General features: G+C 56.7%; 1 protein-coding gene and 2 non-coding genes across 3 annotated transcripts; 2 read left to right on the forward strand and 1 right to left on the reverse strand.

Annotated features, from left to right (window-relative positions):
• Positions 1-16,747: 16,747 nt before the first annotated feature.
• Positions 16,748-120,398, forward strand: GRM4 (glutamate metabotropic receptor 4). The gene is given in 11 exon segments (XM_047102576.1): positions 16,748-17,266; positions 58,414-58,630; positions 84,462-84,597; positions 87,531-87,685; positions 89,893-90,033; positions 103,177-103,377; positions 103,609-103,745; positions 107,032-107,163; positions 107,165-107,968; positions 114,171-114,417; positions 120,349-120,398. Coding segments are annotated over 11 exon segments (2,739 nt in total).
• TRNAK-CUU (transfer RNA lysine (anticodon CUU)) lies at positions 75,474-75,546 on the reverse strand. Its single transcript has one exon. It is a non-coding gene; the product is annotated as a tRNA-Lys (tRNA).
• An 11,021-nt stretch (positions 120,399-131,419) lies between the features above and the next one.
• On the forward strand, positions 131,420-131,726 carry TRNAW-CCA (transfer RNA tryptophan (anticodon CCA)). The gene is made up of 2 exons: positions 131,420-131,456; positions 131,691-131,726. It is a non-coding gene; the product is annotated as a tRNA-Trp (tRNA).
• Positions 131,727-139,705: the final 7,979 nt, after the last annotated feature.

Genomic DNA, 139,705 nt, shown 5'->3' on the forward strand with positions numbered 1-139,705 from the left:
CCTCCGGTCCTGTGCGCTTGGGCTTAGCAGAGCTGTGTTCCGAATCTGCTCTGTTTTGCTCTCCGCTCTGTCTAGTCCCCTCTTTCCCTTTACAGGGGCCGGAGGGAGGGTGTGGGTATGACGGTGCTGTGCAACCTGGAAAAGTCCTTGGTCCAAATGGAATGATTCTAGGAGCATAGACCCTTATCAGAGACCCCTGGGGCTAGATCTTTTTGGAGTTTAGAAAGATAATAGGGCGCACACATTACAAATTGTACAGTCCTCCAGGAGGCCTCGTAGCGGTATCCCCAAAACAAATATGCTGGCTCCTATTCCTGCAGGGAAACAGAGTGTCTCCCACCAAGGGAGCCAGACAGTGGCAATGACTTGCTCTCACATCAGGTTTTGCAGCCAGATGAGTTTGTTGAAAACTTATGGACAAGCTTGTGGTGTTCAGAGCATTCTGGACTTTGGAATTGTGGAAAGGGGACGGCAGCATCAGCCGGCCCACGACTCCTCAGAAAAATCCCACAGCTCATAGGAGGGGTCCTGGAGGTTGGACCCACACTGGCCTAAGGGAAGAGCAGATTCCCCGGGTGCCTCTTCTGCTAACCCTCAGGAGTGTCAGGAGCCTGTCCCAGAGCCCAGGCTGGGGGTATTTCAGAGTGCCCAGGCCCTTGACACTCAGTATCTCCGTGGGGCAAAGGAGAAGGGCTGGTGTGACCATGGGAGGCAGAGTAGGAATGACTGACCCCAGCTCTCCACAACTCCTCCATGCCTGCAAAATGACTTATGAGTCTCCAGAGAGCACGGAGCCATTGCCTTCTGTTGCAGTCAGCTTTTCATCCTGGAAATGTCCCGCCATTATTGTTTAAACCAACTCTCCCATCACAGGCATTTCCGTCTAATGGCCTGGTTTAGGGGAAACCCAAATTGAGACCCATCAGACGCTGAGGTTGAGACAGTGGCTGGGTCACCGCAACATGGGGACCCTTTATTAGGTATTCCAAGCCTGCCGGGCTCTCCCCTGGCCCCTGCACCTTCAAGTTCACTTTGATGTATTTCAACAAATTCTAAACTTCAGGATTTTCAAAGGCAGCTGCCCTCTCCTATTAGGATTCTTTGGAAATGGAGACATCCTTGTAGGAGTAGCTCGGCGGGTTTGAGTTGCCAAACGCGAGGGGGTGGGGGGGGGTGGGAAGGGGCAGGGAAGTTGTTTCCCTTGGGGGGGGTGGGAAGGGGTGGGGAAGTTGTTTCCCTTACCAGGGAGATCAGAATAAGAGCTGGAAGGAAGGATTTGCTGCAGCACGAGGGAGTGAGGTCAGACTTCAGGAAGAACTTCCAGGTCAAAAAGCTATGAAGCACAGGGCCCGGGTGGCTCGGTTGGTTAAGCGTCCGACTCCTGGTTTTGGCTCAGGTCATGATCTCATGGCTGGTGGGTCTGAGCCCTGCGTTGGGCTCTGAGCTGACAGCGTAGAGCCTGCTTGGGATTCTGTCTCCTCCTCTGTCTGCCCCTCCCCCGCTCGCTCTCTCTCTTTCAAAATAAATGAATAAACTTAAAAAAAAAAAAGTTCTGAAGCACACGTGTATTTTTATTTGCGTTAACATTTGTATTATCATTTTCTCTAGGACTGACCACCTCTTTCCCCTCCCCCAAGCCCCTGTCCCCCCAGTGCGAAAATGGTGTCTCCTCATCTCCGGGTAAGCGTGTGCACATGGGATTGGTGGGACTGGTGGATTAGAATGACCACCGTGTTTACCCCACGAGTGTCAATCAGGTCATCCTCTTTAAGGGTTTCGGAAAGAGACCCAACCCTGAATCCCGCATCCTTAGAGAAACCTGAGCCCAGCGCCTCTTCTCACTGATGGGGAAACCAATGCTCAGAGAGGCTGGGCCTGACTGCCCCAGGCCACACAGTATGAGCACCAAGGACCTAGCCTCTTGCTTCCAGCCCTGCGCCCCCCTTCCCACACCTGGGCGCCTCCCAGTCAGGGTACAGCTTGCTGAACAGGGCATTTGGGAAGTCAGGCCCTTGCACCACCCGGCCTGGGCCAGGGCACTCGTGACCTGACCCCTCTGCTGATCACTCACCTACAGAGGTGGCTCTGTAGCTCCCTTGTTTCCCCATGATGCCCCCAGCAACCCCGGGGGCAGGGGACACCAATTGAAGTTGCTGGAGGGGCGTGTGTGTATCTGTATGTCCGTGTGTTTAGCTGTGTCTGAGGGTGCCCGTGTGAGTGCGTCTGTATACGTGTGTGTGTGTGTGTGTATCTGAATGTATCTCTATGTATGTGTCTGTGTTTCTGTGTCAGTCTCCATGACAAGTCAAGTCAGCCAAAGTCAGCAGGAGGGAGGAGTCGGCAGGAGAAGCTGGCTCAAGCTAGGGCTCACAGGTGAGCGTGGGCGGCTGACCACTCAGAGGCAGGGAGGCCCGGAGTGGCCCAGGACGGCTGCCCGGAAGAACTAGGCCTTCAGGCTGGGTACCTTCACACTGGACGAGTCCACAAACCCAGCCATCTGCCAGCCAACAGCGTTTCTTTTTTTAACCCCTGAAAAATATAGCCTGCCCAGCCTTCTGCGACACAGCTGGTGGGGGGCGGGGGGGCAGGATAATTATGGCCAGAGTGAAGGCAACACTGAGGGGCAGGGAGTGGGGAGAATGGCTGGGTTGGTTTGGGTTCTCAATAAACCGTGGCCCATTTATTTCCAGTTTAATTAATTAATTGATTAATTAAATAAAAGGATATTGAGGACAATATCCTGTGTTAAAAACCGTAGTGGCTCCCACTTACTGGCATGTGAACACGGGACTGGGTGCTGTGCGTACATTCTTTTATTCCCTTTTGATGACGGCCTGGCCCGTAGCTAACTTTCCATGAGTTAGACAGAGGACCCCCTTTTAGGCAGACATAGCCTCAAGACAGGACGTGTCACTTGTCAAGCCTGAGGGAGGCTGGATTTGAGCCTCCCAGCATTTCCTATTCTTGCACACCAGCCCTGCTCTGAGGTCAGCATCACGGTCCTTGTTCTATGGGTAGGGAGCTGAGGCACCCTGGCCAGGAGGACCCAGGCAGGCTGTTCCCAGGGACGAGGCCTCCCCAGGAGTGACTTGACCGTCCTGCACGCCCAGAGGAACGCACACTCTTGTGGCCTTAGCTTAAGTCTCTGTAAAATGCGCCGTGCTGAGGTGTGGGTGGCCACGGGCTGCACTCCTCAAGGGCAGGATGGTGTGCAGTCATTTGTGTATTCCCAGGGCTGGGAATGGAACAGGATCTTGGCCAGTGCTGGTTGTGTTAAAAAAAAAAAAAAAAAAGAAAGAAAAAAAAAAAAAGGCATGAATGAATGCATGATCCAGGCCCTTCCATCAGAGGCTTCAGTCTGACTGGGTAAATGAGACATGTATTTGGGGCCATTACATATGTCAGCAAAGGGAGTTCAGGCTTTGCCAACATTTATTCATTCACCAAACATTTACTGAGCTCACAGGCATCGTGCCAGGCACCGGATGAGCCACGGTGAACCAGTTGTGGTTCTGGCCTGGCATAGTCTGGGATACTGGAGGAGGGGGTGCCCGAGTGGGTCTCTGGGAAGGGGCAGGGGTGTTGGATAAGGGGCTTGGAGGGAGAAGGGGCAGACCAGTAGGGGGGAGGGTCATTCCTGCTATCCCCAGACATTCCTTTGACCCATAAGGGTGCTGTCTGCGGAAATTAGGGGTGGGGCGGTAAGAGGGGTGGTGGGTCCCCCCTGACCCAGGCACCTTTGAGCACCGGGTGGCACTCTGCAAATCAGCCAGGAGGACTGAGGTACTGATGGGGAGGAAGGCCACTGCGAGCCACTCTCCCCCCAGCTCCCTGACACTGTGCAGCACACCCTCCCCGGGACAAGGACAGTCACACGTCACAGCTCTAATTGAAGCCGCTTCTGCAGTCTGGGACGAGATGCTCTTGTAATCCTAAGAGGGCTGAATGGCTCCCTCCCTCTCTTCTTCCTCAGTCTGCCTCTAAGGCCAGACCTCCCCCACGAGTTTTTTCAAGCCCCCCCCCCCACCCGGAAGGAGGAGAGCTGGGGCTCCAGCCTCTCCCCCGGGTTGAGGGATTCCCTCCTGGGCTTGTGTTAGCCTGCCCGCCTGGCCACCTGTTACACTTTGCAAACCAGTGCTGGAGAGAGAGAAGCAGGCTGCGGGCCATGGGCTGGGGGTTCCCCTAGCCTGGCGGGGTTCTGGGGCCTCAGCGGAAAGGGGCCTCCCTGACAGGCTGTGAGATTGGGGGCAAGTGCAATTGCCTCACTGAGCCTCAGTTTCCCCCCGCGTGGTATGCTCGAACCAGGAGCGGTGGGGCGTGCAAATGAACATGCCACATGGGGGCACACGCCACGTGCATGCGGATGTGTGAGAAGAGGCCCTGCGGGTGGGGGTTCTAGTGACGCACGGGGGTGGGGAGGAGCGCAACCCCTTCGCATCGCAGTGCTTTGCTGTACTTCTCAGGGTGTGTGTCGGAGGCTGTGTCGCCTGCCCCTCGACCTTTGGAGTCAGGAGGGCCCCGCCCGCCACGTCCTGGGGTGGCTGAGCTGACACCCGCAGGGTGGGGGGAGGGGGCAAGGAAGGGGGCTTCCGGGAGAGGGCGCCGGTGGGGCGTGGTGGGAGCGGGGAAAGACCGCGGGGCGGGTGTGGCGGGGTGGAGGGGCGCTTGGAGAGCTCCGGCCTTCCCGCGGCGAAGGTGCGGGGTCGGAGGTGGGCTCCCAGGTGCTCTCTCTTTAAAAGGCCGGCGGAAGCGCCGCGCGCTTGGCCCGCACTTGCAGCGCAAACTTGCCGGGCTGGGCTCGCGCCCTCTCGAGTGCGGCAGCGGCAGTGGGCGCGGGGGCTGAGCGGCTGCGGTCCCCTCGCCCCCTCGTGCTCCCGGGCGCTCCCGCCCCCTCCCGCAGCCTCCCCTCTCAGCGTCTTCCTCGCTCCCCCTGTCTCTCGCTCGCTCTCCAGCGCGCTCTCTCGCTCGCTCTCATTTTTTCCTGCTGCTGCTGCTGCTGCTGCTGCCGCTGCCGCGGCGCCGCCAGGCGCCCGCATCTCGGCCGGCTGCGCTCGCCAGTCGGCTCCCGCTCCACTCCTTTCCCCTCCCGGAGCCCCCGGCTGCACCCCGCTCCCCGGAGCCGCCTCGCCCGCTCCCTTCGGCTCGGACGCCGGGCTCCGCGGAGCCGGAGCAGGGCTGGCCGCCGCTCCCTAGCTCGCTCGCTCGCTCTCGCCGGAGCGGCAGCAGAACGCCGCGCGCTTGGAGGCGGCTCCGGCCGGGCAGCCGCCAGCTCATCCCCGCCGCGTCCGGGACTCCGGGCGGCTCCGCGCCCGGCTCGGTCCGCAGCGTCAGCGCCGTCCGCCGCGGCCCCGGCTCTGGGCAGCGCGAGCAGCAAGCCGCCGCCGCCGCCTCTCTGCGCCCCCGGGGCAGGCGGGAGCGCAACCGACCCCTCGCCGCGGCTCAGACCTCGCCCGCGCGCGGTGAGTTGTGGCCCGCGGGAAACCGGCAGAGGGGACCGTGCCCTCCGGCCTCTGGGGCGCGGGCTGCGGCGGGGACATCGGGGCTCGGGGAGGTGGCCTCTGACGAGCTCCCGCGCTCAGGGCTGCCCGGAGGAGGGCCGGGGGATCTGAGCCCTCAGGGCTAGAGGGCGCGGGACCGAGGCTGGAGGGTCTCCCCGAAGGCCCCCGAGGGAGGGAACGGGGCAGCGGCTTTTTTGCGGGCCTGGGGGAAAGTGTCTCCGTGTAGGGGTGTTCTGTCAGGTTCTACCGGATGGGGGGGGGTCGTGCCAGCTCTCAGGTGGGGGCGGCGGCATTAGCGCGCCCCCTCTGCGGAGGGGCAGGGCAGGCGGGGGCGCGGGGCGTTATTTGCACCTCTTCCCCGCCGTCTCCCGGCGGGAGGGCAGCGCCAGCCTCGCGCGCCTCGGTTCCTTTCCCGTGCACCGCGTCCCGCTCCCCTGGCCGCCCCGGCGCCACCTTCGCCACCGGCCGAGTCCCCGCTCGCTCGCGGCCGCGGCGGGTTGGGACGGCGCTCCAGGGTCTGGGGTCTCCCCGCGGCCCCGGGACCTCAGGGTCAGGTTCTCCTCGGATACTCCCCACCGACCCTCTCCGAGACCCCGGTGAACCCCCGGCGGGGGCGGGTGGCCAGGCCCCGTGTGTGTGTGTGTGTGTGTGTGTGTGTGTGTGTGTGTGTGTGTTGGGGGGGTCCCCTCCCGGGTCGGGCTTCCCCGGCGCCCAGGAACTGGAAGAGCCCCCTCCCCGCGCGGGGGCGGGGCTGGGAGGTGGAGGCCCGGACTGAGAGTGGCGCCCCCGCACAGGGGCGGTCTGAGGCTGTTTGTGCTGAAATGGGGCGGCGGTAGCGGCGGCAGGGAGTCCTGAGGCCCGAACGTACGAGCGCCCCCTGCCCCCAGGCCACGAGTGACACCCCTGCCTTCAGACTTAAGGTCCTTTTTAGAGGAGGCTCCTTGCCTCTTTACCCCCTCTCAGCGCCATCCCTGCCCATGGGTGCGGGTAAAGCTGCTTTGCGGGACTGGGCTGGGCTTGCCTAGTGGGGGGTCCGAATCCACGTGTCTGTTAGAGCCGTGGTTAGTCTTTCTGACCTTTGTCATCTGTCAGAAAGCTCTCTGTGATGGCGGGGTGGGGGGTGGGAGTACTGTGTGTGTGTTCCCATCGTAGTCCCCTATTCTGGGGTGACAGTGGGGGCTCAGGGCAGGCAGGGCGGCCAGTGTTCTAAGTCTCCATACTGGACACCCCCTTTCCACAGCCTGGTCCTCAGCCTCACATCCCTGGGGCCAGCTCATGGTGGAAATGAAGGATGTTCTAATTCCCATCTCCCCACTCCCCCAGGACGTGTGCTGGGTCTGCCCCACTGTCCCCCCTGAGATCCATGTGGAAAGCTGGGCCGCAGGCTCTGGGTCTGCGTCCTGAGCGCCCCAGAGGCCTCAGGGCCTGGGTGGGAGAGAACTTCAACGAAGAGGTGAGGATCCCCGGGAGGTCTTTCCTGGTGACCTTTCCTGAGGTAGCAGGGAGAATTCCTACAGAAGCTCCTGGGTGTGGTCACCTTTCCTGGGCAGGCTCTGGGGGCCAGTGGTGAGGGCCCCTGAAGAGGGCCTGTCTGCAGGGGAGAGTGGGGGTCAGAGCCCTGGTCTCCCTCCCTGGTGCCCCCAGAGGACCACTTCTGGGAGGGCCTCTCTAGCCTTGAGTCAGAGTCCTGTCCTTGGCATGGAGTGGGGGGCTCTTGGTCTGGGTTGGTGCCCCCAAGCCTCTGCTTAGCCTTGGATGGGCATGCCTGCCCACAAATGAATTAAGTGACCACTGTTTTCACCTTCCTCCAACTTTTTGTCTTTTAGCCATAAACTTTCCCCCACCTGTCAACACCTTCAACCTCTCAGAGACAAAAAACCAGAAAGTTATAACCCTCTGAGACGTAGTCACCGCCAAGGGCTACCCCTCCCTGAGACATTTGCATTTAAGAGAGGCCCAGAGAGGGAGTTGGCGGTGCTTAATCCCAAAGAATGCTCTACTGGTGGTGATTCTCCAGAGAGAGATGTCTGGGATGGCAGGGGGGGGGGGGTGGGGGGGGGGGTGGGGCACGCAGCATGGCTTCGAGAACAGGTCCCGAGCAGGCTGAGGGGGAGGAGGGGAGGCGGGAGCACGTCAGGAGTCGAGCTGCTTTCTCGGCCTCAGTGGCCTAGCGTAGGCCGCTCCTGTCTTCCTCCCTTATCCCTCCTCCCCCACCCTGCGTCTGGGCGGCTTCATTCTGTTGGAGGCGTGACGTCCCCAGGAGGAGCGCCTCGCACAGCGGCAGGCAGGCATCCTGAGGTAGGTGAGAGCACAGGGAGCCAGCGAGCGAGCGAGCGAGCGTGCTGGCGGGCTGGGTTGGGGATGGGCCCAGGCCAGAAAATCTCTGAAGGGTCCCCAGCCCAGCTTCCAGGATGCTTGGCCACACCCGAACCCACCGTGCTGCAGGGGGACAGCTGGCAGGAAAGGATGGGACCAGGACCCACGGGTTTCTGAGCTTTATAATTACAGCCGTTAGACGCATCCTCTCCCCTAGATGAGTGTGGAGCCGGCAGCCCCTAATTACCACCCACCCCACGACATCTGCCCACCCTGCTGTCCTCCCCTGCTCGGCCGAGAACCTAACTTTGTGGTGGGCAGGCCCCGCTGGCAGCCTGGGCAGATGGGCCCGCTGGCTGCTGGCTGGAAGGTTATCTCACTTCTGCAGAGTGGAAGCTGCCTTTGCTGCCCGGGGAAGGTGTGTGTGTGGGGGGGGGGAGCTGGCATCTGGACTCTGGCTCTGCTCACTGGGGCTGGCATAAGAGCTGCTGGCTGTCCAGGCCCACCTGAGGGAGGAGGAGGCCGAGGGGCTTCCCTTGGTGGGCAGCCGGAAGGACGCCAGTGTTCTGTTGCTCCCACCCAGCCTGGTGCCGGCTCCTGGGGAGAGCAAGAAGGGCTTGTTTTCGTGTCAACTCTGCCCTAGTTAGCAGGGGACTATCAAAAATTAATTTAGAGATTTCACTGCCTTTGGCCCTTGCAGAGTGCAGGCTGCCTTTTCCCTGGCTCTTGGGAACTCTGTTTCTTTCTTGGCTGTGCACTGTCTCCGGCCTCCGTCCGTCCTCTCTGCCCTGCCTCTCTCCCAGTGTCCCCCTCTGCTGCCTCTGGGCCCAACCGAGGCTTGTAACTGCATTCTAGACAAGCTTCCTTCCTTCTTCCCCCCCCCCCCCATCTCCCCACCCCCGCCAGTCCTCGAGTCAAGCTCCTGGACTTCTGACTTCTGCCTCAGGTCCTCCCTGCTCCCCCGCCCCCGCCCCAGCCTGCTTCTGAGAGGGAGGGGTATCAGCAGAACTGGCTCGTAAAGACGGGCCTACCCCACAGCCCTGCCCACCCCGCCTCCTAGCCTGGAGGCCTGAGAGAGCCTCTACCGTCCTGTCCATGTTTCTCTTGGCTCCTTGGAAAAACGAGCACCACAAGGATAGTAAAAATCACCCCCTAAATTAAAGCTGATGACTCCCGTCGAAATGTTTTATTATTAACCTCGCCGTTTAGCAATCTCGTGGCAGCAGTGAGGCATAAATATATGTGTACACACGTATATTAAATAAATTGGGGAACGCGGTGCATAATGACATTATCTGGACCCCATTCAATTAAGGTAGATATTATCTGCGGTAATTGGGAAACGCCAGCCCATAATGACAACCCATGCCATTCTGGGCTGAGCCACGCTGACGAGCTGGCTGTGGAGTCTCGTTAGGCCTCCCTGTTCTGGAGAAATGCCCATTGGCTGTGTTGCTGGGAGTCCTGGGAGAACTCAGGCAGCTGCTGGTCCCAGGCTGGGCCACCCGAATGGGGACCAGGAGGTTGGGTCCTGTGCTGTCCCCTAAGCTTAGCCCTCTCGCCCCTCTGCTTCTTGGGGAGACAGAAACTAACCCCCGGACCTGTTTTCTGGTTGGGGCTGTGACTTCTAGTAACAACACTGTCATTGCTACAGGGTGAGTTTTAGATTTTGAATATAGAAATAAAGACTGGGGAGTTGACTTGGTTTCTTGTTTCTACTGAGTGATTACTTCGCGGGTGTCACTGCCCCTTCTCTGTGCCCGGCCTCAGTGTGGCCTAGGGATGGAAGTCTCGCCCACAGCCGTGGTTCATGGCTGTGCAAGACGGTAGGGTTTGGGCTTTGACTTGCTAAGCCAATGGGACCCAGCCTTCCAGGGCAGTGCTGGAGTGGGGTGGGGGGGAGCTCTGATTTAAGGAGGGGGGACAGGAAGAAGGAGGAGAGAGGAAGAAACCGCATTAGCCATGAAATCCACAATAGCAACAGCTGCAAACAAAGACACTTGCCCACTTGGATTGTGCCAGAAGCCTGGGGAGGGTGGTGGTAGGTGGCGGTGGGGCAAGTTGGGGTAGGAAGGAGAGGCCGGGGGGCTGCATGGAAGTGGGATCTGGTGGGTGGAGGAGATTTGGACTCTGGTTCTGGGAGAGGGGGAAGGTCAGGGTTGGGCATTTCCTGGGCTGAACCGGTGGGACGAAGGTCTGATGAGATGGCCTGGCTTTGCCCTCCAAATGATGTGAGCTGCTGTGGCCTTAGCAGGCGGCTGCCTTTTGAGCCTCAGGTTTCTCTTGTCATGAATCCTTGCCTATCACTGGGCTCACAGCCCTTCAGTGGGCCCCCATTTCTCCATCCCCATGGGTTTTGCTTGATCTTATATTCAGTGCCCTCTCTGACCGCCTCTCCTACCTCTGCCCCTTCCCATTGCCGTCCAGGTAAGCTGGCTTCCTTGCAGTTCCCTGAACAATGAGTGCTAAACACAGGTTCAGGGCCTTTGCACTCGCTGGCTCCCTGCTCTTTGCCTGGGGCAATTTTCTCCTGGAAATGGCCGACACCTTTACTGTTTTTGAGTTTCTGCTCGTGTGCCACCTTCTCAGAGAAGCCTTCCTTGACTCTCTTTTTCTGAAAAAGCCCCTGGGTCTTAACCTCCCCCCTTACCTGTCTTAGTTTTCTTCACAACCCCTTGATTCCCTGAAGTGCCACACATTTTTGTGTAGTACGTGTATTGTCTTTCCTGTGCCACCGCCCCCCACGCCCCGTGGGATGTTGGCTCCCCAGGGCAGGTGCTGGTGTCTGTCACTCCCAGGAGTTTCCCCAGAGCCCAGAGCAGGTGCTCAGCACCTGAGTAGGTGCTCAGCACATATCTGAACGTGATGTTGAATAACTGAGGGGTCATGGTACAACAGATTGTATTCTATGCCTGACCACACAAGGGGGTTATAAGAATTCAGTGCAAGGTCTGAGTCCTACTCTGCGTCCACTGCAGCCCCTCTACCCTGGGCTGCCTGCTGGCTCTGGGCAGGGACCCGGCTGTGTCTTGTTGTTTATTGAGAATTTCCTGTGTTCTGAGCCTTGGGCTAGGCACGGGATACAGAGATGAGGGTGGTCGTCCATGCAGGCCCTTAAAATCTTCCAGGCTCATCATTGCCAAATAGCAACAGAGAGAGAGAGAGAGAGGTGTTAATGTGGAAGAAGGAAGAAACAGGAACTTGGCTAATCAGGGCAGGCTTCCTGGAGGAGGAAGGGTCTCAGTTGATACCTGAAGGGTGAGAGTCACAGGGAGGGAATCATAGAGTGGGGGAAGCACGGGCAATGGATTTGAAGTTTTCTCCTCCTTAGTTTCTGTCGGCATTAAGCTAAGGAAATGCTTCCTCTTCCGTCCTGTCTTCCTTCCTTTTCTTCTTACCTTCCACATATATTTCTCCACTGTCTCCAGTCACTTCTGAATCTGGCCCTTGCTGTTTTGGTGGAACAGGGAAGGGATGGCCTGTGGAGTGAGATCTGGGGTTTCTGTACTTGGGAGGGTTCCTGATGCAGGCTGGTGGGCTGGAGCTGCTGGGGGACATGGAAGGAAGGGGGCAGGGGGCCCAGACGCCCACTGTGCCCTCTTCCTTGCTCTTAGAACGCGGCCTGGCTCAGGGAGTATCTAGGAGGAGGGCTGCTGTTTCTATTAATATTGAAATTGTGACCCGGGAGAGGGGGTGGGAAGAGCCCAGAATCATTCACTCCCATCACATCATTCATTCACTTTCACAAACTTCCACTGTGCCAGGCTGGGGTGCAGAGATGTCAAGACGAGTACAACACGATCCCCTCCAGTTGTGGTCCCTGTGGGGAGAGGGTTGGGCTGCGGGGGTTTGAGGGAGCTCATTGACCATCCACCTTTCCCCACAGACTGGGAGTCACACGGGCGGATATCAAACCACGGGGCCTGTTGCTGGTGCAATTGGTGGGGGAGAAGGGGGTTGCAGCTTCCTATTACCTGCTCCTTGGGTCTAAGCCTTGTCCATATGGGAGGAGACCATCCAGCAAAGCACACCTCTGTGTGGCCAGTGCGGGGTCCCAAGGGGGATAGGAGAGAGGTGGCCGCGGAGGTGGCCTGCCGTCCGGCGTCTCGGGTCCTCATGGGCTCCTGTGGGCACGGGGTGGTACAGGAAGGAGCGGGGAGGCCTCTGGTTCCCCCTCACCTTTTCCGACCGGGGACCGGAGCTGCCAGACCCTCCTGTGGAAATGTGAGATACTCATCCATTCCCAGTGCCCCAGCTTTTCTGAGCACCTGGGCTGGGCTGGGCTGGGCCCCGCTGAGGCAAAGGTGAATAGAGATGAAAAAGCGTGCTGGAGGGACCATGGAAAGGCTGAGGGGAAGGGGCTGCCAGCAGCTCTGGAGGCATGGCTCAGAGGAAGGCAGAGGACAGGGGGCCTGGGTCTCCCGGCTGAGCCTGGAGGGGTGAAGAGCCACAGCTTGAGGGTCCCCTCAAAGGCTGAAGGCAGGAATGGGTCGCTCTGGAGGTGTCCCCCCCCCCCCCCCAAGTAAAGTGCAGGATCAGTTCCTCTGACTCTGCCCTTTACTTTGGTGTTTGGGAGAATTCTATTTCCTTAGTTTTGGGAGAATAAAAAGCAGCTTCGTGAAAAGTAAATCAGAGTAAATCACGGTGCGTCTCTTTGGATCTGGTCATTGTTCCGTGGTTTGTGGTTCTTCCTGGCTCAGGCCCTGGTTGTGGGAGGAAGGATTTAGGTTAGACGTGAGGAAGCATGGGGTCCTGCTTGTTAGGACTTGGAAGGGGTCACTGAGGCAGGTTGGTGGAGTTTCTCCCTGCAGGCCCGCAGATAGCAGAGAGGCCCTCAGATGGTGGGGTGGCTGGGTTGGGGGGGGGAGGGGTCCACTGCAGCCACTCCCCGGCTCTCCTCACATCCCCTTTCCCTGAAGAGTATGTTCTGAAAAATGCGGTTGGCCAGTGAACAGTTGTGTGCGGAGATGACCGCGTGTTCTTCCCTCCACTCCTCATCCCTCCCTGCCTGCCTGGGGCCAGAGATCTGGCAGGGGGCAGAGGGGAAGGGAATACAGGGGTTGGCGGAGAGAGGTGGGGAAGGATAGAATAAGAGGCCCCACTGGGAGTGGGTGGGCACACTGGCATAGACCTGCCGCCTTCTTGGTGACTTCATTTGGGGAGTGATAGATCCCCTCCCCCCAAAATGTCCGAGGTGTGAGCTTTCCTGGCTCTTTTAGAATTCGGGGTGTGGTCTGAGGACTCCAAGCCTCCCCTGATGTGGCCCCCCTTCCCCAAGATGGAGCCGCCCTGTGGGGTATGGAAGGACGCCTCGCTCCCCCTCCTGCCCTACCCCCAGCCTCTGCTCTTGGTGGCTCCTTTCACCCTCAGAGTATTTTTACTTTTCCCTTGTTCCTGTTACAGGATCAAAGGAAGGAGGGGAGGCTAAAAGAGGCGGTGGTTTGCCCAGCTCTTTGGAAATGTTCAGAAAAGGCAGACCTGGCAGGGCTGAGGGGTGGAGAGGGGCCCACTAGGCAGGGGCTGGGCCCAGTGCTGGTGGAGGGAAGCCGGAAGGCAGTCTGGCCAGCCTGGGGCAGGGCCTGGGGCCTTGGGGTCTTGATTCTAACCCTGCAAGTATTTGTTTTTCTCCTCGCTGAGGGCTCCTTCCTCCATGCAGCCTCTGCCCTTCCCCATTGTGTATGTGTGTCTGTCTGTGGTTTCCGGTATGTTTGTGTGTGTGTGTGTGTGTGTGTGTGTGTGTATGTGTATGTGTGTGTGTGTGTGTACATGTGCCTGTGTATGCACATCACTCAGTCTGAAGGGGCTGGGGCTTCAAGGAGAAGCCGGTGTTGAGCCCTCACGAAGAATCTGGAAGCCTGAGCAGGGCCTGACTGTCAGAAGCTGCTGTTCATTGGTTTCCCAGCCTGAATCTGCCCTGCTGCGGCCTCGGCACACAGCCTGTCACGATGCCAAAAATCCTTCCACTTTGAATTCAGGCAAACCAAGCCTGAACTTGTAGGCTGTGGGACTGGGCAGGGCCCAAGAGCCCCTCTGGGCCGGCGTGGTGGGGGGTTGGGGCAGGGGCCTGCGTGGCGCTGTGTGCCTGGGCCGTGGGCCACTGTCTGAGGTTCGGAGCCTCGGCTTCCTCGTCTGTGTGGTGGGGATAGGAATACCGCCCAGCTCCCGGAGGCGTGAGCGTCACCTGGGAAAACGTAAGCGAGGCCCTTAGTGTAGCGCCTGGCACTTGGCAGTGTGATGTCATTTGAAGTTATCTCTCCGTGGGCATCAGAGCACTTGGACAGGACAGTGTTTCATTGTGTGGGCTGTCCCACCCAGGGGATGGATGCAGGCCCGGAGGTGACTCCTTCCCATCATTGTCACAACTGAGAATGGCCTGCAGGGGCAGTATGGCCACTAGACTGCATCCTACTCCAAGCCTTCCATTTTATTTCATTTTATTAAAAAAAAATTTTTTTTTACACTTATTTTTTGAGAGACATAGAGAGACAGAGCACAAGTTGGGGAGGGGCAGAGAGAGAAGGAGCCACAGAATCCGAAGCAGGCTCCAGGCTCCAGGCTGTCAGCACAGAGCCTGACGTGGGGCTCGAGCTCACAAACCGTGAGATCATGACCTGGGCCAAAGTCGGACGCTTAACGACTGAGCCACCCAGGTGCCCCAAGCCTTCCATTTTAGAGATTTTGAAATTGAGAACCTCTAGGGGATGGCAGGACTGTGGGCGCTCTTGAAGCCTTCTCCAGTTTCTCTTTTCTGAATTGCCCAGTCCTGGCATCAGCAGCTAGTACCCACATGGCCCTCCAGGAAAGCGAGCTGTTAAACTCACCCACATGAAGGTGTAGGTGAGGATGACAGGTCCGTACAGGTGTAGCCGTCCCCTCCCCGCATTTTAACAGCTTTCACTCTTAAGCCTTCCTCCGAGCACTAACCCCCGGTGTTCAGTCACTGGATCCTAGCTTCATGGGTGAGGGTGGTTATTAGGAAGATTTCTTGCAGGCTTCCCCAGGTCTCCCAGTATGGCTGGTGCTGGCTTTGAGTCCTGACCCATCTTGCTGTGTGACTTTGGGAGAGTTATGTGATGCCTCTGGGCTATCGGTTCACCTGCAGAGTGAGAATTAATAGTTGTGTTCTTGGCCTCTGAGGAGCTAATGGGTGAGGGAGCATTTTGATGAGGGGTCAGGTGTGAGGTGAGGATCCAGAGGGCGCTTGCCAGAGAAGCCCAGGAATTGAGGCTGGACCCTTGGGTGCTGTACCCTCTTTGCTCCTCTCCTTTCCCCAGAACCGGAACAGTCAGTAATTCCTGTGTGGGGGGAACTACAAGTGGGGGACGGGTGGCTCCGAGACCCCGCCTGGCCTTGATGCAGGGACCACATCGCTAGGAAAACCTGATCCAAACACAAGCCCTTCTTCCAAACGGCTAGGGAAACTGAGGCGTAGAAGTGGCTTGCTAGTCTTCATCTGACAAACCCCTTGGGGCCGGGGGGCCTTAGAGTGAGGCCCCCGGCCAATCCCTGACTCAGCTTCTAGCTCTTCTCCCTGTGGCCTTCTCAGTTGGGGGGAGGGAGGTTGCTGGCTTTGAGAGGGAGGCTGGGGCCAAGGAAGGAACCCCAGGGGAAATTAGCCCAAATTAGCAGCGAGAATGAGGAAGAGCTGGTGTTGTCTCTTCTACCCTTGCAGATAAATATTTAATCACAACAACAATAATAATGACAATGATCATGATAATGTGCAGTAGCTCAGGCCGTAACCTGAGCCCCACTCTCAGAGGGAGGAAGTGGGGGAGAGAGAAGGAGCAGCAGAGAAATGGGAGAGATAAAGACCAACAGAAAGAGGGTGGGGGAGGGAGGCCAAGCACATGACAAGGAGGCTTGCCTCTTGAGCTGGGAGCCCCTGGGGTTGCCCTCTGCCTGGGGTGGCAATGTGAAATTGGCATTGTTCGAGGAGGAGAATCCGGGAACCAACAGCCCCACCTTCTCCCTGGCCTTCAGAGTTAGCAGCTCTCAGCCTGATTTCTTCTGCAGGGGGCCTTACTGGCTTTCCTGGTCTCTCTCTGAGTCCCCAAGGAGCCTGAGTGTCTCTGGTTCCAGAGCTGGCAGCTGGGAAGCTGGGCTCTACACACTGTTTCACTTCTCACTACCTGTGTGACTTGGGCAAAATGCTCTCTTGCTCTGGGCCTCAGTTTCCTCATCTCTAAAATGGGGTTGGGCCCTGCAAAACTGGTTTCTTGCTACTCCTTCATGAGGGTGAGCAAGACCTCTCTTCCGCCCAAGCCAGTTCCAGGCTGTTCCTGGGAATTGCGCTCTCTGATGCCTAGGTTTCTGATGGCAGTGGGTACAGGCCTTAAGAAGTCTTCAAACATGACCTAATTTCTGCCTCGGGCTCTCCCACTTGAACCAAAGTTGAGCAGCAGCTCCAAGAGCCAAGTTCAGAGTTGTGGAGCCTGTGGTGATAACCTCCAGTGTCTCCTTCTCTCAAACTCCTGATGAGCGATCAGAATAGCTAATGTCTTCTTTGGGCTTCTGTTTGATTCTCTCTCTCTCTCTCTCTCTCCCTTCTAAGGTTGATAGGAGGAGAGCATTGGAGCTGTTTTCTCCTTGATGCCAAGATACATCAAGCTAGGAGCACTCTCCTGTTTTCACATTCATCCATCAAGAACAGGCCTGCAGGACGTGGGGACCAAGACTGGAGCTCTGCTGCTCCCTGGCTACTCCCTGTCGCCCATGGGCATGGCCTGTGTCGGCAACTGAGCACTGCCTGAGTGGCGAGGAGCACCAGCATGGGTTACCCTGTTGGCCGTCCTTGGCCACCCTGCTGCTGAAGCTGCCCCAGAGAGACTTGTGGGGGCTGCCCTGCCCATGCTCACCCAGGCTGCGGGGCTAGGGGCCTGCCAAGGCTAGGAGTGGGGCCCGCCATTCATGGGTCTCTAGGGATTTCCGAGATGCCTGGGAAGACAGGCTGGGGCTGGTGGTGGGCCCGGCTGCCTCTTTGCCTGCTCCTTAGCCTTTATGGCCCCTGGATGCCTTCCTCCCTGGGGAAGCCCAAGGGCCACCCCCACATGAATTCCATCCGCATAGATGGGGACATCACACTGGGAGGTCTGTTCCCTGTGCACGGCCGGGGCTCAGAGGGCAAGGCTTGTGGAGAACTTAAGAAGGAAAAGGGCATCCACCGACTGGAGGCCATGCTCTTTGCCCTGGATCGCATCAACAATGACCCGGACCTGCTGCCCAACATCACGCTGGGCGCCCGCATTCTGGACACCTGCTCGAGGGACACCCATGCCCTCGAGCAGTCGCTGACCTTTGTGCAGGCGCTCATCGAGAAGGATGGCACGGAGGTCCGCTGTGGCAGTGGCGGCCCACCCATCATCACCAAACCTGAACGTGTGGTGGGTGTCATCGGTGCTTCAGGGAGCTCGGTCTCCATCATGGTGGCCAACATCCTCCGTCTCTTCAAGGTTAGTGCCTGGCTGGTTGGCCCCAGATGTGTGTTTGTACCAACAGCCCCAGCCCTCCACACCCAGGGTGCCAGGCCTGGCCAGCTTCTTTCTCCTGTTCCTTCCTGGACTCTGGGGAAGAGAGTATGTTTCCCAGGGAGCAATATATGAGAATTTGGGGGCAGTCCTATGGTTAAAGCCTAGGCTCAGCAGAGTGGAGGTGTCAGGGAGGGACCCAGTGCTGTGGTGCTGACCATGGTGCTGAAACAGCACACGCGGTCTGATCAACTGCACTCCTCAGTGGGGAATGCTGAACCAAGAGGGGAAAAGGAAGTGCTGAACAACAGAAGGGAGGAGGAGCTAGGAGGACAGATATATGTATATATAAAGACAGACAGATGGATACATGGAAATATAGGTAGATAGAAAGGTAAAGAGAGTAAAAGAGAGAGAGAGAGATAGATAGAATCGAAATACAAATGTTGGAGATTGCCAGGGAGAAAAAGCAAGACTTTTGTTTTGACATTGTTTTCAAATAATTGCAATTCCCAAGAAAGAGATGTTTTTCTTCTAGTAGCTGAGAGAGCCCTGTGTGGCCCTCCTACTCCACCCCAAGATTATGGTTAGAAAATGTGTCTTGATATTTTGGATGGGGCATTGGGCTACGGAACCCATAGAGAATGGATGAGGACACGGAAAGGGCCTGGAAGGAGCAGGCAGTCTCTGTTTCTGTTGCCCTTGGCCCCGAACTAGGCTTCCCTTGCTCATTTCCTTCCTCCTGCCCTTCTTCCTTGCACACCTTTCTCCCTTTCCTTCTGGAATCCTTCCCTGCCCCCTCCTTGCTACCTCCCTTCCTCTCTTCCTGGGGCAAGAGCTGCTGATTTGCAATTCAATTGGAGCCAAGTGCTTCGCTAAGCTGCTAAAACAACTGAAAGCTACCGGGTAGAGAGAAAAACATTACAAGCATTTTACCAATAATTATGAGCCGCTCTGCTCTCGGAGCCTGCCTTGTTTGCTCTGTGTGTTTGTGTGTGCGTGTGTGACTGCGTGTGTGTGTGTGTGTGTGTGTGTGTGTGTGTGTGTAAGGGGGGGGAGGAGGGAGAGAGAGAGGGAGGGAGAATGTGAGGAAAGAGGAGGAAGGAAAGCCCAGAGGAAGCTGCTGGGTCCCTCCTTCACCCTGGTGTTAGGCTCTCAGCCTTTGGAGATGGCCCCTTCTCTCCTCAGAGTCTCCAGAGTTAGGTGCAGTGGGCTGAGAGAGGCTGTCTGGGCCCATGCAGAGTGGGAAGTCTGAGGCTGAAGCTCTCTCACCTGGACCTTTTCTGGAGTCCATTTGCCCAGTCCCATGATGCATCCATACTTGGGGGCATTTTGGGGAGCGTGGATAGAAGTGGGGGTGGATGGTGTGGAAGGTCACCATGTTGGGGATGGGGGTGGGGACGAGTGGTAAAGAAAGGAAGCTAGAGTTGTCCTTTCACAGTGTGGAGTGGGGGTTGGAACTTTGTGGGGCCATGTGCTGTGCTGTCTCACCTATAGGCCTTTCTGGAGTGTTGGTTTTACTTGGTGGTTTTATGAAACACTGTCTAGGAACACTATTTTAATTTTCCAACAAATGGATGCATTACGAAGAATGCAGAATTAAGATGAAGGAAACTTTGCAATAGACAATCTGAACAACCTCTGGGGGGCTGTGCTGCCTGAGGTCATTCCTGGTAGATGGTTTGGGAATGGGTAGCCTTCCCACCTTCCCTGTTTTGCATTGAGGAGTGGAGACCCAGAGCGGAGGAGGAAGCCAGGCTCAGCTGCTCAGGCCAGGGCCTGATGATGGTGATGGCTTGGGCTAGCTGAGTCATCACTTCAGCCTGCCTGCCCCAGGCCTGAGAGGTGAGGCTACTTTGGCCATCAGCAGAGGGGACAAGCCCCAGACTCCTTGTCAGTCTGTCTGGATGGGGCCTAGACCCCCAGCCTTGGAGAAGGCCAGACCACAGATGGGGCTGCTGCAGTTTCCTTATTGGAGCTTTTTATTAAACACTTTTGGTGACTCTGGATGTTTTAATTTTTTTTATGTTTATTTATTTTTGAGAGACAGAGACAGAGTGTGAGTGGCGGAGGGGCAGAGAGAGAGGGAGGCACAGAATCAGAAGCAGGCTTCAGGCTCTGAGCTGTCAGCACAGACCCTAACACAGGGTTCGAACCCATGATCCATGAGATCATGATCTGAGCTGAAGTCGGATGCTCAAGCGACTGAGCCATCCAGGCGTCCCTACTCTGGATGTTTTAGAAAACAGCCTGATGGGGCCCTGGGGGCTATGACCTCAGTGAGTGCCTCCCTGCCATCTCCCAGGGGCAAGCCAGTGCCCACTTTATAGGGAGGTAGAGAGGATCAAAGGAGTGGAGAGGTGTCACGTGACACAGGGTAAAGGCTCCAAGAATGGTGAGCATGTTCTTGGAAACATGGATATTTTGGGATGAGGCATCCAGTGACCCCACATGGGAATGCGCTGTGACCTCTGTGCTCACCCCTCTTTGGTTGGAGAAAGGTCTCTGGTGGGGTGAGGGTGCCTGGGCCAAAGTGCATCACCAGCCAGGGGCTCACAAGTGTTTCATTTTCCCTGCCCATCTGGTCACCTGTGAACATGGCCCAGACCTCAGTTTTATCTGTGCCTCCTCCAATTACAGAGAGATGAATGGGTTGGGGCAGAGGGTCAGGAGTCTCCCTGGCTGCTCAGAAAGAGAGACGGGACAGGGGCGGGGGTAGAGGCCTGGGAGGAGAGAAGGAATGGGGGACAGAGGGGGCACGTTGGGAAAGGGAAGGGAGGGGCAGGGCACGGAGATGGGGACCGAGCCAGAAGGAGTCAGTCATCTGTGGTCTGCATTCCCTGGGTTCCTTTTAACAGCGTTAATGTTCCAGGCTGGCGACAAGAGGGCTCCTCAATAATTAAACTGATAGAAATGAGAGGCTGGGTGAGAAACTTAGAAACCATTTACAGAGGCAAAGGGAGCGGAGGCCCCAGGCTGGCGAGCATGAGGGAGGGGCACCCAGGCAGGGACAGAAGCTGTGTCAGGTGTCTATTTCAAAGGGCACCACTGCAGCCCTGCTCTGCCAAGGCCAATAAGTGGGGCCTGCTGGGAGCTTCCACCAGAGTCTGTGATTATAGCTCCCCTTCCTCCAAGAGGTGAATTTCCTGTGCACAGTTCAGAGAGGAGCTCTGGGCTTGGGGACACTAGAGGTGATTTCCTGCCTGGCGAAAAGCTAATGGGGTGCAGTTGGGGCCAGGGGGTGAGCAACCTCCCAGCTACTGGAGCTGGAAGGGCCAACTCCCCTTCGTATAGAGGTGGAATCTGACCCCTGTTAAGTGACAGGGCGGAGCTAGAAGGCAGGTCCCCAGCTCCCAGGCCTGACTCCTTCCAGACTGCCTGTCCAAATAAACTGGGTTGGAAGTGAGACTCAGGCCTTTGTGGGGACCAGAAGCCCTGACTCTGAGTAGTCTTGGATCTGACTTGATAGCTTATATCCCTTACTTCCTGTCCCTTCATCCTCATTTTGGCTCTCTTCCGGAGACAGGGAATACTGATAGGTATAAAGCATACCTTTTGGAAGACATCCTAAAGCCTGAGGATGTGGCCTATGTAGTGCTATGTTGGGACAGCCCAGGTTTGGGTGCCAGTTAGGCCTGGGTTTGAATCTTCGTGCCCCCAGAGTTCGCTCACCATATAGGGCATTTGCACCATAGTGTGAATAAGCCAATAAGATCTTTTCTTGAGAGCAGCCGTTGTTGGGGGGAGAAGGAACATGTTAAGTGCCTTCGGAAGGAAGCAGTTTTCAAATCCCAGACTTGTGAGAGCTAGAAGGATCCAGAAGTCATTGCACGGAGTCCCGCCCTCATTTGCAGCAGGCAAAAAAGCTGAGGTTTGAAGAAGGGGAGGCTAGCCGGTCCTTGCCATCTTGGCTAATTGTTTAGCTTGTTTGTGCCTCTGTGTATTTCCTCGCTTGTTAAATGGGGATGATAATGGTCTCCTAGGCCAGGTGAGAGAATTAGGAGTTAATGTCCAGGGAGGGCCTAGCACGGTGCCTGGCACACAGTCAGCCCACAGGAAATGTCATTGCACAGCTTGTGGCTGGACCTGAAACCAGCACGAGAGACTCCATTGATGTGGAAGAGGCTGGAGCGGGTGGGCAGTGACAGACGGTGACCTTTGAGGCCGATCCTGGAGAGGCCCCACCATCTGCTGGGCCTCTCGTGTCTTCCTGAAGACTGAGCAGCCAACTTAACTTTCAGATAACGAGCTTTGTTTCGCTGTCACAACAGTGGCATGTGGGAGGAAGAAGCTGGGCGGAGTGGAGGGAGGGCAGAAGGGGGAAGGCAGGAAAGGGGGTGGAGGGGACACTGGTGAGCAGGGGAGAGGGTGGAGGTGGGCAGGTGCCCCAGGTTCCTAAGAGAGACCGGGCCAGGGCCAGTGGTGAGGCATACTAGCCCTTCTGGGCACCCCCCCCCCACCCCCCCAGCCTGGCTGTGTGATGCTCTTGACCCACGTGGGGCTGTAAGTGCTGTAACGGTTTGTGGCTTGTTTCTGGAGAAAGCTGCCTGCTTGGGGCTTGGCTTGCCTAAGCTCCTCCGCGCCTGGCCCAGGACTCCTGGGGAGACTTTGTGGCTTAGATAACGCAAGATGTTCTGTTGAGGATATGGCTTTGTGTCTTCAAAGTGTTTTCATTGCACAACCAGGAGGAGCTTTGGAGACAGTCCATCTATACTGCCCCCTCCCCCGCCCCCGCAGCATGCCCTTCTCCCTTGAAGACCACTTCATCCTTCCAGCACCCAAGCCAAAAACCTGGCAACAGTTTTGACCACCCTTTTTCTACAAGGAAGCCCTACAGGCTTTCCTTTCAGAATGTGTCCTCTGGGGCCTCCCACCTCTGGGGCCTCTCATCCAGACCATTGCAGAAACCTTCTCTTCTTCCCCCTGCTTCTTTTTTTTTCCCCCCTGCTTCTAAATGGGCCTACCACAGCCAGACTTCTGCTCAGTGGCCAGGGAGATCTTTCTGAAAGCTGAATTAAATCTACTCACCTCTGTTAAACCTTTTATTGCTTTTAGATTAAAATGCAAACTTCCAAACCCTTGCTTGTCTCAGAAGCTCTGTGCTACTTGGCGCCCAACCACGTCTGTTGTCTCTCCTGGGTGCAATCCACACAGTCACTCTATTTTCCTTATGGTCCGTCATGACACTGTGCTATTTTCCCCACCACAGGGCCTTTGCACCTGCGTTACCCTCTGTATGGAATGTTCTCTCCTGACTCGATGAGGCTAGATCCTTCTCATTCAACCTTAAGCTTAAATGGACTCCCTCCCCTCTGCCTCTCCCCCCGCCCCAGTTATTCTATCTTGTTTCCTCATCTTTCCCTTTATGGCACTCATCACAGTTTGTACTCATGCCCGTATTTGCTTGTTTTCCCTTTTGCCGCTGGCTTCCCCCTCTAGACTGGGGTTAGCAAACTATGGCCCATGAGCCAAATCTGGCCCACCACTTGTTTTTGTATGACCCATGAACTAAGAATGGTCTTGGTATTTAAGTGGTTGAAGAAAAAGAATCAAAAGAATAATATATCACAACACAGGAAGATCACATGAAATTCAAATTTCAGCGCCCAGCGATGAAGTTTTGTGGGTATACATAAGACCTACATTTGTGTATTGTCTAGGGCTATTTTTAAAATTTTTATTTATTTATTTTTTTATTTTTTGAGGGGGGCTGCGGTGCAAGTGAGCAAGGGGCAGAGAGAGAGACAAATCCCGTGAGGGGCAGAGAGAGAGAGAAGTGGGGCTCATCTGAAGTGGGGCTCGAATTCACAAACTGTTGAGATCATGACCTGAGCTGAAATCAGATGCTTAACTGACTGAGCCACCCAGGTGCCCTACAGGGCTACTTTTTTTAAAAAAAGATTTTATTTTTTTTAATGTTTATTTCTTTTGGAGACAGAGAGACAGAGCGTGAGCTGGGGAAGGGACAGAGAGAGGGAGACACAGAATCCGAAACAGGCTCCAGGCTCCGAGCTGTGAGCACAGAGCCCGACGTGGGGCTCGAACTCACGAACCGTGAGATCGTGACCTGAGCCGAAGTCGGATGCTTAACCGACTGAGCCGGCCAGGAGCCCCAAAAAGATTTTATTTTTTAAGTAATCTCTGTATCCAACATGGGGCTCGAACTCACAACACTGAGATCAAGAGTTGCACACTCTACCGACCCAGCCAGCCAGGTATAGGGCTATTCTTGAACTACTGCCTGGGGACTGAGCAGATGAGACCAGTTGACCCTCAGCAGCACCCGTAGGACCCCCGGCTGGTGCCAGGCCCGCAGTAGGCTCTCAGGAGTCTTGGCTGAATGGTGTCATGGAGAGTGAAGCGTCTGCTCCCCCATGTCCCCCCAAACTCTGTGATACCAGCAGGGATGCCATGGTCTGCACCACCCCGCAGACGCCCCTGGCCGTGGGGATGAGTGCAGCCCGGCCCATCGAGCCATTGGGTCAAACCAGTGCCAACCAGTGCCCATCACTCTGGGAAATCCAGGGCCACTTGGATCTGTTTCCACCCTCCCAAACACCTCCAGCGCCTCCCTGACTTACGGAATTGGAATTCCCTTCACCTACACCTTTTTCCCTGTTCGAGGGTAACCCCATGCACCATTTTAGGCTGTTATTAGAGATTTGTCCCAACAAATCTTCCTCAATAGATATTTGGGGGTGAATGAGGGACCCTTCAGAAGAGGTGTCTGAGGTGGAATTATCACAGCGTTTGCACGACACGTATCCTGTGCCAGGGTCTGTCTTAACCCTCACGGCAGCCCGCGGTGGGCAGTTGTTATCCCCCTTGTACAAGTGGGCAACTGAGGCACAGAGAAGCCAAGCAACTTGACCAAGGTCCCACAGCTAGCGTGGTGGAGCCAGCATGCAAACTGTGCGGCCCCGAATCTACCCATTTTGCCACTCTGCTCTCCTAACTCTTGGCCATCCGATAGACTCGGGTTTGAGACCTGGCCTACTACTGCGTGGCTTTTCTGAGACTCAGTTGATCGTCTGCAGCGCGGACACGATGGCACTCACCCGGCAGAGGTGATAATGTGGGCAAAACCCTTCGTAGGCGCTTTGGGGACGCGGGTGTTACCGGAACAGTTTTGATATTGGTAGAATAGTTTTGATAGCGTTGGTGAGGGGCTAGGCGGCCGAAGGGGTGGGGAAGGAGGGGAAGAGGTGGGGGAAGTAGGTCTTGCTGAGGGTGACTCTCAGGGGCTGTTCTCAGGTGAGAAGTGCATAGCCCATGCTTTTACAGCGTCCCTCTTTCCCCCAAGCACCAGGTGTCCCTCTGTGGTGAGAGCCTGGGAAGGGGGACGTCAAGACGTCAGGGTCAGGCTGGAGCCTGCAGAGAGAGGGGAGGGAGGTGCGGTGGGGGGGGGGATGTGGCACTGGGCTCAGAGCCCCCCACTGACCACTCCACTGGCTGTTCTCTCTGCCCTCTGTGCTCTGTCCCAACCACCTGGTTACTGTCCACAGTGGAGCGGTGCCCCCACCCCCAATATAGTCAGATACCGGGGATGCAAGGCGGGGGGAAGGATGGGTGGGTAGGGCTGCAGGGGGAGACGTTGCGTTGCCTCGGTGGTTCTCAAGCCTGGTACCTCATCACAGGCACCTGGGGAGTTTACTAGAGCATCGGATTCCTCAAGCTCCAGCAGGCGGATGAGGCCTGGGGGCCGGGCCTGTGGTTGGACACCTGCCAGGAGGCTTGGTTGGCCACCAGACCGTGTGGTCTGAGTCGGCCTAGTATTCCCATCCCACCAGGCTCTCCAGGGAGGACCCTGCCCCCGCTGCAGCCCTCTCGAGCCAGCTGCCTCGCAGGTGCACCCTGGGGTTGCACACCCAGCTCTGAATACAGGAGGTTTGGGGCTGGAAGCCTGGGTTCAGCTCTGGTGACTGGATTGGCAAACAGGCTCATGATTGTGAAATTTCAAGGAGGCAGAGGGGCCTCTGGGGCCGCTTCCCAGAAATGCCCTGGAGGGAGGCCTGGTGCGCTCCTGGAGTCCAGGTAGGAGATGACAGGGTTCCGGGGCAAGAATTCATTCACTCATTCCACTCACGGACTCCATATCGAACATCTTCTCTGTGCCTAGCACTGCTAGAGAAGTGTTCTCCATCTGGCTGCACCTTGGAATCACCCAGGGAGTTAAAAAAAATCCTAGTGCCCAAGCCCCACCCCAGGAATTCAGATTAATTGGTCTGAGATGGGGCTTGGGTTCCCCAGGTGATACCCATGTGCCGCCCAGGTGGAGAACCACCGCTCTAAGCAACTTTGTAAAGCAGGAAACAAAACGGAGTAAGGCCTTGTCCCGGCGGGCTTCTATGTTGGGGGGGGAAAGTAGGCAGGGAACAGGTAAAATGTATAATACCTAATGGGGGGGGGCAGTTCCCTGCAGAACAAAGCTGAGGCATGGCGGAGGGGTGCCAGTGTAGACAGGATGGTTGGGGATGGCTTCACTGAAGAGGGATTATTTCTGCATAAGCTCAAATAGAGCAAAGGGACTTGCCCATTGGATATCTGGAGAGTGTTCTAGGTAGAGAGAACAGCAAGTACAAAGGCCCTGGGGCAGGGCTTTGCTTGATCGTTGACCTCGGGACTCAAGAGGGAGGACCAAGACAGCTCTGGGGATGGGAGAGGGGGACCAAGGGAATGCCCAAACCTACATCCTGACCCTTATTGCTGCCAAGGGTGTTGAGGGGGGGAGGGGTCAGCAGGAGTCTGGGGACCTTGGGCAATCACTGGGCCTCTCAGGACCTCAGTTTCCTCACCTGTTAAATATGCAAATGGTCCCTGAACAGTCCTTGTGAAACCACAGAGGTGATGGGTGGGTGGGGGAGGAGATATAAGGGTGCAGCCTGTGGGAGAGGCTCACTCTTTCCCTCCGCTCCCACTCTGCCGGCCTCCTCCCACCCCTGGCCCCTTGTCCCTCTTCCACCCCGTCTCCCTGGCCTGAGGAAGGAGAGCTCGAGACAGGAGCGAGGCAGGGCCAGCCAGATGGGGAGCCCCAAGAGGCAGTAGCATGCGATGGTTAAGGCATGGGCTCCGGGGCCAGATGGCCTGTGCTCAAACCCCTGCTCTGCCGTTTATCACCTGGGAGTACCTCTCTGTGCCTCAGTTTCCTTGTCTGTAAAATGCTCCCCACCTCACAGGGCACGGTAAAGATTAAGTGAATACACGGAAAGTGCTCAGACCAGCACCTGGCACGTAGACTGGGGACATCGGCCGAGTGCCTGGTTGCGGCGGGCAGCCCAGAGCGCTCACTGGCTTTGGAGGCAGCCGCATGGTAGGTGGCTCGGATCTTGGCCCCAGATCCCTCACCCTGTCTGGACCTTGCTCATCTCATCTGTGAAATGGGTAGAATCACGTGTACCTCTCAGGGTAAGGATGTAGGATAATGTAGTGAGGAGCTGGTGGTGTGGGTGCACCGTAGGGCTCGGTAATGTTAGTCCTCATCGCGTGCAGGCAGAGCATTGAAGGGGGGTTCAAGGGGGGAGGGGGAGTGATCTGAGCCATGCAGGCTGGGGAGCTGGACAATGTGGAGGGGCAGATCGCTGGCTTTTGGCAGAGGGATGATGGGTGAGTGTAGCTGAGTTCCCCCCAGTGTGTTGGTCCTGGGGCTCTCCAGGCACTCACTGTGAGGTGTGGGGGATGCTGGGTGATCTCTGGCTCTCCACTCAGGGGAGGGCTGTGGGTCCCCTTACCACTGAAGCCTCCCATAGCTCAGGGACCTGTGTTCTGGGTCTGGCTCTGCTGACAACGCGCTGTGACCTTGGGTGGGTCGGCTGTTCTGTAAAATGAGGGCATCGGATCAGGTGGGCCAAGCCCACTCCTCTACCTGGTGGCCTCTCCTGGAGAAGGAGCACTGAGCCTACTCCCCAGCGGTCAGGTTACCGCGGTATTGCCATGGCCCCAGTGGCCTTTCTCGTGGCCTCTCCAGTGTAGTCCAGCCTGCCTCGACCCTGCATATTCTGAGTGTGTGCTGTGCTTTCCAAAACCTGCCTCGGGGATTTTCCTGGCCGTGTGCTCCTCCTGGAACTTCCCTCCTGATGCCCGACTGGCAGAGTCAGACTCCTTCTTCAAACCCTGACTCAAACTCCAAGACTCTCCTGACCCGTGAAGGGTTGAGCTGTTCCTGGGGTACGTGGGGCCTTTGTGTGGCTGTTGTGGGCCTCCCTGACGTCCATGGGCTTGTGGAGGGCAGGACTGGGCCTCCCTGGGACCCAGGGACCTGGGCCTGGGTCTTCCCCTTGCCCTCAGTGCCCCCGGCCCTGTCTGTCAGCCTTGGGAAAACCGAGCAACCCCGCAACCCCCCTCCCCCACCCCAAAGCAACCCCGGCGTGGGAGCTGTGCCTGGGGCAGGGGTGTGGCCCATGCCTCCGCCTGTCTCTGTCAGAGGGTTAAGCTCATAGTACCTCCCCCTGCCTAGTCCTAAATGAGCTGTGTGCTTTTCCACTTCCTCCCAGTTTATTAAACTTGCATTTTTATGACCCAGACATGTTGGAAATGAAAAGGCGGCACATTCTGCTTTATATTCCAATTGACCTTTACGCTTGCCACTTACTTGGGGGCCCCGGGCTGGGGTGAGGTGAGGAGATGCATGCCCCCGCCTCCAGGCTCTGGGCTGCCGTGGAGAATTGTATCCTGGAGCCACGTTTTGGGGGGCAGGGAAGCGGGGGAATCAGAGCCCCCCTTGGTCCCCAGCCCCTGCCTCCTTCTTTGGGACTCTGTGGATTTCTCTGCTTCCCTCTTCTGTTCTCCCCCCATCTCTCTCCTTCCTGCCTTTTATACCCTCTCTGGCTCTGCCTGGGCCTCTCTCTGGGTCATGTGGGGTGGCCTTATCCATGGTTAAGGCCAAGAGGTAGGAGTGGCCCACAAGCTCACCTGTTTCTGGACAGGTGTGCCCCGCCTCGTGGCCACTCTGGCCACCTGCCCGCTTCACACCTTGATTAGGGCCGTTGGTACCCTAATGTGCTGAGCACTTTCTGGTGGGCACCCAACCCCTCCAGGTCCCCTTTCCGTTCTCAGATGGTCCTCTCCACCCCAACATAGCTCCCTTGATTGAAGATGTGGCCTGGCCGTGGGCAGATGCTGCTCGGGGCTGTTTTCCTCGCCTGTGGGATGACCGTGAGCGGGCTCTGCACGTGTCCCCGGGGGGTGGAGAGACAGGGTTGGTCTCAGGGGTGTGAAGCTGTTTCAAAAGGGGCCAATCCTGGCCCTGCCACTCCTGCCTGTGTGATCCTTGGGCGGGTCACATGACCTCTGAGCCCAGTTTCCAGATCTATAAGATGGGTAGGATGGTTGTATTAAACGGGACAATGAAAAGTGGCACATGACCCAGTTCGAGGAACAGTAGCTGTTGTAACGCGTGCTCATGTGAGGGGGGGCTGGATTCTTCTCCCTGTTCCTTTCTTTCTTCGTTCCTTCATTCCTGGACCTGAGTCCTCCCCAGGCTTCTGTTTTTCCTGGGGCCACCGAGAAGTGCCCTGGGATGACCCAGGAGGCATGAGGCACAGGTACCACGAAGATGGACCGGCCTGGCTGCCGGCTCTCTAGCCATCCCCGGGGGCCTAGGGGAATTTAAAACTCATTAGGGCTGAAATATGCTGGAGGGAGAGAGGGAGGGAGCCCGCTGAGCACCACCCCATGCGGGGCAGGAGCATAGGGGGGCCCTAAGGGTCCTTGGGTGTCTGGGCATCTCTGGCCGGGGCTGAGGAGCAGAGAGGTGACACTTAGCTCATTCTCCAGCCCCTGGGGCTGTGGTTCAGTGGGAGGTCCTGCAGGGTGTGTGTGGGGGGGGCGGTATTTGTGTTCAGGGTTGCTGCCTCCCTGTCTCCCTCCAAGTTCAGGCCCTGATTGCTGTCAGGGAGTCCAGTGTGGCCCCCTCGTCAGAGCAGCAGGAAGAGGGCAAAGCTGGACCCTTAGGAACGAATTTGGGTGGCAACCCCCCTCCCCCACCAGGGGGGACATTTGAGGCTTAGGACTGGGGGGCCGGGTGTGTGAGGGGTGTGGCTTCCGGGACCAGGTCTGTTCTGAGGGGGGATGGGGATATGGGGTGCACACAGCTTTCACAAAGGAGCCTTTTATCAAAGATGAGTGGTATCTTCCAGGTGGGCTTGACGAAAAAGGGTCTCTCTCTCTCACTCTCACAAGGCATCATGTATTCTATTACCCTCCAAACTTCAAGCACATGGAGAATTATGGAGACAAATAAACTGTCCTAGACTCATCACCTGGCTTGATCAAATATTGATATTTTGCCCTACTGGTATCAATGTTTGTTTTCATGCTAAGGAAGAAAACATTGCAAATGTCATCAGAGGGCCCGTGTGAGGGTCCTCGTGCTCCCCCCCTTCCTCCTCAGAGGCCACCACCGCCCTGTCCTGTGCAGATTGTTTTTAGTTCTTTTAATGACTGTGCACTTAAAAATAGTTTTGTGTGTTTTATTCATTTTTGAGAGCGAGAGAGACAGAGCATGAGTAGGGGAGGGGCAGAGAGAGAGGGAGACACAGACTCTGAAGCGGGCTCCAGGCTCCGAGCTGTCAGCACAGAGCCCAACGTGGGGTTCGAACTCACGAGCCTTGAGATCATGACCTGAGCTGAAGTCGGACGCTTAACCGACTGAGCCACCCACCCAGGTGCCTCTAGTTTTGTGTGTTTTAAGCTTGATAAAAAATTGGATCATGTTGGGTGTCCTGGGGCTGGCTGCGTTTGCTCAGCTTGTCCCGTTCCTTTTCTTGGCCGTGTGGTTCCTCACTGGAACAGCGCCCTGTGCATTTACTCGTTCATTTCTTGGGGTCACCTGGGCAAGTCCCCTGATGATCTTCCTGGCTCGTCCCAGGGGTGCTGCCCGACCATCCTTGCCCTTGTCTCTTTGTGTTCTTGGGAGAGTTTTCTTGTGGGTCACACTCGGGAGCGGAATTGCAGACTCGTGGAGAATACACCTCCTGAACTTCTCCAGAGGCTGCCATGTTGCTCTCTACCTTTGATGCAGGGTGCTGGTTTCCAAACCTGTCTCCCCATTGGAACCCCCTGGGGCTTGTTAAAACACAAGTTTTCACCAGACGCCTGGGCCTACGTGGCCCTGCGACGGGGACTCTCTGCGTGCGAAGTCTTGTTTCATAAGCTCCTGGGGGCTTCACGGACCTACATTTGGAGGTGCCTTGCCTGGATCTGCCAGTCACTTGCTGTGCAACTTTGAGCAAGTTGCTGGATCTCTCTGAGCCTGAGTGTCCTCCTCTATAAAATGGGGGTGATGATAATGGTGAGGACTCAGTCAGGGTTGGCCCTTGCCTCCTCTGGGGGTTGGCTTGGTGCTTTTGAGGTCTGTGATGTACCCAGGGTTGCCACGGCCTGACCGGGCTCTTGTGTCATCCAGAGGAGCAATGTACCTCCTTGACTCTGTCTGTGAAGTCGGTTTTGGGTTCGTTGTGTTGGTCAACAAGCATGATGGACGACTGCCCCGTGCAGGCCATGCCATGTTTTAGAGACCTGGAGTATGGGCCAAGGACGCTGATGTCAGAAGTCAACGGTCAGTAATTCCATGACAGTGAGATGAGGGCTTTCACGGAGGTGGACGAGGCCCGGTTGGGGGGTGGGGTGTCAGGGAAGGCTTCCTGTAGGAGGACAACTAGCTGAGATTCAACAGCGAGCATACAGCGAGGTAGGTGGAGGGCTGTGCTGGCCAGTGGGGGAGGGCATTCCAGGTGGAGGGACCCAGGAGGCCAAAGGCCTGGTGGTGAGAGAGGAGAGGGAGAGTGGGAGCGAGCCTGGTGCTTGCGTGGGGGTTGGCCGTCTCGCTTCAGGACTGCTGAGGCTCCCGGTGACACAGGCATCTACCTCCTGGCAGCGGTTGCCTCTGACTGAGGCCTCAGATTGCAGCTGGAAGGGGGTTTATGGGAAGCCTGAAGTGTGAGGAAATGTTAAGTGCCTTATAAGTACTTTGATTATTTTAAATTGCTTAAGTGGTTTCTAAGATGGTCCTAAGTATCCCGGGGACACAGACACAAAATCAATTAGGAAAGTACAACAAACCTAATGAGGGGAGAGTAGCCCCCTCCCCCACGCCCACCTCAGCCTGGCTCTGGCCCTGGCCCGTCAGCCCGCACCAGGACCCCTTCTTTCACCTCCAGCATCGGGCTGGGGAGCCCCCAGCCTCTGCGCTGGGCCCTCCTGGCCTTGAGTCCTGCCTTCTCGCTCAAGTGTTTTGCGGGGTGGAGGGAGAGGAAGGGATGTCTGGAGGGGTAGGGACGGGAGGCAGAGAGAGGGGTTGTATGTGGAAGTGCCTGAGAGGGTCTCCTTTAAAGATGCTTCTCTCTTCTGAATGTGCCTTTTATCCAGGGGCCCTGGAGCCCCCTAGGCCTACAGTATTACCGTTGATATTATTATCACCATCATTGCTATTTACAGCATTATTTTTTAAGCGCGTAATACATTCCCATGGGCTTTCAAACTTATCAAAGGACATACCCCAGCCCTACCGTGGAGGCAGCCGCTGCTCCCCGTGTGACCTTCCAAAGAGGGCTGTGGTCTGGACTCGGGGCTGTGGCGGTGCAAACTCCGGGGGCGCCATTCACCATTGAATGTTCGCTGAATCTGGGGTGCGGGGTGGGGGGTGGGGATGTGTGCACGCATACGTTCTCCTCCACTGTTTTCACACGCCGCAGCACCTGCCTGGTGGCCGTGGGGGTTGCTCATCAGCCAGGAAGGACCTTGGCCTTTGTACGGCCACAGAGTACGCCCTGCTCCCAGTCTCCTCGTGGCAGACACCAGGTGCTTCCCAACCTCGTGTGTTTGATAACACGCCTTGTGCGACTGACTTCGTGCCTCGGCCACGTTGCGTGTCTCTATCGGGAGAATTCCTACAGAGCGCCGGGTCACGGGACCAGTGTATCCGTAATCTCTTGCCCTCCTGCCGGCCAGGGGTGGGGGCCGCACTTCCTGTGGCTGCGTCTCCACCTCTGCTGTCAGCCGGGCGGGGCGAGAGGAGGCCCTGTGGCTGATGCTGACCCGGGCCCTGTGCCGCCAGCCGCGTGCAGCAGATCGTGGGGAGCAGGGACCCCGGTCCTTGACGCAAGAGCTGCCCAGAAGAGTGAGTGGGCCCCGCTTCACTGTGAGTCTGTGTGGGGGTGGAGGCAGGGGCAGGGGCAGCTCCAGGCCTCTGCGGGGGTCTAGCGGGAGCCGGAGGCCCTGGGCTCCTGGGTCTCCATCCCACACATGCTCTGAGAAGGTGCTGAGAACCGGCAGGGTGGATGACCATCGCTGGCCTGGCTCGGTTGTCTGCCCGCCCTTCCCTCCGCCCCCGCGTCATTCAGGTGTGATTGCTCCTAGCAGAACTGCTTCTGTGCCCACGTTCTGCTGTCTTTGGGCCCCATGGCTGCCTTGTGTGTCCATTTAACAGATGCAGCTCTGAGGGGCGGTGACTCCTTGGGTCCTGCAGCGGCTCGGGGGTGGAGTTTGGCTGGTCCCTTGCCTCCCTGGCTCCTCAAGGAGTGCTTCTGTCCCAGGTCCGCAGGTAAGGCTCATCCGTCCGTCCGCATCTCGGTTTAAACACTTCTCGCTGCCCGCTGCCGGGAGGGCCCCCCTTCTGTTCTAACCAGCCTTGGGCCCTTGGCAAAATCACTTAGACTGTCTGGCCTCTCCATTTTCCCATCCGCACAATGCATCCAGATCCAATTTTACTGAATACTTGCTGAGGGTAGTGAGGCAGGAGATTCCCCACTTCTTCCCGGAGGGCCTCAAAACTCTTCTTTTGGGGGACTTGAAACTGTTCTTGTTTTCCATGTGATTTTCCATGCAGTACCTCCTCGGAAGCACCACGGAATCCGCTTCCTCCTTCCTCCTACCCCAAGGTACACAGTGAGATGAGCAAAGAGCCTTGTCACCTGGAGCACATTGTACATATTTATTATATTAATTTTGCATAATTCACCGAACTCTCTTTGAAAGAGATGTGGCTTCCCTTATTGAAAACTCTCTTTCCCATTCTGCACGTCCAGCTTCAAATGTCCTCCTCCCCTGAGACCTTTCCCGCCCAAACCAGTCCCCGCCTGGACCAACTCCCTTAGTCAATGCTGGCCCCTGAGCTTTCATTCCCTCTGGTCTCTCCACCGAGAGACCCTGAGGTTAGGGACGATGTCACGCGTTTCTTTTGTGGGTCCCCACAGAATCTGGAGGGATGAGTCAAAAAATATTTTTAACAGAAAGCTGTCAATGTGAAGAACAAAAATCTCTGTTCCTCAAAGGAATCAGGCACAGAGCCTCCTGGAAGTTCGGCAGCTGGTACTTGATTTGACAATGAACTTTCCCAGGTTCATTTCCCAATGACCTTTCATGAGAGGTCCGACGAGTGGGTTTTGCTACAATCTGTACAGTGGTCTTTGGTAACGTTTTGAAGGAAGAAGTGGAGTTTTCCTTAGCTTTTGTTTGGTTTCCAGTTTAATTAAAAATACGTATGTTTTATGTACAGTTTGCGAGTCAGCGTAGGAGTATGGCCCATGATTTTGGGGACTTTCAGACACCTGCTGTAGGCAGCTTCTGAGCATTTCTTGGAAACCGTGGTACGGCCTTAGGGCCCGGTGATAAATGGGAATAGGGGAAGCAGGGGTCACTCACAACCATCGGCAGGTGACGATCTTTCACAGTTGCTTCTTGGTCATTCCACACGACGGCCCTACAAAGTGGTCAGGACAGATGCCCTGACTTTACATGAGGAGATTGAGACCCAGAGAAGTTACTGTGTGGGAGGCCACCTAGCTAGTCAGAATCAGAGCTGGGCTTGGAACAGGGGTCCCAGACTTCCAGCCCAGTGCTTGCCCTCTACACTCACCTGGATGTCACAGGCAGATCCTTTGAGGCCACCAGCTCTTAGTGTGAATCCATGGGTGGTGGTGAAGGTGACTTGCAGGCTGGAAGCATGTCGGTCTTCCCTCTGCCCCACGGAGCGCGGGAGAGTCAGCCTTGGGCCCCTATGTGTGAGTGTGGCTTATGCCCCCACACTCCTTCCTGTTGGTGTTGTTATAAAAGCCAACATGTTCATTGCAGATCTGGAAGAAAACAGAAGAGCATAAAGAAGCAAATGAAAATTGCCCACTCATCCCGCCATCCAGAGTGACAAACTTGAAACGTTTGTGTATTTCCTGCTAGCCTTTCCTGTGTATAATTTATGACGTTGCGACCGTAACATCTATGTGGTTCTGTAGCCAGCTTTTGCCCACCAGGCTGCGGTTGGGAGCATTTTCCACCATCCTTAAATAGTCTCTGAAACATGGTGGGTGATGGCTACGCAACCCCCCATCAGGGGGCCCTATCATCTTTTATGTGTCACATCTCTCTGGTGGCTGGTGGGGCGTGGGGTTTCTGGGCTGCTTCCTCACCGTGTCTGGGCATTTGCAGTGGACTCTCCCTCTGTGGGGGGATGTGACCGTGAAGGCTTGGGTGCTGGGTAGGTGGGAAGCAGGAGGTGGGAGGGTCCTGCCTAATTGGACCGGTAATCCTGGGAGAGACAGGTGCTCAGGTGAGCTCCCTGAGAGGGCGGACGGGAAGGTGGACATAGCAGGTGGAGTGTGGGAGGCAGAGCCAGGTGTCCTCAGTGATGCTGTGGGCGTGGGACACGGGGGCCTGGAGAGACACGCTCAGCTGAACTACCGGTGTGGGGCTGAGAGATTGTGGTTTCACTTTATTCCTGCCCTGGGTGAAAGCCCCTCCCCCCCCCTCCCCCCCCCCCCCCCCCCCCCGGTGCTCCAGAAATTAAACTCAGGGATTCCAATCCAGGGCGGTGGCTGAAGGGGAGGTGGTGGGCAGGGGGCCAGGCTTGGCAGGGAGGGGAAATGACCTCATCTATACCATTTGCTGTGGACAGGTGGGACGCATGGCAGGGGGTGCCTGGAGAAGGAGTTAGCAGCCCCTGGGTTCCCAGGGTGGCATTGTCTCTACAGGCCATCCGGCCTACCTGCACCCAAGATCCCATCTGCTGGTTTCTCTTTCTGGTCTTTCCTTTGTCCACCTTTTCTTCCCTCTACATTAAAAAGAATGGAAGTATAACTTATATGTAGTAACGTGCACACATTTCAGATGTACTACTTGATGAGCATTTATAAATGTGTATATGTGTATGAACATCAAGCCAGAGAACATTTGCAGTACCCTGGAACGTTCCCTTGAGCCTCTCTTAGTCAATATCCTTGCTTCCCCAAGGCTAATCACTAGCCCAACTTCTAACAGCATGGATTATTTGCATCTGGCTTTGAGCTTGTATAAACAGAATCATACAGTAAGCCTTTCGTGGCTGGCATCTTTCACGTGATCTGGGAGATTCATCCATGTGCTTGACTATATTCCTGTTTTTCATTGCTCTGTACTATTCCGTCGTGTGCTTAGTTCGTAATTTACGTATCTCCACTCTGCTTCCGTTGGACGTCTGGGCTGAATCTGGTGACTGGCTATTATGAATAAAGCTACTCTGAATATTTGTATACATGTCTTTGAGTGGACACAGGCACCCATTTTGCGTATATGTGAACACACATACCACATACACGCGCGCGTGCACACACACACACGCAAGTTGCTGGCTCATCGGCTACGTGAGGCATCCTCCAAACATTTCCCCAAAAGGGTTATGCCTTCTTGCCTCCTTTTTTTGCTTTGGAAATTCCACCTGGGCTTCTAGGCCCGTCTCAAATGCTACCTTGCCCGTCATCTTGATGGATAACAACACCCATCATTCAGGTGTCAGCTCTACAAGGCAGGATTGTGTCTCGCTTCTTTACTGCTCTGCCTCCTGGCCAGGAACATAGTGGGTGCTTAATAACACCCATGGTTAGGGGCGCCTGGGTGGCGCAGTCGGTTAAGCGTCCGACTTCAGCCAGGTCACGATCTCGCGGTCCGTGAGTTCGAGCCCCGTGTCAGGCTCTGGGCTGATGGCTCAGAGCCTGGAGCCTGTTTCCGATTCTGTGTCTCCCTCTCTCTCTGCCCCTCCCCCGTTCATGCTCTGTCTCTCTCTGTCCCAAAAATAAATAAACGTTGAAAAAAAAATTAAAAAAAAAATAACACCCGTGGTTGAATTTATGTGCCTGGCACTGTGTCAGAGCCTCACATAGATTATCTAAGGTAAGTGACCAGCCGGGAAATTCTACAGGTGAGGAGACAGGCTTGTCCAGGAAGCAGCAGAGGCCCGCAGCACCGCCTTTCCCCGAAGCCTGCGCTCGTTCCACAGTTCCTGGCGGCATGTGTTTGCAATTTCTTGCTCTTTTTCAGCTCGCCCACTTTGATTTCACTCGGCCTCATATTCTAGTCCGGGGGTTGTTGAAGTAAATCTCGTGGGTGACCTAGTTAGCTTGTGACCCAGCCAGCTCTTGGAGGATCCGCCAGTTCTGTCTTCATCCTGAGTCTGTGCCCCAGAAGCAGGGAATTTCAGGCTGGGGTATGGGTGGTAAGGCTGCAGAAACCCACTCAAATGAAATCAAAGCCCTCTCTTAGTAGGGCCAACATTCGTATCTCGTTTTTACCTTTTCAAAGCCCCTCTTCATTGATTGTGACACTCCCTGGAGATCACAGCCTGGGCATCATCATTTGCATTTTCTGACTGAGAAGAACAGAGCCCAGGGAGGTGGTGTGATGTGCCCAGAGTTTACCGTGTTGCTTGGAGAAGAGCCGGGGGGAGCCTTGAACTCTTGCCTTCCGGCCATGTGCTGTAAAGTGTGGCAGGGTGTGCTGGGAGCTGATAGAGAATCGGAGTTCAGCTCAAAACCCAGCCAGCCTTGTCCCAGGGCTGCTTTGGGAAACCAGAAAGGCTCTTTTAGGTCATCGATTTACTAAATGGTTTTTTAGAGCCCTGGAAGTTTTGCCAAGTGTCTCAGGGGCAGCTCCGGGTTAAAGGTCACAGCGGAGGCTTAGAGGAGGGGTCACTGTCCGTGGTGCTGAAACAGGACTTGGCTGTGGGGAGGTGAGGGAGGGAAGCAGTGTTGGCCTTAGGGGCGCTTATGGCTTCCCAGGAGGTGCTATCCTGCCAGTTTTGGTGGGAGCTGGGCATGTGGCCGGGCAGACGGTGCGGGTGCCTTGATATTTTAATTGAAGCCTGGAGACACGGTTGCTCTCTCTACTGCGCTAACAATGTACGGAATAAATAATTCAGCAGTGGTTGTGTTGTGCCTGCTGTCCTCACCCATGGGGGTGGCCACGCTCGTGCTCATACGTGCAGGCTGCCGGGCTGGGCCAGGAGCTGCTATTATGGGCTGGACCATTTTAACAGGGCCCTGGCCACCTCTCAACCCTGGTGAATTGGTTTCCTCCCAGGCACCCCCCAAGGAGAGGTTAGTGGAACGTGGGGCCAACTGCTCCTGTGTGTCACGATTAAGTGGCACTTAAAGGTCCGTTTGTCCTCAGACTGGCCTGAAATGCCAGCAAACTGGAGGAAAGGCCCCTCTTAATGGGCACTCTCCCTGGGCTGTGTTTGAACTGGTTCCATTTGATTCAGCAAATATTTATGGAGCTCCAAGTTTATGCAAGATACTGGAGCAGGTGGTAGGAATGGGAGAGATTGCCAGAGTGAATTAATCTGGGTCCTTCCTGGATGGGGAGGTGTGACATACATGCGATTTTGTCATAGCTCAAGTTGGGGTGTAGGAGGGCTATGGTGGAGGTGCAGGTGAGGGTCTGTGGGGCCTCAGGAGGGAGAACTCGCTTTGGACAGGGCACGCACACGGTGGCTGCCTGGAGGAGGCGGTCAGTGTCCTGCAGGCGGAAAAGGAGCCATGATAGTGCTCTAAGTGGAAAGAGCAGGCGTAGCTGGAACTTCGGGTGTGTCTGGTATGGAAGCAGTAAGGCTTGTGGCATGAGGGCAGGAAGGTTGGGTGGTGGATGAGTGGAGACGGCTCGGATGAACTGGGGGTTTAGGCCAAGGGTGTGGACTTGATCCTGTAGAACAGTGCCCTGGCTAGATTTGGGGATTAGAAATATTCCTTTGGGTGTGGAGTGGAGGGTTGGTTGTAGGCTGAGGACTTAGTCTGAGAGAGTGATTGGGAGACCAATGAAACAGTTCAGATTAGAGGCAATGATGGCCCGAATGGTGGCCTTGGGCATAATGTCATTCATTCATTCATTCATTCATTCACCAATCAGATTAGTGAGCCAGATGTTGGGCTAGGCTGCAATACAGCAGTGAAGGAAAACACACACAGTCCTTGCCCACATGGAGCTGACCTTCTACAGGGGGAGAAAGATAGTAAACAAGATAAGCAATAATTCAAGTGGTGACAGGCGCTGGGGAGGAAAATTACATAGGGTCGGAGTTTTGAGAGTGAAGGAAGAGAGGAAGGGCTCTTTTTTTGTTTTTGTTTTTGTTTTTTAATTTATTTATTTATTTTGAGGGAGAGAGCACAAGCAGGGGAGGGGCAGAGAGAGGGAGAGACAGAATCCCAAGCAGGCTCCACGCCGCCAGTGCAGATTTCCATGCAGGGCTTGACCCCATGAACTGTGAGATTGTGACCTGAGCCAAAATCAAGAGTCGGATGCTTAGCTTGCTGAGCCACCTGGGGGTGCAGGAAGGGCTCTTTTAAGCACGTGGTCAGGGAGAGTGTGTTTGAACATAGACCCAGGAAAGTAAGGAAGGGAGCCAGGTGGCTGGATGGTGTTTGGGTGGAGGGCACAGCCAGTGCAAAGGCTCTGAGGCACTCTCTGGTTGCCCTGTATAGACTGGATTTGCAACATGGGCAGTGGCAGGCAGGCACGGAGGAGTTTGTAATAACCCTCCACCCTCTTCCGTCCCTCTCTCCTCCGTTCTTCTCCCCCCTCTTCTCCCCTCCTCCCAGGGAGACAATCAACCCCCAGTGCTCCTCCACAGAAAGCCCTGAGGTGGCTTCCCGGGAACCTGGCAATTCCCATGAGCCCTGCCCTGCCCCCCCTGGGCCCCAAATCCCAGCCCACCAGCACCGAGACCCTCAGCCACAGCTAGATGCGCCCAGGGTCCTCTCTGAGCCTCAGCTTGTCTCCCCCTATAAAGTGAGCACCAGTGACAAATACCTCCCTCACCCGGTTGATGTGAGGTTTAAATGGGAGAATGTATGTGGAAGCTGTAAATGGAAGGCAATTATTCTTACAGTTTTCAAAGCCAGAGGGAAAGACCAAAGAGAGTGGTCGAGGGAGGTCCCTGAGAGTAGTTATTTAGGAGCCTGTGACTCTAAAAGGTGGCCTGGCACAAGCAGAAGTGGATTCAAAAGCTGCAATGAAGAGAAATCTGGGGAGGCAGCTGCCCAACAAACTGCCAGCGGAGGTCGAGGGTGCGGGGCGCGTTCTTGGCCCAAGAGCAGTGCAGTGACCTGTGGTGCTCCTTCCCCTGCATGGGAAGTCCTTCCTCAGCTTGCCCTGTGCCCTGCGCCCCCTCCAGCTCCTTCCTCCCAAGGCGTTGTGGCCAGGATGGCGTTTCCAGCTGGAACCATGGGTATCAAGGTATCCTCATTTGGGTGAGGGGATGCTCATGGTCCCCACCTTCCACACCGAGGCCCTTCTCTCCCTCTCAGGGAAACTGGGGAGTCTCCCACCCAACCATAGGAACCTCCCTCTGTCCCATCTCTGGAGGGTGGTTGAGTTAACTGCCGTTCATATTTTTGGCAGAGGGCTGGCAGTGAGACCCAAACTGGGAGTGCTCTAATTGAGGGGTTTCTTCTGGGGAAATCCCTGTGATTGGCATCCGGGAATCATGGATCTGCCGCGGTCCTCCCAGTCGTCCTCCCAGCCGTCCTCCCAGAGGCACAGCTTATAGAGCTGTAAGCGGGAGACACCTCCTCCCTGGGGCGGGGGAGAGGACGAAAAGAAAAGGCCTGTTTAATTTAATTCCGTGTTTTATTGCTCGTTGGATAAATAACCTTCATTAAGATGGAAGGTGGGGGGATGGACAGGGAGAAGTTTGATTAATTTCGAGCTGGTTTCTCGTTTGTTAATTTTCTCCCAGTTCAGCAGGATTATTAAAACAAATTACAGATACTGCTCTCTCCTCCCTAGGCTGGAGCGGGGCTTGGCCCGCAGGGAGTGATCCTGCTTCCCCCACCCCACTTTCCACTACAGTTATACATAAGGTGCAACTTGGGGTGAGGGAGGAGGCCTCCCCACCTCAGGGTCTCTGGGCAAGGCCCCCCTATTTCTTGTTGGGGTTTTCGTGTCCCCACAGCCTCATGGAAGAGCTCGACAATCAGGAAAAGCAGCGTGGGGGTGCTGGCCAGGACACCCTCCCCGCAGCAGAGCCAGTGACCCGGGGAAGGTCGGTGCCTGGGGCGGGGGGGGGGTTGCCTGCCAGCCCCAGGGCCCACCCCTGGTATCCGTGGGAGCAGGCCAGGCGGGCAAGTAGGGTAGGCGGGCGCACAGCTTCTGGGCTGCCCCAAGCCGGTGCCCAGTCTCTCAGTCCTGCTCCGCCCCCATGGCCCCCTGGCCACTGCCTGTTCAGACCCTTTCCCGGCCCATCCACTCTCGCCCACCTCGAGCTCTGCCCCTGCCAGGCTGGATCTCCCACTGGCTGCATCCAGTCCTGCAGAAAAACTGCCACCTGCCGGGTGTTAATGGGGGATAGCAGGTCAGCACTTTTCCTGCTCACCCGTGGGCAGTTGAGAGTTCCAGCTGCTTGATGGGCACCTGGGCAGGGCAGTGACTTTTGGGGGGGTGGTTATGAACACTCTTTTGTGTTCCCCAAATGTACTGTGGATGCTGACTCTGCCAGTTTTGACTGTACCAAAGTGTGTGTGTGTGTGTGTGTGTGTGTGTGTATACGTGGGTGTATGTGGAGGGGGTGTGGGTGAGCACTTGAGTGTGCGTGCGTGTGAATGACTGAACCCTTCCGGGATATCCCTGCGGCACGCACATGTGTGCAGGTCCTTCCATTTGGACGGGCTGACTCTGAGCCCGCTGGGCCCTGGCAGGGCTGAGTTCTGGTGCGTATGTCCATCTGTATGTGTGTTTCCTCCTTCCTGGCCCCTGCCACCATCGGCTGATACTCTGGAGCATGAGATTGGACTGTCCCGAGCCGTCCACCTGGCCATGGCAGCCCCACGGGTGATCGAAGAGAAGCCTGCCTCTACTTGGCTCCTTGCAGCCTGTGGGGCACAGGGTTCCCCTGGAGAGGGGCCATTTCCTGTGGGCTCCCGACTCTCCACACCCCCAGCCCACCCTGGAGGGCCTTCCTGCTGTCTCCCCCATCTCCAGGTGGGAGCTGGTGGGACGGGCCAGGGGAGGGGCAGCACCTCTGTCTCCAGCCCTGGGGGCCTTGGTCTGTGTGGCTCACAGGCTGTCGGCGCTGCCGATCCTGTGAGGCACAGCCAGAAGACTGAGGCAAAGAGAGACACGTTATATAAAGTTGGGGGGCTAAGGGCCACGGGGGAGGGGACGGGGCACGGGGTGGGGCTGCTTTAGGCGAGCTGTCCGGTGACAGCGTCTCTGAACAGTGACATTTGGTCGGTGGCGTGGATGGAGTGAAAGAGCATGCTCTGTGGCTCTGTGGGGATAAACCAGCTAGGCAGAGGACACGCTGGTACAATGGCTGAGAGGCTGGGCTGCGCTTGGATGCTCAGGGACTGTTTAAGGAGGGCAGTTGGGGCGGGGGGGGGTGCGGCGGTAAGAGTGGAGGTTAGCGGGGCAGCAGGGCCCACACAGGGCTTGGGATTTCCTCCCAAGCGGGAGGCCGGGGCTGGGGGAGGGAGTTGGGCAGAGGATGGTGTGGCCTGACTCCTGTTTTAAGTGGTGGTCCTGCCTGGGTGTGCCCCGCTGTGCCCCCTGTGTGTGCGTGTGTGCACAGTGTGTGGACCTAGACCACCAAACGAAGAACGGGCCAGATGGCCAAGCAGAGCTCTGGGTAGGGGTGTAAATGCAGTAGAATCAAGGAGCCCTGGGAGGCCTTCCATCTGGGGGCACAGGCTGGGGCTCTGTGGTTCCAGAGAACCACACAGAAGCACATGAAAGGACAGAGAGAGATTTCAATTCAGGGTCTCGAGAAGCCTGGCAGATACTGGAGCTGGGATGGGCTACCTTGTGAAGTGGTGAGCTGCCTGTCCTAGGAGGTGGGTAAGCACAGACCCCTGTCAGGGGCACTGGAGGGGGCAGTCCCACCCTCCTCATCTAAGAGTCTCTGGTTAAAGGCTCCCTCTTCCAGGTAACATGGGTGGCTTTGAAAGAACTCACTTTGATCCCAGCGATGGGGATTCTGGCCCCCGTAGCAGGTGTTGGGAGATGCTTGGGGAACTCGGGCTGAGCTTTGTGCTCCTCTCAATTTACCCTATGGATGCCCGCTGTCTGCTGGCACCGAGGGGGGACCCGGCGTTCTCCGCTGTGATGGTGGCAGGACCCTCCTCCAGGCTCTGCTACCCGAGGCTCCCCCAGTGGGACCTGCTGAGGCCCGGGTTAATGGGCAGAGCTTTGTCAAGCCTGGGCATTCTGGGGCAGGGGCCTGAGTGGGTGAGACAGTGGAAGGGGCCAAGATCCACTCAGGGCTTCCCTTTCAGAGAGCAGTGTCAGCTCAGATTACCAGTTGCTGGAAACTGGATGCATCGGGCTGGGACAGGGAGGGCCTGTGGGCATCTCCTGCCTGTCCCCTCATTGTCTAGACAGGACCCAGACGTGCTGCTGGTTCCTGCCGTGGGCTCTGTCTCTGACATTGAGGGGCCTGGGTTTCAATCAGTAAGCAGAGCGATTGAGGGAGGACGACTTCTCTCCCAGTCTCCAAGTTTTGCCTAAAAAATTCAGATAATAATGTCTACCTCGAAGGGTTTTGTTAGGAGTAAATGAAGGGAGGTAATGATAGAGAGCACTGTCTGGGGTCGGTCTGCTGGAGGTGACCTCGTGACCAGTGATGGAGGAGGAATGAGAAGAAGGGAAGGAGCCAGTACAGGTATCTTAAAGAACAGGTTTGCTCAGTGGGTGGCCAGGGCCCAGGCCACTGGGGACTGCTGGGACACTGCCTAGAGCAGGCCCTTGGTACCAGGCAGGGACCGTGCTATCCCCCACCACATCTAATACCTGGCACATTGTGGGCAGGAGGAATGTGGTCGCGGGACTCAATGGCACATTTGGAGGTTTCTGCAGAAGGTGGAAATAGAAGGGTCTGGGGACAGACCCACCCCAAATCGCACCTGCTTTCCTTCTGGAGAAGCTGGGGCCTTCCAGGCTGGAGGCTGAATCTCCGGGGCCGAGAATTGAAGGAGGCAGCCACAGCAGAGCTTGGAGTGTCTCCGAGGCGATTCAGTCCAGTCCTTATTTCCGTGGGGAGGTAGGACAGCTCAGCTGTAAGGGCGCAAATCCCTGCTTGGCCACCTACCAGACGCCTGTCTTTGGGCAAGTAGTTTGACTTCTCTGGGCCTCAGTTCCCCCATCTGTAAAATGGGCGAAATGCTGGTGTCTCTGTCTATGACGGGATTCTGGTGAGGACTAAACAAATTAATGCTAAGAACAGAGCCTGGCACGTAGTAAGTGCTCAGTAGATGTGACCTATTACTGTAGTTATGATTCTTAGACGAGAAACCTGGAGCACAGGATGGAAAAGCGTCTAGTGTGAGGTCGCGTGGTGAGTTGGTGACAGACCAGAATTCAGGTTCTTTCCATCGTGGCAAGCTCACAGAGCTGCAGAGGGCAATGGATGTGAGATGCAGGGGTGGCCTTTTCCTGCTCTGGGCCTCGTCCCTGGCCGCCTCCTCACCCTGCCTATGTCACTGGGACAGCTGGAGAATCCCCTGGGAGCCTGCTTATCTTGAAGGGACGGGCTGGGGTCGGAGGGGAAGCAGGCACCTGGAGACCTTATTTGCCTGTCTTCTGGCTCCTTTGGTTTTTTGGAGAGCTTAGGGTTTAGGGCAGGGCTCACGAAGTGTCACAAGGAAAGAGATACTTGGGAGGGCTTGTGGGGAGGTCATACTTGTCTCCATCTCCACAGGAAGCCCCTGGCCCAGCTGCCCTCACCTCTCACCTGGACTAGTGCAGTGGCCTCCCCACTGCTCTCCTGGGTCCCCATCTTGCCCCCAGGCCTGTTTTCTGTACGGGTGCAGCTCGGGTTCTATTCTCCCATCTTCCGTGTGATTTTTTGCCTTTCCTTGAAACTGCCGTGGGCTCTTGGCCACAGGGCCTTTGCACTTGCTGCTCCCTCCTGTCCAAGATGCTCTTTCCTTTTCCCTCTTCACCTGGGTATTGTCTCTCCATCTTTCAGGTGTCAGTTTCCTGCCTGTCCTCAGGAAGCCTCCTCGGGTGCCCTGACCAGATCCAGGCCCTTATTCCAGGCTGTCACAGGCCCCTTGCCTCTTCCGGCACATCTGACGTGATTATGTATGTGTGTATCTGGTTAGAGGCCATTTCTCCTGTTGGACTCAGCTCCATGAGGACAGATATTCGATGTTCACTATGGCATCCCTGGTGTCTGTCATGGTGCCAGACACATCGCGAGTGCTCAGTAGACATATTTTGCATGAATGCATGATGGGGTGGGAGGCCCATATCACCTCCACCTTTGCCAGGGGCCAAAGCCCTCATGTTGCAGGCTGATGTGGGGCTTCCACAACAGACCTCCCCCAAGAGGGCACCCTGGGGTGGAACACCACCCAGAGTATACCCGCACGTGGGCCCCTTCCTGAGGGTGCCAATAGAAGATGATGGTTCAGATTGAGGGGCTGCTGGGGACAACGGTGGGGGCATCCAGGGATCAGAGAAGCTGTGGGAGGGTGATGACACCCCCCACAGACTGGGTGCTCAGCAGTCTGTTCACCCCAGGGCCCCACTGGAGGCAGTGCTGGGTCAGTGGGGTGGGCAGGGGATGTCAGTGGCCAGCCAGCGCCCCCCCCCCCCGCCCCCCCGTGGTCTTGGCTAAATCATTGCCACTTGGCCTGTCCATTCTTCAGTTTCCTCATCTGGACCAGGCCAGTGGTTTTCAAACTCTTTAGAAGCAGGTACATTTCACCAACAGAATCATGTAGAGAAACTCACTTATGAAAATTAGGTAAAAGCAGACTGCTGCTCTAGTTCATCTGTTTGTTCATTGGTCATTCATATTTATTTGCAGAACCTGGAAAATCAGGGCTTTGGTGCCAGGCACGGTCCTAAGTCCTGGGGCTCTGGCAATGAGCGAGGCAGACAAAAACCCCTGTCCCCGTGGGACCGACACTCCAGTGGGGAGGTAGATGATCAGGAGGACGCGTGAATGAAGTGTGTAGTGTCACAGGCGGTGGTGAGTGCACACCCTGTGCAAAGGTCCTGGGGCGGGCTCCTGCCTGGTGTGTTGGGAGGAAGAGCGTGTGGCCCAGGTGGCTGGAGCAGAGCAAGTGAGGGAGAGGGTAAGTGGGCGGTGAGGGCAGGAGGCTAAGGGGGCAGACTGCGTAGGGCCTAGTGAGCCATTGAAAGATGTTGGCTTTCACTCTGGCTGAGATGGGAGCCTCTTGAAGAGAGGAGGGACATGATCTAACTTGGGTTTTAGATGGGTCCCTTGGGCTGCCGGCTAGGGACTGGACTCTGTGATGGGAGGCGGGGGTGTGGGAGGTGGGGGGGCCAGCGAGGAGGCTGCTGGGATAGTTCAGGCCAGAGATGCTGGAGCCGAGGCCCAGGGTGGTAGTGGCGACGGAGTCGAGCCGTGGTTGGGTTCTGGATTTATTTTCAAGGTGGAGCCAGCAGCATTTGCTGAGAGAAAGAGGAATCAAGGATGTATTCGGTACTGTGGCCTGAGCAGTAATTACCTGGCTAGGAAGGACTTCGGGAGGTTCTGGGGGCCCCCCTAGATGGCCATGGGGAGCAGGTAGTGGGCGGGAGCCTGGAGTTTGGGGGTGTGTTATCAGGTTATGGGGTGGCCTGGGAGTGAGTGGAGAGAGAGGGTGGAGGACCGAGTCCGGGGTTGCCAGCGTTCAGGACCAGCCGAGGAGGCTGAAGAGGGGCTGTCTTAGAGGGAGGAGGGCACCAGGGAGTTGCCAGGCAGCCAGGTGGAGGGACTGCACGGTCAGATGTCGCTGTGGGGTCAAGTAGTGTGAGAACTGGCTGGAGGGCTCAGGCCGAGAGCCCCCAAACCACAGCTTGGCACCGTGGCCCGAGGATCGCCTGGCTTTGCCTGCTCGGTCGCACGTTCCTTTTGCTCTGGTCTGGGCCCCCCTCCCCTACCCGGGGCTCTGGCCCCCTGTCCCCAGCGAGAGCCCTAGAGCCTCTGTGGGGCCTCCCCCCGCCCCTGCCAGCCTGGCTGTGGCCCAGGCAGTGATATAAATCACATGGAGTGATGGTGATGTTACTTTTATCGGCCTATGTGTTCAATAATGTTAATACATCCCATTATATCATATTATAGTAATACAGAGCCGTATATTACACATGGGTGCAGCACGTTAACTTGGGAGAACACTTGGGCAGACGCTGTGGTTAATTTTCCCTCCGCCTGGCTGTGCCCCCATCGGCGCTCAGTGTGCATGAGGAGGACAGCAGGTGTAGTTACGGACCCCTCAGGCGTGCCCCACTCACTGAGGTTGTCCCAGCCTTGCCTCCACTTCCCGCAGCTTGGGGGGCAGATGTCACTCCTGTGCTGTGGAGGCCCCTCCCTCTGTCCTTACCTCGTGAGTCCAGTAGGCAGAGGTCATTAAACACCCCCCCGCCCCGAACAGATGTGGAAACTGAGGCTCAGACATGGGAAGCGGTGTGCTCACCGGACGTGGAGGGGAGAGACCTGGAGCGGGGACACTTGACTCCCCATCCTGGCTGCTTTGCGGGGTGGGGGGATGGTGTGGACAAAGGGCAGGAGCCGGGAGTGAACGTGGGGCTCGTGCCAGGTGCAGCAGGCCCTCAGGGGCTGGAGTCAGGTAGACCTGGGTTCAAGTCCCACTTTGCCACTTGTTGTGATTTTATTTCCGGATGTTCTAGGGCCTCTGTTTCCTCTTCTAAAAAACAAAGGCAATAAAGAGCATTCACTTCGTGGGGTTACTGTGTGGGGATTAAATGAGATAATCCCTCTGAGGTGCCCGTCATGGGCTGGGTGCTCATTAAACCACAACTACCACGCCTGTTATGATGACGACCAACACCTAAGCAGCCTCTCGCCTGCTGCACCCCCCGCCCCCAGCCCCAGCCCTCATGTCTCGCCCCCACCAAACCCGTTATACATGCCCAGAGCACTTGAAGGTTGGCCCCCTGGGCGAGTCTGGAGCCCTGCCCTCACCTGCTTGGACACTTGGGTGTAGCCTAGCGCCCAGTGTTGCCCAGCTCCCTGGCTCACAGGGAGGAAGCCCAGCTTTGCCATCAGGTGGGCCTGGGTGACCCCGGGGCTCCTCAGCCTTCTGAGCCGCAGCCACAGCTTCTCGTTAAAATAGGCCGACGGTTTCCTGTCTCGGGCCTGCGGTGAGAATTAACACAGGGAGAGCCCGTGTCAGCTGACGGCCGCCCCCGGGGCTGTGTGCCAGGGGCATCGTCACGACTCCTAGCGTCTTGGATGTCCGCTGCTCTCTTTCTAAAATTTAATATCCATCTTCCCACAGGAGCCTCAAAGTAAGGTTTACACTGTGCCCATTTGACAGATGAGGAGACGGAGGCTCACGGGAGGTGACTTCCCACAGGCCGCACAGCGAGGCAGGGGGCTGCTTCTCACCTCCGAGATCTTGGGCTTTGAGCCCCTCTTGGAAAAAGGGGTGCAGGCCTTGTGGCCGCAGGGCCCCTGCCGGGTCCTTGGCCCGTCCTCTCTAGGCCTCTGGGCTCCTTCGTCCCCTAGCCTCCCCCGCCCATATGTATCACTCTTGACAAGGTTACGGAGTCAGCATGTAAAACCTGCACAAGTGAGTGTAATTTATTGATCTACATTTTGCTTATGAAATAGGACAAGTGCTGATTGAGGATCTTGTTTGCTCTCGCCCTTGCACCGCGCGCTCCCCCGCCTGTGCTCTTATCGGCGGTAATTCCTTGGAGTCTGCATCCGAGCGGCTCCTTTGTCAGCCGGCCGAGGCCCTCCACTCTGCGCCCTCTGTTCTTCTCCAGCCTCCGTGCCTTATCGTGCCCCATTTTTTCCCGGGCTCCTAAGGAAACATATAATGTTTAAAAGAGTGAGACAAGGGACTGAATAAAGCACTTTCTCGGGAAATATTTGTTCAAAGTCCTGTTGCCTCATCTGTCTGGTTCTCTCCTGGAAGACATAATTCAGAACAGTCCTGGAAATTAATCCAAGTGTCCGCTTGCCTCCTGATAAGAGGCTGGGTGGGCCCCGGGGAAGGGGAGACAGAGGTGGGTGTGGGACAGCCCCACAATGATTGCCTTCGAGGGGGCTGCTGTGAACTCGGGGTGGGGGTTGGGAGGGGCGGGCACAGCAGGCCCTGGAGGTGAGGGACACCCCATTGAGCCCTGGGGAGGGAGGGGGGAGACCTCAGAGCAGCGTCTGTGTGCCAGGCACTGCTGTGGAGTGGCCAGCTTCCCCAGGCAAAGCGGCAGACCATGCAAGCATGGGAACTCGGCCACTGACCAGCTCCGTGAGCTTGGCAAAGCCTAGGGCTCTGAGCTTTGGTCTCCTCACCTCGTCTAAGGTGCTTACGACCCTATGGAGCGTGTCCTCGGGCTGCTTGTGTGGCAAGAATTAAGTGGCCCCTTTGCTTATTGGGCACCTGCCCCGTGCCAAATCTGTGCCGGGCATCCTGTGGGGAATGAAGGAAAGGTCCCTGGATTCATGGAGCTGCCATTTTAGGAGGAGGTGGATATTAAGTGGAAAAGTAAACAAATGTTGAGCACGTTAGAAAGCGATCATTGTTCTGAGGAAAATCAAAGCAAGGAAAGTGGAAATGGGGTGCAGGGTAGGGAAGTAGGATTGGTCCTAAAAGGGGTGGTTGGGGAAGGCCTTCCTTGAGCAGTCTGTCTGTGAGGGAGGGGCCACATACAGATCTGGGGGAAGAGCATTCAGGCAGGGGGGAACAGCCAGTGCGGAGGCCCTGAGGCAGAGTGTGCCTAGAATGTTCAGGGTTTGGCAAGGAGACTGGTGTGACCAGAGCCAGTGAATGCCGTCAAGCTGGGAGTGGCCGGAGGTGAGGTCAGAGGTAATGTGTGGAGATGCTTTGTTACAATGCCAGGTACAATGGATGATTTTGACAGACTGCCCTGAGCTGAGCTGTAAAAGGCATTTTATTAGCACCTGGCAGGGTCTCCCAAAGGGAAGCTGGCATGCGAATTTTGCATGAGGAGGGGAGGTCTGTTATTTCTCCTGTCTCCTTCCCACCTTAAACACCCCAGTCCTTCCTGCTGTGAGATGATATGAGTTGTCTCCAAGCTGTCTCCCCATTATGATGCCAGGAGAAGGAGGCCACTTGTGGCTGTGGGGCCGTGTCACCCTGTGTGGGGTGGGACATGGGTAGTGGTCCCAGCAAGGGACCCTGGCCTGGCCAGTGGAGCTCTGGTGACACTGGAGGTGCCCACACATCCTGGCTCTGCCTGGGGCCTTGGGAAGAGAAGCAGGGGCCAGGAGCCCACTTTCTGGCAGCCTTGGGTGGGGTTGGTGATCCTAATTAAAAGCTTGGATCCAAAAGGCTTGATGGTGGAATTTCTAATTAAATCAATTTCATCTCGTCTGGGAGACAGAGGTTTGCATATGATAAGCATGAAATTAATAATTATGTTTAGAAATTAGCTGTTGCTCAAAGCAGAGCCATTTACACAACCCCTCTGGGGCCTCTGGCCCCCACCCCTGCCTGATCCTTTGTGTTGGAGACAGATGGGCCACTTCACCCCAGAGTGTGACAGCCAGGAGTGGAGGGGGGCGCCGAGCTTGATGGAGGCGGGTGGGAGGGGTAGTAGGGCTGGCTTCCTCTGGTGCTGCCCTAAGGACACTGCCCCACAGGAGATTCTGCGTGTGTGTGCGTGTGTGCCTGCACACGTCCGTGTAGACCCTCTTGTATAAGGGGGAGGCTGGGGTTTTATGTGACAGTTAGTAGCATGGGCTCTGGAGCCTGTCCCTCTGGGTTCAAATCCTGCCTCGGCCACTTACTAGCTGTGTGAGCTTGGACAAGTGTCTTAACTTCTCTGTACCTCAGTTTTGGGGAACATGGGAAGAATAAGAGGGTCTACTTCCTATGGTTATTGTAAGATCAAAGGCGTTCAGGCATTTGTAACCACTTAGGACTGTTCTTGGCACATAGTAAACACTCAGTAAATGCTAGTTCTCATGATGATGATGATTGCGTGTGTGTGTGTGTGTGTGTGTGTGTGTGTGTGTGTGTGAATGTGATTCAATTCAGCCCCAACCAGCCTGTGCCGAATGTGAACCTGACACCTCCAGGCTCGTGAGTTGGAGATGAATAATAAGACGCTTTCCTGGCTGTCCCGGAGCTAGAGCGTAATGCTTCCGCCTCCTGTGTCCGTCAGCCTTGGTGAGGTTAGGTCGTGAGAACGAACCAACCTCAGATCTCTGTGGTCTAAAATACGTAAACTAAATGCTTACTGCCCCACATGTCTATGCGGGAGGGCTGAGTGTCCTGTCTCATCCCCTAGGCACCCAGGCTGGCCTGGGACATCGCTGGTCACGGTGGCAGAGGGAGCACGTACCCTGTAGGGTCTCACAATGGCAATGAAACGCTCTGGCCCCGAAGGAAGGGCATTTTCTGCTCCCGCCTCGTTGGCCAGCATACGTCACAAGGCCCCAGCCAACCACCGGGGTCAGAGGGTTGAATTTTACCACGTGCCAGGAAGGCAGGGAGCTGCAAGTGTCCCCAGCGGCTCTCAGGACAACATCAATTGTGTGCGCCTCCGTTTGTTATCGATTATCTCTCTCACTAGAATGTCTGTTCCCTGAAGGCAGGGATTTTTGTCTCTGTGTGTTCACCCCAGTGCCAAAGAGTGTGCAAGGCACCCAGTAAGCACTCCGTGAACCATTACCCAGTGGGTGAATGAACGAACGAATCATCAGAGTCTCCGGGGTTTGTGTGGGTGGGCGGGGGCGGGGGGGGGGTGTGGGAGGGAAAGGCTGGGGGCCTCGGGAGCAGCCGAGGCAAAGGGACCACAGGGGCCTTGTGGGCAAATTTTACTGTCTTTTAAGATAGCATTTGCCTCCTGGGAGAGTCTGCTCTCCACTTCTCAGTCACGGTGAGGAGGTGCTGCAGGCCATGGTGTGAGAAGAAGAGGGGGCCTGTGTGAAGGCAGCGGAGGGCAGGGTCACCCAGTGTCCAGGCCTGGGCAGGGGCGGGGTGGGGGGCGGAGCCAGGGAGGCTGAGTGCCTGGGGGCACCTAGACGCAGATCGGAGACTGTGGATGCAGCCCCCAGCCGGGGGCTGAGTGACTGACTGACTGCACTGGGGCACAGGCCAGCCCCGGGCCAGGCAGGGGTGCGTGGCGAGGCCCCCGAGTGACGGGATGCGTGGGGCTGGCGGTTGGTGGCAGATCCGTGTCTGTAGAACAGGGTAGTGAGATCTGATTAATGAGGGCGCCCTGAAGTGAGCGGGGAAGTGGCCAGCAGCCCCCAAATGACCTACTGAGTGTGGAGAGGGGAGGCCCTCAGCTTGTGGGCCTAGAGGAGGCCCCGGGGTGGGTGGCAGACAGTCTTCCTACCCGGGGTCTATCCTCGTCCTTCCAAAGACCACCCGGATGCAGGGTCAGCCCCCTGCCCAGGGTGTCTGCCCACCTCCTGCTTCCCAGGCCTTGGACCTCTGCTTCTCTGTTCCTTAGTAATTGGTGGGGGGGGGGGCATCTCCGTGGGGAATGGGTGTATGAGGCCTCCTCGTGGCTGTCCTAAGCTGTAGGGTCACTCTTATCCTCTGCTCTTAAACCCCGGGGTCCTTGTCAGAGGTGGGCCTGGTCAGGGTCAAGGGCAGGGGCCATCCGTGCCCCCTCCATGTGCTGGGTCCCCCCCGTACTGCTCCTCTCGTGTGTCCCTGCACCCCCCCTGCCGTATCCCTGCTCTCTCGCTGTCACGACCCTGCCCAGCTGCTTTGAACCCCCCTTGACCCTGCACCCCTGTCTTTGTACCCCTTCAGTCTGTCTAAGCCCTCGTCCCCACACTGCCAACATTTTCCCTCTCCACAGCCCCCCTGCGAGACCCCCAGTGAATCTCTTGTCGCCCCAAACCTGGCTTGTCAGCCCGGATGCATGTTACCCCGAGACCGCCTTTCCCAGCCCCCACCAGGCTAGTTCTCTGAAGGTGGGTTATTTAAATGGGCCCTGAGCACCTGGCTGAGAGGAGGGGCTTGGTGCCACGTGAGAGTGTGTGAAGTGCCTACTGTGTGCCCAGCGCTGAGTGAGACACCTCCTCCCCGCCCCTCCTGAGGCCCCATCGAGGGAGGAAGGGGAGGCTGGCAGTGTCTCCTCCACTGGGCACTGTGTCTGCAGCAGGAGCCCCCTGGGAGATGACGGTGCACGGCTCAGGTGGCTGAAGGGGGCGGGGGCGGGGGACAGGGTCCCTCAGCCCTGACCGTGCAGGCCAGGCCTTTGGAAGCTGGCGTTCTCTCCTCTCACAGGCCCTCTGAACTACACATGCCTCCCCGTGCAGCTTTCATGTCCCTAAAAGCCTGGCTGCCTTTCATCTGTGAGGAAAATAGCTGATGCTGAGAGCCGGGCTGTCGAGGCCTCAAGCAGCCAGGATCAGAAGGGCGGGGAGCAGGCAGCCAATCCGGGGTCTGCCTGGCCCAATGCGGGGTCTCCCTGCTTCCCTGGTGAGAGGGGCTGCATCCAGCCACGTGGGGGCCCCGAGGTCTGCCTGGGGCCCGGCCTGGCCGGCGGCCGGAGGTGGCCCCAGGGTCCCAGCTTCAATCTGTGGCCGCCTGGTCTGGCTTGTGGGTGGGGCAGAAAGAGCAGAGTCAGCTGGGACGGTGGGCAGGGCCTGGGGCCAGCACTCAGGGATAGTGAACAGGAGGCAGAGCAGCTCAGTCGGTGCCTTCTTTCTGATGTCTCCTGGCTGTGATGTGCAGAGGGTACTTTCCTCTCCCCGAGCCTCAGTTTTGTCATCTGCAAAATGGGCACGTTGGTCCTAGCCTTGCCTCCTTCTCCAAGGATAATACCCAGCAGTGCCCACGTGTTTGAAGCACTTTGCAAGTACTTGCTCGTGCAGTCCCTTCTGTTGTTACTGTGACTTCTTTATAGGGGAGGAAACTGAGGCCCAGAGAGGCTGCTCGCTTGCCTAAGGTCACAAAGCTGGATGACAAGGCTGGGTCATAGCACAGCCCTGCGCATGCGCAGGCTGGCTCCGTAGTGTGCTAGAGCCTAAGCTGGAGCCGATGCTGTGCTGCGCAAAGCATTAGGGAAGAGGCAGAAAGGGGAGGTGCCTTTAAACACTAAAGCTCACAGGAAGAGGGTTGGGGTTATTGTGGTGTGGCCCTGGGGTATCCATGGTGATGGCCATGGGCCCCTGGCTACGTGACTCAGGGTGCTGCAGGCCTTGCTGAGGTCAAGGTAGAGGCTTCCTCCCTGACTGTTCTATAAACAGCCTTGAATGAAGTATCGGCTCTCAGGGGACTGCGCTCTGGTTGGCTGTTAGGCGCTGGGGGTGTCCCACCTCCTACCCCCTTCTCCTCCTCTGGACGGTGTGGGACGTGGACCAGCCACTCTCAGGGAGTCCCTAGATTCTGCTAGACTGGGAGCCAGTGACCCCGAGTCTGCGCTGTGGGCACCCTGGGGCACTGCCTGCGTGTCTGGCTGTTTTGCTACCTGTAGGTAGGTATGCGGGGCTGCTGACCTGGCCCGGGGCAGCCTGAGAGCAAGTTCAGGCTCTCAGCACGCATATGCGCACGGGCCTTTGCATTGGCTCTTCCCTCTGCCTGAAGTGCCCTCCCTCCAATTACCCACATGGCTCCTTCCTTCACCTCCTTGGGGTCTTGGCTCAGATGTCACCTTATCAGAGAGACTTCCTCTGGCCCCTCTAACAGTCCCCTGCCCTGTTCTTCCTTTTTCTCATGGGCCCTTGTTCCCGTCTAACAGCTTGGTATCCCCTTTCCATTGCCTGCCTGTGTCTCGACTGGGAGCCCCACGAGGACAGATTGTCCACCTGTCCATCGCCAGCACTCAGAACTATGCCTGGCAGGCGGGCGGTGCTCAGTGACTATTGGTGGGAGGAATGAATGAATGTACTGTGCGCTCGTGTGCTCGGGGCACATGCCCCAGCACGTGCATGCACACGTGGGTGCACACGCGCACATACACACACACACAGACAGATGCACTTGGCATTCATCTTCATTGTTGCTCAAGCCCGGAAGCAGCTTTTGTCTTTCCCCACGTGGCGTGGACCTCCTTGTCACTCTAGAAGCCTGAGAGAGAGAGAGAGAGAGACAGACAGACAGAGAGAGAGGGAGAGAGAGATTTTTTTCACCGCCTCCCTCTCTCCCCTCAGTCACTCATCCGTTCTGCAAGCGGGAGGTTCTGCCGGGTGCCAGCTCCAGACACACTGTGCGTCACTCTGGGGTGCCCCCACCTGCTCCTTCCAGGGGTGCAGTGGGTGTTGGGAGCAGTCCACTTTTCTCTGCGTTTCCACAAGTAGCCCTGCCCAGCATGATGGGGGCGTCTTAAAATGCCTGCTGAGTTGACAAGACCAGGCATCCTCACCCCAGGAGGACGTGCCTGGTGCCCCTGGAGCAGCCCTACTCTGTGCTGGGGGAGGTCTGAGCAGGCTCTCTGGAGCTCAGGGAGGGCTGCCTGGAAGAGGTGACAGGGGCCCTGTGGGCAGAAGGAGCCAGGCAGATGGACCGAGAGTAGGCCAGCCGTGGTTGGTCAGGGGCTGCTGGAATCCAGGTTGTGGCTGACCCTTGTGCTGGCATTGGCAGGGGCGTGGCCGCCCCCTCCCCTGTCGTGCTGCTGTTGGGAGAGGAGAGGACTTCTCTGAGGAGAATGTTAATCAAATGCCCCTCTGGCTTCAGCTGTGCTGCTGAGACAGAGCTGAGGAGGCATCAGTCAGAGCGCCCTTGGGCCAGGTTGTCCCAGTCACCCTGTCCCGGGTGTCCGGTGACGGGGGGGGGGGGGGTCCCTGCGTCTCCCCATGCACTGCAAGCCTGGGTGGGGCCAGGGGGGAGGAGGGCCTTGGAGAGCCTGCGGGTCAGCATTCCAGGAGGAGGCCCCCCACCGCCAGGAGCACAGTAGTAACAGCGCTGGGAGAGAGCTGGGGGAGGGACCAGGAGGGGGGGCATGGGGATAGAGGGCTAAGGGAGGTGTAGCCGGAGGGATCATAGCCCACCTTTGGGCTAACCTTTTGAGTGCTTACTGCCTGCCCGCAGTTCCCGAAAATTCCCTCGTGTGACCCTCACGACCTCCCATTTGGCAGCTGAGAAAACTGAGGCCTGAGAGGTGAAGCAACTTGCTGGAGGCTTCCCAGTTGGTGGGTGGCTGAGCTGGGATTTGAACCCGAGCAGTTTAGCTTCCAAATCTCTGCTGAAACCACCCCGCTAGGAAACTCGGGTGGCCTGGAACTGAGGAGCCTTCAGACGGGGAGGAGGAGCTGGCCAGGGATTATCCCCTGACCCTGCTCAGGAAGCTGTCCCCTCCCTCCCAGCCACCTCAGGGCTGGATCCCTGTTCCAGGGTCTCAGGAATTGTTGGGGGCAGATCAGGGGCCCCTCCTGGGCTTCCAAAATCCGAGACCAGGGCACCCCTGCAGGCTGACTAACATGGACCCTGTGGGAACCCCATGCTTGGCCCTCCCACCCTTTGTGGGAACGGGGGCTCGTGGTGGGATGGGGGCCTGGGTCCTGGTCCCCGGACGTCCGTCTGTCCGGCTGCCGTCCCTGCCCATGCAGAGTGCCTGAACCGGAGGGGAGGCAGGGAGGTGGCTTGGAAGGAGGAATGAAGGATGAGTGAGAAGTTGCCTGTGGGAGGGACCCCGAGACCTCCCTGGGCTTCGTGAACCTCTGCTGGGCACAGTCCCTTTTGACACAAGCGCTGTGTTGGGTGGAAACGTCAGAAGCAGGAGACAAGCTTCTTCTAATTAGCGGGTTCTTCTTCTAAGAGAGCGGGTTCCTGGGCCTGTGATTAGCACTCCTCGCTGAGGCCCAGGCCCAGGCGGAAGCTGACAAACACCCCGGAAGCTGACAGACAACCCGTCTTCTCTCGGGGACCTGCTGGGACGGCAGGCTGGTAGGGCAGGCCCTGGCCCCACAGTCCCCACCACCTGCTCCAGCTCCAAATTCAGGGCACTTCTGTTCAGGGGGATGATTCAGGGGTGCTGTCTGTTTTGTTTTATTGTTAAAAATTGGTTAAATATGGACATTTCAGATATGTTCAAAACAAATAGGGTGGTGAGCCCCCACGTACATGTGACTCAGAGTTGTCCGTTCTTGGCCATTATTCTTTCTTCTTGGATGTGCTCTCACTGTGATGCTTTGGAAACAAACCCCAGACCTCCTCAGATCCCTGCATCTTTCAATATTTCAGTACATATCTCTAAAACCGCAGGTCTCAACTGGGGACAGTTCTGCTCTGCTCCCTGGGAGGCACTTGGCTGCGTCTAGAGACGTTTTTGATTGTTACAACTGCGGAAGGCAGGGGCTTCTGGGATCTAGTGGGTAGAGGTTGGGGTTGCTGCTCAACATCCCTCAGTGCACAGAACAGCCCCCCAACAAAGAATTATACCCCCAAAGCATTAATAGTGCTGACGCTGGGAGACTGCTCCGAATGACGGACTCTTAAACACCCAACCAACCCCTGCGGCTGTGATACCCTCAGCGGGCCTTCAAAATAACAGACGCTTACGATTAACCATCAGCTATCTGGCTAGAGTCCACATTCTTGGGGGTGTTGTTTTCGTGCTCCGTGCTCTCCAAGTCAAGGAGGACCGGGCTACTTTTCAGAGGCTGTTGACACAGGTAGGAAAGGGGGCGGATGCTTCGGCTCGGGACGATTCTAGGCGGGAGGTATGTTTGCATGATTCTACATGCAAAACATACACGGGGTATGAGGGGGAAGGTGTCCTCCCAACCCTGTCCCCTAGCCACCTGGTTCCCTCTCTGGAGGCAACTTAGCTGTTTTGTTTCAGGGCGGCGAGAGTCTGTCCTGCCCCCTCACGTGATAATGGAGATGCTGTTCACACGCAGAACTGTGCCTCGTTTCTTTCTTTCCTCTGTGGGTCTTGGAGAGCTGTGCAGAGCAGTGCATGGAAAGCTGCCTGGTTCTTTTTCACGGCCAAATAGTATTCCTGTGTGGCCGTAGCCTCCAGAGATTTGCTATTAGAAACAGTGCCACAGTGGTTAACGTAGCATATGCCATCTTATAAAGATCACAAGAACTACAATGAGAGGGTTTGGGGGTTAACCCTTAGTTGCTCAGCAAATCCAGACAACCAAACATCTGTTTTTCCCACCTCATCCTTTCCTTTTTCATGGATGAGCTCAGTGAGGGGAGGCAATGAGGGGCTTGCTGGGGCCCACCTTGGTGGGGGGGGGCATCACAGGGGCTGGGCTGGGCCATGTTCTTTTCCCAATGGGCATCCTCAGTGGAAGGCAGATCTCCAGTGTCCCCGGGGATAGGGACACCCAAAGCACAGTCCAAGTGGGCAACCTCTTGTCCAGGGTGTGCCCCAAATCCTGCTGCCCCCGGAACGTTCCCCACTCTCAGTTGCCACAGGCTGGCTGTGAGGTTTTTGTCCTTTGGGAATGGTTGGATGTCAACCACAGGAAGAAGGACAGCTTCAGGGCTCTGCATCTCACTTTTGCCTGGGGAGGGCCCAGGTGGGGGTCTGTGGGTGCGGAAAGGTGCTCTGTGGAGAGCTGGGGCAGGAGTCTGCTGTTGGGCCCTGTATCCCAGCCTGCGGAGAGAGGGACTTCCCCGGGGTGGGGTCCCTGTCCACTCTGTCCTCCTGCAATTCTATCTGTGGGGTGGTGGGGCCCTGTCTTCTCTGACGTGGGCAGGACAAAGGAGCCATGGGGACAGGGTCTGCTGGGTGGTGACATGAGCGGCTGCCTGGGGGGAGTTGATGGGCGAAAGGACTCTCAGTCTTTATGTAAATGGAGGCACCCAGAGGCTCTGCTGTGTGTTTATGTATGTAATCCTGTATGATTCCAGGGTGTGTGTGTGTGTGTGTGTGTGGTCCAACCTGTATCACAGGGTCTCGCCCAAGACAAGAGGAGGCAGTGTCCTGACCCTTCCCAAGGCGGTGGGGACGAAAGGAGGTGGTGAGTAGTGGTGTGGTGCTGGCTGGGCATGGTGGGGGTGCCAGCAGCCCCCATCAGCGGCCCCTCTCGCCCCCAGATCCCCCAGATCAGCTACGCCTCCACAGCCCCCGACCTGAGTGACAACAGCCGCTACGACTTCTTCTCCCGAGTGGTGCCCTCGGACACATACCAGGCCCAGGCCATGGTGGACATCGTTCGCGCCCTCAAGTGGAACTACGTGTCCACGCTGGCCTCGGAGGGCAGCTACGGCGAGAGCGGCGTGGAGGCCTTCATCCAGAAGTCCCGGGAGGATGGTGAGTCATGCTCGGGAACAGGGGGATGTCAGGGCACAGTGGCCAAGCGCCGCCTGAGAGCCACTCTCTGGGTCCTGCCCCAGGCCATTCCCTCGTGGGCCTCAGTCTCTCCCGGGAGCACTGGGGCACAGTCTGTGGCCTTGCCGGCCTGCTGGGTGACTCCCAGGGGGCAGGGGGTGGACGGAATGACTTCTGCAGACGTGGCCAGGCAGACAGAGGGACCACCAGTATTCCCGGCGCGGGATCCAGGGGGACAGCTGCTGTTCTCAGACAGAGAGAGAAGGGGAAGGGGGTGGGGACGGAGGTGGTCTTGTTTAGGGGCGGGTCTCAGGGACCCAGGAGCTGGGAGATCGGCCAGCAGGTTCTTGGAGAAAGAATTGTTTGAGGAGTTGAGCTGTGTGTGTGGAGGGGGGGTGTGGGGTGAGAGAAGGGGCCGTGTCTTACATGGGGCAGGCGGGGCTGTGCTCCTTCCCTGTGTGCCCCTGGGTGGGATGTGAGGACCTGCGAAGGTGATGTGCTCTCCTGGAGGTCTCCCCCGTTCGCCACCGGGCACCCTTCTCCCCATTAAGCTTGCTGCATTCCCTTAACTGTCCTCAAACGCTCCAGGGATAAAGCTTTTAGGTATCAGCGAGCAGTAAGAGGCAGGCACAGCAAGGGTTAACGCGCTGCCAAGTCTGAAGCCTGGGCCACCTGGTTCCGATGGCCCCATGGCCCGGCTGAGGGAGGGTGGCCTGCATGGGGCTGTGGTGGTGGGGATCCGGATCAGCAGTCAGGCCCCTGGGCTGAGGGCTCCAGCTGGGTTGGGTGAGCCTTGAGAAGAGGGATAGTTCAGAGAGGATGGGGTGTGGGGGAAGCAGAGAGGCTCTTCCCCCTCCTGACAGACCCAGCTCCTGGCAGAGGGGCCCCTGGCCTCTCCCAAGGCTCTTTCTCTAAATAGCTCACTGTGGCGCCCTCGACCTTGGAGGATGGCATCTGTATATTTATACCCGTATAACCCCGGGACTCTAATTGCTTTTCCTAAGGACCACAGAGTATCCAGAGGCTGGCGTTGGTAACACCCTGCGGGCATAATCCTGCTATAAATCTCAGATAAGCCCCTTTAATTGTACAGCCAGCACAGCTCGGGTGCCTGTAACCTGGTGGAGAGGACGGAAGTGGGGCGGCGCTGACCGATGGCTGTGGCTCCAGGCCACTCCCCGCTCTGGCGGCTGGCCAGGCAGAGGGGGGCATGGGGTAGATGGGCCCTGCTCTCACCTCTAGGCAGGTGGGCGGCAGCTCCCTGGGGGCCCCCTGGTAGCATCAGGCCCCTGGTGCCCCAGCCCCCTGCCTCTGGCTGCCCTCATGTGCTTCCCTGCTTTGCTCCGACACAGGTGCCTCTCTCTGGTCTGGCCCTGCCCACCCTGCTCTGGCGGTGTCTGTCCCCAGTGGCTTGAATCCTTTTCCACACTAGCCCACCGCCTGTCTCTTTAAGGTGGGCGGCAGGATTTGGGGACAGAGGCGCTAGATGGGGGCAGGGACAGAAGGTCTAGAATTTTCATATTCGGTTGTGTTCAGTCCCTGCCGTAAGGTTCTAGAAGCCACTCCTGGTACTCACAAGGCTCTCCCTATGTGCCTGGCACACACCGAGCACCTGTTGTCCTGGGTGATCCTCCCTACCCCATGAGGTAGGCACCTCTCTTTTATAGGGAAGGAAACTGAGGCTTGGAGGGGCCAAATAATAGCTTGCACCGGGTCATGCAAGTGAGAGGTGGAGAAGGGATTTGAACCCAGGCTGTCTGGCTCTAGGACCAGACGTCGTAACTGCTTTTGTGTTCATCACTCCATCTTCTGCCCCTGTTTCCCATGGATGGGGGCATGACAGACAGCCACATACATGTGCGTGCATGCACACACACAGATCCCACTGGGGTGAAGTCTAGGTGTTGTGTTTTGGCTGAAACTCAGACTACTGTTTGAATTTGCCATAAGCATATAATCAGTCATTTGGTAGTTAGAAAACATGAAATCTGCTCGAGATTTTCAAAAAGGAATTCTAGAAAAATGAGAGAACTAGCTGTTCTGCCAGGGCCTGCGGCTCAGGGGCCCTCCTGGCCTGGCACAGGTGCCCGTCACACACCCCTGTGCCCCATCCCGTCGCCAAGGGCCTGACCTCCTGCCTGGCCTGACCTCCCACATCCTCAGACCCTCCTGCTGTCTCCCCTTGTAGCCCCAGGGCCCTGGCTGGGCCTGCCCTCGTGTTCGGGCAGCTAGGTCTCCCCTCATCCTGCTAAATGAAATTTGATTTGGAGGAACGTCTTTAGGTGGGTGAAAAGAAAAGAAGAGAGAAAGCCATGCTCCGGCTGGCCAAATTGAAATCCGAATTGAGCGGCCTGTAGAAAGAGGCCGCTGTACCTTGTAGCCTAATCCCTGTGAAAGATTAAAGATGTCTTTGGCCGTATATTGTATTGATTCGTCCTCTGAAGTATAAATCATCTGTGAGTTGCTCAGAAAAGTGTCAGCGGTGTAGAGGGGAGGGCACGCCTGCCAGGCTGAGGATGCACATCAGAGCTGAGGGGAGCTTGGCCAGCAAGTCCTGGGTGCCTGCTGTATGGACTTGATGTCCTACAGGGGAACATAACTGTGTCCAATTTAGAGATGAAGAAACTGAGGTCAGAGAGAGTAGGTCATTTTCCCAAGGCCACGTAGCCAGGATGTGGAGGACCAGGGATGGAACCCGGCTCTGTCCTCTGGGTGGGGAGCTCTTGCATAGCACCCAGCGCTGACTGGGCCATTGGCACAGGGCATAAAGAAAGCCCTGGCCCCGAATTTCCCAGCCCCCATTAGCACCGTGCTCTCCCTGGGCCATCCTGTGGCCCTTGACTGAGCTTTGTCCCGTGCCAGGCATCCTCCCTCCACAATCATGAATCCTGGTGATGACCCTGAGGGCCTGGTGTTTGTGTTCCCATTTTACAGATGGGGGAACTAAGGCTCAAAGGGGTGAGGTGGCTTGCCCAGGCTCACACAGTGAGATGCTGGAGCAGGACTTGGAGCCAGGTGGTCAGACCCAGGCCCTTCAACCCCATGCTGTCCGTCTCTCCCAGCCTGGATCACAGGGGTGGCAGCATGCGGTTGACGGGTCAGTTCTGGCGGACGGACCCAGGCTCCGGCTTGGCCACTTATTGGCCGTGAGAGCCCTGGAAAGTCATTCCGCTGCTCAGTTTTGGTTTTCTCATCTGTGAAATGGGGGTAAGCCAGAACGAAACGTGCTTCTGGCCCATGGCTGTGGGAGCTCTGGGACACACATCAGAGGTTCATTATCAGGGGTCTGGCTGCCTGGGCTGTGGCCCTCCCCGCTCTCTGACCGTTCCTAGGGAGGCCTGGGGCGAGCTGGAAGGTCTGTGGGGGCCCTGACTGAAGCTGCAGGCCACGTTCCGGGACAGGGCTAATGACAAAACCACAGGAGCCCAGGCCAGCCTGGGCCTTACAGGACAGCAGGTCTCGTGGTGACAGGGCAGCGAGGTGAGCTCCCAAGGCAGCTAGGGCAGGACACGTGTGGGAGTGAGGGGCACACATATGTGATTTTCTGGGCACGTGACCGGCAGGCCTGCCTCAGTAGGGGTGTCCGGGGACAGGCGCGTGTGCGTGTGCACGCTTGTGCATTTCCCCCGCTTTGAACGCCAGGGCTCCCTCCTCCTTGCCAGGCTGCGGCTGCGGAGGGGAAGGCCGAAAGGCAGAGTACAACCAGTGCTGGGATTAGGCATGCAGCGCAGGTCCCACCTGGGCTCCCGAGATAATGCCGAGTGAGTCACCTAGGGAGGGAGAGACAGGCTTGAGGGGGTGGTACAGACGTGGCCCTGCCCTCGGTGCCTCCCACCACCGTCCTGGGCCCTCTCAGGGTGGGGCTCTGGGGTGTAAGCTTTTATAGCCTCACAGCCTTTCTCTGCCCATGGGCCCCCCCGTGAGCCTCGGTTTACTTGCAGCAGTGCTCCATTTCACGGATGAGGAAGAGGAAGGCTCAGGGAAGTTAAGGGGCCTGCTTAAGGTCAAACGGAAGTGTGGAGTAGCAGCCCAGGCTCCCCGTGTGGGCGACAGGAGAATGGCTGATATTAGTAGGCAGTATTTATGGAGTCCTCCCGCGGACCAGGTCTTGTTTTACACACTTGGTTCGTGTTAACTCATCTAGCCCTCAAGACAGCTCCATTATATGGATGGCAAAACTGAGGCTCAGAGAGGTTAAGTAACTCCCCTGAGGCCACCCAGCTGGAAAATAGCAGGAGTGGAATTTGAATCCAGCAGAAGGCTCCCCCACTTCTGGTGAATATGGCAGGAAGGACACAGGTCAGTTCCTGGCAGGGGTCTCTCCAGGGGGTCACCTGGGGAATTTGGTTCTGGTCCTCTCCGGTAGGTGGTTACAGCACGCTGGGCACATCCAGGCCCGTGCCTCTAGGGTGGGAACGCCATGGCCTCTCTGGTGGTGACAAGAAGGGGTGGGGGCGGGTGGGTCAGGCCTGCTCCTTGGAGGACGTCCTGTCCCTTGCACGGCGAGAAGTTCCAAAGCCTCATCTCCCCGCTGTGTCCCTGTGTCCCCTATTGATATTCCAGAGATGCTGGTGAGTCAAGCTGTTGCTGGTCTGACCTCCAGCTCCAACTCCCAGGGCTGAGCATCAGACTTGCATTTAGATGGCCTCAGTCAGTGCACCGGCAAGGGTGGTGACCGGCAGCCAAGGCTCAAGGCCGGGGCACCTCCTCATCCCATGGCTCTGTGACATCTCTGGACTCAGCTTCTTTTGCTGTGAGGGAACACTTGCCTTCTGGAGGCTCCGAGGTGAAGGGGGAAGAGCTTGGCCAGCCAGAAAGCTTTGTGCCACGGGGGTCGGGGGATGCTGACGCTCCTCATATATCTGGGAAACCAGAGAGGTTTGCCCCAGGGCCCCCCTCCCCGAGATCCAGAGACCCCCTAAGAGAGGGCCACTTCCTTTCCTGCTGCCCCCCTGGTCTTTTCTCCTTCCACTCTCCTCTCCATTTCTCTGCTGCAGCCACACCAGCCTCTTCACTGCTCCTCTAACACTCCAGACATAAGCCCACCTCAGGGCCTTTGCACTGGTGGGTCCCTCTGCCTGGAACTGTCTTTCCCTGAGTATCCATGTGGCCCACATCCTCGGTGCATTTGGGTGTCTTCTCAGCTGTCCCCTCTTCAGAGAGACCTTTCTGACCACAGTATCTGAAATAGACCCTCCCCCGGGCCATCACTCTCTGTTCCCTGTTCCCCGCTCTGTTTTTCTTACAGCACTTGACAAGTAAATGTGTATTTGTTTATGGTCCACAAGGGCAGAGATTTTTTGCCCGTTTTGTTCTCCGCTATGTGTCTCCCTGGCACATAGTAGCTGCTTAGTAAATGTTTGTGGAATGGGTCACAAAATCCAGCCCCCAGCGACTCACTTCTTTGGCCTTTCTCCCACTCAGGGCCCTGAGGCTGCTCTCCTGGCCTGCAGAAGGGCAGACTGAGGCACGGAGGGCTAGGTTGAGCTGTCCCGGGACCCCAGCTTCCTCCCCGCACCAAGCTCGCTGGCTGGTCCCGACCCTCTCGAGACTCACTGAGGACAGCATCCTTTCCCGGAGGCAGAGCAGGGGTATGAGAACGCAGGGCTGCTCTGCAGCTGCGCCAGGCTGGGATGTAGGGCTCAGGCTCCTGTCATTCTTCGCCACAGTGCCTGTCTTGGGATGCTTCCTCCTGAGATGCAGCCTGCGCTGGAGGGCAGGAAGGGGAAGAGGCTTGGTCTTCCGGACTCACTTGAGTTTCCCAGCTGGCCTGGGCTTCACACTCTCTGTGTATGCAGCCCCCGTGTGAGGAGAGGAAGGAGCCGGCTCCCGGTGCACACGGGAGGAGCAGTGCACCACCAGACCCCGCACCCCGCCCTGCCTGCAGCAGGTGCTTAGCAGAGTTTGCCTGAATGAGAACCAAGGGCTGGGATGATGCGTCTGTTAAAGTAAGAGATACACTGCGGGGGACTCGGCCCAGCCAGACCGGCTTAGACACGTGAAGAGGAAGGGAAGGGCATGCCAGGTGGGGGAACAGCATGAGAAGGAGGCTGAAGGGAGGAGTGAGTCAGGCAGAAGGGACCTGGCCGAGGGGCCTGGCTGTGGGATGGGGACCGATGCGAGATGGAGCTGAGCAGAGTTTTTTGTTTTGTTTTTTTTTTAATTTTTTTTTTCAACGTTTATTTATTTTTGGGACAGAGAGAGACAGAGCATGAATGGGGGAGGGGCAGAGAGAGAGGGAGACACAGAATCAGAAACAGGCTCCAGGCTCTGAGCCATCAGCCCAGAGCCTGACGCGGGGCTCGAACTCACGGACCGCGAGATCGTGACCTGGCTGAAGTCGGACGCTTAACCGACTGCGCCACCCAGGCGCCCCGAAGAGCAGAGTTTTTTAAAGCCAGTCCTGTGTTTTAAAATTTTCTGGCAGTTGGGGTCATGTCTGCTTACCCAAGGGAGTGTATTAGCACAACCCAGCTCTACCTGCTGTGTCCCCCGCTTGCTCAGAGCCCTGAGTGGCGGTGGGGGGGGGCCCTCTGCCCTTAAGGCTCAGGCCAAGGCTCTGCCTCTCTGGGGGCTTCCCTCCCTAAACTGCTCTCTTCCCAGGTGGAGATGCTCACCTGAAGGGAGGAAGACCTTCCCCAGGGCTCACCACCTGGGAGACCTCAAGCACATCTGCCCCAGTGCCTATCGAACTTTCCCTGGGCCTCTGCCGTTTGACTCTGGCTGGACTCCTTGAGGCTGGGGAGGGATAGGGCTCTCTTGGCTCTGTGCTCCTCACGCTCCCTTGGACCCAGCAGGGCCTCAGTGGATGTTTATAGAACGAACACGTGAGCAAACAGATGACTAGCCCTGTGTCCTTGGGTCCATCACTGCCCTTCTGGGGCCTCCTTCTTGCTCATCCGTAACAGGTGCGGGAACATCAGCTCATCTCCTGCATTTAGCTCTGCCCCCTACAGGCTGTGTCCTCACAGTCCATGGCCCCTGGCTCCAGGCATTTTTCTCCATAAGCAAAGGCTCTCCGAGGAGCGCTGGAAAAGAAGACATCTCTCAAGACCTAAAGGCGTGAATGTCAAATGATGACACTTCAGAGTTTGGTCTTTTGGTTCAGGGATTATTGGGGCCAACTCCATGGGGACGGAGCCTGGAGCATGCAAATCTTCTCACCCCTAATCAGGTGAAATGTGGTTGAAATTAGCCAAGGAGCTGGGGAGCTGGAAGCAGGAGGGGTCCTGCCACTGGATATAGCTTGGTGTATGTGAGAGTGAGGTACTTTGTAGCATCTTCTTCGGGGGAGACCTCTGGACCCTCCCCACCCCCCCCCGGCTGCTTCCGGGAGTCACAGCACAGGCCCAGTATGCCCTGGCCATTGGCCACACGTTCTCCAAGGATGTGGAGGGGGAAGTGGGCCCTACCTCGCAGCCGGTCCCCACCATTCTAGCTTAGCAGCCAGGCCGCCAAAAACTTGAGACCCATCACGTCTCCTGCTCCCTTGTTCTGCTGCCCATCACTCCACCGTAGGTGGAGATTAAGTGGACCTGGCACGGGCACCCCCTCCCGAGCCACGAGGCCTACCACGCGCCAGCTGGGTCTCCTGGACAGCGCTTGGAGATTGGCAAGGTGTTGGCATCGATGTGACTGCTTGGTGATTGCCAGGTCAATCTTCGTACTGCTGTGAAGATGAACCCCGAGCTTGCCCGGCCCGCCTTGGGGACTTAGCCTGTCCACTCTGATTTCTCTGCCACTCTGGCCTTTGGCAGGGCGCTGACACCTCTTGATTTTGTGAGTCCCCTGGGTTGGGTGTCATTGGGTCACTTTTCCTGCTCTCTCCAATTCGTCTCTGATGTGCTTCCCCTGACCTATCACAGCAGGGACGTGCACCAATCTGGGTTTGCCTCTAAGCTTGACGGGGATGACAGGAAGAAGAAGATATTAGATGCCGAGCCCTTCTTGCCCTGAATTTGCATCCCTTGCCTCCTGGACAGGAAGCAGCATTTTCTTTCACTGGTCTTCTTTGTGGAACGTGTTTGAAGATTTCTTTGGGGTTTAAAAAAACTTCCCTTTGTTGGTTGCAGCCCCTTTGTGGCTTTGACCTTCTGAACCCTGTCCTCTGGATGCCGCGGTAGAGTGGAGTGGGTAAGAGCCCAGATCGAGCAGTCCCTTATGGTCTCTGGGCCTCAGTTTCCACCTTGTGAAAGGAGGATATTAATAGTAGCCTCCCCTCACCGCCTTTTAGGTTGCTGTGAGCAGTAAGCGAGTTAATGTGTATGAAGTGCTTAGGATAGTCTGGGCCCTGTAAAAACACCAGGCTGCCAAAGGTGTCAGTTGTCACCATTACTAATCAGAGTGGGGGAGCTGGGCCCACTTCTAGTTCTGCTTCAGTCTCTGGGTGGCTGTGTAACCCTGGGCTGTTCACTTTCCCTCTCTGAGTGTCAGCTTGATGACCAAGATGAAGGCGATGGGTTAGGGGACTTCGGAGGTCCCCCAACGTGCATCTTTGCATGCTCACCCACCGCTCTTGGCTTTTCTATCTGTCCTCACCACATGGAAGTCCAGGTACCATAGGGTTGGCTCCAGCTTCCGGTGTGTCCGTCGTTCTTGGGCCCAGACTTAAGCCCACAGAGTAGCCATGCACAGAGCAACCTGATCCTTCTGATTTTTTTCCCCTTTGTTAAAGAGCAATTGGAGAAGGCAAGTGACCTTCCCCTGCTCAGGTTTGGGACCTCCAGGAACCCTCTACACCTGTTTGCTGACTATTGGACTTCAGCCTGTTTTCCTATCTGAGGTAGGGTCCTCAGTACCCCCACTCTGAGCTCCTTGGAGATGTAGCTAGCTAAAGCATGTCCCATACTGCCTTTTCTCTGAAGCTCTGGAAAGATCCTGTGAGCTCACCATTTTCTTTCCTCTCCACTCTGAGGCTTCCTGATTCAGGCCTGTATGGGGCTGCTGAGTGTCCTGGGTGGGGTCTCAGCCTCATCCTCTACTCCTGTGTGACCTTAGGCAAGTCACTTTCCCCCCCCTGAGCCTCCAGTTCTTCATCAGTAAGACCAGCAAGGGGCTGGGTACCTTCTCTGATGGGCTCATGCATGTGGACACAACTGAGGGCTGCTCGTAGCCATTTTTGCCTTGTGATTCTGTGTCCACCAGCCCTCTTCCCAGTGTCTTTGAGCCCCAACAGGCCCTGTCTAAAAGGCCCCAGAGTGGGGTGCCTGGGTGGCTCAGTCACTTAAGCAACTGACTTCAGCTCAGGTCATGATCTCACAGTTCGTGAGTTTGAGCCCTGCATCAGGCTCTGTGCTGACAGTTCAGAGCCTGGAGCCTGCTTTGGATTCTGTGTCTCCCTCTCTCTCTGTACCTCCCCCACTCATGCTCTGTCTCTCTGTCTCTCAAAAATAAATACACATTAAAAAAATTTTTTAAAAAAAGGCCCCAGAGGTAGGGAGGGTCATATTCCTTGGTGGTCACTTCTTCAGTGCTTGCTCCCTTCATGCTCCTGGGGCTTTCAGGGACTCAGAAGGATGGAGTTCAGGCCTCTAAGTCACATAGAGCCTGCTCCATAGGATGCCGCTGGTGAGGAGGAGAGTGGGGCATTTGTTTGCCTCTTTAGCTCCTCATCCATCGCCTCTGCATGGTAAGTCATTCATTTGCTGAATAAATATTTATTGAGCACCTACCGTGTGCCAGGCATTGAACCAGGACACTAGGGACATGGCAATGGACCAAACAGATGAAGATCCTTGGCCTTGTGAACTCACATTTGGGGAGAGGGCCAGAGGCAGCTTACAGTAAACAAGTAAATGCATCACTATATAATACAATTTCAGGTATCCCCCTCCTACAATTTCAGGGAGGAGCTGATGGCATGCTATGGAGAAGAATAAAGCAGCTGGCAGAGAGGGCCAGGTAGGGGAGACAATCTCATATAAGGTGGTCAGAGAAGGTGCAGAGGTGGCATTTGGGCAGGGCCCCAAATGCAGTAAGGGAGTAAGGTTTGTGATCTCTGGGAAGAGTGCCCCAGGCAGAGGAACGAGCAAGTGCAAAGGCCCTGAGGTGGGATCCTGCCTGGCATTTCTTGGAGAATAGCCAAGAGGAGGCAGGAGCAGAGTGAGTCAGGTGGAAGGATGTAGAAGAGGAGGGCTGATCACGTGGGGATTAGTTGGCCACTGGGAGGACTTTAGCTTCTAAATGAGATGGGAACTATTGGAGTGTTGTGAGCAGAGAATGGATGTTAACGGACTTGGGTTTAATAGGATCTTTCTGGCTGTTGTGTAGGGAACAGACTGTGAAGGCTGAGATGACTGAGGCAGGAATGCCACTGAGGAGGCCACTGCCATCATCCAGGTGAAAAGCGATGATGGCTTAGACTGGGAGTGGGGATGATGAGAACGGACTGATTTAGGGTCTTAATTTTTTTTTTTTTTTTTTTTTAATTTTAGACAGACAGATAGAACAGGAGCAGGGAGAGGGGCAGAGGGGGAGAGAGAGAATCTTAAGTGTGGATCCTGACGCAGGGCTTGATCCCACGGCCCTGGAATCATGACGTGAGCCGAAATCAAGAGTCAGATGCTCAACTGACTGAGCCACTCAGGCGTCCTGAGGGTGTATTTTGAAGCTCAAGCCCGCAGGACTTGCTCCTAAATCGCATGTGGACTGGAGGTCGCTCAGGCAACTCCTGGGTTCAGCACCACGGATAGCGGCAACCACCCCAAGGCCAGACCTTTGGGGAATCCCTGGTTGGCTTTGGTCCCAACAAACTGCCAGTTCTATGCCAGTCTTTGGCTGCTGAGCAAAGCCTCATCTTTAAAGTGCAGGTCTCTTCCCCTCAATTCTGTCATTAATTTTTTTTTTTTTAGCCAAACATATTTATTTCTGGGCACTGCTGCGAATTCTTTTTGGGATGAGGCAGGTGTAAATGCAATTACAGTTGATCTTTGAACAGCCCCGGGGGGTGGGGGTGCCAACCTTTGTGCAGTTGAAAATCTACATATAAGTTTTGACTCTCTCAGAACTTAACTATGAATAGTCATGTTGACTAGAAACTTCACTGATAACATAAATAGTTGATTAACACTTATTTTGTATGTTACATGTATTATATAGTGTTATAAAAAAGGAAGCTAAGAAAGAGGAAATATTATTCATAAAATCACAAGGAAGAGAAAATACATTTACAGGACTGTACTGTATCGAGAAAAATCCACATATAAGTGGACCTGCACAGTTCAAACCAGTGTTGTTCAAGGGTCAACTGTATATAGCTGAGAGAAGAGGTCTGGAAGCATTTGTCTCCAAAAATCCCTGCATCTGGCTAAACAGTTGTTTGGGGAGGGGGAACCTCCTTGAGGAGGGGTGATGGGAGGAGAGCCTTAAAGAGTGGGTGGGCCTGTCCCAGAAGAGCAGAAGGGTATTCTGGGTAGAAGAACTGCCTAACTCATGCAGTACTTGGTGACGTCTTCCTTCCGAGAGTGAGGAGGGACAGCATTCCTGGGAGAACAGCAGGCCTACGTGGGTTTGGGGGAGTCTGGCCCATGGCAGAGACCACTGCCCCCCCCCCCAGGAATGCCACAGACTTGCTGTGTGTCTTTGGACAGGCCATCATTCCTCTTTGGCTCTCAGTTTCTCCATCTGTAAAATGGGGATAATCGCAATCCCTACTTTGCTGGTTATTGTAAGAATGACAAAAACAGGTGAATTAGCCATCGGAAAGGCCAAGAAAGGGCTGAAGGGCTTGAGGGGGGGCTGTCTTTGAGGTCTGAGCCCCCAGTGGTGAGCACTTGGTCTCTTCCTGGTGGGGTTTCTCCCCCTTGCATTGTGACTGTCCTCCCCTTTCTCCCCAACTTACATTATATCCGTGCCTTATATCCGTGTCCCATTTTCCTGTAGACAGAATGATCATATGGATATTCTATGCAAATTCTCATTTTTAATGAGCCAGAAGGAAAGCTAACGACCATTTGGTAGACATCTTGGGACCCAAGGGAGGCTTTGGGATGGGGGGAGGAAGCAGGACAAAGTGACAAGCGAGAGGAGAGGGGAGGGAGGGAGAAGAACAAAGATGGAGAGGGACACAGTTGGGGCTGCCGTGGGGGGAATGGGAGGGGTGCCTTGCCTGCCCCATTTTACAGATAGGGAAATGGGCTTAGAGAGAGGAGGCAACTTGCCAGTCACCCCAGAAGGTGGGAGAGAGAGGTAGAAAGGCGGAAGAGAGGGGGAAGATCAGCTGGAGAAAGGAAAGGGGGAGGCAGCCAGACCGAGGCTCTGGCTCATGGGACTTGGTTTCTTTATCTGTAAAATGGTCACCTAAGCCATGGGTTGATTGGGAGGAATTAATGAGAGAATGTGTGAGCACTGCATGAACTTGAGGGCTGTGGAATAATGGAGGAGTGTGTGTGTGTGCAGGAGAGAGAAGGAGAGAGAGAGAGGGAGGGAGGGAGAGCCCGATTCGGGGCTGGTTCTCACCAACCGTGACATCTGGGCCAAAATCAAGAGTCAGACGCTTAACCGAATGAACCATGCAGGCGCCCCTAGGCCAACTCTTCATTAATTAGTTCATTCTTTCATTCCTCAGCATCTGTTATCTACTTCGTAGATGGCTATCAGCTCCGTGAGGGCAGGACTCTGGTTTGTCCTATGAATAGCTGTGCCCACAGTGTCAAGGACAGTGCCTGGTACTGGGCGGGGGGGGGGGGGTGTGTGGGTAGGTGCTTCATAAGTTGTTGCTGAATCAGTGAATGCTCGAGCCTGGCAGTGGCCATCTCCCATAATTTTCATTCACTGTGCTAAGTGCAGTGATTGAGATGTTGGGATCGTTAAGGGCGCCCAAGGAGAAGGAGCCTGGGGATACCCACGAAGGCTTCCTGGAGGAGTGGGCCATGCGCTGAACCCTTAAGAGTGGACAGGTGCTGACTTGAAGGAGGAGTCTGGGGAGGGGAGTTGGGCACAAAGGCAGAGGAACAGTCTGAGCAAAGGCAGGAAGAGAGGGACACCTTGGTGTGTGTTGGCAACTGTAGGTGCTGTTGGAGGTGGATGATGAGGGTGCAGGGCCTCAGGACTTGGACTTGGCCCTGAGAGAGGTGAGAGCCACTGAGGGAAGGGAGTGGTGGAGTGGGATTGGAGTTTTGGTGGAGAGTTAGGGGACCAGGCTGGGCTGTGTAGGTGAGGGACTCTGGTCTGGTAAGACGGTGTTGATGGGAGTCGGGGTGCACAGCGGGTTAGAGCTGAGGGGTCAGCTGGCTGCTTCCGGGTGAGGCCGGACCTGCCCCGGGAGTGCTGAGCCAGCCTGGAGAGGGGCAGCATGTGTGTGAGTAGCACATGCTGGGCTGCCTTGGGCCGATCACGGCCCTTCTCTGGGCCCTGGTTTCAGTCAGAAAGGAGTGCTGCCTCCCCCAGTTCTGGTGTGCAGGATGAGGGTCAGCTGAGTATCCGTTCCCAGCTCCCTTGCTCCAGGATGCCCTCCGGAGACCCACTCAAGGCTGTTCCCAGGGTTTAGGCCTGGAGCCCCTGTCCGGGTCTCTGTCTCTGTGCTCCTAGCTGTGGCCCAACAGTGTTGGGAGAGCCTGGGGAAGCTTGTTGGGGTTAGGTGAGCACCGGGCAGCTCAGGGCCCACATCTGGACCTCAGCCCCAGACCTTTGTCCATCATTTCCTGCTCACCTGAGTCCTGGGCAGCCCATTACCTCCAGAAAGCCTCTCATGGCGTGCTGGGTCAGGCTGGTGTCCGCCCCTGTCCTCACTGCTGTCCTTGCCACCGTCCTCTGCCAATGCCAGTTAATGAAGCACGTGCACATTCACCGTCTGGGTCCTCCCTCCCTGGCGTGGGTCAACAGCCCCATTTTCTGGCCGAGGTAGCTGAGGCCCAGTGGGGTGAGGGGATTGCCTGCATAGATCGGTGCCGGGGCTGGGCCCCCCATTTGCTGCGTGCTCTGCTCTTGTGCCACCTCTCCCCCTGGCCTGGCCTGAAGAGGAGGGGGCGAGGACTGGCGCGAGAAAGGGTCCGGGAGGACTTCATTACCCAGTGCCTGCTTGTGGCGGGGGTGGGGTGGGGGGGGCGGGTGCTGAGCCCGCCGCCGGCGGGGAGACATGCTTGGCCTGCCTGGGTAATTACATCTCAACATTTCATTTTGCTTGTCAGTTTCCACTTCCTGGGGATGTGGGCTCCTAAATATTTCATCCCGGCCTGCAGCTGCCTGTTCCTCCCTGGCCAAACCACAGGCCCAGCGGCCGGCCCCCAACCCCGGCCCCTCCCTGCCCAACTGAGCTTTGTCAGTTCCTGCTATGGGGTAGAGCTGGCCAGAGGTCAGATTGTTCACGCCCCTGCCCCATGCAGGGTCCCCGCCACCAGCCCATCACTGGCCCCTCTCCTCAAGGGGTCAGGGGTGAAGAGGCCAGGCAGACCACACTGCTGGCAGTTAGGCTCAGTTCAGCCGATGTTGATTAGCACCTACTGTGTGCCTGGCACTCCACTGGAAACTGGGGAGTTAGAAACGAGAAAGACACGGTTTTCGCAAAAATGGGCTTGTGGACTGATGGAGGAAGCCGACAATCACATTATAATAGCAAACGCTTACTGAGTGCTTCTGTGCCAGGCCGTGCACAGAGCGCCTTACGTGTATATTAACCTAAGGCCCAGAGAGGGAAGTAACGTGTCCAAAGTCACCCAGCTAAGAAGTGGCTGGGAGCCCTCACGCCTCAAAGCACGAGAGCTACAAAATGGGTCACAGCACAGGCAGAGGATGGCACGTGCCTGTGGAGAGGGTGTAACGAGAGCCCAAGTAGACAGTGATGAGTTCCGGCTGGGGCAGAGATCTGGGATGTTTCCAAGGGGAAGAGGAGGAGAAAATGAGCCCCTGTGGGGTGTTGGGCGGATAAAGAGCAGGAAGGGTATTTCTGGCAAAGGGACCAGCGGAGGCTGAGGGTGGGAAAGGCTGAGTTGAGTTGGAGAAAGAGGTCCTCTTGTGGTAGAGTGTGGAGTTTGAGGCTGAGGAAGCGGGTGTCAAGGGACACGGGGGTCCCGTTGTGTGAGGAGCCCCTCGGCAGAGGACTCTGAGCTCACACTCGGCGATCCTGTGTCCGGCTGCCCCCTGACTCGCTGTGTGAGCCTTGGGCAGACTCTTCCCTACTCTGAGCCAAATCTGAGAAATGGGTGGGGATTCCCTCAATCAAAGGATGCCGGCATGGCCACTGAGAGTGGGGGGGAAGGCGGGGCCTGGGGGCTGGGTTGAGGCAGGGGTCTCCTGCGGGGGGTGGGGGGTGGGCAGTGGGCGGGGACAGGTAGGAACCAGCCATCTCTCTGTGCCTTGCACCCCGTCGCCACCACCTGCCTCCAAACCTCTTTGCTTCCTTTTTTATTTATTTTTTTCTGCCTTTCTCGCTTCAAAGGTGTTTTGCCTAAATGGGTTTGTGTTAAGATATTAGGTCGATCACTCAGCAAATTTCCCTCTGCTCAGAGCTGAGCACCATGAATAATGCAGCTCTGAACAACGCTGCCACTGCCCAGCAGCCTCTGGGGAGGGGACAGCCACGTTCGGCTCAGAGGCACTGAGCCCCACAGCTGCCTTGATTAGTCCCCCCTGGACCTGCCCCTCCCCTCCCCCACCTGTCCCCTCTGAGGCCCGGCCTGTCCACAGGTGATCCCTGAAATCTTCACAACGACCCTGCGTGTCTGGGGTGGGGGTAATGCCATCCTGTTTTACAGATGCAGAAATGGATGTTCAGAGAGGTTGGGCAAAGTAGCTTTTATCACGAAGCAAGTAGCTGGTTGAAATGGGACATGGGCCCTGCTGTGCCCAGACTCAGCCTCCTGTGTCACACCAGGCCAGCTCTCTGATGCCCGTGTCCCCTGCACCCCCAGAGCCAGCCCGGTTCTCCACACGGGCAGGGCTGGATGAGAGTGGAGGCAGAGGGAGAGGGTTTCAGAAGAAAGACAGGATTTGCCTCACTGGAGGGGCCACCGAAGCTGCTTGGTGAGTTGCCATGAATGCATGTGTGTGTGTAGGGGGGTGGCTGGGAGTGGTGGCAGGGGCTGAGATTGTTCAGGAAAGGAAGCATGTATGTTCTGCCCTGGACAGTCCCTGGGCTTCCAAGCTTTGGTCCTGGGTTCTTCCCAGCACCCTGTGTCCGGGGACAGTTCTTGCTTTATCACGGTGCCCCTGGTCCCCAGGGCTTCGCTCACTAGCCCTGGGTCCTGGCCCAAGCTGGGTGATGAGGTCTCTGCCTTCCCTGCTCCTGCCCTCCTCCTGGGGCAGCCCCTACCCCCACTGGCCTCACCGACTCCCCGGAGGCATTGGCTCCAGGAGGCAGACGCAGGCCTTCACAAACTCCATCGCATTTGAGCCTCCCTCCCACTCCACCGGGTACAGTTTCTTTAAGTCCTTTCCCATTTTGCAGATGGAAAGTCTGATGCTCAGAGAGGCTGAGTAACTTGTCCAAAGTCACACAGTGAGTAAGCCGTGGAGCCTGCATCCTTTGCCTCGAGCTGGAGGGGCGGAGGAAGCTGAATGCGGGTGCAGTGTTCATCCTTCGCACACACCTTGGGGGTACGTTAAGGAGGCACCTCCAGGCGGGATACTGGATGACTGTCTTATCCTCATTGTCCCTTGGTACCTGGTCCCTTTCTGGCTCCAGCCAAATCTCTCACAGTGGGCCCAATACCTCCCTAGGGCTGGAGTCATCCTGGCCACAGTGGGGAGGGTAGATACTCTATTTCATGCCCTTCTCTACTGGCCCTGCTGTCTTCCAGAATCTGAGGACCTGCCAGTTTGCATGGCTATCTTATACTTTTCTTCCCTCCTTCTCCTCCTCCTCCTCCTTCTTCTTCTAATGTCAACTCTACCCCCAGTGTGGGACTTGAACTCACGACCCCGAGATCAAGAGTCTCATGCTCTACCAACTGAGCCAGCCAGGTGCCCCTTTGCTTGTTCTTTTTTTGCCTGTGTGTTTCCTAAGCGCCCATAGTGAGGAATTTGCATTTAGGTGGAGAAATAAAATCTCAAGACAAGGCAGGACTGAGAGAGATGTCCAGGTGTGTGTGAGGTGTGTGCATGGAGCTCACGAGTGAATCCTACAAGGGCAGATGCTGTGCGCAGCTTATCTTTGTAGCCTGACATGAAGTAGGTTCCAGGCGCAGAGTGGGTGCCCAGTGCCTGTGCGCACAGATGTCCAGGCGCTCGGCCTGACCAGGTGGTGGCTCAGAGGGGAGGTCACAGTTGGCTGCAGGCGTCAGGAGCTCCCAGAGGAGCTAGAAGGGCTTGTGCAGGTACAGGTGCTCACCTTGGATTCCTGCAGAGCCTCTGCCCCTACACCCGTGTTGGTGGCTCCTGCCCCTCTGTCCCTTCCGTCCCCGTCAGTCCAGCACTCAGTGGCTCGTTCATCCGGCAAGCGTGAATCAGTCCCTGTCTCCCGAGCAGGTGTGGCATGAGTGCGGGACCCCTTGGGGCTCTGACTAGAGATGCAGGTAACCAAGGCCCAGTGAGGGAAGGGCTGCAAGGGTGGGAGCCCCCTGGCTGAGGGAGCAGAGGCCTGTGGGGGCAGCAGTTGTGGTCGGATGGCAGATTCTCGTAGGGACCTGAGTAAGGCTGGATGTTGCAGATCTGAGGAGGAGGTGAGACCTCAAGTCTCTGTCTCTGTCTCTGTCTCTCTCTCTCTCTCACACACACACACACACCCACACACGCACGCATGGAGGCACCGAGGGTTGTAGGGAAGGAGCCATGTGTCAGACGGAGGCTAGAGTGGAGGCTAGAGGGTGGGGAGTAGGTCTGGGAACAGGAGCAGAAAGAGACAGTGGCCGTGAACCCGGCCTGAGCTGCCGCCCACCCCCACCCCCCAGAGGCCTTGAGCCCCCTGTGGAGACCCAGGCCCAGCTGGAGCCAGAGCTGGTCAGACTGGGTCCAGTGCGGGCCCACCCCTCACCCTCTCCCGCAGCCCTACTCGCCCTGGAACAGCCACGGGCCAGGGGCCTTCTCCCAGGGCCTGGGCATCTTCCTGACCTCAAATCACCCTCCAGTCCCGGCTCTGCTGCCTGAAAACAAAAGTAGCTCTGGATTCATCACTGACCCTCTGAGTACCTTCCTTTCCTGAAAGCGCATTTGGGGAGAGGGCCTGGCTCTTGGAGTGGGAGGAAGGAGAGCAGGGCCACGCGCGCGTGCGTGTGTGTGTCCGTATGGTTCGGGGTGACTCCCAGCCTCCCTCGTGCCTTCCCCCACCTCCCTCTCTGCTAGAACCTCCAGGAACCTGGGGGCCCCCCTCGGGTTGTGCAACTCCCCCCACCTTTCTCTCCATGTTGCAATTTGCTGCCTTCACATTTTGCCATAATGTAGATTTTTCCACTTGATTTCCCAGGATTTGTCTTTTCATTGTTTTTCTCTCTTTTTAAATTTAAAAGGGGGGAAAAAAGCAAGGAAAAGAGAAAGAGGAGAGGAGCTCATGTCTGTGCTGGCCTCCTGCAGTGGCCAGCTTGTACCGTGAGGGGAAGGGTGGGTTCAGCCGTGGGGAAATTTCTCCTCCCTAGTCTGGAGCCCAGCCCCCCAGTGCTGTTTAGGCCAAGTGGACATCCTGGGTTGCAGAGTGTGATCCCAGGGCTCTGGGCGCTGGAGAAAGACGGAGTGGATGTGGAGTCCTCCCAGGACAGGGAGTGCTATGGATTGGGGTGCCCCATCCTGGCCACTCTGCCCACCCCTCTGCCTGTGTGCTGGCCGCTTAGCTCCTTTCTCAGGGCCTGGTGAGGGAGGGAGTGAGATTTGGAGGAAGAGACAGATGCCCAAGCCTGGAGGATGTGGCTGAGGCCTCTGGGGAGGAACCAGGGAGCCTAGGTCCCCTGACTGCCCCACCTCGTGGGCTTGGGGTTAGCTGCCTTGGTGGGAGGGCCTTTGCTCTCTGCCTGCCCTGGCTTCCAGGGTGGGCCCAGCCCGTAAGTGGGGGTGCTGCGGAGGGAGGAGATCTGGGGGTTGCTTGGGGGGTGGCAGGATCGCGGGGATGCTTATTCAGACAGGTCGAGTGGGGAGAGCCATGTGGCAGGGGACAGGGAGGTGTGGGGAGGAGGAAAAAGTGGGCACAGGTGCAGTGTGTGTGAATCTAAGTCCACGGGGGCATTAGGAAGACCCCTCCAGGCAGGAAATCCGGCTGGCTGACGCCCCCTGGGCATCCCTTAGTGCCCGTGGGTTTCCACGTCCCCGGCCTCAAACAAGCGCGTACAACCCCAGGCAGTGGAGGACAGAGAAATGAGGTCATTTCAACAGCGAGCTCTCACTTGAGGATGGGATCTACAAGTCCAAAGTGTTTTGAGTTCCTGGCTGTCAGGCAAGGCAGCAGCTCCTAGGGAAAAGTCAAAGCGGAGTCCAAATCCGTGCCTCTTAAGCTGCACGGCCTGGCCTGAACTTCCCCGTCCTCTAGGACAAAACCGGGTGGAATGAGGGGATGCGGCCCCCACTTCCCGCCCTCACATCACCCTACTTTCTCGTCTCTTCCTCTGCCCTGCCTCCGAGATGTTTTCTGCCACTGTGAGTGGGCTGTATGAGGGTGGGGGGCTCTGTCCTCCTCACGGCTGTATCCTAGCCTCGAAAACCTCCCCGGTACCTAACAAGCTCGGTAAACATCTGTAGACTCAGTGAAGGGAAAATCGTGGTAGCATGTGGGCACAGTGTGTTGTTGAACGCAGCGTGAAGCGTGGACGAGCCGGCAGCGGGCCTGGCACCGGTGGGCCTTCTGCCATGTGCTCCTGCTGGCCCGGAGGGCCGGTCCTTTTGCATTTTCCCTCGGGCTCATTGCTGTCTTTGCTGGTCTTGCTTTCTTTCCCAGCTAGACCGTGAGCTCCAAGGTAGGAATTTTACTTCTTATCACTTCTCAACATCTGATTGTGCCAGGAACGGAGCAGGGCAATTCTCGAGTGAATGCATGCATGCGTGAATGAATGCGGATGGATGGATGAGTGAATGAACGAACGAACAAATGCACAGGCCCGGCCTCGCCCTTGGGGAGTGTAGTTGGAGGCAGACGCCGACACAGATACCTTGGCTGGGCCTGGAGAACACCGGGAAAGGTCACCAGGCCGCAAATGGAAAGGGCTCAGAGACCACAAAATACAACAGGCAACCGATATCAAGTTTTGCTAGTGGAGTCTCTATGTCACATTCAAGTCGGGGCAGGTGCCTGGAGCCCGGGGGAGTCACGGGGGACAGCTGGCCAGCTCATGGCCTGTTCTCAGGGGAAGAGCGGATTTCGGGAGCCAGAAGGCTGGCAGGAGAAGGGCGGTCCCAGACAGGCACCCCCCACCCCTCCCCTGCCGTGCACTGTGGATGCCACTGGGCTGCGAGTGCTGAGTAGCTCCATTTCACAGATGAAATAGGGAGGCTGGGGTGTGCCCTGGCGTGTTCTCCATCAGGCTGCACACGTGAGGACTGGAACGCCCTCACTGCCACTTGTGCCTGGAAGGTTTGTCTCGCTTGGGTCCTGGGGTCCACGTTTACCAAGCACGCGACGAATCTAGCAGACAGAAGCTCCTGCCTTCACACAGCTTTTGCTCAGAGGTACGTGCGTCTCCATACAGACCGCATCTTGTTTTATTATATGCGGTCTTTAAATCCCTCACAAATGGGACAGATCAGGTTGCGATTTGCCTTTTCAAGCGACTTTGTGTCCTCCCAGGATTTTGTTGGGCCGTCACACGAGAGCTGTTTTCTTTCCATCGGGCAAACACCCATTTCTCCGATCTTCTGTTGTAAAATAGGTCATTTCCGTTTGTTTGCTATTGCGAACGGCGCTGTGGTACATGTCTGGCCGGCTCCCCCTCCCCATGTGTACGTTTCTGGGGAGGAACGCAGAAGGGGGCGGGCCGGCTTGTAGGCAATCCGCACACTTCACTTTACCGGATGTCGCCCTGTGGTCTCCAAAGTGTTCCTTGGATACTCCCTCATGGAACTGTCCAGCTTTCTCAGAGTAGAGGCAGGGCCTGGAGGGACGGGACCAAGGACAAGTCCGTTTTGGCAGGTGGGACGGCACAGGACGAGGGGAAGGTGTGGAGATAGGGCAGGCTCTGTGCTACCGTAGCTGGGGGTGCGCTGGGCACTCACTGCAGGAGGGAGCTTGGAGGGGTGAGGGGGCTGGCCGGGGCCCAGGGAGGTGAGGGGATGCCCCAGCCTTCACTGTGGGTTTAGTCTGGGCTGTTACGCTGTGACAAAGCAGGCGGGAAGCAGTGAGAGGGCTGGCCTGGGTTTTAACCCCCTTGGTGCAGTGGTGAGAGCCTCATCGGGAGGTGGGGTCTGCCCCAGCTGCTGTGTGCCCCTGGGCAAAGCGCTGCTCCTCTCTGGCCTCATCCTCCTCGCTCCCTGTCCAGCTCGGGCCGGGAGGTCTCTGAGGTCCCCACGCCCGCATGTGCTCAGATGTTCTTGGCAAGTGCTTGTGGCTTCCTGCCCTTGGCCCTGTGAGCAGAGGCACTGACTTGGCGGGCATCAGAGCCTGTAGCTGGCAGCTGGGGTGCTTGCCGGGGGCTGGGAGGTTGCCGTGTGGAGTGAGGGGCTTGCCAAGGGGGGCTTAAGGGGCCACACCCAGACTCCTGCGTGTCCCCTTCCTTCTTATGATCCTGCGCCTGGAGTCTGGGAGAGGTAGGAGGCTCCAGCCTCTGATCAGAGAGTGTTCTTTGCCACTTAGGTTTAATTCAATTATATGTGCTCTCCGTATGGACCCTTGGATTATTACTTTATCCATTGAGAGAGGCCATGGGGAGAGGAGCTGGGGGTGCAGCCAAGTGCACCGTCCCCGGTAGAGAGGTTTGAAGAGGGCATCCCAGGGAGCGTTGGCCATGGTCCCCATGGTGATGGTGATGGAGCTGCAGCCTCGGGGACAGCACAGGGGACAGAGGGGACAGAGGGCTGGCGGGCTTGGTGTCTGACTTGGAGTCTTTCCAGGGCCGGGGAGGGGTGGCAGGAGGTAGGGGTCAAGAGAGACCCAGTGACCCAGGCCTTTTCTTTCTCGGCCTAAGAGAGGGTTTGGACACAGACCCAGATTGCAGTCCCACTTACTGGCCGTGTCAGCTCCGTCAGCTACCTAGCACCTCCGAGCCTCAGTCCTCCTCTGTAAGATGGGGCTATGAGCACCCGCCCCAGGATGTGTGAGGACTCGTTGCACGCCCGGCCTGCAGTGCACGTTTCAGTAAATGCTGGTCCCTCTGAGGCTACTCTGGTCCTCGGTGCCACTCACTACTGACAGCTTGCGTCATGTCAGCAGAGCCCCTGGTGAGCCAGCCACTTAATCCCCCATTCGGGGGTCCCCGGAGCAGCCGTGCGGACAATTGGGCAGCCACGCAAAGGGACCCTGTGGGTACTTGGTTTCTCACCTTGGGACAGTGACACCAGAGGGCGCTTACTCCAGAGCAGGCAGTGTGCTCAGACATGCCCATGTCTGTGGCCCGCAGGATGTACCCTTGACCTTGTACCCCAACCCATTGTCCACGTGGCCCAAGCCATGACACGTTGGACTGGCAGAAGGGGCGGTTGCCGGAGACGGATGGCTTGCGTTTCAACCCCTACCTCGCCACTGACTGTCTGTGTGACCTTGGGAAGCCACTTAACCTCTCTGTGCTTCAGTTTCTTCATCTAGAAATTGGCGATGTGCCGACGACACCCCAGATGAATGAATCCTTGTAAAATTTGCAGAATAATATTCACCGGGCGTCAGACGCTTCATAAATGTTCACGGTTGTTGTTGAGCTCTGCGTAACCCCCCAAACTTCCCCTCCAATCCCCTCCCTCCCTTGGGGTTGTAAGAGTATCCTGCTCAGACCATACTCCCATCTCAGGCACCTTGTGGCTCACATTCTAGCTGACGGAGCTGTGGTCACTTAATTCTTCTCTCACCAGCAAAATGAAGCGTGCAAGATATGCCCTGGGGTGTCAGGTAGGACCATCCCATGGATCCTCCTGGGGGGGGGGGCATGGCCCAGAAAGACCACCTTATCTGTGAGTTCCTCCCTGTTTGAGAACAATTCGCTCCCATTCCCTGCTTCCCTCCCTTCTGCCCTGACCCCCCCTCCTCCCTCCTGGAGCCAGGTGGCTCTTTCTTACCCCCCCGTCCAGCCGCCTCCCCTTGTCCATCTGTCTCTCCAGATGGGGGGGAAATGTCACAATTGGCCCACTTTCTAACTGGAAAGGAACCATATGGAGGGTTTAGCTGGGAGCAGAGGGTCTACCCAGCCGCCATTAGTGCAGGGCCAGCGCCGTGGGCAGCAGATTGGCTCCCTCTGGCTCTCTCTGCAGGACCCGGGACTGGAGGGACCAGTCCTATCCAGGCACCCTCCCTCCTTCTCTCCTCTCTCTTTCCCATGAGCTCTGATGACCATGGTCTTCTGTAGCGCTTGGGATTTCTTTGGTGCCTAAGGAGAGACCTGAGGAGCTCCGCCTGCCCCAAAGAGGCAGAAAGTAAGGGAGGGGGGTTCTGGTCAGTGGGTAGGGGCAGAGGGCTGCTTTGCCTGCTGCAGAGAACCAGGGGGTCTACTTCCTGGGGACAGGGACGTGAGCGTGCCCGTGTGTCGTGCGGCCCCAGGCCTGGCAGGTGCCTGGCGCAGAGCAACCCCTCTTGTAGTGAGGGTACCTTGTTTTTCCCCAGAGTGTCCCACATCTGGCTGCTTACGCCTCCTCCCTCAGACTCAGCTCAGGTCACTGCCTTTGGGCAGCCCTTCCTGGTTGCCACCTCCCTCCCTGCCCAAGGGTAGAAGCCCTTCCTGGGTGGTGGGGCTTGGGTTTTGATACTTTTCCTGGTGGGGTAGGGTGTGTGTCCCAGGACTGTGGGCCCCTCGCAGCGCAGGCCCCCACACAAAGGTGCGTGGAACCTGTGCAGAAGCATCAGGTGGCCTCGGCATGGGCAGAGAGGCCATTTGGAAGCCCAGGGGTAGCAGCAGCCGGGTGCCCAACCAAGGTAGATGGTTTGAGGCATTGCTGGGTCCCCAAGGGATCCTGTTTGGGGTGGAGCTGGGCTGAGACCCTTGAGCAGAACCCAGAGGAGGCCGACAGTCTTCGATAAAGGATCTGCTTCATTAAGAATAACCCCCCACACTTTTCTATCCGCCGAGCCCCGACTCTGCCACCCGGGGCCCTGGGGTTCTTAATCCCTGCGGGCTCCCCTGCTCTGTATCCCAGTAGGGGCAGGGAACCGTGTGGCCCTGGGTAAGCTACTTCTTTTCTCTGAGCCTTAGTTTCCTCGTCTGTCAGGTGCCGTTGATACTAGAAACAGTGGTCCACAAGTGCTTTTGTGCCAGATCAGGTGGGATTTGGATGCATGAATGACACCTGTCTCCCGCCGGCCCTGGAGAGACATGTCGAAGGCTGGGGACTGGCTGGGGAAAGTCTGAAGTGCTCCCAGGGTTTCTGTGAGCCTCACAGATTCTGTGAACCTGGCCCTCAGATTGACGCTGCCTCCCAGATGCTCCCGCAGGTATGGGGCTGGGCTTCTTGTAGGGGAATGAGCTCAGGAGATAGGCAGGCCCTGGCCTCTTGTCTCCCCCACGCCCCCCCCCACCCAGGACCCAGGCAGGCAGGCAGTGGGCCAGGGAAGAAGGAGAGACAGGGGGGCTCCCAAAGACTCCCTGACCCCTTCCGAGCTCCTCCTGAAGCACTGTGTTAGAATGGCTCTTGAACTCCCAGCTGGGAATTTGCTCACGAATAAGATGGGGAGAGGCACCCTGCAGGGCCAAGGAGTGGAGTGGGAGTTGGGGAGCCTACCTACGGAGGAGTCTGTGAGTGCCCGGAGAGGAGCTTGGGAAGACCTGGATGGCCGGCCGGCCCGGGATGTGCCCGGGATGTACCCGGTTGTCCCGGCTCGTACGTACGCAGGATGTACGGGTACGAGCCAGCAGCCACACGGTGCTCTTGCCGAGGGGGCCTGTTGATGAGCACACGGCCCGGGGACAAGAGCCCTGGGAGGTGCGCGTGGATGTGGATGTGGGGGGCGGCAATGGCCCAGGGTGGGCAACTTGCTGTCTTCTCAGGTTTACGGCTCCACGACGCCTTAGGAGGTGGCCTCAATGAAAATAACCAACGTCTACTAAGCACTCTCTCTACGTGCCAAACATTATTGCATTTATGTGCACTAACTCACTTAGCTTTGTAACAACCCTGTAAAGTAAGTAGTAGTAGTATCTTCACTTTGTAGATGATGTATTTGAGGCACAGAGAGGTTCAGTAACCACCCTGAGGTCACACAGTAAGTAGTAAGTAGCAGAGCTGAGGTTGACACCTAGGCGGCCCAGCTCCTCAACACTGCTGTATCGTCTCTTGCTAGCAGCCTGTTTATATATGGGGGAACTGAGGCACAGAGAACTTAAGTGACACGTCCAGGGTCATCCAGCTGGTGAGTGGTGGAACCGAACTTTGTAGTGTGGCCGTTGTAAAAAAAATTTTTGACACTGTATTTATTTTTTGAAAGAGCACTAGTGGGGGAGGGGCAGAGACAGAGAGACACACACACGCACACACACACACACACACACACACACACACAGAATCTGAAGCAGGCTCTAGGCTCCGAGCTGTCAGCACAGAGCCGGCTGCAGGGCTCGAACCCGTGAACCGGGAGATTATGACCTGAGCCGCAGTCGGACGCTTAACCAACTGAACCACCCAGGTCCCCTGTACTGTGGCTGTTCTAACCACACAGCCTGTGCCTAGAAATCAGGACTTTGGAGTTAGGGGTCCAGCTGGGGGGCCAAGGGCAGCCCCTGGCCTCCGTCTCCTGGAGTGAGTGTGTGTCCGAGGGGGTGGGGTGAAGAAGGGACAGACCTATGCTGCCTTGCCCCCCCTCCCCCACCCAGGCTGACTGGTGCCCTTCCCACAGGGGGCGTGTGCATTGCTCAGTCGGTGAAGATACCACGGGAGCCCAAGCCTGGGGAATTTGACAAGATCATCCGGCGCCTCCTGGAGACCTCAAATGCCAGGGCGGTCATCATCTTTGCCAATGAGGATGACATCAGGTGAGGGCAGGCGGCCGCGGGGTGGGGGTCGGGAGCCAGTCACGGGGAGAGCGGCAGGTCCTGCTGGAGACCTTGCTAGACAAGCCTGACCCCACCTAGGATCCGGAGAGGTGGGGTGGGTAAGTGTGTGAGCTGGGAGACCCCTCAGGCTGGGGCGCAGGCTATTGCTAATGGGCACCCCTCCCGCCTCCCCTACTCTGTTTCCTACATCCGTTCGGCCAACCGGGGTAAGCCGGTACTTTAACAGAGGAGTTAAGGTCCTGGGCTTTGAGCCAAAGCACTTAGGTTCTAATCCTGCTCTCCCTCCTCCTAGCAGTGTGACCTGAGGCAAACTTCTCAACCTCTCTGTGCCTCTTTATTGCTTAAAAGACGGTGGGGGGTTAACGATGCCTGCCTGAGGTTTGAGAACTGAATGCAAGAATGTGCATAAAGGGCTTAGAGCAGAGTCCTGCGTAGCAGGTGCCCAGTGTGTGGGGAGCCCCTGCCCCCTTTCCTGGACAAAGCTTGGAGCAGTGGGAAGAGGCCTGGGCTGCGGTTCTAGTCCTGCTTGGGTACCCACTCACCCCTGAGCCTCAGTCCCCTCCCTGAGCATTTGCAGAGGAAATGGGTGGGCTTTGGGTGCGACGACCACACAGTATAAATGCTGGGCCAGCTCACCTGTCTGCACGTCTCCCTCTCGTCCTGAGTCAGAATCTCGGGAGCACTTCAAAGATGACCCTTGAGTATCCACCCCTATTAACCCACTTCCCTTCTTCCTGCCCTTCCCCCTGCTACTACCTCTCAGACTGATATCAAGGCCAAGGGGGGGGGGCCAGACCTCCGCGATTCTCCTGAGGGGGAGAGACACAAGCTCTGAGCTCCGGGAGCCCCAGTCTGGGGAGGGGAGACACAGCCCTGCCCTCAGCCTGAGGGGGAGACGCAGCTCAGAGTCTGGTGGGGGAGGCATGGCCCTGCATTTGTAGAGGAGGATGAGACGGTAGGTGTGATTCTCCCCAGACGTCCTCCCTCAGATAGCTGGCCTGAGGCGTCATAGCGTGCTGTGCCCTCAGGCCTCCCCTGCCCTCCAGCCCGGCCAAGGCCCCCTGTCCGCCCCTGCCCCCATGCGCCTCCTTCCCTGTTGCTACCCAGTGTCCATCTGGGTCCTGTTCCCTCCGACACTTTCCCCACTCGGTAAGGACCCCATCCTGGACTCCTGAGTTGCAGCAAAACAGACTTCCCCCAGGAGTCACTGCCAGGTCCCTGCAAGGAAGGAGGGGGAAGTTCTGGAAGATCATTAAGGCCTCAAAAGCCAAAAGACCAGCTCTAAGGGGGAGGTATCTCAGGCAGTGAAAAGCTGGGAAGGGGGAGTCAGGCTGCTGAGCCCGGAAGTTGCTCCTGCCCCCGTCAAGGCTTTCAGGCCCCTTAAATTCTGCCCCAGGACATTCCTGTTACCCACAGGTCTGCCAGCTCCTGGGGCAGGAGGGCCCCTTCAGAGGTCCTTTGCCTCACTTAAATCACTGGTCCCTGCATTCCTGTCCCCGCCCCCACCCCAAAGCCTGGCGCTCAGATCCCATACCCCACCCAGGGGTGCACCCCGCTCTAGGCCCCCTGCTTAGCTCAGATGGACCCATGTGCGGGGAGGGAGAGATGAAGGCACTGGGCCATGTATCCCACAGAGGGGAGGGCTGACTCCAGAAGGACCGGTAGCAGGAAGTGTGGGGTGGGGGGTGCAGAGGCATTTCTGGAAATCCACATGTATTTTCAGAAGCAAACAGAAGTAAAAATAAACCCAGGTGACTTTGCAGGGATGGAGGCCTGGGAGCTCTGGTCATCTCTGGCTGGCCAAATGCAAGTGGGTATTAATAGGGCTGTGGGTGTGGCTTCTGAGCAGCCCCCCCCCCCGCTAGATTAATGTGCCCTGGCAGGTGGGGGGCTGCAGCAAATTTGGGGGACCGGGAATATCGAGAGTTGGGAGATGCTGAAGGAGGGAAGGTATGGGCTCTGTGGCCTGGAAACATGTTTGTCCCTGGCAGCCCCAGGCTGTCCCACCCCAGCTGGCTGCCTCCTGCACAGGCCCAGCAGCCACTCTCAAGCCCTGGTGGCTGTGTCCCAGTTTCCAGCATCACAGACTCTTACTTGCTGTGCAATCCCGAGCAAGTTGCTTGCCTCCTCTGTGCTCCAGTCTCCCCGTCCCCCCCCCCCCCCCCCGCCCTCCATGGGAAGCACTGGGTTGGGGGAATTCTTCCCAGTCCTCCTTGGTTTTCTCATCCCTGAGCGTCTCCTGTGGGCCGCGCCCTGTGCTGGGCTCTAGGGTCCCTGATTTGATTACGACCAATGTCACAGTAGGACTGTGACACCCTCCATCCAGGAGGGTGTGGAAAGCAGCTCTTTGGAGGCCCTGGGCTTTTGGCACCAGAAGAGGTGGGGTGGAGAGGGCTCTGCTGGCCCAAGTGCAGAGGAGTAAGGGTGTAAAGTGATGTGTGTGTGTGTGTGTGTGTGTGTGTGTGTGTGTGTGTGTGTGTGTGTTCGCATGTGCACACATATACACGTGAAAAGGATCCAAGAGATGTGGTCGTGGGATTAGGGCCGGGTGACATGAACCCGAGAAGATCCAGGCTGGGTAGATGTAGTTCCAGGGGCCTGAGTCAGATACGGGGCACATACGGTGCAAGGACAGACGTGGCCCTGGGGGCAGGAGTGGGTCTGGGGGAGCATGCTGGGCCTGTGGGCAGGGGTGGGCCCAAGGGACAGGCAGGGGCTACAGGAACAGGTATGGGTTGAGAGGGGGGCGGCCATGGGCCTGTAGGCAGGTGTGGGGCAGGGGGAACGATGGGCCTGGGGGGACAGGTGTGTGTCTGGGCAGGGTCAGCCAAGGGCCCCCAAGCAGGTGTGGCCAGGGTGGGGCAGTTGCACGGGCAGACACGGCTGGGCTGGGCTGGCGTGTGTTCCCACAGGCACGTGCTGGAGGCAGCACGGAAGGCTAACCAGACAGGCCACTTCTTCTGGATGGGCTCGGACAGCTGGGGCTCCAAGAGCGCACCTGTGCTGCACCTGGAGGAGGTGGCGGAGGGCGCTGTCACCATCCTCCCCAAGAGGATGTCTGTGCGAGGTAGGCCCGGCAGCCCTGGGGGCCGCATGCCCGCCGCTCTTGCCTGCCACCACTGTCGGGGTCATCCCCAGCTGTTGCTCCTTCCGTCCCCCTCCTCCGTTCCTCGCCCAATCCTCATCTTCCCGCGTCCCGCCTCTTTCCTCCACCTTGGCCCACACCTTCTTTGTGCTGATGTTCTAGGCTGCGCGGCCTTTCTGGCTACACTCAGCCCCGCTGGGATTCAAATCCAGATTCAGCACCTTTCTTCTCCCTTCTCAGATATTTTTGGGCGTGGGGAACATGGGGCACATGTGGCACGTACAGGAAGCTTATTTATCAAGGACTTTCCTTCATCCCCAAACACTTCTCTCATCTGGGAGGAAGAGGCAAGGCCCTCGCCCTGCCTGGGGCAAGTCCTCTGTCAGAAGGGGGCTGGGAGCTCCCAGCAGGTGACAAGAAGAGGGTGCTGTGCCGGGGGGGGGGGGCAGGGTTCTCCCTGCAGGGCTGCCTGGGTCTGGCAAGCCCTGGATGGTGTTGGGGTTGGGCCTGTCCTGCCCGGCATCCCTTCTTCTTGGGGCAGAACCCACAATCACCCTGGGCAGGGACGGGCTGCCCTGGCTAGAACCTCGCTGTGAGTGAGGCGTGAAGTTCCCATTAATGGCCCAATTTGGCAGGGATCTCACTGTCCTCACCACAGGGGAGGCAGGCTCCCAGAGCCTTCTCCCCTGCTCTTGCTTCGTTAAATAGAATCCAGCACTAATGGAGCTGGGAAGGCCTGCAGACATCCGTCTCTAGCGAACTTTCCAAGACACCAAGGCCAGAGCATGGGAGGCACTTGCTCAAGGTCACACAGCAGTGTTCTCTCTTTGCCCTGAGGCAGAGGGAGTACAGGCCACAGAAGTTTCCACATTACCCTTCTCAGCCTCGAGCCATAGTAAATACAAAATAACAGTAACTCTGGCTATTGGTAGACATCTCATTTAGTCTTCTCAGCAACCCCACAGGACACTTTTATCCACATTTAGTAAATGAATGCATTAAGGCTCAGAGAGATTAAGTGACATATAGTGGCTATTAAGTTGCATAGCTGGGATTAGAACCCCAGAACTTGCTTGACAAAGTCCCTTTCCTCTCTGGGATATTAGAGAAGACTTTGAGCAGTGGTTCTCACCTGGGGGTGATTTGACCCCCAAATGCCCTTTGGCAATGTCTGGAGACATTTTTGGTTGTCACAACTGGGGGGGGGGGGAGGCAGTGATGCTACGGGCATCGAGTGGGTGGAGTCTAGGGATGCCGTTCACATCCTGCACTGCACAGGACAGTTCCCCACAACAGAGAATGGTGGCGCCCCAAGTGTCCAGAGCACCAAGGCTGGGAGACCCTGTCCTAGCCCAGTCCCTCACCGATGTCAGCTTTTCTCCTGCAGCTGGCTCCTACAGCCACTGAGCCTCCACTTGAACCCGGGCCTAGACAGGAAGCTCACCACATGGCGTGGACCCTACTGAACTTCTGGAACTTTTGGCCCACCCCCAAGAGCTCAGTCAACTGGGCACATTACCTGGAACAGCCATCAATACAGAAGGGGCACTGGGAGGAGAGCCGAGGCGTTCTTCACCCGCCAGCCCGCCCACCCCGGGGGGGCGGGGGCTGGTTCTGGGCTTAGAGCTGCGTTGGTGAGTCCTCTTCGGAACATCTGAAGGAGGAAGCCGTGTCTGTCAATGATGGGGCAGTTCTGGACTTGAAGGCAGAAGATCTAGGCCCTGGTCTTGCTGTGTGACCTGGGTCATCCCCTCCCCTCTCTTGTCTGGTCTTTTCAGAACCAGAGAGCTTAGGTGCTCCCAGCTTTGGTCAGCCCCCACCAGACTCTCTGTTCTGATCGCAGGACGCCCAGGTGGCTCCTTCTCACGGAGGCCCGATATTAGCATTCTGGTGGTTAAAAGGCAAAGCACCTCACCGGGCACTTCTCTCCCATAAAGGCAGCAGTTGTAAGATTACACGTGCTCCCCCTGGGACTTAATACAGCTCTTTTCATCTTGAATGAAATGAAAAGCTCCACATTTTGTTTTTTTCCCCCCGGCCGGGCCCTGGATCAGAGGCTATGCTCTTCCCTTCCTCCCTCCCTCTGCTTGGGCCATCCCTAAATCTCTGGGTAGTGGAGGCGGCAAGGGCTGGGGGCAGGTGGGGAAGGGGGGCGCGAGGCCCTGACGTCTTGGTTGGTTCCCTGCCAGGCTTCGACCGCTACTTCTCCAGCCGCACGCTGGACAACAACCGGCGCAACATCTGGTTTGCCGAGTTCTGGGAGGACAACTTCCATTGCAAGCTCAGCCGCCACGCGCTCAAAAAGGGCAGCCACGTCAAGAAGTGCACCAGTGAGCACGCGCGGGGCGGGGCCAGGCTGGGCCTGGGGGGCGGGGGGTGGCCCTACCGCAGGAGTGGGGCGGGCCGTGGGGGGGGTGGAGCCTGGGGGCGGGGTCTGAGGGGGCGGTTCAGGGCCATTCTGGATGGAGGCCTTGGGTGTTGGGAGGGCTCAGAATCCGAGAAACTCAAGGGGCTCTCATGCATCCTTGATGCTGCTGGGGATGGTGGGGGGAAGGGGCTCCTGGACCTCGGCAGAGTTTCCCTCCGGCCTGTGGCCACCTCGGGGTCCATCTGGATGTCCCTAGGACGAGCCCACAGAATTGACCCCAGCTGCCCTGTGTGGGAGTCCAGAAGCTCACCGGTGTGAGCATTGTGCAGAAACCTCTCGGTTCCCTCAGCCATTCAACGAACGCCAGTTTGATTCTCAGGGTGTGCCGGGCCCTGTTCTAAGCGCTGTGGATATAGCACCGAATGAAAGTCAAAAATCTCTTGGAATTTTTATCCTAATAGGAAAACGTTTAATCGAGATAAATAAATCAACTATAGAATATGTCAGAAAGCAAATGTGCAGTAGAAACAAAACAAAACAAACCAAAAAAAGAGAGATGGCCTTCCTGTAAAGGTAGCTTTCGGGCATAGTCCTGAAAAGGATAGGGAATGAGCCCCAGGAGGATGGGACAATGGGTCCGTTTTACAGATTGGAAAAGAGGCTTAGAGAAGGTAAGTAAACAGAGCTGAGTTCTCATAGATGGAGGGTGGTTGAGCAGGATTTGAACTCAGGTCTGAGCTCCAGGCCCTAAGTCCCCTAGGGTAGCCATCATGGTGTGTTCACGTTTGTATACATTCAGGTGTGGGTCCTTGTGTGCTCTTGGTCTGGGCAGTCCTGCAGCAGGATCCTGCCTCAGTGACTTTGAGGGGGCTCCGGGTGTCTCCAACATGAGTGGTGGTGCCTATGTGAGGGTGGTGAAGTCCCTCTTGTACCCTTTGGGCTATTCTGTGTAGCTTGGGAGGAGGGCCAGATGAGCACAGGGCCACCTGACTGGGTGCAGGGACATGCTGCATGGAATGCTAGGCAGTGGGGAGACCCCCCAGGGCTGGGGGAGGAGGAAGCGGGATTAGGTTGGTGGGCAGGTGAGGTGGATGCTGCCCTCTGGTGGCCAGGGCTCTCTGGGAATCAGGAATATTGGCCACTTAGGACCATGGGTATCCCCCGGGGCCCAGCAGGCAAGCTCATGTGTGGGTGTATGTGGCAGCGTGTGTGTGCACACACGGGTGTGTGTGATTGTGTATGTGCGTGAGTTGGTATGTCTAAGGGAGAAGGCGTATGTGTGTATTTGTCTTATGTGGGGGCTTATGTTCCTGGATGAGCTAATAACCATAAATACCACTGTGTGTTAAGTATCTGTTGTGTTCCAGATACTTTACAGGCATTATCTCAGTTCACTCTTAAAACAGCTCTAGGGACTTTTGTGGTCCCCGTATTATACAGGATACTATGGGGAGTCAGAGAGGCCAAGCAACTTGCCGAAGGCTGCACAGCAAATGCCTTCATCAGGCAGTAATCACGGAGGAGGTTTAAGAAGTACAAACATGCCTGAGCACAGGAGCCTGAACCTTCATGGGTAGGGTGACCGAGCTTCTTGTTCACTCCTTTTCTCCTGGCATAATTTTTGAACACATCCCTTTTATTCTTAAAAGTGCCTAAGTGGCGTTGGAAAATGGTGAGTTCACCCTGATCATAGGTCACCAGGCCTGACTCGAGGATGGGAATAGGTGAGACTGGAGCTGGGGGCAAGATGGGTATCTGGGGCCTCCGGTGTCTAGCCTGCCAAAGGCGAGGGCTTTCTGGAGTCACCTCTTGGTCTGGGAGGGGCGGGAGGGAGAGGGCCTTGATCAGCCCCCGTAGGCTCTACTCAGACGCCCAGGTCTCGGGTCAGGATTTGCAAACGTCTCCCGCCACCGCGCTGGTGAACTGGGGAGAGGGGTACATCTCCGCAGCCCCGAGGGAGATGTTTGGGCTGTAGGAGCAGGTGGAGGAAGGAGGCCTAGAGCAGAATCCAGAAGAGTGTAGAGCTTCCCTGCGAGCCTGAGGCACGCTCTTGTGACCTCTCTGGGCCTTTGCTTTCTTATCTGAGAAATGGGATTGATGGTGAACCGGGCCAGAGGATATCTCGGGGTGGAAGTGACAAAGTATTAATGGAAGCACTTGATGAATTGGGAAATGGTGGCTCTCAGGCCCGACTGTGCATCAGAATCACCTGGGAGCTTTTAAAACTATACCAGCACCACCCCAGACCCATTACATCAGAACCTGAGGGGTGGGGCCTGGCCTACAGGTTTTGGGAAAGCTCCCCCGGGTGATTTTATGTGTACCTAGGGTTGGGAACCGGGGTGGGGACAGCCTTGTTCACGGTGAATTTCCGTGGGAGCTTTTAAAGCTACTGATGCCTGACTCCCACCCCCAGACATTCTGAGGGAGTTGGTTCTGGGTGCAACCTGGGCATCGGGATTTTTTTAAAAAGTCCCCCAGGTGGTTCTACTGTGCAGTAAAATGTGGTAGCCCCTGGCTCAGAGGGAGAGGCGGTGATGGGAGGGAGGACGGCTTGCACCCCAGACCTGCAGACTGGGGGAAGGCATGAACAAAAGAGCTGAGGCTTGCATGAACACAGGTGGTGAGGAGAAGGACAGCACGATACAGCTGACCCTGAGCCCTCCTGCTGCAGCTGAAGCCCCAGGAGAGGCTGGCAAGAGTCCCGGCGTGGCCCCAGGTCAGGCACGGTGAGCCCGTCTATCTCGGGCTAACGTGAGGAGCAGGGCTACAGCCAGGAATGTTCGCTCGTGGGGCCTGAGACCCACCCTGGGTGAGGGGGAGGTCACTCTGGCTTCCCATGGCCCCGCCCAGGTTTGAGCTGAGCTGCTCCCTTGGGAGAATGTCTTAGGCCAGGGGGACCCGGGTGACACCCACGGAGTGCTGCTCTGCCCCGGGACAGCTGGTGGTGGGGGCGGGGAGGGCAGGGGAAGGACTCATCCCCGGGTCTGGATCTGAACTCTGTGTCCTCCCTGCTGTGAGACCTTGGACAGGTCATTTCACCTCTCCGAGTCTCAGAGAAGGCAGGGGAGTCGCTGCCCCTCTCCGTGGGCTGTGGTGAGGATGGGGGGCGGGGGGATACCGTGCACGAAGAGGCTGGCTGCAAAATGATGTGTATGATCAGTGTTGGTACAGTGGTTGTTGATGTGGAGGGTGAGTGGGAGAGGGGGGTTTCCAAGTCTGTTGGTACCGATTCCGTCAGCTGTAGGATCCCGGATGCGAGAGGACAGTTGGTAAAGGCACAGGTGCAGCACCCATTTTACGGAAGAGGCTACTGAGGCCATTTGAGAACATCATAGCACTAGAAAATTGGCAGAACTGGATTTATACCCAGGCAGCCCGGCCCTAGGGCTGGTGCTGCTGTCTCTCCTTCCTTCCCACTTCTCCTGTGTCCTTCCTTCCCACTTCTCCAGGCCCCCTCAGTCTTGCCGCTCCCCCCACCCACCCCCCCCCGCCCCCACCAGCCCAGGCAGGCTCTCTGTTCTCTACATACCCCCAGGCTGTCTCCAGAGTCTGGCTTCCCACTTACTTCTTCCAGGACGCCTGCCCCTCAGCACTGGTGGCCTCCTATTGGCCCTCTCTGGTCCCCTTGATGCAAACAGATTCTGCAGTTGGCCTCTGCCTGTTTCAGTCCCACATGCCACTCCTGGAGGGCGCCACTTCCCCAGCACCTCCAGCCTGCGTGCCGAATGGCTGGGGAGAGAACGGCTGTGACCGGACATAGTCTCATAAGAGCAGCAGATATCGGCATTTGGAGATCGGGCTGGTATGTCTCCAAATGGTAAGGGTGAGAGCAGACCTGGGTGTGAGGCCTGGTGCGGCCGCTTCCTAGCTGTGGGACCTTGGCGGGGCGTTTTACCTCTTGAGGCCTCGGTTTCCTCACCTGTAAAACGGGAATCACGGTACCCATGGCCATCCCCGTCCCAGCAGAGCTGTCTCGCTCCCCTTTTCCCAGGGAAGGGATGGAAGTGATCTGTGGGGAGCGCTTGCAAATTGCCCAGGGACCACCCTGCACCTGAGCCAGGTAGGGGTCCCTGAGTGGGGAGTCTTTGCAGCTGTCAAGGCCCAGGGGAGCCCTCCCCATCTCCCGGGCCCCTCCCTGGGAGCACGCAGAGAGGGTTCGGGAATTAAAGCCGTAAACAAGGCAGATGTAGCATCTATCTTTTTGACAGTCTGCCAGCCAGGTGATGGCTGAGCAGAGGAAGGCCCGGTTTATGAGGAAACAGGAGAAATTTACTGCCTGCTGTTCCCAGGGGCTGGGAACTCCGAGAGGGAGGGTGGCCTCATGGCAGCTGGGATGTGTGGGGAGACTCCTGTCACGCAGACCGCACTAACAGCCACACCACCACCACCAATGGTAACAAGAGCTAGTCGTTAGATGGCATTTGTTACTTGTCAAGCTCTGTTCTAGTGGTTTGCTTTTAATCTTCCCGGCAACCTCTTTTACAGATGAGGAAACTGAGGCACAGAGAGGCTAAAGACTTGCCCAAAGTCACAAGATCATGCGTAGCAGAGGCTGGGATTTGAACCTGGCCGGTCTAGCTCCACAAATATCCCGCCTCAGAGCAGCTGATGTCCTAGCCCTGGGGCCTTCCTGGGTATTCCAAGCTTGGCTTTGAAGGATCTTCCTATTCGCACATTCCCAAAGGAACCTGAGAAAGCCTCCTTCCTGGGGGAAGGAGGGAAGACCAAAATTTGGGATTACCCACTATCTCCAGTGGGTGCCAGCCTGTGCCACCCATTAGAGCAATTCGTCTTTACTCAAGCCATCAGCCACTTGGTGGCTGGAGGGCTCCCTGCCACCCCCCGGCCCCCAGTGCCGCTTCTCACTGGTTCCAGCGGCTTTCACGGAGGCTGATTGCATGCCATCCCCGTGCTGGGCTCTGTAAGGGGCACTGGCCTGCCCGGGGAGCTCCCACTGCAGCTGGGAGACAATACAGCTTTTCAGACAAAGTGACGGTGGGTAGGATAGCCTCAGCAGTCAGTGCCACGGGTCTCCAGGGAGGGCCGAACCGTGAGCCTGGAGAGAGCAGACTCAGGAAGTCACTTGGAAGGAAATGGAAAGTTCTGGGGGATCAGGGAGGTTGCGCTTTTAAATCGTGAGGTCAGACGTTCTTGCAGAGAAGGTGATGCTTGAGCCAAGACCCAAAGGTAGTGAGAGAGCCAGCCGTGTGGAGACCCGGGAACGAGCTTGCCAGGCGGAGGGCACAGTGCGTGCAAAGGTCTGGAGGCAGGCTCACACCTGGCAGGCCTGGGGAGCAGTGAGGAGGGCCCAATGGTTGAAGCAGAGAGTATTAACAGGAAGGAGGTGAGGTTAGAGAGGCGGGGCTGGCTGGCCCATCCCAGTGGGCCTTGTAGGCAGTTTGTCGGGATTTAGTCTTTTATGCAGAATGAGACAAAGCCATTGCGGGGTTTGAAAAGAGGATTGATGTGATCCGATTCCTGTTCTCACAAGCTCACTCTGCGGTCTGGAGAGGAGGTGGGGTGAGGGTAGAGTGGGAGACCAGTTCAGAGGCCGGTGCTGTAGCCTGGGCAGGAGGTAATGGGGCCTGGAGCAGGTGGTGGCCCTGGAGGTGGGAAGGGGTCAGATTTCTTTGTCCGTTTGGCAGAGTGGCCATGGAGTTCGCTGAAGGATTCGAGGTGAGAGGAAGAGGACAGTAAATCAAGGGTGGCTGCATGGTTCTTGGGTGTGCACGAGATGGGTGGAGGAAGGTTGGGCTGGGGGGGGGCGGAGCCAGGAGCTCAGTTTAGGCCTGAGATGCCTGTTGGATGTGGATGTAGAAGCCTGGCTGGCCTTGGGATTTGGGGAGCTGTCAGCACATGGATGGGGCTGGCTGGGGACACCAAGGGAGGGAGTGCCATTGGGGTCCCTGCACTGAGCCCTGGACACTGAGATGTCAAGGGGTGGGGAGAGGAGCCGGCACAGGAGTGGAGACCAGAGCTCGGTCCCCATCATGCACTGTCACGCTGCAGGTGAGATGGGACGGAGAACGGGTGAGGGGATTTGGCAGCGTGGGGAGACTCCTTGGAGGGATGGGTGCCAGACCAGGATTGGAGTTGATCAGGAAGACAAGGAAGAGAAATTGACGATGGTGGGTAGGAACAATGCTTTCGAGAAGTTCCATTGTACACAGAGAAAGAGGGATGCTAGCTGGGGGTGGGCTGTGTGGGTCAAGAGAGGGGTTTTGTTTGTTTAAATGGGGGGAATGACAGCATATTTCCACGCCGATGGGAAAGATCCACTGGAGGGAAAGCCAGGTTCTGCCGGAAGAGGAAGGAACATGACTGGGTGATGGGAGAAAGGAGGCGACCGTGTGGGGTGACTGTGTTTCCCGTCCCTGGAGCTGCCTCCCCTTTGCCCCCAGGTCCCGTCCTACCCTGTCCAGGAGAGTTAAGCCCAGGCTCTCCTCCTGGGCAGAGGTGCACAGGCCTTAGAATCGGCAAGGGGCAGAGAACGGCCTTGCTTGCTCTTCTCCAGGTATTACTCTTGTCTAGTGGTCCTGGGTGCCAGGTGCCTTTCACAGACCAGGGGACCAGAACTCAGAGATGCTAAGCAACTCGCCAGGTCTGCAAGAGGCCGAACGGGGGGTTCAGGCTGCTCCCATCTGGCCCCGACACACATATCCTGCTTCTCGAACTGGGGATCTGTGAATATCTGGAGACACGGGCTTGAAGTCAGACTCTCAGGGACCTAGGAGTTCCAGGACGAGACTTGAGCTTTGCTTTTTCATGCAGCGGCCATCCAGAAGGTATCTTTACCAATTTCAGAGACAGAGCTTCTCCGCTGCTGTGGTCATCTGCAATTGGAAGTCTCTGTCACAGCTGGGACCACCAACTTCCAATGTCAATATTTTCATCCTGGGGTCATATTCTTGCGGGTCCGCAAGAATCGTTTACCTTCGAAAGGGGCCTGCAGCTGGGCTGTACCACCACAGAGCCAGAGAGAACACCTGGGAGACAGGAGTCCGCCTCGACTGGCCAGGTCACCTTATCTCGTGCCACTGAGGTGGTGATCCCCATCTGCCCCAACCGGTAATCCCGGAGACACCTGAGGTGGTTCCCTGGGACAGAGAGGAGAGAGTGGATGCTGGGTTTGGGGAAACAGGCTGAGGGACAGAGGGGACCAGGCTGAGTTAGAGATACCTCAGACTGGAAAGCAGGTGTCTTGATGGAGGGCAGGGCTCAGCAGGAACCAGGGTATGAGGCTGAAGAATAGGAATGGGACCCTGGACAAGGGACAGCCTGTCATGTGATTTTGGGGCACGACGGGCAGGACTGGGGAGCGTGGAGCCCAGCCTCAGGAGCAGGACTCAGGGGACCCTCAGAGAAACCTGTGTGTTTCAGGGAGGTGACAGGGAGAATGTCTCAACCACAGGAGGTCAGGAAAGAGGGGGATGGCCAGAAAGCACAGTGTGGCAGCTTTGTCCCCCCATCTGCGTATCAGCGGGCGGGCTGACCTGGGCCCCTGTCTGCCTGGGGTGGGCACCCCACGCTTATCTCAACTGGAGGGAAGGAGAGCCAGCCTGTGCCAGGCCGTAGGCAGGACGGAAGGGGTGCCCGGGCTTGGGGAGAGGTCCCTGGCTGTGGGATGCTGCCCAGGGGAGGAGGGCCCGGGAGGACAGGAAACAGGTTTACAAAGCCCTTCTGTATATAAGGTATGATGCTGTGTGTTATGTCTGTGCCTCCTTCATCCTCCCGCTGGCCCCTCAAGGTCAGTATGAGTACCTCGAATTTATATTTGAGGAATGGAGATCTTACTTGACCTAGGTCATAGAGCTGGTCTGTGGCGGAGCCAGGAGACAGGCCCAGCCGGGCGGATCCTGGGACCCTCTTACGCTTCTCCCTGGAAGTCTGCCCAAGGGATGAACACTGGTGTGTACGTTTGCATATTTGTATGTAAATTCAGGCTTCTACGTGTAGATGTGTGTGTTGTGCCCACGCACCTTGCTGGATTACACGTGGCTGTGACTGTGGACATGCCAGCCGCTCCCCCCCCCAGTCCCCTCCGTGCTCCCCCACCCTGTCTCTGCCAGTGGAGTTAATTAATGCCCCTGGGAGCAGCCCTTGGCCCAAGATTGGCAGGAGCTAGAGTGTTTGTCTCCTCCGATGGGCAACACTGTGTCTGTGACGCAGTGTCCTGGCGGTCCCCAGCGGGGTTGAGCCCACCCGGTATCAGCTGCCTCCCTTCCCCATTTCTGGTTCCTACCCGCTGCTGGTGCTTCCGGGTGTCACCTCCCAAAGAAAACACTTGCGGGCTTCTTGGCCCAACGGTGGGTGAATCTGTTGGTGACTCTGGATGAGTGCCACGCGATATATATGTTACCTGTGTTTATATGTGTTTGAACACGGGTGTGTGTATAGACCTTGTGTATCAGTGCATGCAGGTGCACGCGTAGACGTGTACATGCGCGAGTATATACGTAATTGATTTTGTATTCCTTTACGTGAGGGAGCCGCTTCAAGAATGCGTGGCGCGAGCGAGGGAGGAACTCAGGAGGGTTGCAGTTAGGTGGGGTGAGTTGTGGGGAGGTGATGGGGGAGATGAGGAGGAACTCTGATTATTTCAACCTTGAAAACTCATTTCAATTACAATTTACAACCTGCAGACAAAGGCTGCAGTCACCGTAGTAACCATCGCTGCAGGGTTTTGACGGAGAAAATCCTCTCCCGATGCTTTCCCGGCTGGCTGTCACCTGTGGCAGAGCCAAACGCATCTCTGGCTCACTGTACCTGGGGGCACAATTAGGACATCTTCAGACTGTTGCTGCTGTCATTGCCACCATGTGTCTGGGATTTGTCTCTTCCGATAGCTCTCAGAAATGTGTGTCCTTCTGGAACTGCCTGGGCCTGGGGGTCCTGCCCATCCGTGAGGGGATTTCCCGACTCCCCCTTCTCTCCACGGCCACCACCTCCTCTAGCCCTGGCGACAGGGATCCTTGACCCCTGGGCCCCAGAGGGAGGGAAGGAGGCAGACCAGGGACTGGATGGAGGGAGAAGAAGGGGAGGCACTGTTCAGGGTGGAGGAAACTTCTATGGAGCTAGAGAGATCCAGGTTCAAATCCCAGCTCTGCCGCTTACCAGCCAGGCCAGTCCCCAGGTGTATATGCCCATGTGCTAGTTGCCAGGATTCCTGTAAGATTCTGGACACATCGCTTGACCACTTGCAAGCCTCAGTTACGTCCTCTGTGAGGGGGCCAGTTTCGCCTGCCTCCCTCGGGGAAGAGAAAATGCCAGGCGTGTGAAGGCTCTCGGTGAGCACCAGCCATGCCGTAGGGTTATTTGCTGAGGAATCAGGAGGTGTGCGGGGAGCCGTGCTGGTTATGGGCACAGCGTCAAACATTCAGGACAGAGCACTTGTCCTTGTTTAACTTGTGTTTATGATTCCTGTCCACCCCCCGCCCCCAGCACTGTGAGCCACTTAGGCTCTGTCATTGTTGCTTCCTGAGGAGCTCAGGAGAAGGGCCCTTGGGGTTCGAGAGGTGTCGTAGAGGGTGCGCTCAAGACCTGGTGTACCCTTGTGAATAAAGGTCCTTGCCGGACCTGTTTTCTCATCTGTAATCGGGGCTGGATTTGAGATAAAAGTCAAGGATGTGACGAAAGTGTGTGGAGAAGTCTCTGGAAGTGCATGGCTGGCCCTTTGACAACTCTGGGGTGGAGATTCTGGAGGGGCAGCACTGATGGGCTCCTGAGAGCCCACAGGACCCCAGACCCCTTCCCGCGGAAGCTTCCCCAGGCAGAGGCGGACTCTCCTGGGGAGGGTCTTCCCCAGTCTGGTGTCCGTGCAGGTGGCTCGTGATCCCAGCGAGAGCACTTGGTCCTGGACCCAAGAGGCCCAGGAATGGATACTTCATTCCTCCCCCGCCCCAGTGAGGAGGGACCCCTGGAGGAGGAGAGAGGAGAGGCTGAGGGTAGCTCAGGTGGGGAGGTGCAGCCGGGGTCCCTCAGCCCAGTGTGTCCTTGGCTTTGGCAGAGAGCTGCCTGCTCTCTGCAGCGGCCACAGCCTCCCCTCCATCGTGGTTGATAATTCAGTCTCTCACCCATAAGAAACGAGGGTGTGATGGGAGTGCGGGTTTGTTGAGTGGTGTTTTATGTTTTCCATTCCTCAGGCCGAGGGGAGCAGGACCTGGGGCTGGGTGGGGTCCAGGGCTGGGGCTTTCCATGCAACCCTGCCCCAGCCCCCTCCCTCTATTGCCCTTTCGGGACAGGATTGTCCCTTCTGCGTCTCTCCTGGTCTTCAGAACTTTGTGATCAGACGCTCAGACAAGAGGGCAGGCTGGTGAAGCTGGAGAATTTGTCTTTCGTGTGTATTCCCGTCTGTTTGTGCCTTGGCCTAGAAATAATGCCGTCTATTAGCAGAACTCTGCTGGCCCAGGAGCTCCGAGGCAGGGATGGACTTACACCTCTTTGTGTCTTCCGGTGTTTGGCAAACCTCTGTAGCACTTGGCAAAACACCAGGCCTCTCTTTAGGTCTTGTGAGTATTAACCTGCTAATTCTCATAGGGACCCTATCCTGACCCTCTGAGGTAAGTACCATCATTATCCTCATTTTGCAGATGAGGGGACTGAAGTCTGAGAGCTAGGGTTCTAGCCCAGATGGTCCGGACTTCGAGTCCAGTCTCCTGCAAATGCAGGGCAGTGACAGCGGACAGTGAGGGCCTTAGCTGACCAGGAGAGAGCCAGGGAGGCAGCTTCGAGGTCCGCCCTGCCCCCAGTCCCGAGGCCACACTGTAGGAGCTGTGGGCCTGTCAGGACTCAACAGTGTCCCCAGAGTCAACTGGGCATCTGCCCTCAAACTGTCCAGTCTGAGTACTGGTGACACTTGATCTCTGACCCTGTGGTTGGGGTAACTGGAATCAGGTTCTGCCCTTGGTCACAGGGTCTTGGTGGCCGAGGCAGGGATATGAAATGTGCCACCAGCTCTGTGGGAGCCCTGGGCAGGTAGGGCACAGTGACCGTCTACTGGCTAAAAACGCAGGAACCCAAGGAGTTAGCTGGGGACTCCTGAGGCCTCAGGTCGAATGCAGTCTGGAATGGAGGGAGCGGGGGAGAGGGGCTGTAGCTGGGGACACTCATCTTATCATCAAGAGGCCTGGCCCGCTGGCCATGTGACCTGGGCCTTTCCTCTCAAGGCCTCAGTTTCCTCATCTGTAAAATGGCAGAATTGGAGCAGATGACCCCTTTGGTCCTGCCATTCCTAGCATTGGGATCCCATGATTTCTGTCATCCACTCAGCAGGTGGGGAGTATCAGCCCTGAGCTAGGCTGAGGATGGGGTGGGGTCCCAGCCACCTGGTCCGGCCAATTGAGGGGACACAGAAGCGCAGCCCGGTCATCCCCACATCCTGGTGGGACAGCGACCGTCCTCCGGGTGGGAGGGGATTAGATGGTGGAGAGCCCACAGGGACAGCAGTGGGTTTCTCTGTACCCTGTGTCTGTCTCTGAGGTGTCCAAGGCGGAGGGATGGACGTGGGGACCCCTGGAGTTCCCAGGGGAGCAGGGCCCGGCGCTGCCCCAGCCCTACCTGGCCCCCCGCACAATAGACATGGGAGGCCCAAGCTGTGGCCCGTGGGGCTAGGCTGGGGTGCGGCCACTTCTGCCCCTGGGGAATCGCCTCTGCAAGTGATGCCCATGGGAGGCCCGCTAGCAGGGAGGCAGGGGTGTATGTGGCAGGGGATGGGGGGCGTGGCTTGCGAGGGTTAATGTCTCTGTCCTGGTCTCCAGGGGGGAAGTCGCAGGCCGTGATGCGGGCAGGGGCTGTGGCCTCAGGAGCGGAAGCCAGCCTCCTCTAGCATTCTGCCCATCCCCTCCCTGCCTCCACTCTGCATCCTCCAGCCCCCTCCTCTCCCCTCCCTGCTTTCCTGTCCCCCTGATGCCGCTCTTACAATCCGTCAGGCCGAGAGTGGTGCGCAGGCTTGGAGCTGGAGTAACTGAGTTCAGGTTCAGCACTTTGTGGTTCTGGGACGTTGCTGGGCTTTCCTGTGGGGAACCGTGGGGATAATTACTCACCTCATAGCCCCCTTGTGAGAATTCGGTGAGTTATTATGCATAAACAGCTTAGAACAATGCCTAGCACAGAGCAGGTGCTCACTAGAAGTGATTAGGATCGTCTGATTGTTACCCTGGCCCAGGCTAGGAAGAGCCTCCTCCTCCAGAAAGCCTTCTTGGCCTGCTCTGGCCTAAGGTCCTCTGTTGCCCACCTCAGAACCCCTCCGCCCCCCATTCTGACAATTTAGCACAATGATAATGTGGATTAGTCACCTACTCAGTGCCAAGTGTTTTCCGTGCCTCATCTCATATAAGCCTCTGTGGGGCAGGATTATGATCCCCTTTGTACTGAAAGGACACTGAAGCCTCAGGCAGCCAAGGAGCTGGCACAGGGCCCAGGGCCTAGGGGGTGAGGATGGGAGACCGGAGCCCTATGGCCACGGTGCCCTGGGGAGGGATGATGGTGACTTCTGGTGTCTGGGGCCACTGGAAACCATCGAGGGGGCACCAGGTGGCCTGGGTCCCCGAACCCTGAGGGATCCGCAGCCAGGCTCTCATGTTTTCTGGGCTTCAGTTTTCCCATCTGTATCCTGTGCCGGGGGCAGCGTCCCCTGGCCGGAGTGGCTGTCCATGGGTGAGCTGCCCTCACTGTCATAGCTCTTGTTCTGGCGATCCCCAGCCTGGGCGAGGGCCAGCCGCTGGCGTGATTAGTCTAGGCCAGGCTGGGGGACGTCAGGCAGGCTCCGCCACAGGGAGACCCCCTGGCTGACTGCCTTCTGAGGGCGATCAGGACGTGCGGGCCCGTCCTGGCTGTCCTGGGGCGTCAGGGCGCACGGTCTGGCAGTAGGGTGGCGAGGGCAGTGGACCCTCCCCTTCACTTTTTGGGATCGTCCCCCAGGTGCTTCCATAAGACCATCTCTTGGGTGATAGAGCAAGCGCTGGGCTAGGAGCCAGGAGGCCTAGGTGTGCAGGGAAGGGCTGCGTCACCTCTGTTGACCCCAGGGAGCCGCTCTGGTTCCCACCACATGGTCTGTGAGGATGGTGGGCCTCACGGACGCCCCACTCTGGCTGTCCCGTTGCAGACCGAGAGCGCATTGGGCAGGACTCGGCATATGAGCAGGAGGGGAAGGTGCAGTTTGTGATTGATGCTGTGTATGCCATGGGCCACGCGCTGCACGCCATGCACCGTGACCTGTGTCCAGGCCGCGTGGGGCTCTGCCCACGCATGGATCCCGTGGACGGCACCCAGCTGCTCAAGTATATCCGCAATGTCAACTTCTCAGGTGGGTGTCCTGGGCCATGCAGCCAGGGGAAGGGCTCCCAGGGTTCTGTGGGGGTAGGAGAGTGGCGGGGGGGGGGTGTCTCCTCAGATGTTTCCAGGGGGTGTAACCTCTCAAGATGTTCCACACAGGGGCCTCCCCAGAGGTGTCTCTGCCCTAGGCTCGTGATCCTCCCTGCTTCTTAGTAAAAGCTCAGCCAAGACACTGAGTACTAACACTCCCCGGCCCCTACAGGCATCGCCGGGAACCCCGTGACCTTCAATGAGAATGGAGATGCCCCCGGGCGCTACGACATTTACCAGTACCAGTTGCGCAATGGCTCAGCTGAGTACAAGGTCATCGGCTCCTGGACCGACCACTTACACCTCAGAGTAAGCGCCTGGCAAGGGCAGGGAGGGGCCCCAGGAGGGAAGAGCAGGGGGAGGCAGCCACTGTGGAGCCCCGACCAGTCCTGAGCCCGGGGTTTGCTGCTGCCAAGTGGGGGCTTCCTTCTGTGCCCCTTTCCAGGCCTCAGAGGGCCCTGAGTGCCACCCCAGCCTGAAGTGGAGGAACAGGACAGCTGGACTTCTGGTGGCTGGACCCCTGTCCTTTCCCTTGGCCGCGGGCCGTCCTGCCTTCCACCTGCTGGCAGAGAAAGACCCCGGAGTGAAATGGCTCAAGTGCTGGGCTGCTGTGGGGAAGGGAGATGAGGAGGGGGAGGGCTGCGTTGGGACAAAGGAGGACAGTGGCATAAGGCAGAGGGCGCAGTCAGATGGGGTTTCTGGTGGTGGGTAGAAAGCTGTTTGAGAGCATTTCCTACGGCCATGATATTGCACTAGAAGGTCGTCATTTTTCTGGGTGTTATGGGCGACTGGGGGTGGGGGTCTTCTCCTGGGTCCTCCTGGATACATTTTCCCGGCTCGTGATTGTCCCAGGGATTTGGTGGCTTTCCCCCTCTGGCCTTCAGTGTACCTGGCTGAGAATGGAGCCATGTTTTTGGAGAGAGAGGACTTGTGGTTCATCCCCCAAGGAAATGCCTGTAGACTTGGCCCCTCCCTTGCAGGATGAGGGGTGAGACGTGCTCAGGGTGGGCACGGTGTGACAGCCAGATGGACCAGAGAGACGCAGGAAGCCCATGTCTGGCCTCAGCTATCTTTGCACCAGACCCTGGGCAAGTTGCATTGTGCCCCTGCTGTCCCCTCTTGTAAGAATCTTCCAGCGATGAGCCCCTTGAGCTCCTCAAAGCACTTTCTGCCTGTGATTCCATTTAGCTCTGACAATCTTCTAAGCCAGAGGAAATATCTCTGGAAACCCAGCCTGAGGGATGTTCCAAAGGCCACACAGCAGGGCGGGGGGCAGAGCCCATTCCTACAGCAATGCTCCTTGAGTTGGTGAATGGAGACAGACAGAACAGGGCAGGTGGGGGCACTTGGCAAAGTGGGACAATACCCCAAATGGGGGCGTGTCTCATTTGGGTGCAGTGGGAGGAGCAGTGGGGGCCAGTGATTCAGTTCAGCAGCAGCAGCGGCAGCAGCTAATCCTTGCTGAGCACCTGCTGTGTACAGCTCCTGTTGTAAACCCGCGACCCGGCTGTGCGGATGGCAGCCCCGTGAGGCGGGTACTATTTTTATCCTATTCCACAGATGTGGTAAGTGAAGGCAGGGCCGCGGTGTGGGGGGTCCGTGGACTCGTCCCGGATGATACAGGGCCCCTCCACCAGCATGGAGTTGGGACCAGGGTTGGGGGGGGAACGTTAGGGGGAAGGGGACCTCAACCGTCTCATCTTCCCCACTTTGTTCAGTGCTCAGTTTGGTCTGTGCTGTGGGGAAAGGAAAAGGAGGAAAAGACTTCACCCTGCCTGCCACTGTCTTCCCCCCCAGGGTCTGAAAGTGAGGCGGCCTCTCGTGGCCAGTGCCCGGGCCTCACTTCTTCTGTGACAGAGTCCGCAGAGATTCCCTGGGCCCCCACTGTGTGCCAGCTCTGTGCTGGGGGCTGGCTGTGCCGCAGGGAACAGACGCAAAGCCCATGGCACTGATGTCCTGGGGAGATTTAAGAATTTCATTATGACTCCCGGATGGAAGCCACAATAAGTAACAAAGGGCAAAATGGCCTCATATTTGCTATCATTGGATCAGGGGGGGAAACAAAGGCTCCGAGAGGTTGAGGTGTTTGCTGCCGGGCTCATGACTGGCTAGCAATACACCTGTGGTCCCAGGATTCACCTGCGTTCGTTGCTCTTTCCACCTGAGCCAGAGTTTTTTGGCACAGCCACTGTTGCCCTGTGTCCCCCTGCGGTGTCACAGCTCCAGTGCACAGGGGTTGTCCTGCCTCATTGTTCCTGCGGGACGGTGGCACCGGGTTGTTGCTGTGCTCTTGGGCTTTTAGGACCACGTGGCCCTGTCATGCCCGGAGCCACAGGACAAGCTGCTCCCCTGAGGTTTCCTTCTCGCCTCCCATGAGGCCGTCTTTGGACACCCCCCCGCCCCCACGTTTTCCTCAACTCTGAAACCCTCCCTTCGCCCGACCAACCAGTTAATCTTTCCCTGGGAGCGAGTACCCAGCCCAAAGGAGCACCTATCTGGCCAGGAGTGCTGCTCTCCAAGTGTGAATTCTTCCTAAGGGCCACTTAATAAAGTGGAATAGAGGCTTTGTTTTTTTTTTTAATTTTTTTTAGAGAAAAAGAGAGAGTGCAAGTGGGCGAGAGGGGCAGAGGGAGAGAGAGAGAGACAGATAATCTTAAGCAGGCGCCACGCTCAGCACGGAGCCCGATGTGGGGCACGATCCCACAACCCTGGGAGCTCCTCCATCATGACCTGAGCTGAAATCAAGAATTGGATGCTCAACTGTCTTAGCCACCCAGGCACCCCTGGAACGGATGCTTTGAATATGGCTCCCAAGTGTAGTCAGACTCCCTCTGCTCAGGGCCTAGAGTTCTTCTGGGCCTCTCCCCTACTTTCCAGACTTTTGTAACCCTGAATTCAGTAGGGTGTGCCAACACGCCTGTGGCTCCTTTGCTCACAGCAATTGTGTCTTCGGGGACATATGACAGTGACTTGCATGAATTTAGAGCAAGATGTAAAGAAACGCTAACCCCTGGGCACATATTACGCATCCTCTGCGAAAACTTCTGTTCATTGCTCTCTGCTGAACTCAGCTTCCTGAGCCGCCTGGAGGAGGCCCCTTGGGCTAAGCCATGAGGCAGCGCATCTCTCAGCATGCACATAAGTCACCTGCGGGGTCTGGCTAAAACTCAGATCCTAAGACAGTAGGTCTGGGGTGGGCCAAAATGTCGCATTTCCAGCAAGCTCCTGGGTGATGCTGCTGCTGCTGGTCTGGGGACCAGCAAGGGCATAAGGGGCTGGGGTTCAGAACTCTTGAGCTCTCTCTGCTTCCCTGGGTGACTCTAGGTTGTCACTGCTGTTCTCTGGGCTCCGTGTCTCCATACGGTCCTTGAGAGTTTAGGATTCCCCATAGGTCAGCTATGTCTGAATCACGCGGTGGCGGGGAGGGGAGGGGGGACTTATTTAAACCGAGCTGTTGGATCCGGCGGGTCCTGGTGGGGCTGGGCGGCTGCATTTTCCCCATTTAACTGGGTGATTGAGGCGTGGGGCCAGTGGGGTGGCCCGGGACACCGGGCGGCATATCCTGAGGCCGGCTCCCCTGTGCTGTCGTTGGCAGATAGAGCGGATGCAGTGGCCGGGGAGTGGGCAGCAGCTGCCCCGCTCCATCTGCAGCCTGCCCTGCCAGCCGGGCGAGCGGAAGAAGACCGTGAAGGGCATGCCCTGCTGCTGGCACTGTGAGCCCTGCACGGGGGTACCAGTACCAGGTGGATCGCTACACCTGTAAGACCTGTCCGTATGACATGCGGCCCACAGAGAACCGCACGGGCTGCCGACCCATCCCCATCATCAAGCTCGAGTGGGACTCGCCCTGGGCCGTGCTGCCCCTTTTCCTGGCCGTGGTGGGCATCGCTGCCACGCTCTTTGTGGTGGTCACCTTCGTGCGCTACAACGACACGCCCATCGTCAAGGCCTCGGGCCGCGAGCTGAGCTACGTGCTGCTGGCTGGCATCTTCCTGTGCTACGCCACCACCTTCCTCATGATTGCCGAGCCTGACCTGGGGACCTGCTCTCTGCGCCGAATCTTCCTGGGGCTGGGCATGAGCATCAGCTACGCGGCCCTGCTCACCAAGACCAACCGCATCTACCGCATCTTCGAGCAGGGCAAGCGGTCGGTCAGCGCCCCGCGCTTCATCAGCCCGGCCTCGCAGCTGGCCATCACCTTCAGCCTCATCTCGCTGCAGCTGCTTGGCATCTGCGTGTGGTTTGTGGTGGACCCCTCCCACTCGGTGGTGGACTTCCAGGACCAGCGGACGCTCGACCCCCGCTTCGCCAGGGGCGTGCTCAAGTGCGACATCTCGGACCTGTCGCTCATCTGCCTGCTGGGCTACAGCATGCTGCTCATGGTCACGTGCACCGTGTACGCCATCAAGACACGCGGTGTCCCGGAGACCTTCAACGAGGCCAAGCCCATTGGCTTCACCATGTACACCACCTGCATCGTCTGGCTCGCCTTCATCCCCATCTTCTTTGGCACCTCGCAGTCGGCAGACAAGGTGAGTGGCGGAGCCCCCCGGGGGTGGGGGGGGTGCGGGTGGGTGAGAGGCCGTGAGCCCGGAGGCAGCCTCCGGGGGCTCCCCGGCCTCTCACCCTGCTCTGGAGATGCCTTCTTCCACTCCCCGCTGCCTTCTCTGTCTCCAGTCTGTTCTCCAGCCTCCAGGTTGTCTCTCCTGTCTCCCACCCTTTCTCTTCTCCTGCTTCTCCTTCCCTCCTATCTCCTCTCCCTCCTGTCTTCCTCAGCTCTTTCCCTCTTTCCTCTCTCCCTCCCATCACCTCCCTCTCTCCTCTCCGTCAGCCCTGGACGCTGACCCTCTGTCAGCCTCCATTCTCTTCGAGACTCTCCCTCACCTCTGTCCCTACCCAGCCCCATCTTCCCTGCCTTCCACTCCTCTCTTCCTCCTCCTCTGTCTGCCCCTCTCTCTGCCTTCACGGGATCCCAACGGATCCCTAGGTGAGGGAGGGAGGGATCAGGCACTCACTCCTTCTTTCCTGGTCCCCAAGCCTCCGATGCCCCGGGAGCTGGGGATGTCATCCCCTCCAACATCCAGAGCTGCAGAGAGGTTGTGTCCTGCTGGCTCTGTCATGCCATCCTGTGGGCCTGGACTCACCCCAGGACCCTGTGTACTCTGCCCACAACCCGGCCCCAGCACTGCCTGGCTTCTGTGGGGTTTTATCTTAAAGGATTGGGAGTCCCGGAAGCCAGAGGCCAGAGACAGGGGGGATTGTGGGGACCGAGGACCGCAGCTCCTGGTCCGAGCTCCATGTCTGGGATCCTGGGCAAGCCAGCTGGCCTCTCCGCCTCAGTTTCTTCATCAGTAGATTGGGGCCATGATCCTTCTCTTGCGGTCCTTAAGGTGTTGTAAGTCACATGGCATGATGGGTGCGAAGGCAGTTTACCCACTGTGGGGGGGGGGGGCGGGAGGCTGGGGCTGAGGAACCCGGAGGAGGGTGATGGGGACAGGGTCAGAAAGATGACAGGGCAGATGGCAGAGGACCCGGAGGCTGTGGGAAGGATGCTGGCTTCTACCGTCAGCGAGAAGGGAGCCACAGTGGGGTTCTGAGCGGTGAGGAATGGAACATAGTTCAGATTTAGAAGGATCCCTCCTGCTGCTGGGCGGAGCCCTGAGGAAGTGAACCAGGAACGGGGCCAACGTGGGGGTAACTGCAGTGATCTCAACAAGGGGCTGCTGGCAGCAGGGGTGATGGGAAGTGGGGGCTCCCGCAGGTGGGGCTGGCTGGATTTTGGATGGACTGCATGTGGGGCAAGAAGTGCAGAGGAGAATCAAGGATGGCTCTGTAGTTTTCGGTGTGCGGATCATCGGAAGGAAGGGATGTCCGGCCCTAAGTGGGGAATCGGACAGCAGAGGAGCCTGCTTGGGGGCAGAGATCGGGCAGTCCTCTGGATGTGCTAAGTTTGGGATGCCTGTTAGAGGGCCAAGTGCCGCCGTTGAGCCAAAAGTTGAATATGCCACAAGTCCGGGGTTCGGGGCTGAGGGCCGGGCTGGAGATGTAGCCGGGGGAGTCGTCAGCCCGTGGATGGCGTTTGAAGCCATGAGCCCGCCCAGGTGTGAACTCCTAGGGATGCTTGGCTTTCGGTGAGGCTGCTGCCAAAGCTGCCGTGGATGGGGTGCTTGTCATGTGCCAAACACTCTGCCTAATGGCCAGCAGGCTCCACAGCAGCAGGCTAGGGTAGATGTCACCATCCCAATTTACAGATGAGGACGCAGAGACACAGAGACGTGAAGTGATTTGTCTGAGATCACACAGCCAGTAAGTGGCATGGCTGAACTTGACCCTGCTCCGCCTAACTCAGGAGCCCAGTCCACGCTGCCCCCTGCAGCCCCGGGACACCTCCCTGCCCTGGGGCTTCTTTGGCGTGTACCACTTCTCCTCCAACGGTTCCTCGAGGGCAGGAGCTGTGCCCTCCATTCTGAAACCCGTGGCCTGGCCCAGGGAGGCCTGTGGCCTGTCTTCCAATGGCGGCTTGTGGGCTGAGGGGTCCTGAGAAGCAGACGTCAGTGCCCTGAGGTCAGAGCCCTCCGGTTTGGCTCCAGGTCACCCTGCACTCTGACCTGAGTCAAAGCGGCCACTGGGCCCAGCTCACGCTGTGAGCGAGGTCTCCAGCCCCCCACTGGCCTGCGGGGTGCAGGTGCAGACAGAAGCCCCTTGCCCCGCAGTGCCCAAGGGGCCTCCAGAGCCAGCAGGGGAAGCCACGCCCCAGTCCAGGAAGCTGGCGGCTTGAGAAATGACCTTCGGCATTACCAGGAGGCTCGTTCCCTTGCCTCCTCAAGGAGTAACGGTACAGGGCTGGAAGGCAGACAACACGGTGGGTGAGCCCCTTACTCTGACTTGCCGTAGGTTCCTCTGGCTGCTTGCCAACACAGTGCTCCCCCGTGGGGTCCACACCCTCCCGGGGTGTCAGACCCTCCAGCGGCCGAGGCCCAGCCCCCTCTCTCAGCTCCCACATCTCTCTAGGCCACCCTGCCTGCCTCTCTTTTTTCCCTTTTTAGGAGGCTCCCCTCAGTATTGATTATGAAAAGGAGCCTCTGAAATGATCTTTTCTGAGGCCCAGAGAGGGGCAGGGACTTACTTGCCTGGGGTCACACAGCAGGCTGGCCTCACACCGACTTGTGGCCTAAGACCCTGCTCTGCACCTGAGGGGTGGGACAGGGGATACGACCCTCCCCTCTGGGCTGCTGAACGAGGAAGGGGAGGGGAGCTCTGAAGTCCCTGTGGGTTCAGACCGCCAGACCTCCTAGAGGCATAGGCAGTCCTGGGGCTGTATCTGTGCTGTGTTTTGTCAGCACTACAAGGTGCCCCAGTGGAAGCTGTAGGCCTGGCTGCTGTGTGTGTGTGCGTGTGTGTGTGTGTGTGTGTGTGTGTGTACGTGCCCAGGCAGGGGTCTGAGTCAGGCATGAGTGTACAGGGGTGAGTTCAGCTGTGTGTGCGTGTGAATGCAGAGATGCGTGTGTGTATGGGTGTGTACGTTTGCGGGCACGGGCGTGTGCCCAGGTACGTGTGCACACACGCCTGCAGGTGCCCAGCAGGTGCCCGTTTCCCCCCCGCGTGCAGGTGCGGGCGCAGAGTGAAGCTGTCAGTGCTGCTCCGATGAGCAGGCAGACGGATTTCCCAGCATTAGCCCGGATTTCCAGGGGTTATCACTGCAGCCGTGTGGCATGACTGAGCCGTCTGGAGTGTGCTTTCTCTACCCCGTGGGGTTACTGCTCAGTCAGCCTTGGGCGGGACCTGGCCCCAGGGGCTGTCCAGGTTGTGGGGAAGTTCATCGATCTGGCCTGAGCAGATCCTGGGGATCTCAGTAGCCACTAGGGTCGGCCTGGGCAGAAGCACGGAGCAGGCAGAACTCCTCAGTCCCCTCAGCAGGGCCCCCTGTACCGTCTGCCCCCCAGGCCTAGCACAGAAACAGGAAAACGCATCGTCGACCTCCAGGCAGCTCCTTTCTGTGTCCTTTGCCCCACCCCCAGGGTGACCTCTGTCCACACCCATCAAACCCAGCCTGCACTCTGGGGAGCGGTCACTTGTGAGGCTAAGGCAGGACTTCTTGCAGAGGACAGAGTGTGGCAAGGGCCCGACTGGAGAGGGGAGCAGGAGTTCAGGTACCTCTGTCTGGGAGATGGGCGAGTGGGAGAAGAAAGCACGTCCCAGAGGTTGCCTCTCACCCCATCTGCCTTTGAGAGCCGCATCCGTGCCTGGGCCCCTGCCCTCTGGGGGTGCCTGCTGGGTTCTAGAGGTTCTAGAGGACCACTGCTTCTTTGAGAGAATCAGCATGCTACATGCACCTTCACACAGGAGGCCCCAGAACGGTGCCTGATCTGGGGGTGGGGTGAGCATTCCAGACCCTGGGGCAAGGAAAGGGACTGGGGGCGTGCAGCCCCACTTCTGCTTACACAGAGGGGGCCACTCCCAGCCTGCATGGCCAGAAGAGCCCCCAGGGCCCAGGCTGGGAGGGTGGGCCCCCAGCAGATGGGAGCAGCTTTGCTTAGCTTTGATCTGTTTACACTGCATCTTGTATTTTGTTTGCAGAAAGGCTCCTAGGCTGAAAAGCAAAATAGAAACTAGAACACCAAGGATTGTGCTCTCCCCCCCCCCCACAACCCCTCCCCCCCTCCGCCTGCTCAGGGCTGGCTCCATGGTTTTCAGGGCTCTGTGAAAAAAGAAGGGGAAAGCCCCTTGTTCAAAAATGATTCAGCATTCAAGATGGTGGCAGTAGGGCATGAAACCAAGTGTGTATACCCACGGAGCTGACTCTGCCTGGGATACTGGAGGCGCCTAGCATCCCATAGTGGGTCAGGGCAGAGTGGAGTCTGGCCCCCAAGCCTCTGGTCCCCAACACAGGGCTGTGTCCACTGCAGGGCTCAGAGAGGGGCTTCTGTCCCTGGTCCCACCAACTCCACATGGGCCCAACTGCACCCTCCTAACCCCACCCAATCAACAAGGTGGAGCAGAGGGTGTATCTGACTTAGAAACATGACCCTTACACCCAAGAACCCCCAGTGTGAGAGGCAAGACTGCCCTTGCCCTCAGGGAGCCCCCAATCTAATGAGGGAGACATAGCCTCATCCAGTCCAATGGTGAAGATGTTGATTAGCCCAGACCTTCATTGCTGTCTCCAGTGGTGTGGAGCCTGTCCCCCCCCCCCCCCCCCCAGCTACCAGGCCCACCTCAGCAGGTAGAAGAGGTAGTCAGCACCCTCCCACTGGCTAGTTATGCTTGGAGGTAACGCTGTCACTGGAGGGTGGGAGTGTAAGGGCAGGGGTGGGGTAGAGTGGGGATGACTGTGTCCAGAGGGGTGTGTGCTCCCTGGGGACTAGGCTCTTATTCCCCTGGGCCTGTGACATTTCCTGAACGGTGACAATGAAACAGCTTCTCCACACTCCCATCCTCCTTCCCCACGCTGCTGTGCAAGATCACTCAGCTTCGGTCTGTGTTTGGGTGGCCCCGTGGGTTGGGAGAGCTAGGTGCTCTCATCCCATGGCACTGATGAGAAAACTGAGGGCCAGAGAGGGGTTGAGACTTCCTCAGGGTCACACGCCTCCCTCCTTTCAGACCCTAGAGCTTCTCCAGCCTCTCTCCCTAGGGGAGCTGGAACAATAGCCTTCAGACCCAGGTCATGAGGCATTTCTGGAGAAGGGCAGGAGATGGGGTGGGATATGAGAATGGGTGTCATGGGGGGGGTCGGATAAAGCCGGGGGTCAGGGAGAGCTTCCTAGAGGAGGTGGCACATCAGCCAGGCCCTAGGGGAGGGGACCCAGGCCTAGAAACAGCCGATGTAGGGGGCAGAACATTTCCTGCCTTCCCTATGCCCAGACCTGGGGGCCACAGCCTCGGCCTCCTCTGGCCCCACCCAGGCTGAGGGGGCGGCTAGAGGGGCACCTGAGGCTTGGAGGACTGGGAAGGAAGGAGGAGGCGGGGAGGGGACCCCAGGCGGGGGCGGTGGGAATTGTCAGGCCCTGCCTGGAAGGCCCCACTATTGAAGAATGGATTAGCCGACACCCAGATTAATGGACTTTCATTTTGCTAAACATCTGTCACCGTTAGTGCTGGCGAGTGAGCGTGAAATGAGCTTTGACCAATGCTGCCATCGCCATATCTTGCCAGGCGCTGTGGCTCCCGTGCCAGTGCTCTGCACAGGGTGGCGTGGGGTGGGGGGGGCGTCACTGAATGGACGCTTGGTCAAGGGGCTGTGGCACACCCACTGGGAGTTACTGCACCAACAGATGTTCCTCTCCTTCCCAGCCCCGCGCAGGGGACTGCTCCTGGGAGGCTCAGCTGTGGTCCCCTGAGGGCCCTACCTCCCTATAGCACGTAGGAGTGGGGAACCCTTCCGTGCACGTAGCACGTGCCGGGCATTGTTCTACGTCCATTCACCGTTTGTCAAGTCATTTCACCCTTACAGCCACCCTATGAAGTAAGTGCTATCAGATCATGCCAGTGTTATACGTGAGGAAACTGAGGCACAAGGTGGGACTTGTCCAAGGTCACATAGCTAGAAGTGGTAAAGCCAGGATTTGGTCTGGTCTAAAGTCCCGGCTCTATACCTTGACTCCCTTTTGCCCAAAGTCAGTGGGACACAGGGCAAGGCTCCCGGGGTCTGTCCTCTGTGTGTCTGTCTCTGGGGTCAGGGCCCCTGAGGCGCCAGGCGGAGCCTTCTCTGACGCCGTCCCCCTGGCCCCCCTCCAGCTGTACATCCAGACAACGACGCTGACCGTCTCGGTGAGTCTGAGCGCCTCGGTGTCCCTGGGGATGCTCTACATGCCCAAGGTCTACATCATCCTCTTCCACCCGGAGCAGAATGTGCCCAAGCGCAAGCGCAGCCTCAAAGCCGTCGTCACCGCCGCCACCATGTCCAACAAGTTCACGCAGAAGGGCAGCTTCCGGCCCAATGGTGAGGCCAAGTCTGAGCTCTGCGAGAACCTGGAGACCCCAGGTGAGTGCCCAGCCCTGCTCCTTTCCCTCTGGGCCCGCCCAGGCCAGTCTCCTCCTTCAACAAGGCCCGCCCCCCACCCCCGGGGACCCAGGCCACGCCCCTCCCTGAGCTGGGTCCTCAGTGGGTACTGGGAGAGCCCGGAAGCCACAGGTGAGTGGGAACTCCGGGAGAACCCTGATGCACCAGGTTAGTGCCCCTCTGCCCCGCCCCATCCTAGTAACCAGGAGAGAACCTCAAGGTCCCCCCCACCACCTAGCCCTGGCTACCCCCTTCCAGGGATATCTGCCCACCTGTGGTGAGGCCATGGGGGAATGTGGTTCATGCAGAACAATGGGGGACTCTGGGATTTCTCTGGTCAAGGGGTTGTCTCGATGCCCTTGCCTTCTGGCCCTTAAGTCACCTGGGCACAGAGGCTCTGCTGCCAGCCTGGCCACCTTCTACCAGGGCCCTGAGGGTGTGGGGCTTCAGGATGTGGGTCCCCAGGAAGGGTAAGGGAAGGAGTGAGTTGGACTGAGGGCCTTCAGAGGCCTCAGTTCTCAGGTAGCAGGGTGTTCCCAAGGGATTGTCCAAGGAGACCTCAGCAGTAGAGGGGGATGGGGAGAGAGAAGGACACAGGGACCTTGGCATCTAAGGGGCAGGCCCAAGGTCTCGGCCTGGGCAGGAATGTACATGGGAGGGAGCAAGGCCACCATCTTTGCCAACTTTTCTGGTCCCCCTGCAGCCAGCCCTCTGTGAGAAGAGATTGAGAAGAGAGAGAGGCAGAGCATGTGAGGGACAGGTTAGACCTTGGGGGCACCTGTAATAGTGGTGACCATTTCCTAAACCCTGATTGTGTATCACACCTACCATGTACCAATTTTCGTCTTCACAGCAGCCTTGAAAGGCAGGTATTTTTATCATCTGTGTAATACAGAAGAGTAAAGGGAGGCTCAGAAAGATTAGGGACTCACCCAAGTCACGCAGCCAGCAGGTGCCTGGCCTGGACTTGACCTCCACGGTAGTATCACTGCTCCCTTCTCAGAAGGACGGAGGCCTCTGCCCTGGGAGGTGAGCCGTGGGGTCTCCTACCTGTGGGGTGAGAGATAGAGGGGTTGCTATGGTCACCCTGCCCCCTCTGAGATGCTGGCTCCCTCCCCGGACATCCTGCAAGTGCCCAAATAGTTTAAATGGCAGCATCTCCTGCCTCCCCTGCTCTCTGAGAGTCCTGGGGGGCTCCCGTTGGTGGGGAAGGAGGAGCAGAGCCCCCCCGCCCAGGAGACTTTCAGTCCCAGAGGGACCTGGGAGTTAACACTCAGCTTCTAGCCTCTAGTCCTGGGGCAGAGGCCCCAAATGGACATCGGCCGTGGCAGCAGGAGGGATATGGGCTAGACTCCAGGAGGGTCTGGAGCACAGGCTGCGGAGAGGAGGCCCTTTGTCATCCGCAAGTAGGTCAGGAGAAATAGGAGACCTGGCCTCCCTGGTGTGTTTTGGCCGGGGCAGCGCCTCTCACAGGCTCCCCACCTGTGGCTCCGGGTGAAGCATCCTCCCTTCCTTTCTGGGCACGGCTTCCGCCTGTTGAGTGACTGCCACCTGTGGAAAGAAGGAGAGTCCCTTCCTACATCCAAACAGGACTTTTTACTCCCAAAGCCCTCTCCCCTGTTCCGTGATCTCGAGTGAGGCCTGGGTAGGGCTAGAGGTTTGATTCGCAGCCGAGGCCCAGAGAGGGTGAGGGATTCTCCTGAGGTCACACAGCAAGGTGGTGGCTGGCTGGCCCCACACAGTGTCTTTCCCTTGACCCTGACTTCACATGGCCTCCCTATCTCTGGGTCTCCATTCTCCGGGCAGAGCAGTATACCTGGCTTCTGGCACACCCCTTTCACTGACATCCTGATGACTCTGTGTTGCCCCCCCCCCCCCGCCGTCTTTTGCCAAATGACCTCTGGTTCTTCTCAATCTTGCTCTTCCTCCCAGAGCACCAGCTTCCCTGGGACCTACAGCCCTCCCTTCAGGTGCCACGTGGGCCCTCCACTCTGAGATGGGAAGGGGCACTGTCCTCCTAGAACTCCCCACCTCTGGCCTTTTGTGTCTAGATCTGCAGAAACCCCACGTGCGGCCCCTAGCCAGGCCCTTCTGTCCCGAGCAGGGACCCCTCACTGCTCCCCACCCCCCACCCCTGACTTCCGTTTTCCTCCTTCCCATGGAGATTTACCCTTCCCGGGTTCCATCCCTCATACCTTACTCTGCTGGGGCGGGAGCAGGTCTGTCAAATGAGCTCCAGCCCCTGGGCTCATCAGAGTGGGGCATTAACCCTCCAGGGACCATGGGTGGCTAATTAGAGCTAACACTCCGACTCCAAAGGAGGGAAGCAGAGTGTGGGACCTTCCCTGACAGTTGTGATAGACATTGTTCCTTCTGCCTCTCTTCAGGTTGGTCACATGGGGACAGGGTACAATTACTACCCCTTCCCACCCCACCCCCCACCAGACAAGGAGGGGAGCGGAGGCTTGGCGAGGGGACATACAGTGTTCCCAGCCCCCTGCTTCCTGCAGGGGAAGGGTGAGAGCTGCCGTAGAAGCCAGAGGCCAGGGCCCCTTGCCCCCACTGCCCCTTAGCTCGGTGACAGCAGGGGCTGTAGACATGTTGGGTAGGAGCCAGGTGATTAATTCTGGGGATGCCAGACCGAGGGGGCGTGAGCGGGAAAAGTGGGGAGATGTCACTCCTGTGAAACAGGGACATTTTTCACTCTGTCACTGGCAGGCCACGTATCTTTAAACAAACAACAGAATAAATAATTCAGGGGCCTGATTGCGGGCAGATTGGGCACAGAGACATGGGGCAACAAATGGGGGCTGTCAGCTCGTGCTTGCCGTTGCCCAGCTAATTGTTATCTGAGGTGGCAGGGACTGAAAACCAGCAGCAACAGCCTGTCATCGGTAAGGGATGGGTTTGGAGACCTTTGTGCACACCCCTCACCCCGTCCCTCCCTTCATGCTGAGGATGCCCCTGGAGTGTCGCTCTCCCCGCCCTGTCCTCATTGCTATAGTTATTTCAGCCCTGTCCCTTTGCAGGGTTTAAAGAGGATTTCCATCCACCCTGTGGCTGAGAGCCAGCCAAGGGTTTATTATCCCATTTTACAGATGAGGGACTTGAGACTCGAGAGGTTCAAGTTGTTGGAAGGGCTCCTTGGCAGGTGCTGAGATCCCCTGACCTGGGGAGGGCAGGACTGGACCCAAAGTCTCCTGACTCCTGGCCGGAGCGCTTCCCTTTGAGCCTCACAGTTAGCTCCCGGGAGCCCGGGCAGACTCACTGCTCCCATTTTCCAGATGGTGAGACCGAAGCTCCGCTGAAGGACTCTGGGGCCCCTGGCTTGTAGCTGAGGGCCGAATGCGCTTCCAGGTTCTGGAACCCAAGGACTGGATTTTCTATTGGAGACAGCTCTGGTCTTAGAGGGACAGCAGGGCCCAACTGTCCCTCACCTCCCCCACCACCTGCTCCCCTCTCACCCGCCTCGGTGCCCCCACGGCCGCCCTCAGGCGCCCACTTCCCTACAGTTGGTGGTTTTGCTGCTGCTGCAGTTTTCCTTCACCCCTGAGCCATGGCTGCTGACGGGTTTACAGGTTTGGAAACTCAATTTTATCAGTTCACCCAGGGGGTGATGGAGCCCTGGGGAACTGATTCTCATCGGCCTGGCCTGCAGCTCGTGATTAAGCTGCCGGCTCATTTTCTGACAGTGCTGGATAGCCGAGGGTGGAGACTGGGGCTGGGGGAGCCCCTCAGGACAAGCAGTTGGGGCAAAAGGGCCACCGCTCTCATGTAACAGGTAGGGAAACTGAGGCCTAGCAGGGTGGGGGAAGAGCTTCCGGAAGTCACAGAGGGGGGGATTAGAGGCTCCTGTCCCTAGATCTGTGCACCCTCATACCTCCCTCTCAGCACCTCTGGCCTCATGGCGGTTCCTTCCCCAAGTATGCCCAGCCAGGCGCCTCACGGGTGCTGTCCATGTTCCTTCCTCTCTCATGGTCAGCTGGCGCCCTGGAGGCGTATGGGTCATTTTAGAAACGAAGGTGGCAAGTCTTGGCACACTGTAAGGTGCTGTGTTCTTACTCTCTTCCTGAAGTCATGGGCCCCGTCACCTGTCTGGGTGGCACCTAAAACTCAAAACTTCCCGGCTACTGCCCAGCCAAGTGATTGTTCATGTTCTGCTTGAATATTTCCACAACCACATAAGGCCATCCTCTCCACTCAGCTCTGGCCGGGAGAAAGTTTGTCCTTTCCTTTCGTTCACCTGCCCTCCACCCCGCGTGCCTCCCCACTGGTCCTGCGGTGCCGTCCTCTGCTCACCCCACCCCCAACGAGTTTGCTTCTTGCCACACTTGATGGGCCCTCTGAGAGTTGGACCCAGCAATCTGGCCCATGTCAGTGGGCTTCCAGCTACACTGGTGTGGTAGATGGGCAGGAATGGGGACCCAGGTTTCTTCCATCTGTCTCCGTTGGCTCCCAGAGGGCTGTGCTGAGGCTAGTTGCCCTCAGTGTCTGTTCTGCCTGTGGAAAGCAGAAAAGAGGAAGTACAGGAGAAACCATCTGTTTTAATAAAATGACACGCAAGTCACACACAGCCCTCACGACCCTCACGTGTCATTTGCAGGAACGCCATCAAGCAGGGAGCTCGGGAAATGTAGTCTTTACTTGGCAGTCATGGGCCCAGGGAAAACGGGGTAGAGAGGATTGGGGGGTACTGTGGGCAGCCCACCGCACTGCTCCCCTCAGTGCCCTCTGCCCCAGGCCAGGCGCCTTGGCCGTGCACTCCTTTCCTGAGCAGACAGGACCCTGATGGGGTGTCAGGGCAGCTTTGCGAACAAGGGCCCCCTAATTGTCTCCCATCCAGCCTCCTCTGGGCACCAGCACACAACTCCCACCCCAAGCGGCAAGGCTGACCTTGATTACTCTCCACTGAGCTGTCCCAGGCCATGGAGGGAGACCCTGGATCTGGACAGGACAGAACCAAGGACCTGGCCAGGGTCCTCACCCCAGTGCCTCATTTTTCACATGAGGGTGGCATTTACCTAGCCTCCTCACTAGGCTGCCGTGAGGTCTGAACCCCGGCCGGGCAGAGGCAGGAGGAGGCTCGTGCTGCCCCGAAAAGCTGATGTTGTCACCCAGCTGTGAGTGGTGGGGAGGGCCCCAGGAGTGGCTGAGGGAGGGCCAGAGCCATGGGTATGGATAAGGAGGCCTCGGGGCTGAGGTGAGACAGGGACACCTAGAAATGGGAAGGGTAGCCGGACCAAGGCCCAAGGGGACCTGGAGGCCTTCCACTTCCCTTGGGTGTGGCACGGGGGCCAACTGGTCAGCTCGTCAGTTTCTAGCCTCATGAGCCCCCCCTGCTCCGGTTCCATCATTTACTTCCTCCGTCCCAACTCACCACTCCCATCCCCTAGGCTGCCAGGCTATGTCTAATGTCTGTTCTTTGCATGTGTTCTTCTAGAACGTGTGCTGTTGACCTGAAAACTTCTGTTGATAATACTTTAAGGCTATACAATTATATTACAAATAAAAACAATTCTCTTCAAGTGTGGTGGAGTCGGGAGGTGGCAGGGGCTTCGTCGGGGGGTGAGGGTGGGGCGGGAGTGTTCTAAGGAGGGGTCCTAACTAAAACAACTGTGGGGAGGGCAGGGCACTCCAGGCAAGCAGCCTGGCCCCAGCAAAGATGTGGAGGTGGGAAGGATGTTCAGAGACTGGGCGAGTCCAGTGAGGTGGGGGGGGTGCAGGTTGGTGGAAGGAAAGGGGGGGCAAGCGATGGGATGGGTGGGGTGGGGCCACCATGTGGTTTAGGGGCTGTGAACTGCTTGGTTCAGGGGTCTGGACTTGATGCCGTGGGCAGGGCAATGCCTGAGCGGAAGGGGGGTTTGAAGAAGCCAGCCCCTGATGCCTGGGTACCCCCGGTCTCTCTCCTTCCAGCACTGGCCACCAAACAGACCTACGTCACCTACACCAACCATGCAATCTAGCTAGGCCGCCAGAGCCGAACAAGAGGAGGATCCAAGACCCTTGTGGCTGATGCGTCGGGCCAGGGCCACTCCCAGGGGCCCAGCTGATGTCTTGCCTGCCCGTGGGCGCCCACGGACGTGGCTTGGTGCTGAGGACAGCAGAGCCCCCGGCGGTCACTGCTGGGCAGCCTGGGCAAGCCGGGCAGGTGACAGGAGGAGGACAAGGGGCTGGGGAAGCTTCAGGCCACCCCAAGAGCCTGCATCTTGGACCATGGCCCCTCCTGGCCCCAAATCACAGGGGCCCAGGCTGTGTGGGCCCCAGTGTTGGTTTTCTCCCTCTCCCTTCGTCTCTGCCTGTCCCACTCGTGACCGTCCGAGTCCGTCTCCATCCCTGTCTTTATTTTATCGCTGCCTTTTCTCTCTGTGTCTTCACCTGTGTGCTCTACTCTTCTTTCTTTCTGCCTCTGCCTCCTCTCCCTGATGCATTCTCTGTCTCCAGGTCTCTCCAGTTTTTTCTCTTGTGCTCCACCCAGGTCTCGTGCATTTTTCTTCCCTGTCCTCGCCCCCTCCTCACCTTCATCGCATCCCGCCTTTGCTCTCTCCCCGTCACCACCTCCCAATTCACCAAACCGTCCGTGTCGCAAAAGAGAAAAAGCTCAAAAAAATTCCAAACACAAAAAAGCCAAAACAAAAACGAATCTCGCGTGTGTTGCAAAGTGCCGCGTCCTCCTGGTGGCCTCTGTGTGTGTCCCTGTGGAACGCAGCCTGCCCGCCTGCCCCCTCCCGTCTGCTGTGTGTCCTGCCCGCCTGCCCGCCTGCCCGTCCTGCTGATGACACGGAGTTCAGTGCCTGGGTGTTTGGTGATGGTTATTGATGACAATGTGTAGCGCATGATTGTTTTTATACCGAGAACATTTCTAATAAAAATAAACACATGGTTTTGCACCCTGGCTCCACATCCACTGAGGGCCCTGCAGGGGGACCCCAGTCTCAACCTGCAGCCGGAGAGCCTGGAATTAGAGGCACGGAGCAAGTGGGTCATGGACCCTGGGGCTTGCGGGCGATGGAGGCTGCCTCCGGGGCTGGCATCGAGTGGGAGCGTGGAGAGGCCTTGGGCAGGGAGGGACCAGGACTTTGCAGCAGATTCCAGAAATCAGCCGCTGGCGGTCCCCTAAGTAAGGGGGTTTGTTCTATTCCTGTCCCTGGCCCTGCAGCCCCTAAGGAAGGTACCGTTTTGGCCCTTCCTCTCCTCTCACAGTCCTTACACCTGGGCCTCCGATCCCCGCCCCGTAACGAGCTGCTGCTTCTCCTCCATCTAGCCCGGAAACTCTCCTCTTGAGAAATTGGCTTCCAGGGCTCCCAGCACCCACAGCCCTGCCCTCCCGCCTGTCCTGTCTCCAGGTGACAGGTGCTAGGATGATGTGTGTCTCTGTCCTAGAGATTGGAGTGTGGCGTGTGTCCGCGTGGGCCAGGTGTGTGGCACAGGTATGTGCGTGTGGCTCCCCCAGCCCTGTGTGTGTGTGTCTGTTTTGGCTGCACGTCTGTGTGTGCTCTTGGTACCTCCATATGCATGCTTGTCTGTCTAGTGTGTCTGTTTAGGCCCAAGTGGGGGTAAAACCACATTGCACCCACATCGTGACGATGCTTGTCCCTGGCCAGCGGCAAGTGTGCAAGTGTGTGTTCACAGCAGCTGGCTTCGTTGGCAGGTTGGGCGGGAGGGAGCGGGAAGCAGCTTAGGGGCTGGGCCCCTGCCGGGGGTAAATTACAGAGCCAGCGACACAATGAGGCCACAGCGGCAGCTGAAGCCCAGGCTTCCTGTGCCGCCCCTTTCTGGCCCGCCCCAGGCCCCACACCCCCTCCTACCTCCTTGGCTGGCTGAAGTGTGGGGCGCGAGGGCCAAGGGCCTGGAAGGACCCCAGTGGGGGCCAGGCAGGGACTGGGTGTGTAGAGGTGAGGCTGGTGCATTAAATGGTGCCCTGGGCAGTGCCCCCTATGTAAGCCCGTCTAACTCCTTCGGGAGGGCTAGTGTCATGCTCACCTCTGCTCAGGCAATCTGTTCCCTTGGAGGGCCTGGGAGAGAGAGAGAGAGAGAGAGAGAGTGTGTGTGTGTGTGTAGAGCACCTACTTTATGCTCGGTATTTGTAAGGAAAGGAAGGGCAAAGAGGGTGTCTCTCACTGTCTTGCTTTCGCAGGATGGTTCCTGCGCCCCAGAATAGATTCTACCCAGTGCTCTAGCCTAATCAGGCAAAACTAGGTGGTCAGACCAAGGGTGTTTGCCAGAAGCTCCCAGGGCGGGGTGTGTGAGCGCGTGCCTGTGGTGGGGGGCGGTTTGGATGAAGGGGAGTGCAGCCAGTCCTCCAATGACATCTCCAGCCCGGCACCTTGTCCCCTCTCTGGTCTGTTTCCCTCCCAAGGCGATTGCGGTGTTGAGGCCCAAGGCTAGGCGGAGGATTTGATGCTCAGCACAGGCCTTTCCCAGGTGCCCTCCCCACATCTGTGGAGCCCCCCATATCTGTGGAGCCCCTCTTCTAGGTTCCACTGGGGAGAATCAACTTCTTTCCAAGGGGGGTGCTGCCTGCTCTGCTCCCCTCAGCGCCCAGAGCCAGGGGTGGGCTCCTGGTGGGCCTTAGACCCATCAGGCATTCCTGAGACTTGGCCTAGTCCAGCCTGCCTAGGACTCTGTGAAGGGGCAGGTGGAAAGGAGGCACCCAGGCCCCGGCCTCAGGGGGGTGCCAGTCAGATGGAGGAGACCTAGCCCCACCTTCAGGGACTGCCCTGAGGGGCGAAACACAGCCTGTCCCTCAGGGAACTTCCTGTCTGATGGGGAAGATCTAGGCCTCAGCATTTCTACAGCCTAGAAATGCCGAATATCCCAAAGGAACATAGTTATAGGAATAGGGTGGGGTAGGTAGGGGAAGCCTTGGGTGGGGTGTGAATTCCAAGGAGCCGTGTCCGGGAAATGGAGAAGTGTGCGGCTCCATGGGTCAGGGGTGGAGAGGAGGGACTAGTCTCCCCAGCACTTCCGGGAGGCAGACCCGGCGCAGGGGTGTGGGAGGGTGGGTGCCACGCATCACCTGGAAGGCACAGCCGGTGAAGCCGGGCCTGGGATCCCATAGGTGGGCCCCACTGGGATGTGCTCTGATGCATGGGTGGGAAAGCCCCGTGGCTGCTCACCTTTGCTCCCTCTGCCATGCTGTTAATTCCCCGGGTTCATGTGGGACACCCAAGAGAGGCAGACAGATGAGCAGTGCCTTTGGAATTTTATACTTCAAAAAGATGGGGGCTGGCTTTGCAGTGTCCCTGGTTCCCTGGAGAGAGGGATGGTGGCCCCCAGAGACCTTTGCTCGGTAAGCAGGGTGATGGGGTGTCCGCAAGCTCCCAGGGAGAGGCCCAGAGGCCCCAGGGCTGCAGCCTCCTCCTTTGTGGGTGGGGCCGGTGACAATACATTTTACAAGCTCCCCAGGTGTCTGCTATGCAGCCCAGTGGGCCAGGGAACTCGGTGGTTTTCAAGCTGTTCCAATGGCAGAACCTTTCCTTTAAATCAGCAGCAGCATCCCCGGGAACTTGTTAGAAAAGCAAACTATGGGCCCCACCCAGACTTGGTTCTTTACGCATCCAATCCACAGGTATTAAGTACCTACTACGGGCCAGGCTGCGGGTGTGCAGTAATGAACGAGGTGGATGTGGCACTGGACCTTGGGGTTCTGCAGACAAGAGGGAACAATGCCCACTCGAGAGCTCGTGGAGGCCCAAAGCCAAGGCTAGGCTACTACTAGCCCGGGGCAGAAGCCCACCAAGCTACCAAGCCAGTGGGGCACACAGGACACCTTTGTGGAACTCCTAGGTCCCTGGGGACTCAGCTTCAGAGGCAGTATACAAGCTTGGGTCCCTTCCAGCTCAGATGCGAAGTTCCAGTGTCTCCTAGTCTGTTTCTCCTGTCCTGCCTTCTCAGGCCCTGGTGGCAGAGGCAAAAAGGACCAGGAAGTGGCCTGTGAACACCATGCCAGGTGCCCCCACACCATCTCAGCTTCCAGGCCCAGGGAGGGGTCCTCGGGAGCCCACAGAAAGATGCTGACCTTTCAGGAGGCCACGTGGCTCCTCTCTGGCCAGAGGACAGGCCACAGGCCCTTTGTTTTAGAGGCTCTTACTAAGGCCTGCAGCTTCCTCCTCCCAGCCTGGGGTTTCCATCTGCCCACTCAACAGCGAGGGGAGACTGAGGCACTCTCCCTGACATCTGAGCTTCTCTCTGCCCCCACCGCCTGCCCTGCACTGCCCTGGGTGCCCAGCAGAGCTTGGCCCTGGCACTCGGAGCCTCCCAGGGCTTGGACCTCCCTGAAGACAGCCTGGCACTGAATGGCACATGGTGCCCAAATCTCACTTCAGTTGGCAAAAGCAGCAATTAGCATTTAATGAGGCTTCTTGCTTTATTTTTAGGTAACCTCCAAGGCCCTGCCTGTGTAATTCAGCCCGCCATTGCTCGGCAGATAATTAAAGCATGTCACCATAATTTGCCTTTTTTTTTTTTTTTTTATAAAGCCCATAATTATGTTTTTATTGCAAGGGGGGGTGGGGGAGAGAGGAGGGAAAGAAAACAAAGAGGTGAAATTGGGGCAGGAAATGGGGCTTGGCTCCCTTAGCCAGGCTCCTCTACCCCATCAGCTGACCCAGGAGCCCCCATCCTGGCTGTGGCTCCCCAGGGCTCCCTCAGCTTCAGGGTCTGCCCTGGGCACTCCCTGCCCAAGAATGCCTCCTTGTTGGCTTGCCTTGTTGGAACTTCTGGAGAGCCCTCCTCTTCCAGGTTGGGGTGGGAGGGCCTTCCTGCTCTTCCCTTTCCTTATAAAACCAGTCCCAGTTTGCTGTTCCAGTGGGCAGGAAGGGGGTCGGGTGAAAACCCGAGTAGCCTCGAGTTGCTGTTTCTTGAGCTGCACACAGGCACCTGGGAGTTTCTTTATACTACTCTCCACTTACACGTTTGAAGATTTCCACGGGAAGTGGAATAAAACCCCCCTCCCAGGGAGGGGTCTGCTAACAGAGCCTGACATCTGGAGTCCGCTTCCAGGGGCACTTGTGAGTTGCTGTTCTTTCTCACTATGAGGTGAAGGGCCATCTTTCTGCAGGAACTATACTGCAGTCTAGTATTTTGATGCTGGAGCGTGGTGGTAGGTGATCTTTGCTGGGCCTCTGATAGATCTTTTTGAGCCTGCAGGCCATGCTAGGAACAGGAAGGGCAGCTGCCCACAGCGTTTCAGGGAGCCCGCTGCCCCCAAACATCTTCCCAGCTGCCACCTGTGCTACTTAAAATTCTACCGGTAAAGCCTCAGTCTCCTGGGCCAAGGTGCGTTCGCCCAAAACACATCAATTGCTTGGCAATCCTATCGGAGTCTGGTATGAAGATACCAGCTGCCCTCGGGTGTGGGACAGGGGACAGGTAAGTTGTGAAAGAACACGCAGATTACCTTAACTCGAGTAGCAAGTGGCCCTCTGCCCCTTTCTGAACACCACCTCACCCCAACATATTACGTCCACGTGGTTTGCACATCATCTTCCTGCTCCCACAAGGATGTCAGCCCCGTAGGGCAGGGGGTTTCGTCACTTTGATCACAGCTGAAACCCGGGGGCCTAGAACAGCACCTGACACACAGCAGGCATATAATAAATATTTGTGGAATGAGTGAGTTGTGGGGGAGGGGCTGGGCTGGAAACCCAGAGGGGCCTATTTAGCTGTATCCGCACCTCCACAATGCCCCGTGCTTGGCTCTGACCCTGAGTCTCTGCCCAAAGCCCAGTGGTCATTTCTTCATTGTAGCTGCCCAAGGTCTTCCCTAGAGGCCCGAGGTGAGCCTGAATGTAGCAAGCTGATGATTGGAAAGGGAGCTGATCCCCCCGCCCCAGGGTGAGAGACACCCTGGAGTTGGTATCAGGGGGCCCGGATTCTAGGTAAGGACCTGCTGCTGACTCGCGGTGTGCCCTTGGGCAAGTTGCTTTCCCTCTCTGGGCCTCAGTTTCTTCATCCGTAAAATGAGGGATTGAGTTCTGAGCCCTCGCAGCCTGGGTAGGGAGCCAGCATTCCAAGCAGTACAGGAAGGGGAGGTGACTGGGAAGAAGAGTCTTTGGGGGCATGTTGCTATGGCAACTGTGCACACATCAAGGGGTGGGGGAGGAGCTTGCCTATGCAAATGAGGCCCTTGCTTTGGCATCCCCAGTCCCGGTTGTCTGTCTGTGATCTGTGACGGGAGGAGGTTTTGTTAATACTGTGGGGCAGGGGGAGAAGACGGAGAAGGGGTGCGGGTTGTTTGGGGGGCAGGACCAGTCCAGGTGGGCCGGCCAGCCCTGCACTCTTACCACAGTGTGGTGCTCGGGGTGCAGGTCAACGGAGGTGGTGGAGGAACCTGAGGTCCGGGGGGGCAGAGAAGCTGGTGAGGATTTGAGAGGCCCCAGAAAGACCCTCCCCACCACCATCCCGATCAACCTAGAAAATCAGAGAAGCACGGTTTTCAGAGGATCCCAGTAAAAGCTCTCCCTGGTAAGCACTGTCCCTTCCAAGGGTGCACTTGGGAAAGCAGGGAGCAGAGCTTGGGGGGAAGAACCCTGGCTTTGGTCTCTGCCAGGTCACTGTGACTCAGGCACCTGAGTCACTCAGCCCTCGGAACCTCGCTTTCTGCATCTGTGCAACAGAGATAATACTATCTCCTGAAGACGATGTCAAGACTCCAAAGGACACACGGGCAGGTCAGGATGGGTCTTGCACCTGCCCTGGAGCCCTACCCTCCAGGATAGTGCGTGTGTGCCCTTCTCTTCTTCCTCCACCCGGCTCGCCCTCCTCTGTGGTTTAGGACTTTTCTTCCCCCCCCACTCCTCAAAGGCTAGAGCTCCGTCTGGGGCTCCTGGCCCGTGCCCTTTAGTTCTTTTCTTCTACCTCAAAAGTTCCGTGGGCTCTCTCCCACCGAAACTCACGGCCTCAGCGCTTTCCCAAAATTCCGCGTCCTCCCCCTTCGTTTCCCAGCCTCCCTTGCAGGCGGCTAGAGGCCACGTGACATTTCTGGCCAATGAGCTGTGGGGAGTGGCCACGCCCATCACTTCCCGCCGGGGCCTATGGTGTTCCTCCGCCAGGCCCCTGCTCTCGCGGGTTTAGTTGGCATAGAAGATGGAGGGCCGGTGGGTCCCCGAATCGCTGGCCCGAGCACCTCCTCTGCCAACCCGCTGTGAACTTTGTGTGAATAAGAAGCTTTTTTGTTAAGATGCTGAGATGTCAGGATTTATTTGTTTCTGAGTTACAGCTTTTCCTATTCTGACTAATCTATCATCAGACAAGTGCCAAATTTATGTATCTCTCCCAGCCTCCAAACCTCCTTCCGTGCACCCTGCTAGTTACTCAGAATCATCCGTGGTGGAAGCCACAGCGTCTCCTAAATGTGTTCCTCTCCCACGTCCCCCGTTTTGGTGATCGGCAGCCACCTGAGCCAGAACCCACAGCTCCCCCTACACCGCGCTTCGCACCCCAGGGCGGTGGCTAAGTCTCCGCCGCTCTCTCTGCCGTCCCTGGATTTCATGCGTCACCACCTGTCGCCCTGGACGGTGGGCTCTGCCCCCCCCCCCCCGCCCCCCGCCCTTCCCCCAAGCTTCCAGTCTTCATCTCGGTTCCTTAAACATGCTGCTCCCTGCCTTCTGGCTTGTGTCTTTCCCGCGAGAAATCTGTCGTCATCCTGATCTTTGTCCTAATGTATATAACCTCCCTTTTCTCTGGCTGCTTTTAAGGTTTTCTCTTTATCGCCGGTTTTAAGCAATTTGATTATGACGTGCCTCGGTGTGACATTTCTTCATGTTTCTTGCACTTGGGTTTTGTGGAGCTTGTGGGATCTGGGGGTTTACTGTTCTCATATTTGGAAAGCTTTTGGCCATTATTTCTTCGAAACTGCTTCTGTCCTCCCCTCTATCTTCTCTCCTTCAGGGACCTCTGCACACATGTATCTGGCCTCAAAGTTGCCCAATAACTCAGTGATGCTCTACTCTTTCATTTTGGGTCTGTTTCCTCTTTGTGTTTCATTTTGTGTACGTTTTATTACTATGTTTTGAGGTTCCCTAACCTTTTTTCCCCCCTCTGTGGTTTCCAACTGCTGTTAATTGTTTCCAGTGCATTTTTCATCTCAGCACTGTAACTTTCATCTCTAGAGGCCCAAGTGGGTCTTTCTCATACCTTCCATGTCTCTAGTTAAGCGTTTGTTTTCCTCCAGCTTCTTGAACGCGTGGAATACAGTTACAATAACTGTTTGAATATCCTCGCTCACTCATGCCATGTCATTTCCCGGCTGGTTTCAATTGATTGATTGATCTTCTCATTATGAGCTGCATATCCTTCCTCTGCGTGACCTGATCATTTCTTATTGGATGCCCGATATCGTGAATTTCACTGCACAGGGTGCTGGTTATTTTTGTATACATATAAAGGTTCTTGAGCTTTGTCTGGAATGTGGTTAAGTTACTTGGAAACGGTTCAATCCTTTCAGGTCTTGCTTTCAAGCTTTGTTAGGTGGGGCCAGAGCAGCATTTAGTGAGGGCTCATTTCGCCCCACTGGCAAAGCGAAACCTCTAGGCTTTCTCCTCTGGTTGGTGGGTCATGTGTAATCCTGGTGATCCGTGCCCTCTAAGCAGCTTCCGCTTGCTTCCTGCTGGAACCTGATTGCTATGCAGCTGGGCTCTTGAGGGAAGATTCCTTGGGATTCTCTCTGCGTAGCTGTCTCTTCTCTGGCCTCTGACTGACAAACTCTACCCGCTTTGGTCTCTCTGGACCCCAGCTCTGTCTGCCCTAGCATGGGAGACTCCATGCTCTTGGCTGGGTCCCCTCTCTTGTGCCAGAGCCTGGAAGCTGTCCCTGGGCATACGCGTGACAATTGTAGGGCTCCCCTCGTTTGTTTCTCATGTCTCGGGAAGCACTGTCATTTGTTGCTTCATGTCCAGTGTTGGAGAATCCTGGATTCATGTATTTCATGCATTTTGTTGTTGTTTCAGACAGGAAGGTAAATCTGGTCCCTGCTACTTCATTTTGGCCGGAAGTGGAGGTGTCTTCCTGTCTTTCCAAGCTGCAACCACGCTCAGGCTGTTTCCTGCTCATTTTTATCAGAGGTTCCCCCGTGAGGTTGGCCTCATAACGAGAAGGGCTAACTTAGGGCCAGGCACCACTCCAAGTTCAACATGTATTGGCTTGTTTCATCTTTACCACAACTGGATGAAGGGAGTACTAGCTTTAGTCTCATTTTACAGACGGAGACACTGAACCCCAGAGAGGTTAAGTAACTTGCTCAGGTGTGCACAGCCAGGAAGCAGTGGAGCTGGGATTTGAACCCAGGCGGTTAGCTCCTGTGCTCGCCCTTAGCCCCCAATCTGCATTGCCTCTCCAAGATACCCCAACTAGCCCACCATTCATTTCTCCGTTCAGTTGCTTCTCAAGCTCTGCTATGCGCCCAGGTTCACTGCTGGTTACTAAGAGGCAGAGCAACTGAAGAAACAACTGTGAAATAATGGGGAAGTGGAGACTAGGTCCACGGCCCGGAGCTCAGGGGCTCTGAGTCCATTTCCTGAAGGAGTAATACCTGAGCCCACCCCAGAAGGATGTGAGATCTGCAAGCTGGAAACAGGAAAGGCTATTTCAGGGATGAACAAAGAGACAGAGGTGACAAATAACATGATATTTGGGAGGAGGAGCCAAGGAGGGGCATTGGGAAGATGGAGATGAACACTCCAGGGATGAGAGAGGAATCTGGAGAGGTGGGCAAGGGTGAGGGGAGGAGGGCCTTGTAGGGTCTGCCAAATGGCCTGGTCAGAACTGCAAATTGGGATGGCCATTTTAGGGGTGATGATTTGGAGGGCGTGGCCTGGAGCCTGGGAGACCTGTTAGGAGGCCACTGCCTTGGGCCTGGCAAGAGATGAGGACCTGGAGAAAGGCGAGGAGCTGGAGAGGAGAGACTTGGTTAGATGCAGAGGGGAAAGAGTTGGGGCTGAGGCTGGCTGGGATGACTGGTTGGTGGAGCTGCTGGAAGGGAAGAATGATGACTTGTGTTTCCTAGTTATATCTCTAGAAGGAGTGGGCATGAGCTCCATGTAATGCTTTCCTCTTCCCTATGGCTGGGAGGCAGATGTGATGGCAGGAGCTGGAGCAGCCACTCTGAACTCAGAGATTGGAGTCAAGTTTAAGGGATGGCAGAACCACATTGTAGCCTAGGGGCACCCAGCTCTGGACTCTTAGGCATGGGAGAACTCAACTTCTATTTTCAAACCATTATATTTTGCTGTTTCTATAACAGCAGCTTACATATTCTTGAATGAGTGCACCTATATTCCGCTGACTCTCCAGCATGCTGTTTTGACTTTTCTACCCTTGTCTTAACCTTTGCCTAAGTTGGTCCCTATAACCAGGGATGCCATCCCTTCTGCTACCTCTACCTGCACTTGCTTGGACAATGGGCATGATCAGGTCAAGATTCTAGCTTGTATTTCTTCCTCTGGGACAAGTCCTACTGTGCCTCCACTCCGCTCCACTTGTATTTTCTTGACCACTTCTGTATCTAAGGCCACAGGTTTCTCAGGGGCTGGCCATGTCTCATTCCTCTGCATGTGGCCAACGCCCTCTTCCAGTGGGGACTCAACCAATACGTGATGGTTGAATGATTCTGAGGAGTGGGCGTAGAGAGCACAGGGTGGGGCTCTTAGGAGAATTCAGTGATCTCACTGTATTAGTCAGGTGGGCTAGGTTATGCTGTGTAACAAATGACCACAATTTCTCAGGGGCTTAAAACCACAAAGATTTTGTACCTTGCTTGCAGGTCAGGGCAAATGGGCACTGCTCATATCATAGTGACTCGGGGACTGCAGATGATGGAGGTTCCCCATCTTATGATGCCATCACCTCCACACAAGTTTTTCTTGGCAGGGGAAGAGCACGGGCGGAATTGCGTGACAGCCCTTAAGTGCTTCCATCTGAAAGTGACACAATCCTTTCCGCTCATATTACATTGGCCACAGCAGGGTCTCTAACCCCTATAACTGGTGCCTGGCTGGCTCAGTTGGTAGAGCATGTGACTCCAAATTTTTTTTTTAACATTTATTCATTATTGAGAGACAGAGAGACACAGAGCATGAGCAGGGGAGGGGCCGAGAGACGGAGAGACACAGATTCCGAAGCAGGCTCCAGGCTCCGAGCTGTCAGCCCAGAGCCCAACGCAGGGCTCGAACCCACAAACCGTGAGATCATGACCTGAGCCAAAGTCAAATGCTCAACCGACTGAGCCACCCAGGTTCCCCTAGAGCATGTGACTCTAGATCTCATGGTCATGAGTTCAAGACCCATGTTGGGCATGGAGCCTACTTAAAATTTAAGAAAAAGATGCTATAGGGGCCCCCGGGTGGCTCAGTTGGTCAAGCGACTGACTCTTGGTTTCAGCTCAGGTCATGATCTCATGGTTTCATGGGTTCGAGCCCCACATCCAGCTCTGCACGCTGACCACACGTGGAGCCTGCTTGGGATTCTCTCACTCCTTCTCTCTCTGCCCCTCTCCTGCTTGCACTCTCTCTCAAAATAAATAAACTAAAAAAAAAAATGCTACAAACCCATATGACTCCAAGGGGATGAGGATTTGTAACGCTGTGCCTAGAAGAGGAGAACTGGAAATATTGCTTAGCAGTGGTGACGTCTGCCACAGTCAGTGATGTAAAAGGTCTGGTTCAGTATTGAGAATGTAGTCCAATGATTGACCAGTGTTTGTTTTTACTCCTTAGCCATTCATCATTCAACACGTGTTTCACTTTACACAGTGGCAAAAGACAGGTAATGTTCCTTGTCTCATAGAGTTATGGGCAAGTGGGGGAAGAGGGACAGACATTTCTCTAATCAACACCCTCATATACATATAATTACAGTTTGTAGTAAGTGCTCTCCCAGCAAAGAATGGGATCCCATGAAAGAGAATAATGGTGTGTGTGTGTGTGTGTGTGTGTGTGTGTGTGTGTCTGTCTGTCTGTCTATATGAGAATGGGGAGTCAGGGAAGTCCTCTCTGAGGGGGCTGACTTTGAGATGAGACCCAAAGAAAGAGGAAGTCAGGGGATGAGGGCAGGGGAAGAACTTCTTAGGCAAAGGGAACGGCATGTGCAAAGACACAGAGGTGGGAAAGGGTCTAGCAGGTTTAAGACACTAAGGAGGCTGAGTCTGGTGCAGTGATTTGTGGGGACTGTGAGGGAGGTGGGGACAGAGAGGACCAAAGGCGTCATCACCCAGGACCTTGTAAAATGCAGTCAGCAGGCCTCTGGAAAGCTTTAAGCACGATGGGGCCTGACCTGTGCCTTTAATGACTTCTGAAATGTTTGTACACCCAGTGCTCAGGTGCTCCCTTCCTTCCTCCTTTGCTTCTCCAACTGTTTTCACGCCAGGGGTTCTCATCAGGTCCTGTAGCTTTGACTCCCAGATGTGTATCTTTAGCCCCGTTCTTGCGCCAGAACTCAACCCGTGTGGCCCCCTGGGTACTCCTCAGCTCTGCCAGTATAGGGGACAGCAGTTTTCCTTCACCCTCTTAGGATCCCTGGCTGGGTCTGAAAATTAAGACAGAGACGTATTAACAGAAGAAAAGCATACAGGTTGATTTAATGTGAGTTTTACACGATACAGGAGCCTTCATAAGGAAATGGAGACCCAAAGAAACAGAACTGGGTATTTTTATGCTAGGTTTGATGAAGTAGGCAGTCCTGTAGAAATACGGGTTAGAGACTGCCAGGGGAACCATGGGAACTTAGCTGATTTATTTGTTGGGGTTCTTCTGGTCCCTGCTTTGTCTTCAGAGATAAGGAGGCTCCTTTCCTCCGGGTATGGGGAAGGTGTCTCTCCCACAAGAGTTTTATGACTTGTTTCAGGGGAGAAAGCCGTTTTCTCAAACACATTCAAGTTTAAAATATTCAATACGCCAAGGTGCCATATTTGGGGGTAGCGTGTCCTGAACCCCGTTACTGGGTACCTCCACCTTAGCGTGAGCAGATCCAGACTTTTGCATACTCGTCACCCTGTTCCTCTTTCCTCTCCCCTCTCAATAAAAGAACCCCCTCCTCACAGTCAGAAACTTTGGGCTCAACCTTGACCCCTAACCCCTACCCTTCACACAACGTGTCAGCAAATCCTGTTGGCTGGCCTTGAGGATGTCTCAGAATCCAACTGCTTCTTCTTGCTGGGTGCAAACCACCATTATCCTTAGCTTGGGTTATTTAGATGCCCTCCTAAGCGGCCCTCAGCTTCAGCTCCTGCCCTCTTACTCAGTTCCCCAAACCTCAGTCAGAGGGCTTTGGGGAAAACGTACATCGGATTCTTTTACACGCCTGCTTAAAACCCTCTGGGTTTCCCCCTCAGATCTCTAGCTAAGTCGGGGGAGATTCGGGGTCGGCCCTCGGTATTTCTCCTGCCTCATTTCCTTCCTTCCTTCCTTCCTTCCTTCCTTCCTTCCTTCCTTCCTTCCTCCCTTCTTCCTTCCTTCCTCCTTCCTTCCTTCTTCCTTCCTTCCTTCCTTCCTTCCTTCCTTCCTTCCTTCCTCCTTCCTTCCTTCTTTCCTTCCTTCTTTCCTTCCTTCCTCCTTCCTTCCTTCCTTCTTCCTTCCTTCCTTCCTCCTTCCTTTCTCCCTTCCTCCTTCCTTCCTTCCTTCCTTCCTTCCTCCCTCACTCCCTCCCTCCCTCCCTCCTTCTCTCTCACAGTCACCCGGTGGGGCTCCCCGATCTTGCCCATGATTCAGGTACTGCTGTTCCACCATGGAACCTTCTCTCTCCTAATGCTGGTGAGCTTCACTGAACTAAGTTGTCCTCACAGAGAAGTGTTTCCGGATTGCCCCTCAACAGCACACCCATCACTACTCACCATCCCCACTTTATTTCTCCTCATGGACCTCATCACACTCCGGCATCACATAACACATTTAATTGTGTCTCTCCCCGGGAGAACAAAAGCGCTGAGTGGGCAGGGACTTTATTCTGTTGTCTACTAAACTTATTTATTTATTTATTTATGTTTATTTGTGAGAGAGAGAGAGAGAGAGAGAGAGAATGAGTGGGGGAGGGGCAGAGAGAGAGAGAGAGAGAGAGGGAGACACAGAATCTGAAACAGGCTCCAGGCTCTGAACTGTCAGCACAGAGCCCGACACGGGGCTTGAACCCACGAACCACGAGCTCATGACCTGAGCCAAAGTCGGCTACTTAACCGACTGAGCCACCCAGGTGCCCCTTTTTTTCTGCTAAACATCTAATGCCAAAAACAGTGCCCAGCACGTGGAAGACGTTCTAGAAATATTTGCTGAGTGAATGAGTGGAGTGAATGACCTTGAAATTCCAGGAACTGCTAGGGCAACAGAGACCTCGTTTTGTTTTATCCAGGATGAGGCCGGTTGGGAGCAGTTTGGGTTTCGGGAGGTAAAGACTAACAGCTTTCGTCTGTCTTTGCTTTCTCCTCGTCCCATGCTGGGCCCTGTGCTGACAAACAAGCAAGAGCTCACCCACATTTGTTCTCGAAGGAAACAATAATGTCACCACAAATTGAGGTGTGGCTGTTGCAGTTTACGAGGTTAAGTGTGCTAAGTTGTATAAATTGGGAGCGTTTCTAGCCTGGCTGTGCCCTTGAAGCATTAGAGACACCTTTTCCCTAAATGTGTGTTTAGGGAACTAGGCTGAACTATGGTTGTCCCAACACACTGTCACTTTGAAGTAGAATAATCCAAACTATGGGAAATCTATGCTCAGTTGCTATGATGGCATTGGTGGGCCCCAAAACCAGGCCTCATCCATTATTCATTCATTCATTCATTCATTCATCCATCCATTTGAGGAGTCCATACCGAGCATCTCCTGTGGGCCAGACACCAGAGTGGACAAGACCAACACAGACTCCAAGGACAGGATGAATATTCCTTCTGTGGCAATCGCTTGGGCCTTGGGCTGGGGGGAGGAAAGGACACTCTCTGAGGCTGTGGGTCAGGGAGGTGAAGAGATCTGGAGATCTGAGGGTTTTTGTAGGAATTGGGCCTCGGCCTCACGGAGTCAGGCCACGAGGGTAGGATTTAGGGGTCTGTGAACCCCAATCATCACTGCTGCTGGTGGGCATGTCACGCCTTCTCATGACTCTTTTGATGGTCTCCCAAGCCAGGTGCACACAGGAGCAGGGAAAAGGGGTGAAACAGAGAGGCGGCTAACAGACAATGAGAGGTGAGCCAGAGCAGCAGATGTTAGAGAGGTGGATGCAGGCAGGAGTGACAAGTGAATATATGAGACACCCAGAGATGCCCCATAAAATAGACAAACTATTCTTTGAAATGCATGGCCGTGCGTATAGAATGAATGAATAAACGCAAGGAAAATCTTTAGAATGTCAAACATAAAGAGAATGCTGGAAGCCTGGGTGTTAGGGAGCTCCAAAGCTGCAGGGAGACCTCAGGTCATTTGCACACACATCTCCATGACCTAGATCAGTGTTTCTCAATAGCAGCGCTGTTGACATTTTGGGCTGTATTAATTTTTGTTGGGGTGGGAGCTGTCCTATAGGATGTAGGATGTCGGGCATCCTGTAGGATGTTTGGCAGCAACCTTGGCCTCTACCCAACAGATACCAATAGCAACTCCCTCTTCCAGTTGTGACAACCAGAAATGTCTCCTGGGAAACAAAGTTGTCCAAGTCCAGAAATAAAGGCTTAGAGGAGGAAGGAAATGGACTGTGAGCACTCATGGTGGGGAGTTGTAATTGAGACCCTCTACAAAAACCAGGGCTTTGAAAGACTGCACTTTTGGTGAAAGGATAGAGGGGAAAAAATCCATCCTGTGGCAAAGAGAAAGGGTAAGAAAAGTTGTCTATTTCAGCATGAGCTCAGGTAGAAAGAAAAGCCTTTAAATTTGTAACCACATGGCTACCCACACAGGGGTTTAGGGTAAACATTTGCATTACCTATGGGTTGCAGGAAACTCCAAGTGGTGAAATTAACTCCAAGTATGTTAGTAGTACCCGGAGCACCTAGCAGAAGCAAAAGCAAAGTCTCCTGGGAGGGACATACCCTCAACTCCTGCTGTACAGGATTCTGATGGATAGAGCTCAACTGAGCTTGGGTTTACAATACAAAATTACAGAGTACACAAGGAAATAATCATGAGTGAGTTAGAAAACAGCAAATGGTAGAATTAGTCCTCAAGAGTTAAGATATTGGGATGATCAGATCCAGAATATTAAAAAAAAATAGCTTGTGTAAAATGTTTAGAGAAATAAAGATGCTACCAGGAAAACCAGGCAAATATGCACGTGAACAAAGACTAAAAAATGAAAATAAAAATGATGAAATTTAAAACTCAATGGATGGGTTAAACAACAGATTAGATATAGTTGAAGAGATGGTTAGTGAACTGGAAAATAGATTTGAAGAAATCACTAGCCATAATGCAGCACACAGAAAACTATTAACAAGAGGGAAAAAGACATGGGAGACAGAATGAGGAATTTAACAAATGTCATCTAGGAATTCCCGAGGAGATAGTTGAGAGAATTGGGGGAGGCAATATTTAACAATATGGTGATAAGGAGTTTTCCAGAAATGATAAAGAAAGACACATGCTGGGAAGGAAGCATGAAGAATTCAAGCAGAGTAAGGAGATCCACCTAGAAACATTGTAGTGAAACTGCAGAAATCCAAAGAGAAGTCCTTAACAGCAGCCAGATAGAAGTCAGATCACAGATGGCCCCAGGATGGAACGATGGAACTGTGGCACGTGAACACTTGTCCTTGGGATGCCCAGGGATTACCTAGGAAAGGGTACCTCAGGAGGAATGCCTGATTGCTGCCCCAGGATCTGGTAGGGGTTAAAATATTAAAAGAAATATAACCTCAATGGCCCCTTAGCCAGGGGTTCGTGGTTGCACAGCCCAATGTGTGGGTGTATGTGGGGGGTGCACTCAGTAACCTCTGGGCAGAAGCTTGGAGGTTACCTCTGCCTTGAGAGGGGAAACGGCCACTTTTGGAACACTGCTGGGGCAGGTCTGGGGAGGGCAGTGAACAGGAGAGTATGTATGAGTTGGGAGTATCTGGAGGGGCTCTGGGAACTGACTGCCCACCTCTAGGCCTATTTTGGAGCCAGTGTCCTTAAAGGACTCTGGAGGACACTGGGACCATCTTCCCAAACCACAAAGGTTTGGGGAAGGAAGAGGGAGAATGGAGGGATGGGGGAGGAGTGGGTCTGTGGTGTGTGCAGCCCCCCCCCCCCCACCGAGCGTAGGAGAGAGGCTGAGAAGGTTGAGGGGAAACCCAGGGACTGCCTCTATTCCTGGAAAAATGCAATGTCTCCTACCCCTACACACACACACACACACACACACACACACACCCTTCTCTATTCTTGCTATGAATTTCTCACCAAACAAGCTTCATTAATCGTCTAATAACCAGATTAATTAAGGACGCTGAAAGTAAACAGCAAGAAGGTAATTTGCTCCTGATTACTGTGTAATTGCAGGAGGATGAACTCATTTACATATGCAAAGAAGGCTGCCTAAACAGCAAATGACAATGGAGAGAAGTAATTGTGTACCTGAACCCCCCCCCCCCCAATCTCTCCCTACCGCTTCTGCCTCCTCCAGCCCCGTACTTAGCCTTCTCTAGAAAGCTGATCACCTGCCTGCGGGCAGCCCAGCCAATCCGGATCCCTGCCCTGCAAGTCCCCTGGCCCAGGCCGGCTCCTGCAGCTCCTTTCCCTCCCAGAGAGGTATGTCTCACAAAACAAGTCTGGCTTTGGCCCTGCTTGAATGATCTTGGCAACGTGCTTCCCAAACCCACAGTTCCTTAACTTCAAAATGCTGTCTGCAGTCTTTAATACGACTCCACTAAAAGACAGTGAGGGAGCGCTTTATACGTTGCAAAGCGCTGGGTCAAAGCTTGCTGGGCATTATTTTTTACCTGAGCAGGGATATGCTGAATGTGCCTCTTCAAAGGCCCCTTAGAATCCTGCCTCATCCAGGAAGCCTTCCTGGATTGTGCCCTTCCCAGAAACTGGCTTTCCTCCGGGGCCGCAATTTGCTAGTTTCTAGAGAAGCGCTGGCCCCACAGCTCCCGCTAAATCCCCGTGTCACGCTGGGGGCTGGAGAGAAGTAAAGAACCCAAAGTACCCCCTCCCCCATCGAGGCTAAGCTCAGGCTTGGGGGGACCCCATGCTGGGGCGCTCCTGGTCCCCCAGGGCCTCGGACGCCAAATTGTTTTCTTTCTGCTGGCGGCCTCCATCTCTCCTGAACTCAATTTGCGTTTTCAAAGCAGCTAATAGACGCATTAAAAAATCCATTTTCACCGGGGATTGAATCTGACTGGAGCGAGATCAATGCGCAGAGGCCCCCCTCCTCCTCCCCCACTCTGCCCCCGCATCGCCATGGAGACCAGGGAAGCCGCCGCGCCCAGCTGGGCTCCAGCTGGCCTCTCTGCTCCCCTACCTTCCAGCGCCCAGGCCCCACCCCCGTTGTTGTCGTGGCCCTCGTCCACACTCAGCGCTGGTTAGCTCACCTACACCTGCCACGCAACCTCGCGCGCGTGTGTGTGCGCGTGTGTGTGAGGGAGGCGGCTGATTTATAGATTGAACTGCACCTCCAAACTTGATTTCAACCCACCACCACCTGCTCAGCCGGCTGTGATCGTTGCACAGCCTTCGGAACCCCACAGCCTGGCCTCTGAGAGGCTGCATCCTGCGTGGGGTTCAAATTCCGCTTGTCCCCTCTGGCCCTGAGACCTTGGGCAGATCACTTCCCCCTCTGGTCCTCCTTCATTTCCTCCTCTGTAAGGGCAATGCTCATACCTTCCGTGCAAGATTGGGGTGAGGGTGAGGAGGAGGAACCATGCTGGTGATGGCAGAGAAATACATTTTCAACCTTGAGCTGCTTTGGGGAGACATGCTGTGCATGTTTATACACATGATGGGAGACAGCCCCCACCCCAGCATTGGGGAGCCCCCTGTACTGTGATCTATGTAAGGGCAGGAGCTTCGTCTGCTGTATACTGTGGCCTGATGCCCGGCTGACACTGGTGTGCCTTTTAATATTTGTTGACTATTCAACGATGAAAGAGGGACCCACCCACTACCATGCTGGAAATTGGAGAATAGACTGGTTTGGCAACTTGGGTCTGAGTCCTGTCTTCTCCACGTAACTACTGTGTGGTCTTGGGAATGTTAGCCAACACCTCTGTGCCTCAGTTAATCTGTTAAATGAAGATACTAATTGTACTGACCTCATAGCGCTGTTGTAGGGGTTAAATGACTCAAATATAGGAAGTTTTAGAACAGGGGTGGCACCCAGTGA

Source organism: Lynx rufus, unplaced genomic scaffold (genome assembly GCF_022079265.1).
Source record: "Lynx rufus isolate CCGP_SWC_20201006 ecotype Redwood Valley unplaced genomic scaffold, mLynRuf1.p SCAF_6, whole genome shotgun sequence".
NCBI classification, from domain to species: Eukaryota; Metazoa; Chordata; class Mammalia; order Carnivora; family Felidae; genus Lynx; species Lynx rufus.